Source organism: Anarhichas minor, unplaced genomic scaffold, assembly GCF_050575085.1.
Source record: "Anarhichas minor isolate MPS153535 unplaced genomic scaffold, ASM5057508v1 ptg000041l, whole genome shotgun sequence".
NCBI lineage: Eukaryota > Metazoa > Chordata > Actinopteri > Perciformes > Anarhichadidae > Anarhichas > Anarhichas minor.
This window is the reverse complement of record NW_027466487.1, coordinates 2,880,793-2,984,326: the sequence shown is the minus strand read 5'-3', so window position 1 is coordinate 2,984,326 and position 103,534 is coordinate 2,880,793. Positions and strand designations below refer to the sequence as shown.

Here is a 103,534-nt window from a genome sequence, read left to right as displayed (position 1 = left end):
AATAGAAAGCGCTACTGTGCGGGTGCAACCATCAATCCAGGCGGACCTGCAGTAAATCTGTGATCGGAACACATTGGCAGACTGACGGGACTTAACCTGAACAGTGTGTCTGTGTAAATGTGTGTATTCCTGGAAATGGGATGTCTGTGAGAATTGTATTGAATGTGAGACTGGCGAAAAGGATTACAGATGAAAGTGTGCACACACTGAAACTAAGCTGCATTAAAACATGTTACCTGGCTTCCGGGGAAAAGCCACACTGAAGCCAATTGGGCCAAAAGAACAGGAATATGTCTGCTGCCGCCTCACTCCACCATCATCACCATTTCTTTTATGTATTTTTCCTCCTGTGCTCGTGTTTTTTTTTTTTTCCCTCTCTTCATAGATTTACATAGACACAGTTGAGACAGAACAGACCCTCTCCCTTACTCTCTTCTCTCACACACACACACTTCATTGTTGCACAAAAGGGGATCAGGTAGATGTGACAAGGTGAACCAAGTTTGCACAAATTAAATGAAACAAAGGAAGGAGACGGGGTCACTGGAAGGGATTGACGGAATGATGAATTGCTGGATGGATGGAAGGACATGTGTTGAAGGAGGAGAGCAGGTGGAGGGTATGGAGGTGAGACGCTCCTCCATCTGGCAGGTCAAGGTCTTCTCACTCTTTACCTCACCTTCTCACCTGGTTCCTATCAACTCTGCTGACAGAAAACACACCACTGACTGTGGTGCTGCTCCACTGCAGTCTTAAAGTGAGTCTGGTGGTGAAGATGAATTAATCTCGAATGTGCCTATTAGTTTAAAACAAACTCCCCAATCTGATTTACAGCAGATTGGGAGCAACATTAACCTCTCTTCCCAATACACGCGCAGAGTTTTTGATGAGAAAAATGTTCCGAAGAGTGAATATACAAAATAACTGCCTGCTCTGGCCCGTCACTTCTTTTCATTGCAGGATGTTAATTTCAGCGAGAGCGAAGTAGGCCTATGTCACATCGGAGGTTTAAATCGCCTGGTGTTGAGTGAAACGGTTAGCGGGCCCAAGCTGCCTAAACTTGCACGGCTCAAGAGCTTTCTGCTGTAAACCGACATAATAATTACTGACGTAATTAGAGAGAGATTATTCCCAACGGAAAGAAATGCAGGTATGGTGGAACAAAGTGGCCAAAATAAAGTAGAATGTGGTCTAATTGATTACAAATCTTAGCATTTACGCGCGTACGCGCAAAGTCGCTACGTGCGTATTTTTCCTGGACTAATTTGAGCGTGTGGTTGTAAATCTCACTTTAATATTATTTATTGTTTCAGGTTGAAGCTCTCAATTCGCCACAGAAAATTTGCCTGTGCCATAAAAGGAGTGGTGACGTGCCTGCCCCGTTGCGCGCTCAGATGTGGTCTGTGCCTTGTAATGTGTGTGCGTGTGTGTGTGTGTGTGTGTGTAGGGGGTAAAGTTTTGTGCGGGGGCGGTGCAGTGTAGTCTTGTAGCTGAGACTCTGAACAGACCTGGTGGTGTCAGGAGGCAGTTTTGGGGGAGCGCAGTGATCAGTGACAGCCAGTTGGCGGACTTAACCCGGGACAAACCTACCTCACCTGGACCGAGGAAACCCTCTGTCTCTCCTCCCTCTCTCTCTCTCTCTCCCTCTCTCTCTCTCTCTCTCTCTCTCTCTCTCTCTCTCTCTCTCTCTCTCTCCTCCAGTTCTCTCTCATTTTTGGGGAAATAGTGCGCATCTGACTGTTCTGTGGGGATGGAGCGCGTATGTGACTGTGCTTCCTCCGCTGGGATGTTTTTTCTCGGGGTGCTGTCGGTTCTGTGGCCGGCGCTAAATGGAGTTTTGAGTTTTAACCTTTACGCAGAACATCCTACGGTTTACAGAGGACCCGATGGAAGTTATTTCGGCTATTCTGTGGACTTCTACCAAGCTTCCTCCGACAGCAACACGTGAGTGGCAACATCAGGACTGAAGTTGTCCCACCAGGGTCCTGCAGAGTTATACTGTACCTGTACATCTAGTTTAACCCGCCAAGATATGCTTTACAGTAGACTCAATAGAATAGAATTGAATCCAAATGATGTGGGGAGAAAAAATATAACACTTTAACGGGATTCAGATTTCTGCTGCACAGAGCAAACCAGAGTTATGAACAGGAAATAATATTTGAATGAGAAAGTGCAGTGACTGCACAAGTTTGCATAATGCATTGTACACTTCCCTACTTGTACCTTGTTTTTTCTTCTCAGGATCAGTGTGTTGGTTGGGGCTCCCAAGGCGAACACCTCTCAGCCCGGCATTGTGGAGGCTGGGGCTGTCTACTACTGCTCCTGGCCTGGACTGCCCGACAGCTGCAGACAGATACCTTTTGATAGTTCCAGTGAGTTACCTGAAAGCTTTTTCAAGTTTTTTCATTTCACGGATCAAAATATATTCATGAAAGACCTCCTGAGGCTCCCACCGGGTTTAAACATGCTCCATAGACTCCTGTTTTACATTATTTTTCATTGTTTTGTGTCCTTTTTAAGTCATAGGTGGCCCCAGATGTTACTCCATCCATTTGGAACCAGTTTTGTAGCCCGTGTGTACGTGTGTGGATATGAGTTGGCAGATGTGCTGTTGCATATAAAAAGAGAGATAAGACATGTGGGTCTCATCAGCTTCATCTAACTAAAAAGGTGGCTGGCGGGTTTGGTACAAGCCTGCATCAGGTTGATTATGGTTTTCAATATATTATCATCAAGGTTAACTGTCCAATCAGCCTGTGTTTGTGCGTCCAATGTCTTTGATGAACGCTTTTCCATCTGAGTAGTAAGTGTGTGTGCACGAGGTAGAGCGGGAGAACAAGTGAGAGAACGAGAGACAGAGGGGGGGGGGGGGGGGGGGGGGGGGGTAAACTGTATGCACATGGGAATTTAGTTCCCCTTCAGAGGAAAGGGGGATTGGGTGAGGTCTGCTTTTTATTAGATTTCGAAAATGTATCCCTGTCTCCTCTCTCCACCCCTTATCTCTGTCTCTCGCTCTCCATCAGTCAATCCCTCTCTCTCTTTGTGTTTTTCGAGGGGGGGGGGGGGGGGGGGGGGGGGTTGTGAGGACAACAAAAAGAGAGATGTAGAAGGAGCTGATCGTTTGTCCCTCATTTAACTTTGGTGGAAAGTGGTTCGAGCTGCAACGAGTATTCTGTCGGGAGAAATAATTTATCAGACAGGATTCTGAGAAAGTTTCAAACATACATGAACATTAGATTAGTGTTAACAGTATCAAAAGCTCAAGTTTTAGTTAGGAAGTTTTACGTGAGGATGGAGCTGCGGCAGCAAGTGATACTCACGTAAGGATTTCAACAGATGACTGTCATGTTATACACGCTGCTGTGTGCACATGCATGAATATGATTGGATGTTTTGCTCGTCAGCTGATGTATAAATGAGTTGCTGACGTATGAATGAAACTGCTGATAGCCGATCAGCTGATCGTGCAGGACATCATTGTTCTGCCTGAACTAAAGAAAGGCTCCAGGTTTTTCCCAAAGGGCTGAGTTTTAGTGTGAAGTGTTTTGGGGAAAATTTCAGGTCTGTTGGATATAAGAGTAAACACAGAGGAGCAGATGTGTGCGTAGTCGTGTGTATGTGTGTACCTATATACACTAGAATGGGTGTGTGATTGATGACAGTGGTTACGGTAGATCTTTCTAGAGTTACAGCACACCCTTTATTACAGGTATAAACCAGACTCATGCACACTGTTAAAAAATAGCAGCACGAGTGGTGACCATCTGTGTGCACTGTACTGGGTAATATCCGTACATCAGCCTCACATGTGACTGAGCATGTGTGTGTACCTGTGTGAGCTTGTACGGCTTCAGTGACGTTATGCAGATGTTTCAAGTAGGGCCAGTGCCGGGGGGGGGGGGGGGGTATTTTGATAGTGATTGGATGTCCGTGATTAGAAAGAAAGACACCTGGTCTCTTGGTTCTTCTTGCTGATCAATTGCTTTTTTAATCTTACATGCATCTTTCATAGAATTATTTAGAGAAATATACAGAATTATTTTTTTACATTTCTCTTTTCATTCTTCAGAGAAACTTAATGAAGCAATATCGCTATTTTCTTAGATACGTCCTTCACATTCAAACGAAAAATCTGAGAGCTTCACACTCCAGCCAGTCCTCTGCTGTGGCCTCAGAGCTGTGGCCTTTTTTTTTTTTTACTTGTCCTGGAATTAAAAATAACTTTTATGACCCTGGTTTGTTAACCTTTCGGTCTATAATATGATGAGAATGATGCATTTTCTTACTTATAAAATACTATATATAGTAGTGATTTTTCTCAAGATGTTGGAATCATTTATATAGATGATGATGGGGACAAGATATACATTTACAAATATATTTTAAATCAAATTAACTCAATAACAATCCACTGTACACCTGCTGTTATGCATCTATCGTCTGCCTTTATATGCATGTGCTTATTTAAGTATGTGTGTGTGCATGTGCTAAAGGAAGGTGTTTAACGTGGAGGGGTCCTCACAGATCTAAAGAGACCCAGCTGGTCTTTAACAACGCTGGAAAATATCTACAACAGAGCAAAGACACACATGCACTCACACCAAATCTAACACTTTATTGTGAGTCGGCTGGGAAATGCTCATAATGTGCACATACAACCGTGTGTGTGTGTGTGTGTGTGTGTGTGTGTGTGTGTGGGCTCAGTTAGAGTCTTAAGTGTTGTTATACTTTATAGGAAAAGCTTTAACTGAAAAAAAGCCCCCAGCATCCTGACAAATGTCTTTTCTGGGGGCCAAATGGTGTTTTGATGTTGGTTATAGGCTTGTTTAAGACTGTTGCTGTTTGTTCTCACTTATCAAGGACAAATGCTTTCCACTCTCAAAGGCAGAGCTCAAGTCCGGGATCCACATAACCACAGTCAATATCAGCTTTTACTGGTGTCATTATGAAATGTCTCTTTCATTCTCTTTTTTTTTAATGTCTTATCCACTTCCCCTCTGTCTCCGTCTCTCTCCAGATAACAGGATGATAAAGGTAAACGGCACCAGAGAGCCTCTGGAGTTTAAGTCGCACCAGTGGTTTGGAGCATCTGTCAGGACACACAAAGGAAAAGTGGTGGTGAGTGGTCATGACGTGAACTAACATCCAAAGTCAGTATTTCTTTAAATGGGAATCAGAATTGTATTTGTTGTGCAGGCATGTGCTCCTCTCTACCACTGGCGGACAGTGAAACTGAGTGGGGAGAAGGACCCCGTGGGGACCTGCTATGTGGCCGTCCAGAATTTCAGCGCCTACGCAGAGTACTCACCGTGCAGGACCAGTGAGTCACCGTGCAGCCTCGTCTCCAACTCCCTTTGACTGGCCTCCATCCTCCCTTCCATTGTTTTTCTCTTTCTCTCTCTGCTGTCAGCATGAACACAAATTAACCGTGACATAGCCATGTCACAATATGGCATAACGTTTAAATGCGTTGCACTGATTTTTCCTATAAAACATAATATCTAGGCCTCAAGTTTAAAGGGTTAGTTCCCCCAAATCACACACGGAAAAACATTTCTCAGTTCCCTAGGTAGGTAGTATGTAGCCATGCCGATAGTTTAGGTTTTATTCCTCCAGGTTTTGATATCTGTCTCTGAGATTCCATCCTCCGCCCCACTACACTTGAGGTGAATGTAATTTAGGTTTTGTCATTATATATTTAAATAATTTAACAGCATACATCTTCTGTGTGCCTGTTTCTCAGGATAATCCACAGACTTCACCGGGAACACTTGTCATTGAAATGACTATCTACTGAAGAAATAGTCCCAATGACAACTGTTGATAGCGTGCTTTTAAGACGTTTTAAAATGTTTTTCTACAAACAAACTTCTATTACCTTCTACTGTATTTGCGTGGCAGCAGAAATCTCAGACGTATACTTTGAAACCAGGCCAAATAAAACTGAAAGGTGAGACAATCTGTATGTATGAAATGACTGAAAAACACTCTGGTCCTCTTCTTTCTGTCAACGGTTCTGTAAATGAGATTCATGGGATTTTCCTAGACCGCTCCCTTTCTTCATCTCCAGTTTTTTCTTTCTCTCTTACTTTTTTGCTGTGATCCCTCTCTCTCTGTATCGTGATATGAGGCACCAGCAGAGTATGATAAGGAGAAATGGAGGCTATCAGGTGGCACATCGTAAACAGCAGATCAAACACAGCCCTTATCGTCCTCTCCATCATCTGCTCTGCATAAAAGACCTCACTGTTCACACTTGTGTATACTCCCATACACACCGTTTCATAGTTACACTCCCTCAAGTGCTTGAAGGTCGTTAAAGATCTCTATTTTGTTGTTTATGTCAGTTCTAACTAATCTAGACTAGAATAATCACATTGTAAATTCAACTGTTCTCAAGGGGGGAATAACGCTGCAGAGGTAGTATTTCTTAATTGTGTCTAAGTAGGATTTTTCTGCCTCCGACAGATGTTTTGCTTCATCTTAACATGAATCTACAATCACTCAGACTATAACAATAACTCACTTTTTGTTTATATGTGCACGTGTGTCGCATAATTAGTCTTCCCCTCAGGTTGGCTCTGAAACGGAGAACACTTTATTATCTGCACATAAGTTCTGTTTAATGCAGTAGTTTAATCAAAAAACCCTTTTCAGTGGTTCTTTGTTCCATAAAATGTATATTTTTAACAAGTACGATGTTTTTATAGTGTTTGAAAGGTGTTTGTGTGTTTTTCAGATGATCCTGACCCAGAGGGACAGGGCTTCTGCCAGGCTGGTTTCAGTGTGGATTTCACCAAGGTAAAGATTGTAGTAACCATCGTACATACCTGCACACATCTTGTCTCCTGACAAAGTGCAAGCAGAGGGGTTTTCTTCGCACACAAGACCCCCCTCTGAGATTTATGGACACTGGGAAGATGAGAGCATTTTGTCCCTAGAGGAGCCTCCCCTCCTGATGTGACCCATCGCCTCTGAACACAATAGACCAAACACACGCACACACACATACACATTCTTTCACTGTATAGTCAATGTGAACTGTGACCTCTGTCTCATGGTCCAACTCTACCCTCCTGTACAGGAAGTTGTCATTCTCTACAGGATGACAGCAGGATTCATATGTGCGCACATGCATACACAGCTGCACACGTTATGTACCCCTGTAGCCTCAAACAAACACACACAAATATCTGTCACGTGACTAACCCTAACTAATTGTATTTATTCCAGGAAGGAATGCTGGTGGTAGGAGGACCTGGAAGCTTTTACTGGCAAGGTAACTGCAGCAGCAGTATGTAAGCCTGTATTTGGTCCCTCTTTGCAATGATTTCATAGATGGGAAGGTGTTCAAATGTGGGAAGAGAATGTAGACGAGTTTAACAGTCAGTCAGTCCACATACACACGCATGCACGTGGACACACTTGCCAAATCTGCAATTTCATTACAGGGGTCTTACGTAGGATAAGGTGGAAAGAAATGTGTCTCTCTCTCTCTTTCATTGCAGCTTTTCATTTACTTTTTCCCTCCATTGCTTGCTCCTTTACTTCATGCAGCTCTCTGTATGTAACAGTGTAACAGGAAATGGGTGTTTGGGCTCCGTAATGAGCTGATCGGGGGGTAATGGAGTGTAGAGGAACTGCCCCTCTTCCCCGTGATAAAGCGCAGAGGGGCTTGGAAAAGCTTCAATGAGAGGAAGAGGCTCAAGAGCAAGCTACGGGGTTTGAGAAAGACAGAGGAAAGGTGGGGAGGATTTAAAGACTGATAGAGAAAGAGAGCAGGGAGGACAGTGGGAGCGATAGAGGATTGTTAAGGAGATGATAGAAACATGTTGCAGCGTAGGGGGGGAGAAAGATGAGAGGTGAGGGAGTGAGTCGGACACAGAGAAAGAAGAAGAAAGATGGATCTTCTGCTCGATTAAAGCAGTGCTGAGCTCAGCTAGCTTGCTGGATATGCAGGGCTAGTCAAAGCAGAGGGATGAAGTGTCTTACTAGGTGGAGTAACAGCTAGATTGTGTCAGAGTTCAGCTGTTGAAGTGTAGCGCTACTCCCCCAACTCCAGGTGCATCAGTGTGTGTGTGTGTGTGTGTGTGTGTGTGTGTGTGTGTGTGTTATCCGAGTATAGTTTAGTTTAGTAAAAAGGAGCAAGGAGACAGTTGGTGATAAGTTGCACAAAAAAAAAGCCTTTTTCCTTCATTTGTAACGCCCATGTGTCCCTTCACAGCAATTTATTTTTGTAGAAAAGAAAGATGGAGCAAGAGGTCAGAAAAAAAGGGAAAAGTGCTCCAATTTTTTAAACATAATTTCGGATTGTTGTTTGGCATGGGTGCTGTTGTTACATATGGTTAAATAATAAATGCTCCAACATACAAAACCGCTCTAGACAGACATCACAGACGGCCTAATGGACTGCTCCCTCTCTGTGCCCTCAGCATAGCAAGGCTGGCTGCCTCCAGTTAAAACACTTCCTCCCAATGTTTATAAAAGCACTCAGCCTGGATTTTATAGCTTCTAATATACGACGATTATCTTCAGCCTTCAGCCTGAGTCATCATAAAAAAAAACCTCTTTTATATACAATCTTGATGTCTCTGGGTGTAAAGGACACTTCAAATTGGCTGCAGTGACTTATGTGTTAACAGTTCGTAACACGGCGTCTCATCAATCAGATAGAGGTTTAATCATGAGTTGATATAGTGATATGTTATTCTGGGAGACGAACTCGCAGCGCGGTGTGAGAGAGAAGAAGAGGGAGAGGGGGTGGAAGAGGAGGGGAGGGGAGGGTTAAGAGGGCACATTTTCCTCCTTGTCAGTGCATACACACACACACACATATTAAGAACGATTTATGGAAGGTTCATTGCGGCCGTAGATAAAATCATTTGTTTGTTTGACCTCTTGTTCAACAGCAGAGGAAGGCTGTTGTTTGTGCGTGCTCACCTATAATTCAAACTGCATCGCTACAGAGAGGATAGGCGTTTTCTTTACTATTTTTCCAGCTATTCCTTTGCCAACGATGTGTTTTCACTTTCCTCAGGGAAGACTTCCATGTGTCGTTCGCTCTGTGCATCTTTCATGGAGGGCAGATGGGTCAGCTCCAGCAGGTTTCTTTAGCAGAGGGCAGCGGCGCCCCTTTCATGGGGTCTGAGCTGAAACCACTGGCCATGAACAGATGTGACTCTCTCACCCTGAGTGTTTGTTTTGTATTTATCTCTGTGTGTGTCTGTGTGTGTGTGTGTGTCTGTGTGCAGGTCAGGTAATGACAGCGGGCATAGCTGAGATACTGAACGGCTACTCTTTGAAGGCAGTGCTAAGACGAGTTCCAGGAGAGAAACACACTCGAGCTGCTGAAGACACACACGACGACAGCTACCTTGGTAACATGCATTTACAAAACAAACACAAAGTGACAACCGTTTTAATCTAAATAGTAATTATACTATTACATTATATACACTACATTACACACGTCACGTACAGTGAGTTAATTTAGCCCACATGTCATCATGTGCAACCAATTTCTCTCTAGGTTACTCTGTGGCAGTGGGGGAGTTTACAGGAGACTCCGAACAAGGTGAGAAAGCCAACAATTCATTACAACTAACCACATGCTGCAGTAGAGAAATACCTCACTAACAACATCAGCAGCCACACTGCAACACCGTCTGAAACGCTGCAACGCTCGACACTCTCTTTGTGTTCTCTCTCCGGCTGGATGCCAGGGCCACTGTGAGGGGTGTTAAAGGGTGAGCGATAGGCAGTGGACAGCTGGGTGACGGTGTCTTGGTCTGAACTCAAAGGCAGTAATGAGAACCGTCTCTGTATGTCTGGGTCGCGACCCTGAGGGGACAGGACTTTGGGAACTGCTGATAAAGGGATTTCCTCTCCCCCATTTTGACTGATTAGAATGATTAGAGGCAGACTCCGCAGACCCCTTCAGGTCCAGAGTGAGTCGGCAATCTTTTCTGGACTTGAAATATTAGGTGGAAAGACAGGCAGGCAGGCACGCACATACAGCATCGTTTGATTAAAGACGTGCAGGTGGGGAAAAGTGTGAGTTCATCTTTGTTGAACCTTTCAAGTGAAAGGCCAAAATAAAGTCAGTTATGATTACTAGAAGTGTACAAATCGTTTTATTTTACTTAGATCCACCTATATACACACTCTGATGACTTGCCAGCAGTGTGGCTTTTTGATTCTCATCTCTACGCGAGCTTCAGGTGCTGCTGACGTTCATTCCCATGCCATCGGTTTGTCAGCGCTACAAAGGAAACGCAGAAGTAATTCAAAACAAAGCTCGGCTCTTTTATTAAAGAAAATATGGAGAAATAAAATGTGACCACTGTCATGCTACAACATTTTTTTTAAACAATTTAAATCATTTTTTATTGCTCTCTCTTCAAACACTGTCATCACACACTCACTCTTCTGTAGCTCTGTCACACGCATGAGACCCTCCTCCCCCAACGCCACTTCAGCTTCCCATTCATAGTTTCCTGTCTATCAGAGCCTCTTTGCTAATCACCGTTTAGTGGGATCTTTGCGGGACAGTCTTACGTTTACATACCCCCATGCCAATCCCGCTAAGGCCCCGAATGCCCTCTGGCACAACACATGTCAGTGAGTCTTAAAGTGAGCTTTAAGAGGTTACACATGCCTGTTGATGTGTTATGTTGTGGTACGAAGCTTATTGTCATTAACTGGTCGTTAGTTCTGAGTGAGGATGGAGCTGGGAAGTCCTGGTTTATAGGCCTCGTGGTTGAACCTTTTGGGTAAAGCTGGAAGGCAGGAAGAGGGGACCCTGTCTTCTCTCTCTGTGTGGGTGTCTTCTCTCTCTGTGTGGGTCCCTCAGATCGTCCCCAGAAGTCCACTGCACCACACTCATCAATCAATACACAAGCACAGAGTACCCAATCACTCAGTGTGTTCTCAGCAACACTTGGCCCTTCTGACAGGGTGGGCTGGGGAGGGGATTTAAGGGTTCAGGCCTTTGAGACAAACCTCTGATGAGCCCTTTCTTTCTCTGTAAGTATTTCTCACACACACACACAAGTCAGATTTTTTTCTTTGTTTGTATGTTTCCCAGAGCTGATAGCCGGAGTCCCAAGAGGAGCACAGAACTTTGGATATGTGAGTATGAACTGACAAGTAAATCCAGAAATAAAAAAAAATACATTTGTTTTGTCAGTCAGCAGCATTGTGACAGACTGGTGACAATTTAAGAAATGGAGTGTCTATTTGCACCCGGGTGAGAATCCCACAGCAGCTATTTACATTTATTTATTACATTTACACCCAGCCATGTTCAATATGCTACTGAATTTAGCAATAGGTAGCGGGCCGTAAGGCTTTCTAATTAATGCAGATGTTGCGTTATAGGTATGCACCCAGTGTGCAAAATACGGGCAGTGAGAGGGGGTCCGAGACCCCTTGATTTACCCTTCAGACCCCCTGAAAGCCTCAATAGCAAAATTTCGGAGGGGTCATTAAAGTCATAAGAATAATTTGTCACTTGCAATTATCGCTAAAATGTCTTTTAAAAGCTCACCAATGACCAGCAGTTTTCATTATTCAATTTAAATGCGTTCAACGACAATCTGCTCCAAAACCAAAATATTTTTGACAGATGTTGTTTATCCCTGCAGTGTGTTTTCCAGATACTTGTAGACTCTTTGCCAAGGAAACATTGGCGCCATTTTTGGTGCCTTATGGTGAAACTCGCATGAGGTTTTTCTTACTTCTGTATTCTGTATCTGACTTACTTTTTTTTCTGCCATCCGTATGCTATATAAAAACCGGCCATTTTTGCAGATGTATGTGTGGCAGTCTATGATCTGAGAGAGATAAGAAGTACAGTGTAGGCTTTTTGTGCAGACACACGCACACAATGAAGTCATCTAGAGTTAAGCTTTTACTGTACACATACGTATCTACATAGATCCCAGAAATAATGTATGTGCGTCTATGCGTCTAGTGTTCTCTTATGGGAACATGTCCCTAGGGCTGACAGTGTCAATCCTCCCTAATGACACACAGCTTCCGCTGCATGTGGAGGGCGGTGACCCCACCTAGCCCCACTAACCCTTCTCCACACACGACCCCCTAACCCTAACCTGCAGTGCAACCGCAGGACTAGCTACACTGCACACAAACTGCAACCGTGTGTCTGGACATTGTAGCCGGTGCGAGGATGCTCCTTCTTGTAAAGAGGGCTTGCAGCTCGCAGCAGGGGGAGTGTTATGAGGGATGCAGGTAGGCCATGTTAGAGGCCTGGCACTGGTGTAGCTGTCAACCCAGATCGGGTTTCTTCTGTGACCAATCTGACAACTCGGAGTGCATGAAGGTTAACGTTAAAGCTAGTGATTCAATATTTGTGTTTACACATCCTCCTCTGTCTGTGTTCATATCCCTTTTTAGTATGTCTTTGAGACATCTGTGAATGGGTCAACGTGCATCCTCCTGCGTCTGTGTGTGTGCGTGCGTGCATGTGTGTGTACGTGTAGCCCCCCCGGCTGTCTCCATGTGGTTGTTATTTTAGGTCTTATGAAGGAATTCTCAGCCTCCCCCCTCCGTCTCTCCCCATGACCGGGGTTAGGATGGGGGGAAGGAGAGAAAGTTGAGGGGGGTGAAATGGTTAAGCCACAAAGATGATGATGGTGGGGGAGTGCAGAAAAAAGAAAAGGGGTTTCAGTAGATTGAAAGCTTGTTTATGCATTTTTTTCCCAAAGCATTCTTCATGTGCCTGTTTGTCAGACTGCTTGGCTATGTTTGCTCTTGGAGTGCTTTGAGGACAAATTCAGGTGCTTTATTAATCACACTGGATTGTATCTGACATTCTATCTGCTTGTTTTAGGTGGCAATGATCAACTCCACTAATCTGTCCTTTATCCAGAACTTCACGGGGGAACAGGTAGGAGCATTAACACAGCCCGGCCACAGTCTGTTATAGTGCAGGGCAGCATATAAACCACTGCACCATGGGCAGCAGCTGATATGGATTTTCTTCCATTTTTGAATGAATTCAATTTGAATTAGATGCGATCATGTATTGGGTTCATGGTTGAAAATACTCATGTTCCTTTCTTGTCTGTTCCTCAGATGGCCTCCTATTTTGGCTACTCGGTGGCTGTCGCTGACCTGAATGGAGATGGGTAAGTAGAAAATGTCCTTGTCACTCTGGACACGTACTCTCTTCTGTCTTTCGCGGCATTGAAACTACAGCTTATGTCCCCAGGACCGACGATGTGCTGGTTGGAGCGCCCCTCTATATGGAGAGAGAGATGGAGAGCAAACCCAGAGAGGTGGGGAGAGTGTACCTGTACCTGCAGATGGCCCCGCTCACTTTCTCCAAACCTGTTGCACTCACCGGCACACACACCTTTGGGCGCTTCGGCACAGCTATAGCACCCCTGGGAGACGTCAACCAGGATGGATACAATGGTATGCTGAAAGGATAAAATGCAGAAAGAGACAGAGAAGAAAGGGAAAGATGAGATAAAAAGGAAATTGAGCCAGATGAAATTCATCTGAGAAACAAAAATATGCAAGATGAGAGAGACAGCAAAAAGAGAAGGAGATGAGAAGATTAAACAGAATAATTTCATATGTTTTATGTGGCAGTACGTGAACCTCTTTCTGTTGCACTTGTCTGCCCATGTGCAGCTGGTGTCTCCTGTGCCTCTTGGACTGTTTTGTCTCTTACTGAGGAAATCCTATCAGATGCTGCTGCTTGAGAAACGTTAAGCTCTTCAGCCAATCAGGAAGTGCGGCGATGAAAGGTTGTCTGCGTGAACTTGTTTCCTCCTGTGATGATCAGGGATAAGGCCATGTGTGTGTAAGTGTGTGCGTGTGTGTCGGAGTTATTTTTAACCCACCAGATGTGCCCGGAGATAAAATCATCTGGGAGTGTCTGTCCGGCAGCCCGGAGTTCATTCCTCTTCAATGTGTTTGTTTTATCGTCGCATTGATTGGACAAAGACACAGGCACACACACACACACACACACACACACAGACCCCGCAGCCTGCAGCCCAAATGCTCCATGAAGCTACGGCATGTCTAATGCTGCTGTTAAAATGAATGAAGTGATGCACATCTGGCCCTCATATGACATCAGTCCCACTCATTTAAGTTTTATTTATTCATGGACAGCCTGCGTCAATGTGTGTCCCAACCCTTTCAACGCTTTAACCGTCAGATCATTAACCATTGGATCAATACTGAAGCTCTCTCTGGCCTGAAACATACTGTAAATGACATCAGGCTGTCTGTCAGGATGTGGCTGTCTCTGAGAAGGAGATGGAGCCTCTCTGCCAGCTGCGGTGATATGCAGAGAGAATACTTGTTGAGAGTTAATCTAATGAGTACAAGTCCATGTCTGTGCATGATTTCATTATTCTGCATTACGGCGTCACCATGGAATCATTGTAATCAGGGTTTTCAACAGCATGTCAAACTTCTGTGCTCAAGTATACCTGTGCCCTTGTGTTCCACCCGTGCATAATGACTGACAGATCTCTCGTCTGTCTGTGATGACACCGAGACTCACTGTCCTTCCTCCTCCCATAGCAGAGACCTCATCACTCCATTTCCAAAATTCTTCATATAAGCAGAACCATACCCATGTCCTCTCATCTTTATCACTTCATCCCAGCTGCAGAAAGAAACCTTAAAATGTAGCTAATTCAATTTGCAATGTGGCTTTTTTTTTTTTACGTTTTTTTTTGTTATCAACCAAAACGGGCTGTCTGTCCCCATCGCTCAAAGCGTCAGCCTGTTTCTGTCTGTGAGTAACAATCTCCTACAGTTTTGGTCTCAGTGATCACAGTGGGTGTTCTGCTATTGTGCTGTGGATGTCTGCATTGAGTGGGATGCTGTTGAGCAATGCCCATGAGGGACTTTCACATTATTTGAAGACTTAGTAAGATGTTTTTTTACAACAGCTATTCAGTTATGTTCACATACTAACGCATAGACAGACAGACTTACGCACACACACAGGCTCATATATACACATCCATACACACATGGTTGCATTTATCTTCTCTACCCCACAATCTGCTTCATGTGCAACTAGTTGTTTAGGCTGAGAGAGGGGGGGGGGGGGGTCCGGAGACAAACAGGATGTCTAGAGGTGTTTGGACAGTTACAGCACCGACAGATAGCTTACTTTTATACAGAACAGTGCAATGAGTGGACATTAAGAGGTTAAAGAGTGAACAACAAAATCAGTTTGCATGGTAAAATCTAAGACTTGTCATATCAGAGCAGGTGCTGTATGTTAATTGCTTTATCTCTGTTTGCATGTAGCCTATGTCGGTAATCTTACCATGAGAAAAGGGATCCTACATAAAAAACACATTTTTGGGCAAAGTTGGAAAAGTTTTCAGGAGGTTTAAAGTTATTGTTCAATGTTCATGTGTTTTTCACTTTCCTACCAAGAATTCGATGAGAAGATTGATACCAGCCTCATCCAGGAAGTATCGAGCCAGAGTCGAGAGACAATTAGCTTAGCTTGCTAATTGTTATATATCTAGTTGTAACTCAGAAATTTCCTACTACTTAGTACAATGGTTCGCCTCTCAAAGTCGAAGTTCCTACTTCACATCCATTTACCCCAACTTCACGAAGAAGCAATTGTCTTCAGTTACACAACAATGAACGTGCCAGAAGTATGTGGAGGCTGCACCGCTGAGAGTTCAACTGTGTGTACAAAGAAACATTAGTTTATCAGCCATGTTTTTTTGTTTACGTTTGGCATCGTGCACCTAGAACCCTTGGAGGCAGTGTGCGAAATACCCGATGGAGTGCCCCCCCCCTACCTAGAGCTCCAGCGTTATGCTGAAGTCTTACACAGACAGTATACAAGATTTAATAGATGCAAGCCAAGGCAATTTACTATTCACACCTTGCACACACTTTACCAAGGCTAATATTGTTAACAATAAGGCCATTCACACAATAACCACACAGCAGCTATGCCCGACAACACAATCCACACAGCAAACTCGCCTCTCTCGCTTTAACCCGACTCGCACACTCTTACCCGACACACAGACCGTGGCTCTTTCTCTTCTCATTGCCGTCCTAGTATCCAAACAGAGGAGAAACGATGTCCTGCTTTAATCCAGGTTCTCACGAACGACAAAGGATCAAATTTGTCCAAATGGGGTTTGTTTAGGTCTACAAACAGAAGCGAGAACAGGCTCTCTTGGATCAACCTGTTGCAGCTCTGGTTGGCTGTCTCATTTACGGCTATAAAATCTTTTCTCACAATCACCATTAATGTTTGTGAATAAATGTTTTCAATTTGAATAATGAATACTGTTGGACATAGTAGTCTAAGCTTTTAAAATACAATTGCAAGTGATGCAAGATAGAATGTGGTAACTAATTAGTGAGGTTTAGAGGCCAGACAAGATTAAGCGATGAGTGAAACAAAAGGAAATTAAAGAAAAGAGGTAACTGATCATGCTGACATGGTCCGCCAGTGCAGGTAAAGGCCAAGCTCTTTTCCTTGTCTCTTTTTTTCTACTTGTACGTTTTCCACTGATTCTGTCTCAGGGGAGCCCTTACCCTGCTGATGTCTAAACCATGCGTATATGTGTCATCCCTAAGACGTGGCGGTGGGCTGTCCGTTCGGAGGCGAGGAGCGTGGAGGCAGAGTATTGATCTTTAATGGTAACAGAGACGTATTCACGCGAGGCCTGACGCTGAGCCAAGAGCTGAGAGCAGCCGGGACCCCCAGTGGCAGCTTGCCTGGATATGGATTCACTCTGAGAGGGGGCCAAGACCTGGACAACAATCAGTATCCCGGTAAATACTCAACAGATCAATCCTTCTCCACTCAACTCCCCGTGTTATAATCAAAATTCTTTCTCAGACTTGCATTCCTTGACTTTTCCACTTTCCTTCCAGCTCCTCTCATTACAGCCTCCCTCCTCTTCATTCTTGACCTCCACATTTCATGCCCCCCCCCCCCCCCCCCCCCCCGCCCCCATGCTCTTCTCCACTACCATCCCCTTGTTTTCCTGTATTGCTTTCCTCCTCTACTCTGGTAAAGTCATCAGTCAGAAGAAGGGGGTACAGGGATGAGTGCCAATGTACTGCTGCATCATCCATTCTTTAGGGATTTATAGAACTAAAGAAGGAGAGAAAGAAAGAAGTATAGTAATACATTCGCCGCATGTTCAGTCTGCCAGACCTCGGCCCATATCCCTAAAACTATAAGCCAAAAATGTAGCATTCAATCAAATTACATGAAGGAAACTCATTTTACTTACTTTACTGGACATCTTCAACTTCTGACTTTAGAAAAACAGTAGAAACCTCATACAGTAACAATCATAGGAGACCTGAAAGTCATTTTTTTTGTGCAAAGCTGTTTATGTACAAGAGTTTTTAGAACAAAAAAAATCTATGTGAAACAAAGCAGGTCTGTAAAACCACAGTTTTACTACCTAATTTTCTCCCTAATTTGGAGCCACTCTGCTCAGCATTACTTTGGCTTTGTGCTTACACAGATTAGGCTGAAAAGGAGAATGTGTTTAGTTTTACCTATTATTTTCTTTGCCCCCACTCCCTTTCCTTTTCATTCTGCTATAATAACATATTTCTTCATTCCACAAACAGGATATCAAGGGACACACACAGGAGAACACACACGTTCACATGTGTGGCTTGTGATCAGTTTCACTGGCAGCTAGAGAGTGTGTGTTGAGCATGTGCCAGGCTCCAGGTCAAAGCTGGACCCTGTGCAGACCCACCGCAAATCAGAGATCCCAAATTAAAAACATTGTACTGTAAATACACACACAGAGGTTACAGGTTGAAACTTAGGCTGGTGGAGGAGGAAGTGGAGTAGCAACTCATGGGTGGCATAGCTTTCAGTCAACACACACACACACATCATATAAACACACACACAAAAGAACATGCCGCGCTCGTGTCGTCTGTCATTAGAGAGCTGGCTGACGGAAGTCAAACACACACACACACACACACATAGAGAGTGTCGTTAGCAGGGTAGTAAAGTCACACTGTTCAAAGGAGCCAGAGATGTTTGATCAGTATTATGAGAGGACTGCACAGGCGTCTGGGGGGCCTGCTAAAGCTGCCATGTGCTCCCATAGAAGTTAAATGTCATTAGTCTACTGCAGGAACAGAGAGAAGGAAGACGGTGATGAAGCTTGTTTTCCAAAAAGATTATATCACAGTCAATTATGTTTATATTTGATAGCTTACAGTACGAAAAGAAAGGTGGAACACTTAATTAAGCTTCATTAAACTACGGGCAACTTTGGTCGACACAGAAGCAGCACTGCGTTGATGTTTGATGCAGTGGAGGCCAATAAGCAGTATGGTTCAAGCTAAAGGCCAGAGTTAAGGTTAGGGTCAGCTGTGAATCGGAAAGGGGTCAGATTGCCTCAGGGTGCATTGGAGGTCCAGCCAAGAGGTCAAAGGTCAGAAACTGACAATGTTTTACCTGTCAATCACACTGACTTGCTAAGAGAGCCACAGACACAGAGACGTGGCGGGGTTGGTGATTTGGATGTGGTGGTGACGAGGGGTCATTAGGTCGGTGAGTAGGTGTAAAATGTATGACTGGACTCATGTCTACTCGTATTTCTAGCGGTCATCTTTATTTTCAGCTCATTCTGGATGTGCTTTGTCTTTTTCATCTTAAAGAAAGTAAAAGATTTGTTCTTTTTTCTTTTTTTGGAGTGTTTTTGGGGGGGTTTTGCAAATGTTTTGTTCCCTCGGTATTATAATCACATACACCACATTTACATTTAAACAAAACCTACTGTGTTAGTCAATCCTAAGAAAATCCTGTCTGCAGTGTGAAATATGTGCTTTTCAAGCCAAATATGAAGTGTTGAAAATATGTATTATAGTTGGCAAGTTAGCAAATAGCCTTAAAATCCCACACGTGCACCCAAGAAATCCTCCATTTCTCTCTTAAAACCGCTTACTTTTCCACCGAGTGCCATTGACCTTTGGCATTTCATCATGGAGGCCAGTCCCCTGCAGCTAAACAGGCAGTCATGGCAGGCAGCCAGTGACAGCTTGACAGTCAGTCTAAACGCGGGATGGAGGTTGTGTTTTCACAGCCCAGGACAGACACCAATAGCTAAAGCAGCTCAGTTACAGATGATACCTGCACCTAGACCTGCCATCAATGAGCAGAGTGTATATGAGAGTCTACGTACTGGTGTGTCAGCCCATTTGTGTGTGGGTATGGTTCGGTGTGTCTCTATACACACACACGCCCACACTAAGCTCAAATCAACAGTGGTAGGCAAGTTTTCCTGTGCGTAAGGAAAAGGGATTGACATGAAAAGGAAAGTGGGCCGTTATTTGATTTAGCCCTCGGTGCAGCCATGCACGCACTCGCACTCTCACACACACACTTAACCCCAAAGGTGCCCTGTCCACAAATCAGTCTCATGTCATGCAGCGGTTTTGAAAGCAAACAAAAGAGTGAGGATAAGGAGTGCAGACAACCACTGTATTGAAGCTATGGCAGGAGTGGAGTTGGATTTCCTGGTTACACAACTCCAACAGAGGGATGGACAGAGGAATTTGGACTGGGAGTGAGGTGGTCCCTCTCTGTCGCTCCCTCTGCTGAAAACACACCTTTGCGTCTGATGGCTTTCACAGATTGCGCTGTAAAGGCCAAGCGCGCTCTCGTCTGCCCTCCCTTTTCTATCATTCCCCCCTTCCTCCTACTGCACTCTTTTCCCCCCTTTTCCGTACCTCACCGGCTGCCCCACAAAACCCACATCTTGAGGTCCTTTCTTTTTGCAGGCTTTTCGATACAGCACACACACACACACACACAGACAGAGCCACATACTCACATAGCGACATAGCACACTCCAGGGGAAGAGGGACAGGGCCTAAATGTTTAATGTTGTGGTTTCAGGGGGACTCAGTGACTGGAGCCAAAGGCAGAAACAGATGTGCTTCTCTCAGATTCAATTAGTCCCTTTCTTCTTAAATACGCAGGAGAGGAAAGACACAGCAAATGACAAGCAAATTCTACAAGAGAACACTTCCACCAGCTTAGTTCAATCCTGCATGCAGCAGGTTACCACAGATAGTTACTTCTAGTTAGTAATGCTTAGCAATGCTTCTTAAATGTGAGTATTTAGTGTTGCTCATAGTTTTATGTCATTGTAAACTAAATAAATTAAATTTTAGATAATTTTCATGGCATTTTTTACTTTTTTCTCTCTCATTATATTGGCCAAACAATTAATAAAGTAATCGTAAAAAATAATAACAGATTACTTAATAATGCAAATAATAATTAGCTGCAACCCAACTTGCTTTTCACTGAACGGCATTAGGTTATTCTGTCTTTCTTAGGATCACACAACTTAGTTTTGCTGCATCTGGTTGTGATGGCTTGTATCCATTAAATGCCTCTCCTCAGTTTCACATTGTTTTAATCAGCACTTGTATGTGTGCATATCTGTGCGTGTGTGTGTGTGTGTGTGTGTGTGTGTGTGGCTTTCATTGGTATGTGTCCCCTAACCACAGCCATCAAACACCAGGCTCTATTCTAAACTCATGAGAGCCAATTAACAGTGTGTGTTCATCACAAAACCCATGAAAGCAAATCAAAATCACATATAGATGAGATCTGTTGCTGCTTACAATTAGGAGCTGTTGGGAAATGTTGCTTCGTGAAATGTGATTGGAGCGATGTGAACTTTCTAATGGCACTGGAATGCAGCATGGGTCCCTGTCTTGCAGCAGATACACACACACACATACATATACATGCATGATGAACTCACAAACAGATAAACGCATGTTGTGTATTTAGTATTTATGAATTTAGTCTGAGCTGGTTCATGTGTGAAAGTAAAAGCATAGTGATATCAGACAAAATGTCAAGGCAATATTACTGTGTGTGTGTGTGTGTGTGTGTGTGTGTGTGTATTAAACGTGAGAAGTCTGTGTTTGATGAAGATTACTGGAGACCTTGAAATCAGTCCCATCTGTGGCTTTCTTTGAAGCTCTATTCCATTCTCTCTCTCTCTCTCTCTCTCTCTCTCTCTGCAGATCTGATCGTGGGGGCGTTCGGAGCAGGCGAGGTGTCGCTGTACAGGTAAGAATGAACAAGGCGTTCTGTCTCATTCTAAAATGCTTCTCAGTGTAGATTCACGTTTGTGCTTTTCCTGGAAGTCTGTGAGACTTTTAAATGTCTCTTGTGTCAGATTGTGTTACAGTATGTGTGTGTGTGTTTGTCTGTGTGTGTGTGTGTGTGTTTCGTGTGCAGGTCTCGAGCTGTGGTGTCCGTGGAAGCTGCATTGATCTTGACTCCCAGAATCCTAAACCCCGATGACCGACAGTGTCACCTGCCTCAAACAGATATCATGGTTACCTGGTAAGAAGGGCATGCTTAGAAGAAGTAAATGTACATAAGTGACACGTGATGACTTTGGAGTACCACTGACAATTTAACAAACAAAAGGTTTTCCCAAAGAATTTATAATAGATTGTTTCTTTGTAATGTTCCTCTAGCTCTTCACCACATTCACACTTTTTCGTAATTGCTTCCAGCCGTGTGGACTATCCTCCACTTCCGGTCGGCATTGCAGCGTCGGGCAAAAGCGTCCATCAATGCCACACTCAAAGTAAAGCTCAAATGAAAAGTGAAACCTTTGAGCATACTTATTTAGTAGATTTACTCGTGTTAACACTCCAGATATTCTTAGTTTCATTTGTTTGCAGTTTTTGGAGACAGACCTTGTGTGTGTGTGTGCATGCAGGTGAATTAAAGCTAAAGGGATAAAAGTCGTAAGAACTAGAAGACTAATGAGGCCCACTTCTGCGATGTACCACAAATCATATTGCTTCATAAAATGGTATGCAGTATAAAGTATACGCATTCACAAATCTCACACACACACACCGACAGATGTGACGAATATTTCACCCGCTGTGCTCTAGACGTCTACCATCAGCCAAGGTCCGTTTGTCCGTGTGTCTAATGCAATGATTTAGAAGTACACTGAAAAAGCATACTCATATAACCTGGAAATAGAGATTCATGAGACCCTGCTATTAATTTAAAACAGCATAATTCTATTTTGATTATGTTATTGTTTCTGTGGGTAGCAGGATGGCTTTGAACAGTCTGGGGGGGTGTTTAGTTGAGGGGAACGAGTCTAAAGGTTCCTGCTGCTTCGCCACAGTCTAGTGTTGGTCCAAAGTTATTGGGGCTGAAACCTCTGATTATTAGTGTGTTCGGCTACATAGTGTGTGTGTGTGTGTGTGTGTGTGTGTGTGTGTGTGTGTGTGTGTGTGTGTGTGTGTGTGTGAGTCTTGGCAGCAGGTGAAAAAGGAACAGGGTTTGGATCGGATTGACAGAGAGCACTAAACTGTGGAATTCTGTCAAAACATAACTCAGCTTATTTAAATAAACCGCCATAAAAGTTTGGTCGGAGGTATGGAATCAGATAGGACTCGTAGGACACACACACATGCAGAGGGTCGAACAGCAGCTCGTAGAATTGAGGGATTTCTGGGGCTCTGAGATTTTTCTGACATTTTAGTTGTTTCCCTGTGGTGAGAGCTGGAGAGGCGCATGATTGGAGGTTAGCTCCAGTTTACGGCGCTGATGTATCACCATTACATTGAGTCACAGGCTAAAGCATCAAATTGTTCGAAAAAATAACTACTCAGCAATCTTTGAAAACCCAGAGGGTCGTTTAACAACACTGAACGCTGTTCTGAAGGTATTTCCAAAATTCTCCAAGACTCTTCAAACCATCTAAGATAAAAGTAAAATTGATTTACAGTATTTTTGGGGCATTTTAAGCCTTTATTATAGACTTTTATAGATTTTTAAAAAGTAATATTGGTATCTATTTATTATGTATTGTATACAGTATTCTCATACAAACTAACAATCATTATTCTTCTGAAATATATATTATCCATCCATCCATTAACTTCCACTTATCCGGGGCCGGGTATTATCGAATTGTTATCGATCTATCTATAATGTAATTTGCGCTGTGTCTCGAATGGAATTGTGATACATGAGAGGCTCAAACTGGGGCTAGATGGATGAAGGAGTGGTGGAAAAGGAGGGGCAGCTACTTAATGACCAGTCTTGAATTGAACGCTCCTTCTTACTCATTCAGCGGACCCGGGGAAGTCGGGGAAGGGATTTATGTGTTTCTATTTGCAGGGAGGGCCGTCTAGAAGTGTGCAGGGTGGTGGAGCACAGATGCATTTAGGGGGAAATTACATACAGTAATGACTAACCAAGCAGCAGAGCTGTTGTCAGTAAAATGGGGGTCATTTCCGCACTGCATACACTTAAGTTTGACACACAGTGCTTATTAGAGCCACACACCCAAAATCACAAAACACACACATCCTTACATGCAACACATATTAAACACGCATGAAAGCACCTGCAGAGGTCAACGTGACTTAGGGGAGTCATTCTTTAAATAGAAACCTGTATTTTATCACACATAACATAAACTCACATCTGCATCCCACGCCATCACCATCAGGAAAACTAGCTCATCATCATTGTGTCATCTAATGGGGATCCTAATTATTAACAAACACACAAGCATCCACCATCCAACATCTGCTTTTTGGATGTTAGAGTTTGCGGACTTAAACCAAATAAACAATATTCACATGAAGTCATTTACCTCGTGCCTCATATTGCTTAGTCTTTAGAATCAGGAGCATTGCGTCTGTAAGCTTCCTCCGATTAGTCCATATTAACAGTGCGGAGCTCCCTGTGTGGGAGTCACTTTCCTGTTCTTGATTAGAGAGGTGATAACACACACACACACACACACACACATTCTTACACATACGTTAATACACACTAAAATAGAGGAAATGCAGAAATGTTTCCCAGTCTCCCATGTCTGTGTGTCTAATTGAGGGACTCACAGGGCCCTCAGCGGTATTCCCCACTGCCTCCTGGAGCACAGGAAGGAATCAATGCCTTGCTTAAGGGCAGTGTATTTAGTTATATAGTTAGTTTTTTTTATGATTTTGTCATGCATAGAAGTAAGAGGGAAGAGAGTGGTTGAAAAATGTTTGCAATGAATGAATAATATCATTGGAGCGTAGTGTGCAGTCATGATTTCTCCTAAATAAGTCACTGCTGTGACAGGCACCTAATTGTTGGTGTGCATAAACCGCACAACTCCTGCTGAAATAGTATCGGCTGCAAATGTGACCAGCCTGCAATGGCTTTCGAGAAACCACAAATGAATATAAACTCTGTTCAGAATGCACTGCATACATTTGTGAATAATGCTAACGCCTCAAGTAAATGGTAACAATTCACATCATGTTTCCAGACCTCCATTTCTACAGCTAAATTACTAAAACAGCAGAATGTAATTCTGACCTACATGATAAATCCCAGTAAAGACAAATTAAAGACTCCTTACTGCCTTATTTTCCAAGCTTTTGAGAAAGAATAACTGACTATAAAACATCCAAATTAAGCTATTTTTTGAAAAACGTCTTGCTAGTACTTACTTAGCAACATTTTACATAGAGCGGCCACCCTTAAACTTGCATGTCTTACAGTTCTTACAGGTATAATATCCTGTCTTATGGTATCATGAGCGGGTAAATATTTCAGAATTAGAGGTCTCAATAGGAATTGTACTCTAAATGTTGGCACCCTTGCTTTTTGTTCACTTTGTCAGTGTGGATGTGGGTCAACAGACAGATATGTGTTGATGTTGTTCACACAATCACCACAGTCTTCTCTCTCTCACTTGTGTAACTCTTTATCTTCTGATATTCTGTTCATCCAGTCTAAAGGTGGACGTGTGTGCAGCAGTGAGTGGAGTGGGGATCCCCAGCGCTGTAGGTAAGAGTGGAAAACAAAGGCAAGAGGGGGGGGGGGGTGGAAACAAGAATAGGGTGGAAAGAAACAGGCAATGGAGGTTTAAAGTACATTGTTTCCACTGTCTAATGATGCTCTGTAGAGTAAAATGGCTCCTTACTTTGTGACTAATGGAAAGTCATGTGCACATGTAAAGGGATTGGAACAGTTTAGGAGTGTCTAATTGGCTGGATTGTATTATTCACTGTCACTGTCACTACACTCAGGCTTTCCTCTTAACTCAACTCCATCCATCTCCATCTCTGTATCATTACTTTCTGTCCAGACCTGAGAGCAGAGCTGCAGCTGGATTGGTTGAAAGGCACCAGAGGCGGAGTCAAGAGAGTTTTGTTCCTGGACACCCAGCAGCCTCAGCGCACAGGACTTCTAAAATTGGGACACGACAGCCCACATGCATGTCTGAGCTACACCATTTACCTGAGAGTGAGCAAATCACACACATATACAAACACACATTTATGAGCCTTTGCACGATGTTATGTCTCTTACATCAGCTGTCCAACTGCTCTGATACTATTTAACCCAAAGAAAGTTGACTTACTGCACATCTCTAACCTCTTTCTGTGACCTTCTCAGGAGGAGGAGGATTTCAGGGACAAATTGACCCCAATCTCACTGGCTCTGAACTACAGCTTGGCTCCACCCACTCATGGCCAAAACCTCCCACCTGTCCTCAACCATTACAGCAGCACCTTCCTTCAAGAGCATGTGAGTATATATACACGGTATAAACATTATACGTTTAGAGTAAAATATTTTCATCCTGGTTTTCCATATTGTCATTTTGCCAGTTTAGTTCCATCTAGGTTTCTTCTTTTCCTCCTGTTAAAGGGATTCTTTTGGGGAGTTGTCCTTAACCCAAATCTATGGTCTAACAATAGAAGGTGTGATATGCAGGATAGATTGTAATGAAGCAAAATATGTGATATTGGGCTGAATAAATGAAACGTCCTTGACTTGACTACACTGAGCCCAAGTCTGAGCACATAATGAGACTCAAATCCAGTCACTCGTTCTTTGATGAAAAATGAAAGAAATTATCGGCTTAACCTGTTAATATCAAGCTTATCTTCGCCTTTTCACAGGATAGATCAGATTATCATTGCTGGACTCAGACCTTCTTGCCAAGTGAAACTTAGCTCTGGACCTACTTCAAACTATTTATTTGTCAAACAAGCGAGCCTGATTAAGAATATGTGAAACACATTGCATGCTCTTCCACTTGCAGAAAGTGAAAAAAGTGAGGAGAAACCATAGAGAGGGAAAGAGAAGGAGAATCATTTTTTCATAATTATATTTTTTAAATAACCAAACCCAACCTCAGCCCGATGTTGGATGCGAACCAAACCCAAAAAGATACTCTTTTGTCCAGGGACCTGAAAAGCACATCTGTAGTGTGCATGTTATGAGTCTATACGTCTGTATGTATACAGCACCTGCATCCCACTTACGAGTATTTCTACTTTTGGCTTCATGATGGTGTCCAGTGTACCTCTACAATTTCCTCAATCCCCCTCTCTGTGCCCCTCTTCCTCTCAGGCCTACATTCTCCTGGACTGCGGTGACGACAATATTTGTATCCCCGACCTCCAGCTCTCTGCCAGCATGTAAGACCGACATGGCCCTCTGACCTCAACCTGTAAACACTCGACACTTAACACGGCCAAACACAGACACACAGAAATACATGCGCACAGCGAAACGAAAGAAAGTATGTCTGTTATTCCTCACACGATGAGAAAAGTTTACACCGAAGCTGCTCACATTATAATTCCATTTACCGTGTGTGTGTGTGAAGGTGTTTGTGTACCGATGTGTATGTGAATTAGCCTTTACTCTCTATAGTGTTTCCAGCTGTACGGTATCTCCATGGCAGCGTTATACAAACATCCTGTCACCCTCTACTGACTGATACACACACACGCTCACACACACTATTGTTGGGGTCAGGGGTATTGCATTCCATGCAGTAGAACAGATTGCACATGAAGTTGGAGATTCTTTTACGTAACTGCAGCAAAGTGCTTTATTGTCTGTGTCCTCTACATGACTGAACATGTTTATTTTCTCTTTGCACTGTTCTTCTCTCTCTCTCTCTTTTTTTTTTTTTAATAAAACACACACACACACAGGGACCGCTCAGAGCTGGTTATTGGAGACGACAATCTGGTAACGTTGACCATCACTGCGGTGAACCGAGGAGAGGGAGCCTATGAGACAGAACTCCACACACTGATACCACCAGAGGCTGACTATATTGGAGTAGAGCGCAGGGTGGAGGTAATTAAACACACACTTACACACACACACACACTTGTCTGAAATCAGGGGTTTTTTTTTATGTTGGGGGGGTCAGTAGGGTGGATACTGAAAATGGATATAAGCATCGAGGCAGTGCCAGTGTGACGTATGTGCTAAGTTATCATACAAAATTAGGAAGTGAGCTATTTGAAGCAGCAGTTACAGTATGACATCACATCCTGTTGTGTCTCCATGGTGTGTGTTTGTTTGGAGAGATTAAAGCAAGGCAGGCTATGCTTCACTGGCAACAGCCCAAAAGCCCCTTTTATGATTTACAAGCTGCATTAGTGACCACGGAAATTGATAGGGTCAACGGCTGTGTGTGTGTGTGTGTGTGAGTGTGTTTGCACGCGTGTGTGCGCTAATGAGTGTGTAATGGGGCTGTTTGATTGATGAGGTTGTTACTGTCAGAGCATTCATCACTCTTCCTCTCCTGCTTCCCCCTGCGTCCCATTACTCCTCTTTTTCACTCCCTCGCTCCCTTCCCCCTTTGATGGTGTTACACGTCCCTTCATTGTTCTTTTCTTTCCTCCTCTTGACTCTCAATGCTCCCTATTTGTCGGTTTCATTCAATTTTGCTTCCTCATCTCACTCGCTGTACTCGTCTTGTTCTCTCTCCTCGCTTCTTTTTCCTCTCTAGTCCTTATCTCAGCTGAACTGCGAGTACAAGATGGTCAACGAGTCCAGAGTGGTGGTGTGTGACCTCGGGAACCCGATGGTGGCTGGGACAGAGGTACGTTTTTACACAAAAAAAGCACAAACACACTTTTTCATTAAAACATCCATTTCCATGCTAAGATGCTACGACTGTTACTCCTCAGGTTTAATTCAAACTGATTGATGGTCTCCAATGATTACTGATCATCACCTTGACCCTCATTCCACACACTTTGACTCCCTTGACTATGCTTCACACTCAATGTGTGTGTGTGTGTGTGTGTGTGTGTGTGTGTGTGTAGTGTTTAATAATAATCCATTTAGCTCTTGGATGGATGACACATGCAGGAAGTCAAGGCTTTGTGGTCCTTTCCTACATGAAATTCTACCACACCGGTGTTTGTACGTGCACCACAAAGCATGTCACATGTGGTTCAGTGTGTGTATTACTGTGAATGTTGGGTCCTTCTAAAGGTGTCAAGGCCGTCACAGAGGTGTGTTTGGGCTCTGGAGGTGACACACAGGATACTAATAAATCAATTATGTGGTCATGTTTCACCTTTGGTGGAGGAGAGCACAACAAGGCATGTGCGTGTGTATGTGAGCGCGCGTGAGTAAGTGTTTGTGTGTGCTCCCCAGCCGTCCAGATGTTTCCCATATTTACCTCTCCCCTTGCCCCATTGGACGTTCAAGAATCCCTGAACTTATACAGAACATACTTCCATATACCCCATACAGACTGTGGTTGTATCGTGCAAGTTCTCATCACTGGAGTTCATTCGGTGTGCCACATGAAACAGCTGCGGTGCCTCACTGAGCAGGGTCGGTGTAGGAGGTACATGGCTGAGAGAAAGCTGGTTTTGGCTTCAGTATTTGTGCACGCTTGTCTGTATCTCTTATGCTTTTCCGGGTTTTTTTGCCTTCATTTCAGAAAAAAGTTTGTAGTTTTCACCCTTTTTTTTTAGCAACAGTGGCTCAATTCTTATTTGTTCAAGTAGATGCCAATTGTTACACCTTTGTATGTCTGGCAAAAAGCATCATGAAAACTACTGCTGCAGCATAAACCACTTCTCTCAATATTGTTACAAAAAATCATCGTTTTGCCGAAATGTGGCGAAACACATTGCTTGCGGCAAAGCTTTGTAGTTTTAAGGAGTTCAATAACCCAACACAGAAGCAGTGTATTTAGCCAAGTTATGGAAAAAATCATGATTATTTGGAGTAAAAATACAGCAGACAATCTGACAACATTGCAAGAGTGCTTTGAGAAAGTTTCTTTGGATGTTTAGATATGTTTAGATATTTTTTCTCCACCGTGAAATTGTATAATCCATTGTAACCAACATAAATTCAAGCTGACCACAGCTAGCGGGCTCTCTAAGGACAAAACAACACACTTCTAACAGCCACCTTTCAACCTGGGGTGCATGCTTGAAAGACACATTTTAAGAGACTAAGTTGACCTCTTCAGACTGTTGTTGGGCTGTTTTCCTCCTGGACTATCATCATAGCTAATAGTGACGTCGTCTCTCTGAACGACTCGTACTCATTTGGTGTCTCTTTAGATCTTTCCTGCCTGACTTTGTTGTCCCCCGCACAGGCCTGCCTCCTGAAGTGTTAGTGCGAGTCTGCATGCTGTCATTTCCATCTCTGGACCATGTGTTTGATCTGCTGTTCAGTACAGCTCACACACACGTGTAAATGCGCGCTGTCTCACAGCAAAAAGCATGTACACACACACACACACTGTCGTTTTACAGTTGATGATGAACTTAGTCCTTCACGTGTTTTGAGTTAGCCTGGACGACATGATTCAAACGGTGGAGAGATAAGAAACTTAAATGTAGCTTTTAAGTGTGTGTAGTCTGGATTTTCTCAGATTTTAGAATTATTCTGTTGTCTACACATGTGCACGCACACCGACACACACACACACACACAGGCCCAATGTAACAACAGAGGGGGTTGTAGTAAACAGGGATTTTACCGGCTATTACTGGTCACTTTTTGCTTTGATGTACAGATGCATCTTAATTCTGGCTTTCTTTCCTCTCAGTCATTTCTCTGTCCTCCTCTTTCTCCTGTCACATGTTTTTTTTATACATTCTCTCTTTTTGCCTTTTCTCCACACTCTTGCCCAGCTGTCTGTTGGTTTGAGGTTTTCTGTCCAAAGGCTGGAAGATGCAGGACCAAAGATCAGCTTTGAGCTACAGATACACAGGTGACACGCCCACCAACTCTCACGCATCCCCCCCCCTCCAACATCACACACACACACAAAGAGCTGTTTGTCTCTCTTCTAAGCCATGTAAATAAGTTCTGTGTCTGTCCTAAACTCGTCACTGTGGTTTGATGAAACTAACCGCAGAGACAGAAGTAGACAGATGGCCCAGAGGAAGTCCAGAGAGAAGACAAGCTCTACACAACATGTCCACAGTTTGCTTCATTGTATTGATTTCCAGACATCACATCACTAGACACAGACAGTTAAATCTTAGCCAAGCCCACTACCAGGGAAATTCTTCCTGGAGTCAGCTGAACATAAAAATACAGCTTTAATATGAGCTTTTGTTTATATACATTTTGTATTATGACCTTCTGTGAAATGTGCACAAATTGAAATGGAATGTAGGGCATAGTCAGCGTGATATGTGTTTTGTTTTTGATTTTATTTAAACTCCTCTTTCCACAGCTCCAACAAAGACAACTCCGACAGCAACCCAGTCAGTTTGAATCTGTCCATCATTGCCAAAGCTCAACTTGATTTACGTGGGTGAGTCAAGCATCTTCGCATGTGAGAGAGCGTGGCGTCTTCTCCGAGACATAGTAACAACCTTCTTTGTTGCCGTGTCTGTTTCACAAAGATACACTTGATCTGGTTTGAAGGATATTACTGCCCCTTTTATAATGTTTGGTATTTGCCGAGCATGTTTATATACAGATGGAGAACAGCATGAAAACACATTTCTAGAAATAAATTTGAACTAATCATGATCACATGGGATGCTTGTGAGCCTTTGACATGTTCCTGGATGCCCATATGGCCACTTATACACACACACAAACGCACGCTTCAAAGCGTGGAGTCTTCCGTGGCTTTGTTCGGGTGTGGTCAGCTGCACATACTAACAGCGGAGGACCTGGGATGAGATGCGACACATGAGTTCCTGTGTTTGTATTGTGAAAGTGTCCTGCCTCCGCTGTGTCCATTAAGCATTTTGAATTTTGTATTTTCAGTACTAAATCACAATTGTGAATTTGAAAATTAACCAAATGAAGGTAACATGGTTGGGTTTGTCATGGGATGTGACTCTTTGCTAATCTAGCTCAATTGCTGCCCATTTAGCTTGCAAACATTACGTCACCATTTGGGTCAGACTACTTTTAAACTTCAGAATGATGTCAAATGGGGCAGAATCTGCTTTGCAGCAGTTAGATTTGTGTTTATTAGTTTGTTGACAGTAACATAATTGTGTTAATCTAATGATGTGTTTTAACATTGAGGTCATAGTTAGTGATGGTGTTGTACTGGCCTGCAATATATTCAGAGGTATTTCTAACATCTCGCCCCCTCATGTACAGTAAGAAAATGTCAAGGACAAAAAATTAGAAACACCCCATAATGTAGTTAATACAAAGCCACCTCTAACTATGACCTCAATCATAAACTTACAGTAGCTGGTAAAGGACAAGTTCAGAAGTCTATCTTATATATTTACTATTGTGTTATTGGTCTCTGTAGACATTCCTCTTCCACAAACTAGACATGACCCACCCAAGTGCAAACCCACTGTAAAAAATTGGGGCCAAAATCCAGTCTTTTTATGTCTCATGCAAAACATGTATTCCAAATTTCAACTGGATCTAATATAAGACTTCAGTCCTCAGAGTTACCAAATCAAATAGGTCTGTTCCAAAGTTATTGTGCTTTTGGAACCAAATGTGCACTGTGTGCTTGATTGCTGAGCCATGGTGCAGGGAGACAACCTACATGGGACAACCAGACTGCAACCCACTGCCAGGAAAAGAATACTCTGTTGACAGCGACCAGTAGCACTGTCAACATTCATATGGTTTGCGAGTATTTTATTTAGCCTTTCAGTGTGTATGTGCATCAGTGTCACTGATCTGTTTCTCCTCTCTTCAGGGTGTCTCATCCCTCTCAGGTGGTGCTGCCATTCCCACGCTGGGAACCCAAAGAGAAGCCTGTCAAAGAGGACGACGTGGGACCGCAAGTTACACACATCTATGAGGTAAAAGCACGTCCTCGATCCAAGCACAGCCGTACAGCTAATTTTCACGTGTAGAGGAAGGTAGAGGTGTATTCAGAGATGACAAGAGGAAGAAGTAGAAGGCTGGGTTGTTTTGTTTTTGTTGTTGCTGGTAACAAAGCAGGTCACCGTCGCAGACTGTTTAGATGAAAAGAGCAGAAAAATAGGTGTGGGAAGTTGTAAATGAGGCTACAGCAGGAGGGGGGCTCTGTAGGGTGAAGTAGACAGCAACACACACACACAGTAAAACCAGTAGCTCTATAAAGGATTGGGCTCTGGCTGATCAAAGGTCTCCAGCTCAGGAGTAATTACTGCTGTGAAGGTGGGGGAAACAGAGAAAGGGGGAGCAAGGTGAGTAATAAGAAGATGGAGGAAGGAAGGCAAAGAAGATTTTTCTTTGACTGGACACAGTGTAGTGAGTAATCATCACTGGGGGGAAAAACAAGGTCAAACAGAGGTACAGACAAAGGGATAGGAGGGAGGATGGCAGACAGACTGGCGACAGTTTAGGTGTGTGCATGTGTGCGTCTGTGCACCATACATGTGATTTCTTTTTGTTTTAAAGGGACGGCTGCTTCATTGAATTGGAGTGCAGCCGTGTCTGGCTTGTCCTGCAGCTGATAATGATTTTCATTTGTGGTACTTTTCCCAGTTGGCAGCTGCTTATAGTTAGAGAGGACAGAGGTTTTTTTCCCTCTTGCAGAATTCCTGCCCGGCAGCACCAGGATCATGTCCTGTTTGGTTGACTTGCTTCAGTGTTAATGACTGTGTGTGTCTGTGTGTGTGTGTGTGTGTGTGTGTGTGTGTGTGTGTGTGTGTGTGTGTGTGTGTGTGTGTGTGTGTGTGTGTGTGTGTGTGTGTGTGGAGAGAAAGGGAGACAGACAGAACAAATACAGGTTGGAGTAAAACATGAGGATTTTTATAATTGATGGTTCATTTAAGCTCATAATTCATTCATCCTAATTTTGATGTGGAATGATGAGCCAGGTGATCCCTGTGGACTGAAGGCTGCATTACTATTATCTTCACTAAAACACAGGTGGCCTGTGTCATCATCCCACAGTTATGATAACCTAATTATAGCCTCAGTCACTTGATACCTACTAATAAGACAGAAGAGAGCACAATTCTGACGTTATGTTTTTTTTCTGTTCCCTCTCTCTGCCTCCAGCTACATAACTTTGGTCCCAGCAGTATTCGGGACGCGGAGCTCCAGGTCGGCTGGCCTTCCCGTTTCCGTGACGAGAACCTGCTGTATGCCATGGAGATTCAAACTGACGGACCAATTAGCTGCCGGACGAACACCAGCCTCAACCCACTTGGCCTTCAGGTAATAAAACACCAATATATTATGAGCATATACACGCTTATGCATGCAGACACATTTTCGAAAACTCATTTCAATACACAAATATATAATTATGAACATATTGCCTGCAGTGGAAGTAAATACGTGTCATGGTATTTCTAACCACTCTTGAATTCTATCCAACCACGGACAAAATGCAATTTCAAACTTTTATTTGTCATATTGCTAGCGGCTTATTCATCCATCCATTTCTCCATGATTCATAGCTGCTTATTTAAAACATAATTGTACCCGTAGTTTGGCTGCTCTCCGTGGTCTTTGCCAGTTGGCTCAAAGCGATGGGGGGGTGGAGTATTATGCCTGTTAGCAGAAATTAGAGATGAATATCTATGATATCATCTGGAGAGTAATTCAAAAAGAAAACATGCAGTATGCAAGTATGTAATTATGTCAGAAAGTGAAGCGCTACAAGCTGCAATCATATATGAGAACAAAATGAGCCGTATTCACAGTGTGGTTAAAGGTCAGATTTTTTTTTCTTCTCCTGTTTTCTTCCTGATTTGGTCCTTTTCAATTTGCCATCATCTTCCAATCACCGGCTATCCCTGTGAAGACTAGACTGATTGATTCGCACTGACAGTGGGGAGTGTTATTTCAAAAGTGTACGTGCATGGAGCTTCATGCTCTCTTCTCCAGACTCCTTCCACTGAACAGATGCCTCTTCAAAAGTATTGATCAATCAATTGAACAATCAGTCAGCTATCGGAAAATGTATTGATAACTATTTTGATAATTGCTGAGAAAAAACATATGGTGTATTATGTGATAAAAGTTATAATATACTATGTCATTAAAAAGTCATAGCATAGTATGTTGTGAAAAGTCAAAAAAATGTACATTATGTTGTGTCATTTCAAGTGATAATATGGTATGTTGTATAGTAAATCCTAAAAAGTCATAGTATGTCAAAAAAGTGATGAAAAGTCATAGAATATAGTGAGTCAAACAATACATCGTATAGTAAGTCATAAAAAGAATAAAGTATAGAAAGTTGTAAAAAAAAAAAAGGTCATAGTACACTAAGTCATAATATAGTACATCCTAGAAAAGGCACAGTATAGTATGTAAAATAAACATAATTGTAAGTCATAAAAATATATAGTATGGTAATTTATAAAGTCATTAAAAAAAACGACAGTATTTTATAAGAACAATTCATAGTACACTATGTCAAATAAGTCAGAAAAGTCCTATTATAGTAGGTCAAAAAGTCTTATTATTGTATGTCAAAAAAAGGTCATAGTATACTATAAAGTCATAGTATAGTATATTTCATTTTTTAAATATCACAGATATTGTTCATGCCAGTGTATCGCAAGATCACTACTGCTCTTCCACAATTAGTAGAGGAATAACCAAGTAACAGTCTATTGTTATGTGCTACACATCTTGTTGGACTTTTGAAATATTTTTTCTTTCACAGGCTGCTGACCGAAGCCAGACTCCCTGTGGAGAAACAATTAAAATACCTAGCTATTATCTACATGTTATCTGTGAGCTGTGACTCATGTCTTCTGTTGCTGTCAGCTTCACTGTATGAGCTGCAATCAGGGAAAACATCTCTTCAGTCCTTCTTTTAATAAAACACCTTTTGATCAGATCGCTAAATGTCACACATGTTTCTTCAGCTGGTGATGCTGTGGTTATTATCTCTCTTAAAACATCTTTCAAATCTTATTTTACACGCATTCTTTGTCTTCAGGTCATCGGCTGTCTAGCCTGCATCAGAGCCCATGTGCAACACAGACCGCACTAAACCACCAATATGGGATAATCTGTGTATTCTAACTAATAAATGTCCTTTAAAAGGCCCAAACGTATGCTGTAGAAGGTTTGCTAAAAGTAAATAATAGAGAGGACTTGTGAGCAGGGAAGCAATTAGGCATTTATTTTCCTTTGTTTTTTGCTTCATCATGTCCCATTGGCAAAAACGATCACCAGCTGAGTTGCTGAAATCCAAAAAATAAAATAGTCAATGTTGACAACTCTCATTTTCTTTCTCAGATTTCCTCTCTCCAGGACACACCTGAATTATTGGGCTTCTTGAGGAACACCAGCGCTCCTCCTCATCGCCACAAACGATCCACCTCTGCCGCTGAAAGTTATAGCGGTAAAACCTTGGTGAGCCTCACATACATGTACATTCTCTCAAGAAACGAAAGAAAATGTTCATTCGTAATTCCCAAGTGTTTAATGTGTCTTTGCTTTCTCTGCTCTCCGTTTTTTTTCCACGCAGAATTGCACCAATATCTCTTGTCTGAACATCATATGTATCGTTGGCCGGTTGGATCGTGGTCAGAGCGCGGTGTTGAAGATCCGCTCGAGACTCTGGGCGCACACTTTCCTGCAGGTCAGTGTCTTCAGCTGTCGTCTTGAACATTTGTGTTGACTATTTGTTTGGTGCTTTACCTTTAAAACAGCCGTTGAGGAGGCAATTTCACAATGAGGTCCATTTAGTAGCAGTTCTGGAGCGTTTGATTACATCACATGATCTTCATCAGCAGGCGGAGTCATGAAATTGTAGATTTGTTCAAATGATCATTGTATTGAGTACATTAAAAGCTAAGATTCCAAGTTTAACCTAAACTCCATTAAATGTCTTGCAAAGCAACATACTATTTCAAATATGTGATCACTCAAATTGCACCTTCAAATAATAATGTTATATTTGTCTTACAGCGGCGTAATGACCCCTACATCCTCAACTCTACTGTGTCCGTCATAGTCACAGCTCTGCCTTACCGCATCCGACCCTCCACTCTGCCTCAGCACACCACCTCGGTGAGATGCAGGCACAGAGAAGAAGAAAAAAGGACACGTGTCAGCACTCAGCACTTACAAACACCTAACTATCTCTCTGTGTCCTGTAGATGGGGACCCTGGTGTTATGGGGCACTCCTGATGTTTCGTTTGCTGTTCCACTCTGGGTCATCATCCTGGCCATACTGCTGGGGCTGCTGGTGCTGGCCATGTTAACATTAGCTATGTGGAAGGTACGTGCACATCATCCAGCATTCCTTGAGCTAATTTGTTTATCCAATAATACACTAATGAGCTAATGTTATTCCCTCAGTGTGGTTTCTTTGATCGGGCGCGGCCACCAGCTGACGATGACGTCTCCGACCAGGAGCAGCTGACGACTGATAAAACAGGGGACGCCTAAGAGGATAGCGACAGCTCCAGATTGGAGGACGGTGGTTTGAGAGGGACGTGCCCCTTCTGAGTAGCTTAAATCAGATCTGAGATCTGTATTAGTCGGACCCTACATTCCTTTGCTGGAGGTCTTCTACCGCTATGGTAATGAAACTGGCAGACTGAAGACTTCAGCGCCGCACAGACTGGGACTAAAGAACGAGGTTCAAACCAGCCTAAGTGGGACTAAAACACACTTAACAGGCTCAATCACACACACATGTCTGTTGTTTGTCCATTGTGATGAAGCATCAAAATTGAAGACAGAAAACAAAGTCTTGTTTTGAAGACAATGCTTCAAATGTCTTGGAACATTTCTGTGTAAGGGGGCACAAAGATACTTGAGATCTATGCACAATTGCTTTTGTGAGTAAGTGTGTGTGTGTGTGTGCGTGTGTGTGTGTAGGTACTGTTCATATGTGTGTGTGTGTGTGTGTGTGTGTAGGTACTGTTCATATGTGTGTGTCTATTACGTGCCTCTCGTTTTATCCTTTTATTCAGTTATAAAATTATTTCCCCACCTGATTTAATTTAACCTACAATAGGTTTCTACAAACTAGGCTGTGTACAGATTTATTACACACACACACACACACAGATGCATAAACATAAAGGCACAAAGTTGATGTCTATATTTATGAATGTATGTGCAATATTTCAGCGTTGCGTGATACTGAAGCTTGTTTACACTGGCATTATTTTATTAGAGCTTAATGTTTTCATTGTTTATGAATAAATTGGTATTTTAGATATTAGTATTGCTTAACAACAAAACCGATTATTAAAAGCAATTAGGACTGGTTTACAGAAAAGCCCCACCACACTAGTTTTGAAAAATGATTGGACAAAAAACTAACTTATTTTCATCTCAATAGAATTACTTCAGAATTTTATTTTGGAGACAACAAACCATTTCTTAACAGCCGAAGTCCTGCCCTGCTACTTCAAGGTTTGCTTGTGTCTGTTATTTGGGATTTTTTTCTAACATGACAGTTGATAAGACTTCAAAAACTAGCTGGAAAGATAAAAAATAATGCACTGTAGACAGTCTGAGACTGTGCACATTACTGCACATACCGTATGGCATTTAACAGTGTGTTTAATGTTGCCCATCTATTATTGATGTATCGTGCACAAGCAGGCATTACAAAGCAGTCAGGGCATCAACAGCACCCTGAATTAACTTTTAATGTGTCATTTTTTAGTCATATTTGTTTTTTATATCAAGACGGACGTTTTATCAAAATAAAGTGTTGTTTGATTATTCATTCTGATCCTTTGCTGTATATTAGGAAACTGAACTGTACGATGTCTTCCTGTCCACCACTCTCCAACATCTTGTGTAGTCAGTCATATCTAATAACGACTTAGCTCAAGGCTGATGCCTCCACCTTAGAGGAAGCACTCTTGCTCCCCCAAGTGGTGCAGTGCAGATATAAGGCCTGTCGGTGACTCTTGGCTTGTTAAGAGGCAGACTTGGCCCAGCTACATTTGCATAGCTTGTATACGTGCCGGCTACTGAATATAACAGAAGATCCAAGAAACAGTGAAGCCCAGCAGCAGGTGTTGATGTTTCTGTTCAGGCACAGAGGAGTGTTTTATGTCAATGTTTAACTAATGTGATTAAAGGTTGTCATATAAAAACAATTGAGATAAAACTAATTTCAGCCACCAATTGTGTCTCTATTTTCTCCTGAGAAAATGTGTATCTATGCAAAGACATAAGAAAGCAAAGATTAAAAAGAGACATTGAAATCAACTTCAACATACAATTCAAAGCTTTAATGAGCTCCTTATAAACAGTATAAATCTGAAATGTACAAACTCCTTCAAACAGCTATGCAAACATTTTCTGTCTACGACTTCTCCTTAACCACACCGGACTGAATGTTCACCACTGGAGACTGATATTCTACCACAAGGGGGCGTACTGCATCATCGCTAGTAATGATGGAGTAATTGAGGAACAACTGGACATTTATTTTGTCACACAGTAACGACTATGACTCCTTGTCCACTCGTTCACATGCAGCCTGTGCTCTCAGTCTGCTGGCTGGCCCAACAGCTTCCTACACCGACACAAGTTCAGTTCTGGTTTGAACCTGTTTCAGGTTTCAAGTCTCGCTCGGCTGTCAGGGTACGACGCACATTTCCTTTCGAAGTGCAAGGTAGCCAGTAACAACATCTGTGGGGAGGAGGCGGATGTAGGAGAACTCCTCAGAGGAGGTGAAGCGTAGCTTTGTCTGAGGGTCGGTGTAGTTTGCCTGAGGAAAGACAAGAGAGTGTTCAGTGGAAGCTTTGTCCAAGACTTAAAAGTCATTTTGTTTATTGTACAATAAGGGATTTCAGCAAAGTGGTAACTCACAGGGAGTCCAGAGATGTCGGAGTATTTCTTAGCTGGCTTCAAGGAGGGAGGGGCGTCAATGCTGTAGTCTGTGAACACAGCAAGGTCTTAAAATGAACTCCAGATTAGACATTCCTAAAATAAAGTCACTGAGATAGTGAAATGTACTTTTGCTTTAAAATAGTAAAAAATGTAATTGTGCTTTGGGTTTATAATACAGAAATACAGCCTATTTCTTTGAGGTAAAGTGTACAACATGCATTAGGTAGAAATAGTAAAAATAAAAACTCACAGTTGGGATCATTGAGCGTCCAGGGTAAAGTCCGCTCCAAAGCCAGGATCTGTTTGAGATTCTTCCAGGTCCTGTTCTTCTTACCTGCTGCTGCTCCACCGATCCCAGAATGCTGCCGAGATTCAGAGAGGAAGAAACGGGGGAAGAACTTGAGGGAGAAGCCACAGAAGCAGATAAAACTAAAACCCAACTGGAAGCAGACATTCACCATAAACGTGGGGTCTTTGAAGGGTGGAGGCTTTGCTGTGGACTCTGTGATGGCAGCAGGACCGCAGTCAACTGTTCCCACTGGCTTCACCTCAGGCACCAACTCCACTGCTGTAATCTGATGAAACACAAAGACAACACGAGACAAACAGGAACCACATTAGACTGTAAGCTGCTTGTTTTACAGACGGTGTGAATGTTAAAGTCTACAGGTGGCTGAACACAGTGTAACATGAACCATAGAGATACAACTGAATGGAAGTGTCCACATATGCAGCTGTTATGAGACCGATACTTGTACTACACAGTACGTTTGTAAATAACAGATAGTTTGACATACTGCAGCCTTGTACACGGTGTACTTGTGATATAGTCTATTAGTGCTGTTTGGCTGCCTTTAGATCTGAATCACTGTGTACATGTTGACATTAATAACGTTATTCAGAGTAATATTCAGTAATTGGGCTCCATTACAGTGTGATGAGCTCCACCGTGCTAACAGAAACAGAGTAACCGACACCATCACTGTCCAGTACCTGAGCCTGTGCGGCTGGTGCAGCTGTCAGCTGGACCTTCTTCTTCTTGCTGCTGCAGCTCCCGGTGACCTGCTGAGCGGCACAAACCGCCGGACTAGCGGGACGTTTCTTCCCCCGGACAGCGGCAGAGCTGGCGGCTGCCGGCGGAGCCCTGACGGTTATGGGGATCTGAGATGCCATTTGTGGTGAGCAACGTGGTTGTAATACACCAAGTGAATGCAGATCTCTCTCTCGACACTTAGCATTAGCCGCTCGACGTCGGCACTGTAAACATCGCCTCAACCGGATATGGAAAGATGTCACTTCCGGTAAATTTGGAACTAACCAAATAAAATAACCATATTAGTGATTATCTATAAATATGACTATTTATTAATATAAAATGTGTCTCTCAAACAAGTACAAATACTTGTGTAGTTATTAATTTATTTAAATGTGAATGCAGAAAAACTAAAAAGTTAATTTAAATTTAAATATTTATATTTTTTGTTGTTCAGATAATACATTTGTTTATCATATTATGAGACCATATATTCTGAAAATATAATACAAGCAAAATAAAGGCTATTAAAAGGGAAGCCTCAGCAAAAACAAGGCCAAAAAAAAAATTCAATCAGGACTACATTAAGAGCCAAGTTAAATATAGACAGAATTTTCTTAAAGATAGGAAAACAAGAATGTGAACCAATATTAATATTGCTATTACAGTAGCGTGTTGGCCCAGCTGACTCACTTCTGTCTGTGGAGTGCTGCTGCCACCATGTGTTTTATGGGAGGCTCTGCATGCAGACAGCTGGAGGCAACGTGTGCAAACAGACTCTTATTGATCACATAATGGATGAACACTTTCTTTTTACATCCGCAAGGGACCCAAATGATAAAGCTGCTAACCTTCCTGTAAAGGGTCACAGTGTTTTCTGATACTCAGTGACCTGACGATACCCAGTCGTCAGGAAAAATCTTTATTTAGCTGATAATCCCTAAATACTAGCACACACTGTTACCCTTCTTCACGTGCACATAAGCAGTTTTAACCAAAGAGTGATTTTCTACTCTTAACTTCTTAGATTGTTTCATCTGAATCTGAAAGTAACAGAGGCCTGAAGCAGTCAAAGTACTATCCAGTACTTCATAAAAAAGAAGACAAAAAGGGATCTGAAATTGAGAAACAAAACAGTATTTTTCTTCTTTCTTACGGTCCCTAAATTGGGAAGCACCGTTTTAGAACACTGTTTGGTTTATATGTGTACGGCCAAGTAGTTGCTAAAAAGTCCTAATTGTATATAGCGATAAAAGCAACCAAAAACCCTTCCTTTGACCTGACCTGTGAAAGAGTGGAAGTTCTATAAAGTAAAGTTCAGGTCAAACTTAACAAGCTTGCCTGTCAGCATTACTCTGCAGGCTGAGGTGGCCTCTGGTAATCTTCTGGTTGATTAGAGCAGGATGCTATGCCTTGGGTTGTGGGCAACCAAGGCATGGTCAGTTATGGTTAAAGATCTGTTTTCCTCACACAAGTACGACCATGAATAAACTCAAATTGTTGTGGCTACGTCCATATTGGTGCAATATATTTAATGTTTGATTTTAAAGTAATCCAAAAGATAATATTTTTTTTGTAATCAAAAACATGTATATAATTTACTAACATTATAATAACCTAGCGCTGATCGGGCATGACGGTTTATCACAAGCACACAGCTGATAAACCACATCTTCACATACAAAGTGCTTCCAAAACACACCTTCTCTGTCTTAACCATTTTCACAAAAAAAGAGTCATAATGCAGTTATTCTTTAGACTTTTATTTCTTTGAATATATTTGATCAAATGTAAAATCAAACATTTGAAGTAAAGATTAAACAGTTTCTGACTAGCAAACCTCAACACCATCAAAATGAGGGAACATTATTGATACTTACGACATACTGTACGTAGGACATACTGCATCTTGGCTGAGATTTATCCAACAAACGGACCGATTTACAAAATCCTTTTTTTTAAAGTCTTTTACTCCCATAATTTCCTGTTTTTTGAGCTGGTGTGAAAAAAAATATCTTAGGTGACGCTATATCCTGTATTTCTTTCAAATAAATGATGTATTTTTTAAATTAAACTTCACTTCAAAGGTCTGTACATCAGGATCAGTGTTTTTCCTCTCCACTGTCAGCAAGGTCATACCAACATTATAATGGAAGACTTTGACTATTTACAAATCACTGAGATGCTGTACTGACAGAGTACAGTTTCTCTCAGACATGCTGTACATTACTTCTGTGTATTAGTTAGACTAAACCCCACCCCCACCCCATATAACAAAGTGCAATTCCATAGATCACCACAAGGCGGTGCTTATACACCATATTCAACATCATTTAGAAAGGCTCTTACAAATTTTAAGTGGCCCAGTTTAAGCATATTTATGAGCAAACCATTTTGAGGGTGTGCAGGGCCTTTTAGGAACATATCAGTAATGAACTTATTTGCTTTCTTGCCGAATCACCCCACACTCAGCAAGAATACAAAGTTTATTTCGCAAAATGTGAAATTATTCCTTTAAGCATCAATTCTAAATTTCAAAGATTTGTCTGTGTCATGGTGTCATTTCAGGTCTGTAATTGAAAAAAAAAAAAATGTCTTTTGAAAAAACATGACAAACACAGGCCAGGCTCACGAGAGAGGAAATGACTACAAAGACAAACTGATGAAACAGTACCTCTACTTTGTAACAGTGAAGAATATAAGACCACATCATTTTGGTGAAGAACAGTCACTGGGCAGTGTTAAGCCTGAGCAGTCAAACACAAACAGAAGAGAACAGTCTGGTTACTGGGTTTACAATTAACACCTTTCAGGAGTCATAAAAGGTCAATGGCTATTATTATGAATTGCAGTTCACATACATGTTACAGTGTGCAAGTCAAATTCTATTCTGAGGAGGCCAAATGTATGTAGATGTTTCCAAAGAACTGTAGCACATTCATGGACATTAGATCAATACCTGAACTGACCGAAACGATAGCAGGACCACTTGATAATGGTGAGTTAATGGAATGATTGAAGAAGGAGGCGCTGTGGCACATACAGTACATAGGCTACATAAGGGTTAGAATATCTATACACGCACACACACACACACACACACACACACACACACACACACACTGTACACTCTCCAGGATACAATGTACTGTACATGATCAACTCTCACTGGCTCTTCCACTCTCTTTCTTTCTCTGTATAGCTCTACAGTCATCAAAAATAAAGTTGAGATAGTTTGCGCGATGTGTGTTTACATTCCCTGCCCTGGTATATAATGTTTTCTCTTAGTGATAAACCTGTGGGACGGATGAAAAACAGTCAGTCGATTATTTTCTTTATATCTAACAGCGGACAGGGACACCACCACACTCCTGCTGGATGCTTAATCAAAGTGCTGCTGCTCAGGACACACACACACACATACACACTGACTGTGGACAAACATATACTGTCTCAGACCAACACACACAAGCTCGCAACTCACGCTTACAGGTACACTGTTCCTGAGTATGAACTGTAGGATATTAAGAAAGGCATGCCATCATTGAGGAAAATAGGTTTCAATGGTAAAATCCTAAACATGTGGTGCTGCAAACTCGGTATATATATATATATATATGGATGGAGAATTTAGCAACTCAAGGGCCAGAGATTTCCCTCAGGAGCTGGTTGAGACCAAAACAGAGCAACAAGTAGGGTGAACTGGACTAATATTCATCAGACCGCCTGACAGATGACTCCAAATGAATGATGATCTGTGTGGCTGGATGTATAATTGGTCAATCGTTTTCTAAGTTTGCCGTATCAAATCTAGAAGGTAATAATATGTCAGTGTTGTGTTTAGTTTGCTGCCCTCAAGTGGCCAAAAAAATAAATGAATGCAGTCAGGCAAGTTGGCCAACGAGAGTTTATATTGCAGTACAAGTCCACACTTAAATTGGCTACAATCTCATTTGTAGTATTACATAGAAATACTATGTTTATTTGTATTTGTACAGATTTGAAATTGCTGCACATAGCAGGGTTAAAAATGGACATTAACAAGGAACACATGCTGTCTTTGAAAGTATGAGACTTCTAAACTATGAAGATAGATTTGACTGAGGAACTTCATCAGAGAAATGCACCCATGTGCAACTGCTGTCACCCACACATTGTAAAGCAACGGTATCAAATGATATATTGATTGAGGACTAATTCAGTGACTTACATTCAGGCCTTTTCAGTCTTGATATTTGCAGGTCGTGTTGACGACTGAGCTCACAGCTACGGCCACTGAAACACGCCTTAAATCTGTGCTCCATCTGACGGCCACACAGAAAAACACAAACAGACCAACATACACACGCGCGCGCACACACACACACACACACACACACACACACACACAGGCACATACACTTGGAGAAAAGTGTCTCAAAGCCACCTGCGGCAGCGCACACATCTGCAGTGGTATGAAAATGAAAAAAACTGTAATTAAATAAAACCTCATCAGAAACACAAGGCAGCAAAGACCACAGCCATGATGATCGAGCATTGTCACTGACACACGGTCTCTCTTTGACTTCAACCACTTACAAACATCACTACAAACCAAATAAACAGAGAAACAAACAGGTTGATAATAAAAATATGGTCACCCGCTTTGTACACGCTGACATCGGGGTCTGTGCTTGTTCATGTGATAAGAGGAATGGTCGACTGGTCTGCCACGTGACAAAGGAGAATCAGCTTATGATGTGTGACACGCAAGTCAAAAGTCTCTCAGGTGTCGGACTTCCATTCATGCTCAACATTCACGCTGCATTCATTTTTGCTTTAAGCAATGATTGCACTGATCTCGGGTTTGATACCACTCATGAAGGTGCTCTACTGTCCTTCATTGTAGATATCAGACTTGTGTGAAGGAAAAGAAAACATGTAAATACTGTGTAAACTCAGCCTATATTACAGTAGTAGAGAGGGAATAAACACAAAGCAAACCATGGGTCATCAAAATTCCTTGAAGTTCTCTCAACAGTCTATTCTCTTATTCAAGCATCTTTCACGCCCAATACTGGAGTGGCCCTCTATGCTGATTTTAACCTCCTGAGGGATGAAGGACGGTTTGGGCAGAGTCAGAGGAGGCTCCTCCTCAGCTCGTTCAGTCTGGTCACGCTCTGGAGCTGACCAGCGTCTCTTGCGGACCGTGGGTCTCTCTGGATCACTGCATTGTATTTTGGTAAGAGCGGGCATGTCAGTTTTCACTGATTCCCGTCTCACTTCTACAGTCCCAGAGACTGCCAGCATTGGTCCAGCTCCATAGATCTCCTCCCCTGGTCCTGGAACTAGTCCCAATCCTGGCGGTAGCTCGAGTCCTTGTACTGGTCCAGTAAGCTGCTCCCTCTCCAGCCGGTCTGCGCTGGAAGCCTTCATGAGGAGGCCACTATTTCTGCCTGCAGCATTTGGAGTGGCACTATTTTTTACGGGGGCATCCGCATTGTGACAAGAATCAGAGAAGTGAGCCGTCTTCAGCTTGGTGCCCAAAGCCTGGCTGTCTGTTACTGAAGTGGTCCTCAAGCCGCGGAGGGTCAGCGACACGCATACATCACCCACACACAGCTTAGCACAGGACAGCTCAAACAGCTGGGTGGTCCTGTCTGGGCAGCAGGATGACCAGCCCTGGCCAAATACAAAGAAGGGATACTCCACCAGCACCTCCACACACACCTGGAGATGAGCACATGCACAACAGACACCGTTAGCTTTTAGCTGGATACAGACTGAAATATTTGTGGAGGATTTATAAAAGAAACACATCTGTTGAATGCCCCCATGTGCACATTTGTATGGGACTATGCATCTTGGAAATCATTCTGTTGCATGGCTCCAGAGTGTGACCATTTCAGTGGCACATGAGACCAAAAATCTGTCAAGTGCGACTAAACATTTTCATATTTAGCCGGTTTTAGGCTTTTTTGCTGTACAGAAATGCCAACCACATGTTGTCTACAAGACTGGAATTGTCTTTAATAAAAGTCTTTAATAACCAAATGAAACAGATCCTTATCAAAAATGTTTGTTTGGATTATGTATTCATGTTAAAACATGTTTTTTTCCATTTAACTCTAAAATATCAATATTGATATCAGCCTTAAGAATCCAGTATCAGTCGAGCTCTGCAGTCTTTACTCTTTACAGATTTGCACCGGATATTAGGCCGATACTGGCTCAAACAGCTAGATTATATGCTGGAATTGTATTTGAATACGGTCTTGTTTTTGACCAATTTGTTGCTGCAGTTAGAGACGTTTACATTTGTGCTGGAATTCCTGTTGTATAGGGCACGCTGGTGCTGTGGTAAGCAATGTTTCCTCGCTGTGAATAGGGGCTCAAAACCAATGCCAAATCAAATATGCGGGTCATGAAATCTGACCCTGAAAGAAGAAGAAGAATTCATAAAATGTAGATCGATGATTCTATTTTTTATATTTTGTTTCACAAAGTTATGAAACAATGTTTAAGTCAGGCCTGATGGTGCCTTGCACATACAATAGCGATCCCAGTCACCCAGTGAGGCATACAGCACATTAATTAAACTGGTATGGGATCAGTACTCGGTATCAGCCGATACCCAAAGCCCAGGTATCACATCTGTATCGGGATGGAAAAAGTCAGACTGTTGCAACCATTTACAGACATTAACATTTCTGTCTGTTAAAGTAATGGCTTTTTGCCTTTCAAAAGCCGAGGTCTGCACAATGAAATATATATATATATTTTGGCATCTGGTACACAAGAGGGAGCAGTGTTGGTACTGCTGGGGAACAACCGGTAGCTTGCAACATAATGATGTGAAAATAATTATGAGGAAGAGGATTGTTCTCAGTTCTCTCAGTTCTGCAGAGATGAATTACATGGATTTTTATTTTGCAGCTGAGGGCTTAATTGATGACCATAGTGAGCACAAGGGGAGCTCAATTGTGCTCATCACAGTGGATCCCTTTTTACATTTTCTCATCACAACCATTACATTTAGATAAAATACAGAACTCTGGTGACTATTTATTTATGTGTGTGTTGCTATCTGCCACAGTGGCTTTTTTATAGACTTTTTTTACAAGACTGCTCCAAAGCTGTAGCACACAAGCATGATGAATGTGGAGTAACTTACCTGGGCTTTGAGCTCTCCCACAGAAAACTGTATGACCACAGCATTAGGACTCTGTCCATTGTCAATACGCTCAACCGTGCTGGAATCAATCTTCAGCTCACTGCTAATCTCAGCACTCTGAATGAAGTCCTCCGTCTTCAGGTCCTCCACGCGCTTCAGCTCCCCATCGGCCAGCTGGATGATGGATCCTCGCATGAAGAACGGCGGAAGCTCCACAGGGGAAGAGGGAGAGGAGATGGAGTGGGAGGCTTGGATGGAAACAGGGGCGGGACTGGGAGCAGGAGTTGGGGAGGGAGCTGCCGCCACTGCAGGCGCTGGGTTCGGGGGCAGGACTGGCATCGCCGGTGCCTGAGCGACAGCACGGGGTGGTTGATGTCCATCTGGCCCAAGCGCCTCACACTTGGACAGGGCTGTCGCCAGATAGGCGTGCGGCATGGCGGTGGATATTTGAGTAGTCGTAGCAGTCAGGGCGTTACAGACAGTACGACTAACCTCGATTTCTGTGCCGTTATTGGTGCCACTGACTGGAATGAGGAGGGACTGGCCACTGGGGATGACCAGGTGCTGAGGCAGTGCCGCATGGTAGCTGACAGCATGCTGATTTGCACTGGTGATATAGCCAATTATGGGTGACTGTGTGGAGGAATAGAGACTGGCTGGCAGCTCCTCGTGGGGTAGAGTGGTATGGATGACTGTATGAGGAGCAACAGACTTAACCATATCTGAGGAAGAGAGGGAGGTGAAGGAGGATGATCTCGACACTGGTTTCCCCAAACAGATGCCTCCTTTCTCAGTCTGGACGAAGGAGATCTTATTTGAGCCAGTTTCACGTTCGGCTCCATGGTTGGGCTGGGCCAACAGCACCAAGGAGGTCTGAAGTCCTGAAGGGTTTTGGCCGTAGTCGGCAGGCAGGAGGATATGTCTGGCCTCATAGCTCTGGACCTGCTGATGGTTCATTTGATGACTGGGATTTTTAATCTGTTTGACCAACTCTAATTCCCCATTCAGCAGACCCTTAGCATGCCCCTCTGGTCTCTTCCCAAATGAACCATCTGCATACTGTACCAACAGCTGGGAGGGAGCCAGGGTTAGCGTTTGAGGGAGGACAGCTGTGTGAGGGTGGAGCTGGAGGTGGGCCGTGGGTGAAGTGAGGGCGTTTCTGCTGTCCAGGTGAATGTACTGGCTGGTGACTTGGGGGGAGCTAGGAAGCGACACAGGAGTCAGTTCTGTGGGAGAGAGGCCTATGTGAAACTGCTGCTCCCCTTTGGTGTTGGGGGAGATGAGGGCAGTGGTGTAACCGTCCAGCTGGGGACGCTGTGCTATGGTCGAGCTGTTATGTGCAGAGCCGGCATTGGCGGAGATGATGTGAGAGGAGATGTAGCCAGCATAGGGCCCAGAGCTGATGAACTGAACGTTGGGTCCCAGCTGAGCAAATTGGATAGTGCCGGCCTGCTGGGGAAGGGCCGTGGGGTAAACTGCAGGCAGAGAGGCCAGGGGCACCGCCGACAGAGGAGTGGCAGAGGAGTGGATAGAGGTGGAGAGAGAAGAGGAGGAAGTGGAGGAGATGGGACATCTCGGGCTCTCTGCGTCTCTGGATTTGCAGCGTTCACTGGCTACACTTGCCAGCCATGCTAGGTTCTCTGTGTGTGGATCGGGAACCACTGCAGCTGGAGGTGTCGCTGTGGCTACTACCACTGGCCTGTGCTCCAGAGACAGCATCTCACGCTTCTTAGGAGGCAGACATCCATTACTTCGCTCCTGGTTGGATTTCATTGTGCCAGTGTGGTTTTAAAACTCCCAGTTGTTAATTTGAAGTTGTTCTGGGTGTTTCTTCGTCTCCCTCCTCCACTCAGTGGTTGTGTGAAGTCGTCTGCCTCTCTGTGTGCTGTGTGGCTCTGGCTCTCTTTGTGTTCACTGGTAGACGGCTCCAGGTCTCAGGCCAGAGAAGATGGAGTCACTCCAGCTCACAAAATGAGCTCCATAGACTTCATGAGGAATCATCTCTGACCGATCCACCTCTTCCACAATGTCGGCAGGAATCTGATGGCAGAGAAAAGCTCAAATCAGATAAGCAGGCAACAGAAAATTAAACTGAGTCCAAATCTTAAGCTGTTTAGATTGTTAAGTCCTTCAGGCCAGCTTCTGATTTTTTGGCTGTATAGATAAAACTGAACCATATTCACAAACTGTTCCGAAGAAATGCTTCACTCTTAGAAATGTCACCACTTTCATGTTTGTGGAGGTGTTGTTCTTTGTTTTGCCACAAGGTGGTACCTTGTAAAATGACTGCATCTGATTTGTGTTAGTCTGATGCTCCTGAACACAACATGTTGGCCATTCTGTGTACATACGAAGAACCTCTGAAGATGCCCCTCGAGGATCTACAATGGACTAATCTGTGAAAACTCAACCAGCATTTCCATGAGTAACGATAAATGGTTTACATGGAAAGTACAGGACGATGTTGTGTGTCATCATTTACATAACATGGAAAAAGGCTCTTTCATGTTTCCATAACCTAGCAGGAGTTTCCTAACTGCGCTGTTAGTGTGTCTGGGGTGTGTGTGTACACGCTCATGTGTATAAACGTTGCTGTTGGCTGTTACTTTGCTCCAGGCTCTAGGGTAAGAAAGCAGAGCAGAGTGGATAACGGAACAGAGTAACAGCCTCAAAGGAGCTTATGTTTTTGTCTTTGTTTTTAACACTCCCTTGTCTTGTGTCGAGTCAGTGGGGCTACTGTAAATATAACATCCACCTCCAGACAGGAACTCTGGGTCACTGGGCTCATCAGAAAAATAAAGTGAAAACAATATGGCTTGAAATTTGGTTATGGAACATTCTGCAAGAAGCGTAAATGGGTACTTCAAAAATGTTCTAACAATGGCTTTCCGCTTTAGCCCGTTTGAGTGGTGTTTCAAAGTTCAAGGGAATACAAAGTGGACGACAAACAATGAATGAGAAGGTCCTTGAGTTTAGTTTAGTGAGAGACAGACGGGAGGGTAAGTAATAAGTACTGACAAAGGCTCTTTATTCTGAGCAAGAGATGTGAAGGTTAGTGGAACTCATGACGAACAGACGGTGGGTTAGTGAAAGGTAACTAACTAACTGTGTCAACAAGCCACAACAGCAGCTAGCCATTACCAAAATACAGTCTAGTAGACTCAACTGTAGATTCATATGTAGGCATGCTCACGTAGCTTGAACATGCACACACAAGAAAACACAATGTGCAGTGCATACAGCAATTCAACAACAATTACATGCAGCATTTCGCTTGCCATGAGCTCATGCTTTCAAGGTTGTTGTTTTTAGCTGGACTGTTCTTTCCTGCAGGTTTATCTGTGGGTCAATGCACACGACTCTGAGTTGTTCATTAGCCAGAGGCCCCACAGAGATACGGTGTTTGACACAAACTCACACGTCCATCCATTCATTCATTGTTCTACTCCTACATTCAGAGGTGCTAGGCTATTTGACAGTGCTAAATTGTATTTTCATATTACAGAGGAGGTTCACTACAGCAGGCAGCCACAGACATGTTACATAAAGACAGAGTGGGGGAAAAAAAAAAAAAAACATACACAAGGCGACCTTGGTCAGTTAGATGCAGCTACCTCTAATGCTGGCTTTGACAAGGTCACTGCATCCAAAAGCAGCAAAAAGCTCTGTGTAATTCATCTAACCACACACAGCCTGGTGGATCCACCAGATGTAACAAAGGGGGAGAGCGGCAGAGCTGGAGAGAAACAGAAACGGAAAGAGGAGAGTGAGGGGGAGGAGAGGGAGGAAGGCAACGTGAGATGACAGAACTGTGTAGAAGGAAGGAAAGGGAGTAAGAGGGGTGGGGGGTGAGAGAAGAAAGAAGATTAGGAACGATAAAGAGGGAGTGAGGATGGGGAATGGGGAGAAGACAGAGTGCTGCTTCTCCTGACCCACATTGAGCAGCGCCTGCAGCATCAGAGCGCCATAGCCCCCGCCACGCGCAGAGATTCCCGATCAGCAACACAGCCGCTGCTACAGCCTGAGCTACACTGTGCAGCATCGCTCAGTGGCAACAACCCCATCTCAGCAACACCGTGTCAACACTGTAATGACATCACATCTGAAGCACAAGTACCTCCTGTGATCACAGCAGCATTTGGAAGACAAAGCCAGCATTATCTGATTTCCAAACGCCACAAAAAATACACACCGTTGCTGTCAACAAACCCAGATACAACGGGATGCTCTGAAAGACGGTGTCTTTCCTTTCCTCATATGACCTGCACACAGCACGCTCTGCACATAGTGACACACACACACACACACACACACACACACACACACACACACACACACACACACACACACACACACACACACACACACACACACACACACACACACACACACACACACACAGCGCAGCAGCCAAAAGCATCACTACATTTTCCAGCATCAGCCTATTATTAGAATATTGACACCAACTAACATACGGCCTATGTGACACTATGGAGAACAAAGGTGAGCTCGGTGAGTCGGTCCCCTGGCCCAGGACTGTCCCCTCTATGGAGGGATGGCATCCGAGAGTGAGAGGGGACAGGACGCTCGCTGTTACGCTCATCACACTGACTCCCAGCTCAGACAGAGTGATTGAGCCAGCCTCGCATGTGATCCTCTTTCATACTCCCACATAAAAAAAGCTGAGAAACATTGTCTGTGTAGCGGCGTTTGTCTGCCGTCACCATGCAGGCAGGAGAGCAGATGAGACAGCCTCATCTGCTCCTCTCTGTTGTCTCCAGGTGAGAGCCCCCCCCCCCCCCCCCCTCCCCTCCCAGCAGCAGAGTAAAATCTCCTCTCTTACGCAGCAGTCGTCAGCTCCTCCGGTCCCCCCACCTTGACTCCTTCCGTCTGTGCACCGAGTCTTCTTCTCTCACGCTCTCAGACCCATTATTTACTCATCGCATTGATCCACACGGTTTCATAGCAATAGCACCTCTCTGCAGCAGGATGATGCAGGGAGGCAATAGACAGGCAAGAAAATAATTCAGTGGCAAAAGATGCTAAAGATTCATGCAAAAAGCTAATGCAATGACCCTGGCGTGATGAACCTGTTGTCAATACTGCTATAAATCCCGTTTCACCTGCTAGACCACTCATACAGACACAGTGAATAACCCCGTACAGCAAACGTCTATATATAGAAAACAAAAACATCATTATCAATCTGAGCTCTGGCTTGAAACAGAGGGGGAGCTACTGAGGAAGACAATATGTGCGTGCATGTATGTGTGATTTGCTGCATATAAGTAGGACCTCCCCTCAACCCCCTTACAAACATAGCTGCTCTAACCACATAGCCGATCAATACAGTGTACGGCTTTTTGTAAAACCCAAAAGAGCCATTTTACTGCCCTTCTTTGGACAACAGTGGCGCATGTGCCTTTAAGAGGCGGACCAACCGTGTGGCAGACTAAAGCAGACAGTAAGAACAGGCAGTGGGTTCAGGCTGTTTGTCTTCACAATGACTCCAGAGTTCTGCATCACTGCCCGACACACACCAATCTCACACAGTATACGAGCAGAGCGGGCACAACTACAACCAAACGGGGTCAATGCTGATGAATCCCACAACTGTGACAAATGCTGTGACTGTAGCCTCTGGGGGCTTTACAATGACAGTTAGAGCGCATGAGTGTAGTAGTAGGGCAGAAAATACTACTATGCAACAAATCAAGAGGAAAAGACAACCCCCCCCCCCCCCCCCCCCATCCCTCCTCCCCTCCTCTGGTTAGAGTACTAAGAATAGCTCACCAGTTTCTCCACAGCCACTGCTTGCAGAGCATGTCCAATGATTCTTCCTGCCTCTCTGTGTGTGCGTATGTGTGTGCGTCTGTCTGTCTGTGTGTGTGTGTCTGTCTGTCTGTGTGTGAGACGTGTTTCCTAGGAGTCCTCTTCCTGAATCTCTCCTTTGTGCCGCTCTCCCCTCCTGGAGCCTGTGCTGTAGCTGCTCCAGCTATGCCTTCCTCTCTCGACTCTCCGGTTTGGAGGCTGCGCTGCGCCTGCAACGAGCTGACGGGAAAGGAAGTTCCCCACTGCTGAAGCTAACACCAAGTCCTGCGTTCAAGGCTGCTCCAACGTGTGTTATGCAAGGCCACCAGACCGCCAGCTCCCTCTCTGCTTGGCTGCTTCTCTCTCTCTCTCTCTGCCTCTCTCCCTTTCCCTCTCTACCTCCTCTTTCTTTCTTTCTCTCTCTCTCTCTCTTCTCTCAGTACTCCACTGACACAGCTCCTCCCCCAGCCAGCCTCATCAGCCGCATCAGGTATTCATTCAAAAAACACACTCTACTTGGCTTAGCGCCCAGTCTACGCTCACACAGAGAGGGAAGGAGGGGGAGGGAACAACAGACGGAGGGTGAGGGAGGGAGGGAGAGAGAGAGAGAGAGAGAGAGAGAGCTGGAGATTCAGAAAGCGTTTGCTCAGACGGACATACTGCATGGATGTGAATAACTGTGGGATATTCACACTGGCATATAAATGCAGAGACATAACACATATGCAGGCACACAAGCCGTCAAGAGGATTACATTGTTCAGTGTGTTAGCACACCAAAGCTGTTATAATGCACTGCTTCCTTCTTGTTCATTTTCATATGCATTTTACCCGCAGAGACAAATCTCTTCATAATCTGCCCTGTGAGCTGCTCTACAATTAAGAGTCTCAACCTCTGTTCAGCTGCAAAGGGAGTGAGAGTAACCCGCCATCCCCTTCCCAGGTCTCCTCAGGTCTCCCCAGCTCCCTACCTTACCATCTCTTACCCAGAGATATTTCCCTCAGTGCAGGCAGGCAGCGCTGACAAACACCCACCCCACAGCCTCTTGGCACTGGGGCCCTCGCCTCACGAAGGCCTCCTCCTTATCCTGTACAGCACACAGCAGAAAGAGCCAAGCTGCAGTGGCCTCACCCCACTGGACAAGCAGGGTGTCCCCTCCACCTAGACTGCAGACTGGAGGAAACACCGACAAAAAATGCAAAAGCCACACAATGCTGCTACTACAACAACAAGCCGAGTGAATAGTATTGCACCCACATAGGCTCTTGACTTTCTCACGGGCGCATCCAATAAGAGGTGTACTGTGCATAGCTGAAGGGAATTATGTGCAGCAGTGACTAAATTGCATGTAGAAATTACCCCTTGAATTATAAACAATCAAACCAACTCATCAAAGTATAATTTGGAGAATCTCTTTATCCCGCAACCCACCTGGCCCAGTGCTGCGATGTCTCTCTCTCTCACACACACACTGAACCACTCGAGTTTCCTCAGCTGCTAAATCTGAGAAAAAATAACATGCTGCATGTCTTCCTCACCAAGGGGCTATACCCTCGTCTTACAGCTGTGACTAAAAGAAGCTGCCAGGTCAATGTCAACACAATCCCAGAGGGCGTCAGCAAGAGATTGCGGTTTCCTTGCCTTAAATTCTCTTACTATACAATGAAGGTCAGAATTAATGTCAGCCAAGTGAGCTGAAATAAGCTTTGAGAGAATTCACAAATTCAGCTGGAGTTGCATGAAGCAAAGCTGTTCACTGCGTGACTGAATTTGAAAGTTACGAAATGACCCACGGCTCATTGTGACTGTCGTGTTTGTGTCCTTTCACTGTCACACTGTGATCCTCTGATCATAACAGTAACACGGGGCATAAAATCGATCATCTTCTACACCTGCCTTGGCTGTTAGATGGACACTCCCAATTTTCTGGTTGAGCTGTATTTACTGAGAAACCTCATCATTACTGTACTCCCAGCAATGAACAGCAGAGTCAATCCACATGAACCCGAACCACCTCAAGCCGCTTCAGTCCCCTGTAAGTACAATGTTGTACCTCATGAGTAGGCCTACAATATAACAAAAGTAACAGTTTACCACAGCATGTTCCTGACAATACACTTAGTGGGAATGTCCCCCTTATTCCCTTACTTCACAATTTGTTCGCTTGTACCTACATGCACGCATCAGTACGTACTGTACCGGTACACCGTCAGCCCAAAAACATTCAACTGTAAATTGGGGAGAATTATCGTGAGCACTGTGGGCCGCAATCTTAAGCGTTACTGGAAAGTCTCCAACACAGATCAGGCATATTTAATCTTTGTTGAGTTTTTCAGATACCACTGAACATTATTGGATGCTGATTATTGTGGTCCAACATGATAAGACTCTTACTCTGAGCCCACACAACTCAGTGTTACATTCTTCAGTATGGTGCACACATAATGAGAGGGGGTGCTCCAAACCACAATAAGATCTATGTCATCTTACAAACATAAACTACTGAAAGCTGATGATCCTGAAGAGTATAAATGGGGGTTAGTATTTGCAGCAGCAGCACTACTCACAATCTCAGCAAATCAACATTCATTGCTATGCTTAAGCCTCCATTGCTTCATTCTTCAAACACATAGATGTCTCTAAGCTCTCTCGTGCTCATAAACAGTAGCCTTCAGCGGAACGCACTATGAAAACACTGCATGACCTTTACTGCGAAGCAACACACAAAGTTCCGGGGTGAACTTTTTCAACCGCAAGCTCCTCACAAATCTGAATAAGATCACATTACCTTGAAACTGTTCAGTGTCCGGCAAACAATTATCCAAGCATCATTACCCACATTCTGCTCTGCATATTCACCATAAACTCACGGGAGCCGAGTGAGCCCTCCGCTAAAGCAGCAGACATGTCCAGACATGCAACACTAATCCTCGTGCGCACAGCACAGGGAAGCATGTATGATGCACTCAGTCACATATGGGAAATGGAAGGCTGATTGTGTGCCACTGTTTGCATTAATGAACTTAATCAGCATGTTTCAAGAACATATGTTCAAAGCAATTGGCAAAAATACTGCACATATATGGTTCGGAGGAGGAGAGGTGCACAAACTTGCGCCGAAACTCTGAAAGCCACAAAAACACGCTCGCAAGCGCATGCACACGCGCTTACATGAACACACACAGACACGCTTGCATGCAAACAATTAAAAAACGGGTGCATGTACTTGCTCTTGTATTCGGTGATGGCTTTATAATTTAAAACGGTGGTGGATGACGTACTCACTTCTTTAAACTGACGGCCACGCTGCTTAATTCATCGGCGATCTAACGTTACCTGTTGAAATTCTAACTCTAATTTCTGATTGTTTTCTTTCTCACTCTGGCTTTCTTCTCTATCTGAAAAAAGTTAATCCCACTAAACCAGTCACCCCAGGTATAGGTTTACCTTAGAAATAATTGACATTGATACCCACAGTAATAACAACAAAGCCTGAAGACATATTATACAGTTTTCCAGCAAAGTTCAGTATGTGACAGCAGCCAGTGGGAAAATACCAGCCATTAGTAATAAAGAGAATGGAAAGTGGAGTGTAGGTGGTTGGATTAGGAGGGCATCTGGTATCAGAGCGGGAGGTAAATAAACCTGGCTCGGTTCTGTCTGAGAGCAGACCTGCCTCTGCTGTGGCGCGCTCCAGTTTGGAGGGAACGGCGTGCACACTTCCACGCGATGTGGGGAGAATGTGAAAGCACTTGCTGCCATGGCAACAAGGCAGCTCCACAGTCTCTCCAGTCCCCATTAAGAAAGATGGGTGGCGACGTGGCTGTAGCTCAATGGTGGTGTAGCATGACACGTTGAAAGGGCCTATTGAAAGCCAGTGAATTCAGCAGTTAATGAAAAGAGCAAAGGGGGACAGCAAATCCAACAGGCAGGTGATACTGAGCTCACCTCTCTGTTTGGGTGCATGCTAGATGTGAGACATCTACTCAGCTTCATTGTACACTTTAGGTGCGAAATAATAACAAAGAGATAGTGTCCTGTGTATTTTCAGGTTATTATAAGGTCATGCAGGAAATGGTTATCTACACAAATATGAAAAATGGGCTGTGATGTAATCTATTTGTAACTACTAAATAACCATCAGAAGTGCCAAGCTTGAAGATTAGTTTTTTTAATGTTTTCCTTTTTCAAAACAAGTGCAATGTGATTCATAGTTGAGGCAGCGCATAGTTTAGGAAGTGTTCAACCTGTAACATCAAAAATGATTACTATCAGGCTAATAATACCACAGACATCTCACAAACATAAACCAAAAACAGACATTTTTCTCATAGTGGTACATGTGGTATTGATGTTACTGAGGATAACATATTGATCCAGCGACACGAGACAGCAAATAGAACATCATTCTTCTCAGTAGATTGTGGTTTTACTGTAGGAGATTATTAAACTGAGCTATTTAACTCTGTTGCACCATACTGTGCATGTGGTGAAAGCCAAATTCAGCAGATCAAAACAGATTTCTTCCTGAGTCCAAGACTCTTTTCATTCAGCTGAAAATAGCAAGTCGCTTACGCACATCCCCAGAACATAGTTTAGGCAACTAAAGAATTGGGTGGGAATGATTTGTGGAGGAGGAACTCAGTAGAGTTTGTTCAAACTATGAACCATATCAATCAGAAAAACACCAAATGGTGTGACAACACTGTGAAAAGTTTTAGCTGATTTTAAGTTTTTCCAAATATCTCCATCGTGTATTTGTTGGGTAGTTTAACGGAAAAAGAAATGAACCAATTAAATTCTGTTAATGATAATATCCATTGCATGTTATAACATGTATGTCAATATAAAGTACAAGTTAAAAATAATCAACATGAGTCCATGCTGTTTCTTTCATTATTTCCTGATTTGGATATTCATTTTAGGAACCCAAAAGCCACTGAAATGACCTCAGTGACCTCAGAGAAAGCCTCGTGCAGTGTGCAGGTTCAATACCAGGTTCACACAGCAGCCTTCAGCCTTACCTTCAGTTGAGACAATAAAATAAACGATATAGCCTACTCATTTATAACAATTAAGTAGAGAACATCGACACTAGTTCTCCCAGCTTGGATTATGTGTCTTATTTCAATATTCAAACAAACATCGCCTTCGTATATAACACCATATACCTGTAAACGTCAGTATTTTATTTTGAAGATAGATAATATATCTCAAAATATCACATTTAAAGGAAAGTAAATGTCTTGTTGCCTCAATTGTATTTCATTTATATTCATATGTATGAAAAACAAACACTGCCAGAGAGCCACATAATCATATCAGAGTGGCCAACAGTACCTGCCAACAGTAGGCTTTGCATTACAAAGGCGGAGAGCAACAAGAAACTGTGAAGTTGAGAAAAACAGAGTGTGGAGTTTAAAGCCAACTGTGTGACAAATGGGCTATATATGTTGTAAAACCTTAATCTTATGCCATTTAGGTTGATTATTAATCATTGTCACAGACTTTACATTAAATCAACAACAAAAAAAAAGATTTAGATACTGCACTCTCGATTGGACAATCTAAAAAGCACCATGAAAACACTATGTACAAAAAGAAATACTACTCTGCTAAGCTAAGCTAGTCAAGTTAGCGTTTACCAGGACTAGTTTATCTGCTGATACTTTTTCACATTTAATTACTGCCTTATCTGTATCACAAACTTAGATACTATGATGTCATAGCCTCAAAAAACTTAGAGGAAAAAGCAGGTAAATTGGCTTTGGTTTGGATTATTTCACCAGCTAGCCTCATATAACTGGAGAACGGTCACTGCATTTTGGTTTTTATCTCTGTTTTCTAGCTCTTGCTAATTCGATTTATTTCCCCCCAAGAATTTCTATTCTATACCATAATACATATAACTAAAAGTCCAAAATACATTGGCTGCTGTATTTTGACTTTGTGGGAAAGTACAGTCTGAATGACTAAAGCATTGATGATAAAGAAACATATATATATATATTGCTACATCAGGCAAAATGTTGGGATCGCTTTTATTCCTTTGCTGCCTGTTTCCCAGTCTTATTTAAAGGTCTTGAGAGTGTTGTGTTGATTGTATTGTAAATAATGCAGCTGGCAATTGCATGCAGCACCTCCTTAGTCCAAATCATTTGTGAAGTGGAACTACGGCACAGTCTCTCTTGACATGACGAAGACTGTCAAGAATTTGCCAAACAGCTTTCAAGATGATACCAGAGGGAAAACATCTTTTAGGCCAATTTCTACCCTTCGGTCTCTCTTCAAACATATCAATGCGGCAAATGCACATCAGATACTGTACTACCTTAAAAGCAACATTTGTTGAGGAGGAGAGAAAAAGCTGAACGTCTCTGCAGTAACCAATGCAGCCTCCATGGTTGTCTTGACAACTCAAGCTCTTCTTCTCCTCTTCTGCAGAAATCTACTGATTCAAAAACACAAACACCCAGAAACCTAATGTTATGTCATAGAAAGTGGTATGCATGCTATACCCTCATCATGCATACACACTCACAGTCTCTCTTTTTACTTCTGCATCACTCATCTTGAATTTGTACTCACTTCATATTCACATCTATTTTGGCAGGCAAAATGAACTCCAGCACAGGCAGCGTATACTACTCTGGAAAAAAAGTGTATTTGTATCGCACTCAATCTTATTTATTCACTTTCCTAGAAATGAGTTCATTCATAATTTATCGGCAATGTAAATGGGAGTACATCCCGAATAGTACAGTGCAGATGTGATGTCTACAAATTGGCTTAGGGACTGCATGAATGTAATTAGGGTGAGGACTTTTTTCAAAAAGCGAGGCCCTCCCCAGCTTTGTGAAACTTTTCAGTGGACCCTCCCCTTGATTTAGAACTACAACACACTCCTCCCTAATATCTAAAAATAACATAACATTGTGACCCATCTATTAACCAGTGTCCTATTTCTAACTCTAATATGTGAATGGGACAACACTTTTCACAACATTCATCACATTTCACATTAGAATATATGGCGAACATAGAACAGTGCATCCCAACAGTTATTACCACCGTCTACTCTAAAGTGACTTATACTGAACCTGGTACAGGCCGCCGCTCAAGTGAAGACTAAAAGAAAATCTAAATCTGGATTCCAAAAGAAATCTGAATCCTTTCCTCAGCAAAAATAAAAAAAACACACAACCCTTTTACACAATACTTCTAGTACAGTCCCTTATAAATAAAAACTATCAAATAACATTATCAATGCATGTAAATGGCATTTAGTCCCAAAAGTCTGCATAAGCATAACACAAATTTAAAATGTGTACAAATGTGCCCATTTCTACATGTGTTTGTCCCCCGTGGCATCTCTAGCATTGGAGCAGGCGTTCGCATCCCTCCCCAGTCAACAGGTCTCCTCTTCATCAACATCCCTCTCCACTCAGGCAGAACCCAGACAGCCTGTAATTACTGACTCCACTTGAGAGGAATACCATCAGGCACCGACACACTGGAAGAAACAACGACGCTGTGCAGCTCACAGTTCACAGCACCTTTCCACGACTGCAATAAAAACCTGGAGCCTGCTGTGTGTACGTGTGTCTGTGTGTCAGCTGCCATTTTAGTACTTATAATGATGAATAATGACTTTAAGGACAGCACCCTGTATCATTCACAGAGAATATTTTGGTCCACTGGAGCCCAGACTGTTTTCCTTACCCCTCTGCCCTACGTGGCCCTGTTCACACACAGACACATGGCTGTCAGAGAAAGCTGTGAGCCCTTCACGCTGCCTGTAGATGACTCCCTTGTTAAAAGAGCCAGAAAGGGTGGCAGCCAGGAACTCAGGCTGGACACCTCACCAACTCAATGCCATATGGCACGCCATGTGGCAGCAAGGGACTAGAGCTGTCAAGTGTGAGGAATTAAAGTTTAGCAGCATTCTCAGTGTGATTAATGGCACCCCTAGTGGTGGATATTAAATGTCACAATATATTTACTGATGGAGTGTATTATATGTTTACAATATATTTACTTATAGAAGTGTTGAACTATAAAAGCATAATCATTGAATGTATTAAACTAAAAAGAATAGTCACTGAATGTTTTGAGCCATAAGGGACAGAGAGGGGTTTGAGTGAGGCTTTTCAGAAGATGATCATATGAGGTGATAAGCTGAGCATGCAGAGACACCGTCAACAGGAAGTGGTCAGTGAGGGGGACGGACTATCGTGTCTGAAGCCAGGAGGAGACTATTGGATTTCAGCCAATCACTGAGCTGATAATGGACATTTGAAACTTTCGGACAAACAAGGGACATTGTTTCACAGAAGAAGAATTAGATCACTTGGGACCTCTCGACAGCTAACTAGCTTGGCTGGACTGTGTGGAGGAATTTATTTGATCTCTGGTTCATGAAACATATTTCTATCGATAGTGTAATTCAGACTTTTTTTGATTATAAACCGGATCCAGCTGATTTTTGGTACGACTCTGCTGACGAAAGATAGCAGCAGCGGGAGACGTGCGGCCTTGCATTCCTCTGAGAAGTTTTCCACCTCAACACAAGCATGGCTTCAAACAACAGACAACGAAAATATGAGGATATGACAGAATATGGGGAATTAAAGAGAGTGTTTTAGAGTTGAATACACTCACCTCTTCGCACTCATTTATGTCTGAGTTCACCTCCTTAGTCTAGGGTGTAAGCCATTTGATTAATGGACCTCACATTCATTCTTACAGTCGATGGCAATAGAGGGAATCAATTGTCAGCACTGCCATCATTAGAGCCACACAAGGATGATCTTACTGTGATTTAAATAAAGGATTATAGTGTTTTAATAATAACTGAATGCTGTTTGTTAACTCACTACAAGGATTGTGAGGTCTATTGCAACATTAGGTAGTTTCACACAAAGGTCTGTCATAAATTGTAGTGATAATTGTTCCCTTGAGCTTTTCTAAAATCTTCTTCCTGCACATTCCCTTTGGACACGAGCCAGATCACGTCGACACAAAAATAGATTATAAACATGCTTCAACTCCTCACTCATCAGTGCAGTAATGGTGCTGGGTAGTGTCTGCTCACACTCTTCTGTTCCTCGGTAAAGCCCTTTACAATACAAGTTATATTATTCCGTCGCCTGCAGTAATGGCATGGTGCACGACAGCAGCGTGTGTGTGTGTGTGTGTGTGGGGTGGGGGGGTCGCTCTGTAATCTGGGAGTACCATCTGTGGCTGTCAGCTGAAGCTGCCACTTAGTGGGCCTAACACAATCGCCACGTCAACACTTTGCCAATAGTTGGAGCTTCAACAGTCCTCTCCAAGTATAGGTGACGTGCCAGAAAAGAGAAATGTCTTGAGTTGATTCAGGCCGTCCCTCAATGAATTATAGAATCACTCGTTTTCTGGGCAGCCGGTTGACTGTAATCTACTTTGTGTGATGATAACTTAGGATCACACAAAGAGATTTTTTTTTGTTTTAAATATTGTATGCAGTTCACAGTGCTGTGGGCTTATTCAGCATGATGCATCAAACAGAGTGGTCTGTATGACCATCAAACGTACACTGGGTGGAGCCAAACTCCTGTGACTAAAACGAAAGTGATGATTCAATTTCTATGTTACAAGGTTATTTTTGATTATATATTTAACAAAAAAAAATAAATACATATCAGACATTCTTAAAGAAATTGGAGTGGAATATATTCACAAGATTTTACTGAGGAAGTAGAGTTTTGGACAAACTTACTGTGGAAAACATAACGGGTGGTGAAGTAAATGAAGATCCATCATATAGTCTCTTAAGCGGTTGGCGCCACACGCTTCCAGAGCAGCTTCAATGCACCTTTAAATGAATTATACAATAACTCTGGTGGAGACCTTTCAAAAAATGTATTTGCTTCTTTGGTGTTTTGAGCATTGTTCTCAAAAAGTCAGTCCAAAATCTCCCAAAGGTTTAAGATTGAGATTTAGTGACATTCATCGAACTATTCAGCGACCCTTCACACCCCGTATGGAAGATTCTGCACATATCAAGTGTCTTCATTTATCCACCCCTCTGTGTCTCTCTGACTAGCATACTTTTTATGGCATAAGAACTTTTTTCCTAATAAAGTGTTGGCATACAAAGTAAAACCGTAGTCCTAACATAAACTGATATATGCACCAATCACATGAGTCAATGCAGCCGAAGTTAAACATGAAGCCACTTAATTCGTATCAAAAACATTGGAAGAATTATCAAATAGCAGACAAACCGCTAAAAGACGGACACCTCAAACATGCAGCGCAATAGTGGTGGTTTCATTTAATCTTCTTAAATGCAAAAAAAAAAAAGTTAATCACATAAAATGTGTCATATATTAACTTTTAAGTCACACACATGCTGTCCGAGTAAAAGGAAGATCAGGTGCGATCGGGTTAACATTTCCTTTTGATACATTTGCATTCCAGCATCTGAAACAGCTGTTCACGAGGCATCACTCCTGCAGTGATGACGGTCAACAACTCAAAATTAAAAAGGTCTGAGTGTACAATTCTTAAGACAACATTTTAATACAAAGAGATACTGAAGGTATACTATTATGAATACATGATCAGCAACTTCAATACGGAGTGATACGGGACATTATCCTTAATCTGGAAGTTTAGTGTTTAAAAAGAGGCAAATGTTGTGTTAATGAAATGGTGGCGTACACCATCGTCATTCCTGTCTTCAAAGGAGGCATCAGTTTGGCACAGAAACAGTTTGTGAGAGTAGCATGTAGGAATACATGCAGAAATACAGTATGTGTTGGAAACAAACCCAACCCAGGTTGTAGGGAACTGAAATTGTTCATACTGATGTGTATCAAACTGTCTGCAACCGTCTCAACGCTCCTCCGTGTTCGGACGATACCTCGAAAGGTTGATGTCTGAGTTCTGCAGGCATTTAAAAAGGAAAAGAAAAAACACACACGGACACACACAGTGCTTCCTCAGTATTGTTGTAGTAGTACTCTCATCTGGGTTCTTCTGCGTCATCTGATCCTGGAGCGCTTGACAACAATTGTACCAGCTACCATATCATACACAGTCCTGTTGTGCTGGAAGAACAGAAGGGTGATGAAGGCCGGGAAAAAGAAGGCGATTGAAAAGTTCTTGTTCAAGGCCCGGACAGTTGATCTATAGAGGGAGAACAGAGACTGTGGTTACAATACACACAGGAGAGAGATACTGGGTCACGTTCGTTAAGACACTTCCGAAAATGATCTACTCACGCAGACAGAGAGACGTTAGTTGCTGGCACAACAAGCACCCTGTTAGGTTGAACCAGAACCGATGAGTCACACGTAACGACTCTGAGTCCAACGAGAAACTTCCCTGGAGTGGCTCCTCCTGCTCCCCAAATGCACACAATCTGAAGGGAGAATGGTGTAGGAGCTGTCACTTAACTGCAATGGGGGCCTTTCCAAAATTTACAAAGAAACAGTTGACAGTTAAGGTTGAGACCACTGTTTGTTGCCTCACCTTACCTGTATTAATATGTGGGGAAACCTTTATATGGATGCTCACCTCATAAATACACACTAATACCCGGTACACAAGTGCAACAAGCATCATTTTCTGTAGCTCCTCCATTGACGTGTCCTCATCTATTTCCTCCACTATGAAATGCATGGCGAACTTGGAAACATCCCTGAAAAGCACCGTGAAGTATCAATCAAGAGAGTTTTTTTTTTTTATTCAATTACAGTTACAGACCAGCACTAAGGAAATGAAGGAAGCTCACTTGATTCCACTCAGATGCATAATACTGATGATTATGGTTGCTTTGATGAAAAACAGTATGAAGAAATCCACCATCTCAGCCAGGAGTCTTTGGAGAGGGGAAGGAATGCTATACTCTCGGCCTGGAGAGAAGGAGAAAAGCAGCCAAGCAGGTAAAACTATATTGCCAAACACCCCAAAATTACACCTGTGTGTAATTGTTAAACATGCCATTGCAAAACCTTCCTATTCTCATATGTGCTGCCAGGTCAATAATGCGATCAAATCCAAAGCATCATTTTGTATGCTTATGCTCACGTTGATTGGTATGGTTTATGGTACAAATATATGTACCTGTAACTCATATGTTTACACACCAGGGTGCATATTGTAACCTGTAGCCTACATAATAAATGCAGGCCGGAAGTTGGAGTCCACCTGTACACGTGACGGCACAGACCTCCATCTACATTATACAACTATGTGTTAAGAATAAGATGACTCTGGAGTCTTTGTAGCATTGTATCTTTGGTTGTCTGCAACATCACATTTTTGACAACCTGGAGAGCTGTCGGTCAACGCACAGCCAGCAGCTTTTACCTGGTCTCTGTGCATTTCCATTCTCCTGCGGCTGCTGAGCGACCACTGCAGCCCCGCCTGCGGCTTCACCCGACCGGGAGGTGACCGCAGCTTGATAAGGCGACAACGGAAGCCCAAAGGGGCCGTTATACCAGTTCTGGGAGTGAATGTCAAGCGTTGTCGTCCCACTGTCTGACTGTAAATAATACGGGTAGGACATGGCTGACGCCGCCATCCAGCTCTGCCAGTTGACATGTCCAGTGTAGTACTGCCACATCCACCCCTGCAGCTTCTCGCAGTATTCCGTAGTGGAGCGGCTCTCACCGGCGTCTTTTTTGCCTTCGACATTGTTCTGGTGGCCTATTCTTTGGGTAACCCCGTCAACCAGTGGCTTTACAGAGTTTGCAAAAGGTTTATTCTTTTCCTTATTCTTTTCCATGTTTGTGTTTTCTTCGTCAGCCATGTTTGATGTTGGCGTAGCGTCATGCACGACGTCATTTCGGTCATTGCATCTGGACGAAGACAACTGGAAAGTCAGCGTTATGATCAAGAAAATGTCATTGTTAGGAAGTATATTCATTTAAAATAAATGTAATATTCCTACATATTTAATTATTGTCCTGTATTGTCCATTTCACGTCAAAAGGCGACCCCCTCCCCCCCCCAGTTAGAATATAATGGTACTGTCCAATCAGTAACTGCTATTCCAAGACACAACCGCAAGGAGTCAGCCTTTCTGTGGGATGGATGCAGCCGTGAGATGACGTTTGCTGTCTTCAAACTCACATTATGTAATAATTCAAATTAAGTAATGCAGGAAAACGTTTCAGCCTTGTACTTAAAACAATTTTAGTACCTTATTGATGTAGACATTTGCTGGTTGCAGCTTCACATGCGAGTATGTTAGACTGAAGCAGTTTGAGACCACTTTAAGCAATTTCTTATTTTCATGTGTAAAATTAAATGATTAATTCTAACAAACGGATCCAGTGTCATTGCCTTAAATCTATTCAATGCATAGCCACTGGGCCATTTAACAAAGCAGCCAAGTCAAACAACTCATGCTGAGATTGTTTAAAGGGGTAAACTAATTTAAAAGGTCTGCTTCTTAAAGCCTTCACCCACACACTACAGAGTAAGCTTAATCCTAACAATAGGGTATTCAGAAATCTAAAGAGTAAGCCAGTTTGGGAGGAATGAACGTCTTTCGCAAATTCTCTCAAGCATGTGAATTTCTACAAAACCATTTAAGTTGAGTAAAAAAAATGAAATTGTATATATCCAAACATTCATAGATTGTGTTCCCAAGACTTGTGCAAACTGCACTTTAACAATGTTTGTGAGGGCTTTTCATTAGTTGGCGCTCATTGTTGCCCGAGCACAACCCGGGGTCACAATCGTTTGCTAAAGCCTGGAAATCTTTTAGAGAATTTGGGCCTCAACCTACTGCCCCAAAAGAACCCTAATTAACACAAATGATGTGCACTTGCTTGAACTCCACGTCTGTGCATCCCAGACAAGAGGGGCCTGGCTCAAACTAGAGGTCACTATACTCCAACCCCAAGCAGGGATTTGGCCTTCCCACCTCCCCAGTCATCAACATCCTTGTCATGAGGACTGCTCTGATGTGGCAGGTCGCTTTTCATTGTTTGAACAAAAAGCCTCTGTTAAGCCCCCACCCCATGTCTAAAAGCTTTAAAGATTATAAGACTAACTTAAGGGTTTTTTCCTCTCTTTTGTTAGCTGGCCATTGTATCTGAATGTGAAATACCAACCCCAACATGCCTATGACATAACATGCATTGGGGCTCAATTTACATTAAGAAAAATGAGCACACGAGTATCATTTGAAAACTAAAGTCAGTCTTATTTGAGACGAAATGTTCTTGTAAATTCAGGACCTCAGTTAATTAGCTATGAGGCAATTAGAGTAGTTTCAAAAAGTGTGACATCAGGCCCCCCCCAGTAAATATGTACTAGCAATTAATCTCTCATAAAGACCATATGGTCCATTAAAGAGGACAAACTAAAAACACAACATTTTGCTGATCTAATAATGCACAACTCTTCCACAGATTGAAGTGTCACAGTTCAGACTTTATTGGCAATAGCTTGGTGCATTCAGGGTCTGGTAATTAAGCTTCTTTCTCATAGGTCCTCACTGCAACCACGTCATCCATGACACATTTCTGTTGAGACAATGTTTCAATATTAGAAATCTTACATTATAAACCAAGGACAAGCTTCTTCTTTTTTTTAAATATGCAAGCATCTTAACATTAGGAAAACACCATCCAAACTACATAAAAGCATTGTTGCTCAATCAATTAATTACTCACAGCTGTCATTTTTCCATCTTGAAGCTCTCGTTCTAGTGTCGTTTTCTTTCCATCCCATGTCTGTTGTTGCACAAGTTTGCCATTCTCAAGAGTGATGATGGTCTGAAAAATCACGCGTGGCTGTCAGAAGCGATAATTTAAGAGTGCATAAAATCAAATGAGGCCGACACAAAAACGATGAACCCACCTTGGTCGTTCGGCCGTCGGCCGTCGTCTCGTCGAATTCTTCGCTCAGCTTGAATTTGATCGTTGTGGTCTTGAACGTGGTTTCAGCCTTCATTGAAATGAGCCCAGCATCGTCCACGCTGATCACCAGGTTGGGCTTCGCCATGTTGCCCATTTGCCGGGTGGCGAAGCCCACGCCTTCAGCACAACGGAGGGTTAAGCAAGATGCTGTTAGATGTCTCGTGCATGTGCTAATGATGCTATGAATTAAAGTGATCTGCTTGGAAGATATCTTAACATGTTGCAGAGTCTCCCACCTTTGCCTTTAGACTTTGAACGCTTCACATCATCCTCAATTCACAAAGTGCATAGGATACCTACCGATCGCTTTCATGTATTCATCAAAGTTCTCGCTGGCAGTTAGAGTCCAGGTCCCAACAAACTGATCAACCATGATGTCGAAGAAGCGTAATATCAGTCTGCTACAGAAACACGAGATAATGCAGGGCCTCTGGTTTCACCGGTAAAGCGCAGAGAGAGACTGACATTCAGGCCAAATTGCATATTTAATGCCTGGTTAAACACGTGCTTGATTCAGGGCAGACCAATCAAGATCGGGCGCTGGGGAACGAGCGGATTAGGGGGCGTGTCTTTTAAATCTGATTTTCATGATGCGTTTGATAGGAGTGAAAAATGTGAGTTTAGCCGGAGTCTGCTGACTTCAGCATTAACTGAAGGGGTGAGAAAGTGGATTTGTTGTTGCGTGTCGCCCCTGCAGAAGGAAAGATGCAGACGAATTTATATGAACAGTGACAGCAAAAATGAGAATTAAATAAACAATGGAAAATTTAAATTGTATTAATTACTCAAATCGAAAAAAAGAATAATATAAATGCATTAGAAAAATCCATTTATAATACGAAAACAATAGCTAACTTTAGGTATGTGAAATATACCTATTAAGAGTAAGATATTTAAATTACAACACAGATTTAATGTGACATACATAGTATGTTGTTGTAGCGTCTTCCCTCACAATTGCAACAGAATACACATTTTTATTCTAAACAAATCGGTCTAAAATTTCACCTTGTGAGTCCATTGAGTGTATTTTTGTACTGTATTTTGAGAGCAACAAAATACTTAATTGTGTTCACATTTGACCATTAAAGCTGATCCTGATTCTTATTGTGCCACCAAACAGTGAACAGCACCACTCCCTCTCCGTCTGAATGGTAATACTGGTTCCGACCAGTAGATGGCGCCTGTGAAAAGCAAATAAAAATAGTTCTAACACACTTTGTAAAATATGTTAGTGTTGGAATGGATCTCCAAAAAAGTTCATCTTTTGTCATTGTATCTATGTTCATTCCTCATGTGTATTTTCAGACTTTATTAGAGGACGTACAATGCATTTACAACTCAACTGCGTGACATTCAACAAGAATTGCAAAACGTAAGGTTACAACACTGTAGCAGAAAACGATCAGATATCTGTGGATTTGTTTCTGAATGTCAAACCTTCATGTACTGCCTCCCAATGGTTTCAGTAATACCATTAGACCTTATACGTGGCCTTTTAAAAAAAATGCAACCCAATATTCTTAACATACCAAAAGGGCAAGTGAGCTAAATTTGCATGAAACCAAAAACACAAAATCAAAAATGTATCAAGTTTATCTTCTCCTTCTGCTGTTTGAGTAGCTATTTAGTTTAAATAGCTACTCAGTTAGTGCAGTGAAATGTCCCCTGAGAGCCCATTTTTGTCCTGTTCACTCTAAAAAGAAGAAGTTTTCTTGCACTCCTAAATGAGTTACTATGGCTCCAGGTTCAGCATGCCATCATCATTTAGTGCTATTGTTTCTAGCCGTTGATGAGATATGCTAATTCTTATTAATATTAATTGAACTGTCCAAGAGCATGGGTATAACATACATGACATCCCCTTTGAGGTGGATGCATCCTTTTATCACGGCAGATGCTTGATGTATAATGCAAAATGAGCCGTCAATATGAAACCAGAGAAACTGAAATCAATGCATGCCATATAGAAAGGCCTTAAAGGGACTGTCACATGGCTGCAATATTTGATTTCATGGTCCAAATGCATCTATTATTCATTAACCTAATGACAGGCAGTGATGATGTGACAGTCAAAGAGGCCGGGCTGTGATATATCATGGAATGTTGTTGATGCCGATTAGTTGTTGTTCTGTCACCAGGGGTACGTACAGGTGCCCTCCAGCAGGCGCAGGGCCCATCTAATGAACATGAACTCTTATTGGCAGCCACAGACAAGTCCTTCCCTCCATGGTTTTCATCAACACTTCAGCCCCTATTGATGGGAGAACAGTGGCCATGGACAAAAGCTGTATATACTGTACAAACACAGCTCTGAGCGGCAGCACACTGACTCATTCTTCAGTGTGTGTGAGAACGGAGGGGGACCCCTTTCAGCTCCTTTGTGTTGGTGTCTGTCAACAGTGTAGTTGGAGGCAGAGCCCATTGTGGCGGCCAGTGTTTCGTATTGACACAGGGCCTCGCTCAGCTTGTTCCCAGGGTCCAACCTGAGGACTCATGAATAATGGAGAGAGGATCCTCAGGGCCAAGGGGGAGTTCACAAGTCTGACCGGGCTCGTTATAAACCTAGTACAGCTTTATATGCCGGCAGGTAAAACTGCGGTCACAACTGATCATGTTGATGGTGAACTTTCAGCTCCTGCATGCTCTCTGCAGCCAATAATCGGACACAGTGAGAATCTGGCAGAGGAGTGATGCGTCGGAAAGTACAATAAATAAAAAGGGCACAAAATATCTAAATACTTATTTTCAGATTGTATAAGTCTTCCTTTCCAAGATAACCTCTCTATTCTGGGTAAGCCTTTGCCGAAGGTAGGGGATACATTTCTTCAATGTAGAGATCTATGAGAGCCTTTCAGCAGTGTCTTTTATGTCGGTCTGTAGTTGAGAAATCATCTATTTACTTTTTGAATCAAACCCCACCGATGATTTCATAATTTTTAGGAGATCTCCTGATGGCTTGTCCGGGAAGCCCCAAAAAGTGTTGCATCAGATTTGAATAACAAAAATGTGCATTCAAAATGCCAATAAAAAATAATGCAGTAGACTAAATAACATTCAATCTAACATTCAAGTAAAAATGAATGATAGGAAGACAAAGTTTGATGAGTAAGAGGGATCAGCCACAATCGTGTGTGTGCGTCGGTTCAGGTCTGGTTCCCAGCAGGTCCCAACCATCTGCTGAGAGGCTCACACGACCTGAGCGACGTGCCCTCTCTTCTTTTCCTTTTTGCACGGCTGCTGGATGAGGGGGAACCAGAGGCCGATGTTCTGCATTGCCAGGATGAAGAGAAGAGTGTGTGTGTGTGTGTGTGGCGGAGGTCAGAGAGGTGCCTCTTGCTTGTGTGCTTTGAGCTGTTTCATGCTTCCTGCTTTGATCTTCTCTCTCATCCCTTCATCCCACACGCTCCCTGTGCCTCAGGCTTCTGGTTTGCAACACAACGACGGTGGGGCTGCAAGGGCATGGGGGATGGGGAGGGGGGTCGGGACTGCCTCTCACAGAGACACTGCTTGTTCTGTTGATACGGGGAGACGGGCAGGGAGAGCAGCCCATTGGGAACAGCCACCGGGTGCGGAGGGCAGTGGGCGGAGGGTTCACCAGGAGCTATAGTGATGCATACTGTACAGTCCTCTGCTCCTCTTTTATGCTCTCTTAGATCCTCCATCAGTGGGCTGGAATTCTTGTGTGAAAAACAACTGCCACAGTGCTCAGAGGGCGGCCTCCTGACCTTTTACTACATGGGAAAGTGCAGCCCTCAGCTGGTAGTTATATAAAGCCTTCCAGAGTCATGAGAATCCCTGATAAACCACTTGGCTTGAGGCCTCTCATGTCTCTCTGCATCTCACATGGAACGATTCACTTCTATGGGTCAATAAAATATGCTTTCTGCTCAAGCTTTAAATAGGCTGTGATCAAAGTGTTGTTGTAATCGTGGCAAGAAGTGATTGTCTTGGGACAGCATGACAGTCGGCATGGCAATATGTGTCGGAAAACATAATTTTTATCCCTGTCCTGTGTCCATCCCGAGGCCGATAATCCTCATATAACCCCGTACACACAATCACACACACACAGACCCCCCCCCCCCCCCGATACCCCACCTGCTGAGCTGAGACTGGGAAACACAAAAGCAGAGGCACAGAGCAGCACCCCTAATTGAAGATTAATTGGAAGGGGGGAGCACTTACTTTTATTTAGACATGTGGTAAGTGTTAGGCTGTGACAATTAAGTCACCTATGTCAGCAGATGACTGCACTTAATATTTCATGACACACTTTGAGGGGGGGGGGGGGGGGGGGGGGGGGGGGGCTGCCGTGTAGCTCTGCAGCCAAAAAAACAAGACTTTCATCCCTTTCAAGAAGATAACAGATATCATAAATATCTGTGACATCTCCCTGGTAAACTGGCAAGTGCCCTCTAACCTTTCCTGTCAATTAAAATCATCTTTGAATCAAATGGACGTATGACTTTGGACTAGAAAGCAGTAGATGCATGTAACAAGTGCAATGTGCCATTTGCAGGTTGCTAGGACTTAAAAATTAAGCTCAGTGATGCAGTTACATAGTTTATAAGCAATTTAACGCATTTCAAAAGAAATATTGGCAGATGAATATAGAACATACTTTTATTGTTGTCAGCATTTCAAAGGTTTTAATGTGAGTCTGAAGACAACATTAAAAGTGACATAATCACCATGACATTATCAATTGATATGAAGACATGATGAATTGAGAAAAAAAAGGGTGAAAATGGCTAAAAGATTGCACAAAGAATGTGGATTATATAAAAAAAAATAATGACAGATAGAAGCAGCGATGGAATTAACAGGACTTGGTGGGTTACTGATGCATGTTTGTGTGAGTAGGAGAGAGAGAGAGAAAGAGTAAAGGGGCTGTGCTAACAGGCTTTCTGCAGATCACTGGCAGTTTGACTGCAGTGTAGAGTAATGGGGCTGGCAGGGCGGAATCAATTACTGGCCACAACAGATTTTCCCACAGGTCGGAGCTTGGGAAAGCAGTACTTTACTGCAGCGCAGACAGCTGGCACAGAGCATCCACTGGGAAAGGAGCCGATTCAAAAAAAAAAAAGACGGCTTTTTATTATTATTATTATAAACTTGTGACACACCATAAATTGACTCTTTTCTGTTTCTCGGTTCTGTCTAAAAATATCAGTTATTACAGTCACTGCTGCAGATTTTGATTCCAAATTGCATCAGGCAAATATAAAAACTGCACAAAAGCCCCCCAAAGAACCTGTACGAGGCGATGTAAAGTACTAACTCGAAACATGATAGTTGACCTTTTAGAGCCAGGCCTCTTCAGTTGTGCCCTGGCAGTGACCAATCATGTCCTGCGCACTCACACACAAAACGGAGGGAATTGTCTGCAGCTTGACTCGACGAATAATTCATATGGCCAGTGCCTATGAGGTTCCCTTTGCGTGATGTAAAGCTGGAGATACATTTCAATTAGAGGCCCAAACACCCCCCACCTTGCCTCACACACACACGAACACACACACACACACACACACACACACACACTCCATTGATATGCAAACAATGTTTTTCCTGTGGCAACACAATGTGTGGCCTTAAAAGTAGCTCGCTCCGTGGCCCTCTTTTCTCTGTGAGGACATCATGTGCTGTCTCCTGTTGCGCATATTTGGAAAGGCGGTCTTCTGATCTGCCTTCCTTCTATTGTGGACTTGCATAAGTTAACTGGTAATGGGCAGCATACTGGTAAACCATATGAACAATATCATTGTCAGGGGCCATTGTGAAGGAGTGTGCGCCATTGTGGAAAAAAAACGAATGAAATAGATTTTTATTTATGCCAGAGTGACTCAGGTCATTCACATTTATTTCAAGCCAACACATAACGCGGTCCATATCAGAGTTCAAAGTTTTTGCCAAATACCGTTCATGCCCTGTAATTGACGCTAAGCCCTGTAATTGGCAGCCGTACTGAGATCCTGGTGTCAGTGTTATGACCTGAGGAGCTGTCCTCCTCAGAAAAAAAAAAGCTCCTGCTAAACAAAGAAACAAGGAAGCCGACATATCCTCCCTGGCTTTACCTATCCAAAAGCACAGGGAGACTGGATGCCAACAAAGGCAGGAAAGTAAAGAATGAGAAGGCGGGTGTATTACAATCAAACAGTGGGAATGGGTCTCAGGCCTGGTCTGGTCCCTGCCCAATATAGCCGCCTGGGTGCTGACTGGAACCAGAGGGGACAGACAGGAAGCTGTGGCCCATAGGATAACATTGTTGTATGGAAGTTGTCTGGGAGACATTTCTCTCAGTCAGACAAGCTATTTAGGACCAGCATGGGTGGCATTTTCGCTGTCTTACATAAAATGTATGAATATGATATAATATAACATGTATATTATGCAGCACAGTTAATACCTTTTTACATGTAGGCCTATTTGAAAAAAGCAAGGAGAAGGCATTATCTCACACACACTGAAATATCCCCCAGATGTCCCCCTTAACACACACACACACACACACACAAATGCAAACTTCACTGCAGCAGTTGTTGAGTGACAGGTATAAGATGGCAGGATGGTGTGCACACAGGATGCAGGCACGGCTGCGAGCGTCGCTGCTGCCGGCAGCCCCAACGGTTGACATAGTAAATCAATCCTGATGGGAGGGTTGGTAGGACGGAGGCGGAGGGGGGGGGGGGGTCCAAAGGGACTGAGCCGGCCTCTGTCAGACACACTCAGCCACTCAGCCAGCCAGAGAGAGACTGTCGACGGGTGGGAGAACACTCGCCGGGAATCGCTCACACGGAGATTGAGTTACCACGGAATTAGATCAGGGCTGTGGGAAACAGCACCTCCTAAAAACACTCGCACACTCTCGGTCACACACACATAAACACATGCAGACACACCAGCACACACTCTTGTGGCCGCACTCTTGCACACAAAGAGTCACCAAGGGAAACCTGGGGGAAGATTGAGGAAGGCAGCTGGGCACACGCCAGTTTCAAACAAATACTTGCTTATACCTCTTAGCTTCTTGGCACTGGTTTGACAGTGGTTTCTTCAAATCGGTGCCGAGTTAGGCCCACGGTCAACAAGCAGACTGGCATGTTCAAATTATTAAATGTGGAAGATTTATAGAAACATGGCATTCACAGACAAATGAGCACAAACCAAACACACTCTTTCACATCATCGAAAGTCAACCGGAGTGGAGGCTGAGAAAATGTTGTGATTCCACTGTCGAAAAGTCAAGGAAAACTCATAATTATGTTTAATGGATCACAGGAATGTCAGGGCTAATGTGAAGGACCTTGACAGTCAGGTGTGAGGAGAGTGGTTAGTGTCTGCTTAATGGAGACCACATGAACCGGGCTGTCCTGTAGAACTGGCCGCACTGTAGAGCCCTATTACCATAATAGCATCATAAACAACACTGAAGCGATCCAAAGGCTGCCTATCAGCAGAGAGACATGGGAAGGCCATGGTTTAGTCTGGGGTAAAGGGCAAGGAGAGGGCTTGAACTTAAACTGCCTGAGGACTTGTATACAAATCTCTCCCACAAGCGCCACACTTTGTGAAGTGAAGAGCTAGATACAAGTCGATGAGAAACGTTGTCCAGTTAGGGACTGCGCAGGCCTCAGGAGTTTTTCACCACAGGATTATGCACATTTTAAGGTCTATAAATCAACCAAATGGGAGTATGGGAGTGCAGAAATGCATGAAATGGGTGACGGTATAGGCATGATTTCCAGTGAAAATGTCTGCTGACAGGGAGGGGAGGGCAGTGCTCGGGATAGTGTGAAGGCTCGTCCACTCTCAGAATGACTGAAGCTTGCACATTGTATCTGTCACCATCGAAACCCCTCTGACATTCTGGGAACAGCGTGTTGGCCTGCAGTTGCTCCCTGAAATCAAGCTCTCAGCTGCACTTGTCTAGCTCCCAACGCATCAAGTTAACAACTGACCTGATGGACAGAGCAGAGAAACAGCTGCTGCTCTACAAGGTACTGGAATGGAAGACAGCAGGGGGGGTCACGCTCCCACTGATGGCCTTACCAGACACGTCAGGCTCAGGATGCAGGAATTATACCAGCTTCTAGTGCATTCTTTTACCAGACCTGACATTTGGCTGATGTTTTTATATGGTATTTCATGTGTTTTATATGTCTACTCATATGATGGCAGTGTTATAATAAAGTAGCAATACCATTCTATAAACATGCCAAGTAAATGTCCTGCATTCAAATGTTAACTTGAGGAAAAGTACAGTCTTCACAACAAAGTGTCAAAAATAAAAATGGTATCGGGGATATCATTATGATATGGATCATTATCATGCATCAAAATGTAAGCAGTGTAAGCAGTGTAAAATTGTACAAAAGTACAATACTTAAATAAATGTACAATTGCTACTTTCCACCACTGTATGATGGTTTTATTAGTATATACAACATAACATGAACTTAACAGTAGTTCATTAAAGCATGAGAAAAATGTGACTAAGTGTTTTTTATTTTATCTTTCACTTTAAACGTTTGCCTTGTATTTATATATAAATATATTTTTATTGAGGCATATATATGTGTGTCTCTTTCGTCCTGATAAATACTAGACAAAAAGCCAGAGGGTATCATTTACACAGTGGAACATAAACATTAAAAGCTCCCGTGTTGTATATAGTTTGCCCTCTGACCCGAGCATATTAGAGGGGTCAACATTTTCACACCTTCTGCCGACAAACCCTGCTCCCCATCCAGAGTGAAGTACTTATGCTTTGCTGCTTATACCTTTGTATGTTGTTGTTTTTTTTTAAATGTAGCTCACAAGCAAAACATTCATCTAAAGTTGCAGCTTGAGCTTATAAAAACATGTCTGTTTCTCTTTCCCACTATACACAGCGGAGCGAGGTTCACTGTTTTCACCCACAGCGGATGAATGATTCCCTGGGAAGGTCTGTCTGCGCCAGTCAGTTGACCTGTTTGCAGTGACTGGGGAGGAGGTGGAGGCGGAGGGGGTTTCCTAGGAGAGCCTGGCAACGCTGACCGACTAATGTTGGGCCTCCCGGCTGATCAATGCTGTTGTGGAACCTCACAGCTGACAGCAGACAATGAACAACACACTCGGCTAATAGGCCGTGTGTCCTCCACAACACTAAAGAAGAAGAGAGCTCCCACTATAATGGGGCCTGTTGCTCATGAACTGGTCTCAGCAGGGAGACTGTGGACCTGAGGCCAGGAGTCTACTGGTCAGCCTGAGCTGTCAGGCCTCAGACTCAATACTCTCTGTTAAAAGACATGCATTCAAAATCATGCTTTTAATTCACTTTAAATATTGATTTGAATTATTCCAGAAATGAGTTTCAGTACTGAGTTTTACTCTGAGACTTTAGGCTTGTTCATTGGATATTTTTTTTATTTATTCCTTTTTTATAAAGCCTATGTCATTTGCCAGCTCGATTTATGTCTATGCCAGCTCGATTTTAACAGGCTCAAATATGTCCAAGTCCCGCCCACATCTCTCTGTGGACCCCGCCCCCCTCTGCGCGGTGTGAAAATGATCAGAGAGGAGGCAGGTCTGACGTTTAAACTGTTGCACAGACCCTCTGCTGTCAGAACACCAGCGGAGCTTTCTCTTGAAGGACTACTTTTGATCCTTGTATTCTTGGAAGCAAAATGAAGCGAAGCCACAATTACAGCTCATCGGAAAGCGACCTGGACGACAATGTTGAGGTGGAGAAGGATAGTGGTGACGAAAATGGGTATGTTCAATACTTTAACAATCATTATTATATCATGGACTATGACACATTTGGACGTTTCATCACACTGACTGCAATATTTCAGCTAATATTATGGCTAATTTGCTATCTTGCAAATGTTGAAGAACTATATGTTGTTGTTTTTTCAATTAAAACAAATTGCTGTCTTACTTTGCAGTCAACTTGATTCTCACGGCTCGATGTCACCCTCCACAACCACGCAAGTTCAAGCCAGAAAGAGGCGCAGAGGGGTAAGTGAACTCATTATATCCAGTGCCAAGTTGCGCACTGCTGTTTGATAGATAACACTGTTCTCCTCCCACCTATGATCTAAATTTGGCTAAATTGTTTCTTTTACCCTGTTGCCAGATTATTGAGAAACGGAGACGTGACCGAATCAATAATAGTCTGTCAGAGTTGAGAAGATTGGTGCCAAGTGCTTTTGAGAAACAGGTAAAGGGCTTATGCTTCCATCCTTTCTACATGGGCATGCTCATACATGCCTTTTCTAGATGGACACCAGATAGGAAAAAATCATTAAAAGTGAAAATGTTCTTTTTCAATTTCTTTGCAGGGATCTGCTAAATTGGAAAAAGCTGAAATTTTGCAAATGACCGTGGACCATTTGAAAATGCTTCATGCATCTGGTGGCAAAGGTAACATATCATTTATTTGGCTATTAATGATGAATAAATAAATGGATGTTGTAATTTCCCAAATCCAAAATGGTATAAATATGCTGTGAGTCACGTGTCTACTCTGCTTTCGTTCCTGACAGGTTTCTTTGAGGCTCATGCTCTTGCTAAGGATTACCGCAGCCTGGGCTTCAGGGAGTGTCTGGCAGAGACAGCTCGCTACCTGAGCATCATTGAGGGTCGGGACGGTGCAGACCCCCTCCGTATACGTTTGGTGTCCCACCTCAGCAACTACGCCTCTCAGAGGGAGGTGCAAACTGGACTGGAACACTTAGCCTGGGGCTCTGCCTACGGGACTGGCCCTGCTCATCTCCCCCACCCCCTCCTCCTACAACACCCCCAGGGCAGGACACCTGCATCCAGAAGCAAAAGTAGCCCACCCTCCTCTTCTTCCTCCACATCTTCCTCCCCCTCCATTGAGGCGTCTGGGACATCCAGACTCACTGTCATGCCCCCCACAGAGACCCTCAGGGTGCCTCCCAACGGTTCGCTGGCCCTCAGTCTGTCTGTGCCAACATCCAAGCTTTCACCACCACTCCTGTCATCCCTCTCCTCGCTGTCGGCCTACCCCCTCTCCTTCGGTGCTTTCCCTCTGGTGTCCCCGATGGCCCTCAGCACAGTGAGCCCCTCCTCCACCCTGTCAAAGCCTTACAGGCCGTGGGGCACAGAGATTGGGGCCTTCTGAATCTAACAACTAGACTGATGGCAACAGCTGAGCTGTGCCCAGCACCACAGACTAGGAAGCACAACCTGCCTCTGTTTTTATAGCAATAAAACACGGAGGAGCAAAGCAAACTGATTTAATTTTATACAAGAATAAGTGGGAGAGGTTTTTTCTCAGTATGTCATTACTCTAAAGAAAATAAATTCTGAATGATTTAATGTTATCCATTGACTAACTTAGTTAACATGCACTGTCTCCAGGCTGCAGACTGATATGGGTTATGAATAGATTTACTGTAAGCATAAGTATAGAGGTTTTATTTTGTAGACCACATACTGAAACTTCTACATTTGTCGAGCATGGATGTCTGTATTTAACATAATATAGAGTTCTTTAATTCGGTCTACTTCTTTAGTGGTATCACTAAAGGAACACGTAAAGTGAATAAGCATATTACATTTGCCATTGTTGGAAAAACTAACCACTTGAGAATAGAAAACGTGCATTCTTGTATCTATTTGTAATATTTTTGTACCAATAAATTGAGTTAAAAGTATAAAACGTGGATTCAAACCAAAGTTTTTGTTTCTGTTGCATATACTCAACTCTCCGGATTTTTTTTGTTTTCATAATGAAATACTTTTTTTGTTTTTGTTTACCATGTTGCTACTTAGTCCTTTGTATAATAAGCAGACTAACCTCCCTCCAAGCGATTAGGAACTTATCTTCCCAAATGACATATTCTGCAGGTGCATTCTTGTTTCAGTACTGTGGAAGTTAATCACGAGATAATAAGGTCCCGGTTATTGACTGAAAGGCAATTCCTTTGCTGTGTGCCAGGTAAGTAACCAAATCTGAGAGCATTGTTGCCCTTATGAATACCCAGGAAATCATTAAGAGCCAGAGGAAATCCTTTACAATGTTGCCCTGACCTCACCAGCTTGGGTTGGTCTGAAACGGAGACAATAGTGTGAACAGGATGGGGACTTTGGAGGAAGGCGGTTAAAAAGTAACAACAATACACAAGACAGCTGGACCAATAAATCACTGTTCAGCTCCTCTGTGTGGTTTCTGGTACAATCTGAGTGACACAGAGGTTTAGGGGTTCACTGTCATATAATGACTGAGTTATATCCATCCATGCAGCACCTCAGGCTTAATAATATATTAAAACAAACCTTGCTCCCTCTAAATGAGGACGCTATTTAAATTCCAAATCATGCTTTTTATGTAAAAAAAAAATTAAACACAAATTATCTTAATTATTGTAGATTGTTTTTTCAATATTTGCAATCAGCCGATTGAAGAAACGTAAAAACCAAATCACTGAATCTACAATAATAAAATTAATTCATGTTTCTTCACTATTTGCATTCGGCATATTGTGAACTTTTCCCCTGCTTTTGAATCGGTATCATAGATTGGATTATTGACATTTGCTCCTGCTTGGTTTCTTTGCCTTTAAGTAATCTGCCACTGCCACCTAGTGGAGGAACTTTATCTAGCAGGTGCCAGATGGAGGATCATGGATTCATTCTATTTGTTTATCATATGCTAGTCAAACTGTCAAGGAATAAGCCTGGCCATATTTTGAATGATACCAAAAATTGTGTACAATATCGCAAAATAAATAACATTATACTGCAACATGAATGAAAAATCAACTAGGGGAAGATGGTGTATCATAGGATGTGTAGATAACTGGTTCTTTTATTTGTCAGTTAACATGTTCCCTCCTCCTTTAGCACAGAAAAGTATTAGATGGTGCATGCCATGTTCACAGAACCTCAAACCTTTATTCAGCAAAGCTTTCACAGAGAAACACAAGCAGCAGAGAGGATGCAGGCAGATATCAGTGGTACTGTATATTAAAAAGAGACTAGTTCAGTGGGCTGAATGTAAAGCGTCCTGCATCCATTCTCCATCTAATCCCCTAAAGAGAGCAGAGGCTAATGATGCCTTGTGGTAAATTTGCGTTCACACACACACCCACATAGACATACGTTATGTTCACACTGTCAATATCAAGGTGGGACCAATAGCACATCCCACTGTCCAAAACAATATGCATGGTACCAGTACGGTGTCGTAACATTCAAGAGCTTAATGCCCAAATACCGTGTATGAAACAGAGCTTTTGATTTCGCTGAAGATGAATGCATTGAGAAATGACGTTGTAAGGGTAAGTGGGAATCTGCAAGGGTATAAACAGTTGCTCCCATTGGGCAAAGACATTCTTAATAACAACAAAGCACCTATATCAAGTTCATTATCAAGCTCATTTCAGAGGAGGTGGACACTTTATGGATCTGTGGAGTTTGGCGTATTGTTAAGTTCCAAGCGTGCGTGTCAAGAATGAGTGGGTGTGCGTGAGACAAATACAGAGGGGATACGTTGATATCTCGGGGAGTCTGTGGTGTAGGTACACCGACTGTCATTCTTCACAAAGACACAGAAACATCATCGTCATGACATCATCAGGAAACACCGCAAATGTCAGTCTACAGCCAACTCACAACACCGACGGCTTTCACAAGAAAATGGTTGTCGAGTCAAATTTCAAGAACTGAAACGTTAATCAATTACAAACAAAAAGTTTGAAATTGTACAGCGCAGTACAATACAATCTTTGTATGTACTTCACCTATGATAGATAGATAGATAGATAGATAGATAGATAGATAGATAGATAGACAGATAGATAGATAGAAAAAAATATTTACAAAATAATAGCCATATTCTCACATTTGCTCTAAAAACAAGAAATGAATTCAACTCTCAAGATGAGTGGTAATGATGTTTGTATCCACTGATAATATTGATAGTGGTGAGTACTAGGGGTGTGGTGTGTTGTGATGTGGTGGTGAGGTCCTTGAACCTCTCTGCCTTCAGGGTTGGGTGTCTGTTGGGTGTCTGAGGAGGGTCAGGGTGGGGCGAGGAAGGGGGGACGTTGATGGACCATGGAAGTCAGGATTTGTGCGAGGCTCATGCTGTCAGCTCTTCCCTCATCTCTTTGTTCTTGCGCACCACAGCTGCATGTCTCTCCTGAAAACAAAAGAACAACACACACACACACAGAAACAGAGACAGAGAGAGAGAGACAGAGAGAGAGAGAGAGAGAGAGAATAGTTAGGTGCCGCCCAAACATGGTTATACCCGGTCTAAAGGTGGATTCAAATAGAAAACACAAACTGAGAACTCTGCATTTCTTACCCTCTCCTGTAGACGCTCCATTATGGCTGCCAGATGGGCGTCACGGTTCTCCTTGATCTGCTCCATCTTCATCTGGAGCTTCTCCTCGGCCATCTTGCTGAAGTTGCTGTTCTCTTCCATGGCCTTTAGCAACACGTCCCTCTCATGGTCTCGTTTTTCTGCCAAAGTCCTCAGCACCTGGGCCTCCTGATACTAAAACCACACAGCACAACAACAAAAAATATTAGAGCATCTGATTCATTTTGAATAGTTTAAAATACAATCCAACTTTCGATTTTTAACACACAAAGCCACAGGTAAAATACACACCTTCCTCCGGTCTTCAGCAGCCTCAAGTTTCTTCTCAATGTCCTCCAAGGAGATATCCCTCTTTGGGGGTGAGGGGAGGTTGTGAGCCACATCTGACACTGGAGACAGAGGCTTGAGGATCACCTCAAAGGCCTGGCCAGAAGCTCGCTTGTTTATAGCTTTCACCTCCATGTCTGTAAATCAGACGATTATGATGATGATACCAGCAAAATCAATGTCCAATAACACAATATATAGCAGTCCAACAACATGTCACTATTACTACCGTCTGTATTTACAAGGCAAACTAAAACATCCATGGGGGGCAATTTGTTGGTTTCAAATGAAAATCAATGTTTGAGCTGATCCATACCTTCAAACTCACGCACAAGCTTGTTGCGTCCCTCTGGGTAGAAGCAGGAGCAGATGAGGGAGAAGACGGACAGCTCCTTCATCTTCTCTTTATATGCTGTGGGAACATAAGCATAGCTAGTGAGTCTCTCCATGTTACTCATGAAAGCAAAACCACAGAACACTGTACAAACAATGTCACAAATTCATAAATATACTTGAGATATTTCCAAATTAAGATATGACACATTAGAAAGGCGAAATCAATTAGCATCTCATGACCGATGCATCTGAAATGTATATACGTGCCCTGTTGTTTAACAATCAATTGGATGAATCACTACGATTCTTTTCTTGGATCTTAAGACATTAGTGACTCATTTGAATCAATGCCTTTTCTAACATCCCCTTGTAATCTGTCTAAGGTCAGAGAATAGACAGGCCAGTGCAAGATTTTCAATTTCCTGTTGTCTCAGCAAATCCTGCCGTCATGCGCACCAAGAAGCACGTCTATCTGTCTTATAGATAAACCTACCTTATTGATGAGTGTTGTCGTCATAGCCGTCAAATGCAGCTGATAAATGATCTTGGCTTTTACACTAGATCTGGGGTAAGATGTGCTTTCACCGATTCCTCACTGACTATTGCCCTCTCCTGTATTTGTCAAAGTGCCCACGTGGCTGTTGAGAGAGGACTACAGATTGTCAGTGCTGCTAAGCCTTCTGCTGCAAAGGCCAGTGTGTGAAGCGGCCCCTTGCTGCAGGGCTGGCCTGCCTCCCACCCTGCCATACACCTGTCTCCTCCGCTACATCTCTGCCACCATACATACCATATTGAAGGCAGCCTGCACACCCTGCTGTATTTTACAGGGACCAAATGGGTTACTTATATTAAGGCACCGCTATGTGTACAGAGGCTAAACAAACCCATGAAAACAAATGTGCTAAAATGCATGGCCTACAACAATAACTGTCCATGAGGGGAGATGACTAATGCAGGCTATGGTCTTATCTGTTAATATAAGATTCAGTGTGCTAGCTCCTACGCCTAATTTGCATTTGTGCAAAGGCCGATAGCGTATTTTTTTTTTTTGCAAAATAATTAGCAGCATATCGAGTACAGCGGGTGGTGCCTCATTAGCAAGGAAGAAATAAGGAAAGTTATAGACACGAATTAAAGGAGCAATCCCAAATAAATGATCGGATAAAACAATCGCGTTCAGGAGACGTTTTAGGTACATAAACACGTTTAAAAAACATAACCACGGCATTAGAGCAAAGTAATATGAACGTCAGACGAATGAAGCCCTCTCAGATCTGCTGTCGGCTAAATGGTCGGCAGCACAGCATCTTGGGTGGGGTCCGTCTGCATTATGCTGCATGTTGGGGCCGCTGTAAGCATGAACCGCAGGTGCGGCGTAGTAAATAAAGCTGTCATGGGCCAATCCGTGTAATCGAATTAAGAACCGTTACACAACACGCCATCAAAGCAAACGAGGAGCAATACATTGACGTAGATGAGGACAATGAAGGAGACATTTCAGTAACCTGACGGAGGATGCTGGGCTTTTAAGCCCACATTGTCGCTGTCATGAACAGCTGAGACAATGGGCTCACAGTCGATAGAGAAATATCATGGGGATTCAATTTATAGCTGTAATCATTCAAAAGAGAATGAAATTCATAAGATTTCTGAGTGAAGCTTTTACAGAAACACGACTTTTACAGAAACACGACCAGCTAGACAATACCGGGCCGACATGGGCTCTATACAGAAAGCATCTGTCTCAAATCCATCCATCCATCCATGCAATGGTTTTATCATGACCATTCTGAACACGCTTACCGGTTGCTGTTTTGGCCATGGCTGATGTATTTCTCCGCAGAGGATGCTGTAGCTCTGTTCAGGTGAACGGCGATGCTGTTTAAGGCACTGAGTCAGCGAATAGACCGGGGTAGGATCGGATGGCGAACAGGAGGTGGGCACGCACGGGAGCGCGCAGGCAGACCCTCCTCTATAGTCCTCTGACGCGCAGAGCGGTTTTCAGCATGCAATATGTGACCATATAGTCTACTTAAAGCTGGCGATTAAAGCGCAGACACAGGAAGTCATAAATGTGTTCTTCCGACCGGATACTTGCGACTTGTGTTTCGTTGGATCCACATTTATGAGAAAATAAGTCCGCAGCATCAATGTGCTATGTCATTCTAAGAATACACATGACGGACTACTTTACTGTCTGCTGTGAATTGTGACTATTTGTCACAAATAATAGAAATGCTATTAGTCAGACCGTCCAATTCAAACATTTACGTTATCTCACGTCAGTGTTGGCCTGAGTCAGTTATTTAACAAATATCATCCCAAAATAACGTGTGCATCTCAGATAGATATTTGCAGGAATTCAGGTTGAACCCAGTGACACCAGTTAAATACCATGACAGCAATCCTGGTCATTGTCATTAAAACTACACATAAGCAGTGTGATCTGAAGACAGGAGGCAAATGTTCTTGAGTGTGTGTAAGTTTAGGAGAAGGAATGATATCTGTGTCAGCTAAATTTATAGAAATCAATAGAGATCGTCTTCAGGAACTTCATTAGTCAAAAAGTCAGTGGTCAGGATGTTGGTCATACTGCAGCAAACCTCCTGCTTTACACATGGTGCTTCTTCCACCGAGAAAAAGCTGTAGGATGTTGCAAACCTGTGCTACTCATAATGAGTCAGAGTATAAAACTGCATGAGCATTTATTAGTGTTAAGACACTCAGTGGACATTCTTCTCAAAAATGGATTGACATTTGTTGCAGTTTTTAGGTTCTGAAGGAAAGGTCTAGAAACATTACACTAGCCTAATCGTACATTGCAACATACATTCTGCATAAAAACACTTTGGATGATACCACAACCAATACCATCATAAGGGCACAAATTTATCAGTGTCAGTTTTTTTTTTCGTGAAACACTTCTTTAATGACAGTTTGAGGTCATTTTGTTACAATACCATTGTAAGCAGACTTGTCAAAAGTCCTGAAGTGATTCAGGTGTTATGGATAAAAAGCTTTACATGTTGTATAAAAAAGGCAGCATTAAAAAAGACATATTTGATGATTAAAAACAGAGAAATGGTGCCTTATAACTCTAAATTATGAGCATAGGTGTAGCTGTCAAAGAGATGCTGTTATTGGGTTTATCCCTGCGGGGCGAGGTGGGTGGGAGGTGGTTGATAATTCTTTAAGGTCAGCAATGCACATTTTAAAATAGGACCGTTACTTGTAAGTGACTAGGCTGTGCCTGCTGCTGCATGTGCAGTGTCAAGCCTCTGTTTTGTGAAGGGAATGTGTATTGTGAAGCTGAAAACTGCCCAGTGGGAGCATAAGCAGACTAAGAGGAAACTGCTCTTGAGTAGAAAAGTGGGTGGCCCTAAAAAGGGCGGTTGGCTTTCTGTTGCTCAGCTGGAATGAGACACATGTTCCCCGTATCCTGCCATTGCCACTGATGCTATTGTTTGTGGGGTGGCTGGACACCACGATGGTGTGGAGCTACATCGGGGCTCCTGGCCACGATGGGGACGGAGAAAAACCTGCATCATCATCAGCCTCCAGCGCTCCCAACTGGTAGGAGGGAGAGCATGGAAGAGAGGGAGCTGAGCCAGCAGACTCCTGTGCATGCATGCAGGGATAAACCCAATAGTGACAGCTCTTAGAGGGCAAAGCCTATACGATATAGAAATGAATTAAGAGAGTGCCAAAGCAGAAATACAAGTCAGTACAAAATTAAAAAATTCAGTGACTATTAAAATGTATGGCTATTGATCAGTAGGAAAAATTTGATGTATGCTTGCACAACAATGTAATAGCTGTTGCAGTTAGCTATGAACTGCTGTTTTTCTTCAACTGCTTCTTAATATAGTGGCCAACCAGTATCTGGGGACGTTCTTGGTAACTTTGAAGAACTTCGTGAGAGACGTCCAGCTGATCCCCGTTCAGCCGATCCAGTAGTGTCACGCACACCACAGCAGCTTTACACAACAAGACAGAAACGTTAAGACACTCAAAGAGGTGTGAAGACAACTCTGTGTTTTTAGACACTGACAAAGTCCTCATATCATGCTGATATTGGATTTTCTTACCTCGCAGACCACTCGGCTTGCACATAGCAGCAAAAACGGTTGACTCCATTTCAATATTGCAGACTCCTGCTTCACAGGCTTTTTTGAGGTAATCCTGTTTATCCTTTTCGGTGTAGGAGCAGAAGGCACCATCCAAACGGGCTTGGCCTGGGTAGTTGACCAGACAGACAGAAAGCATAGCAAAAGCTGAACATTTACTGAAATACTGTATAAAATGTGATTCACACACCAATGCATCAGAAGTCATACCTTCATAGAAATCCAGTGTACACATGGTGTTGCCTATCACTGTCTTAAACTGGTTCAGCTCCTTGCTGCACTGCAACAGCTCCGCAGCCAGGCTTTGGTCGAGATCAGTGTTGCGCACCACCGTCTTCCCCAGGATCACCTGCTCAAACTTGGGCAGGAAGTTGGCATCCATAGCCTGCTTGGTGACAACAACTGTGCCAGGCTCGAGCCCTGAACACCAAAAATGACAAGTGAGATAAACAAATTGTAGTCGAGAAAGTTTAAATTAAGAAGTATTTTTCATATATGTTCAAACAACATACTGGACTCATACAGCCTATATTAAGTAAAATAAGTACCATGTTCATTTTCAAATGAAAACCATCCAAAGACATTCTTAAACCTCCTATTTTAAAGGATTTCAGTTAACATATGTCTTAAGTTCAACTTGTAATTCAATGGCACAGTCTATTACAAAGTCATAACTGCTAGAACGGCCCCTTCCTCACATTCTACCACCTTACTTCCTTCCGGTGACTTTGCTCCGACCACACCCATCATCAAACTCTGCCTTCGTTTTGATCTCAACTACACACCTGTACTCAAAACCCCTCCTGTGGTAGTTCCCGCTAGGTGTCTCCAGGACCACATTTTGCATGACGATGCATTTACATAGATTAACAAAGTGAAAACAATACCAGCCACTCGCTCTCACACAATCTTATTCTTAAAACTGGAAAAATACCATCACGGGCAAATAGCAACAATACACAAAGTCATATTGGATGACACTGCTAATGGACTTTGGGCTCTCTCTTGTGGTAAAACTAAGAACAGGGGACAATAGCAAGTACTCAAATATCATTTACTGTGTGACCACACCAACCAATCTCATGGCAAGGACATCTGACTACACAGGAAGTAAAGTTAAGTCATTTCCTCTTACAGAAGTTTGTTTGTTAGGAACACAAGGAAACTAGCACCCTTGCTAACCCAACACATGAATAATCAGATGTATTATCAGTCATTCAGGGGAAAAAATATAATATTTTGAAACAATAAGCTTACCTAATCCACCTGACGTTCCAAGGCGAACAATTGTAACATCTGTGCAATGAGCGTGATGGAGGAGCTTTATTAGCTCATGCAACATTATGGCAATAGATGGGATTCCCATCCCATGCTGCAAAATAAAGCACAGACGAGTCACACACTATTAACACCCATGTTGTTTTTAAATGGAAGTACACTAGGCACAGAGATTATTACAATTAATACTACTTGTATGTCATAATCTTACATACACTGACAGACAGTACAGGGCCAACTTTGTACATAGCAAAGCGGTCCGTTCCAGCACAGATGTTTGGGTACTCTGATTTGGGGTCTTCCATACTGAGCTCAGCAGCAATGTACTCAGTGAAGGATTTCATTCTCCAAGGACTGCCCCCGATACACACAAACTGAAAGAAAACACACACAAGCAATATATATATATATGTTTAACATTGTTTTTATAGTATTATATAATATGTATATTATTTAAATATAGATTTGTATATGTCATAAAAATGATTACTTTGACATCACCAAACATAGCTGGTAGGTTGTGAGTTCCAGTTCCAATACCAAAGTGGTAGAGGACGTCATCTTTCATTTCTTCCAGGTGTGGGTTGTGCACAAAAACAGGGCTAAGGGGGCATAACATATTTTAAAGGTTTAGTTGTAGCCTGATAATCAGACGGAATTTCAATTCACGTCATTCAGTCGTTAAAATATTTTTGTTATTTACTTCACCCTCATAGAAATGATTCTAACCTAATTAATTAATTAATTAGTTCATACTAATTTATAAATTAATTATACATTTCTAGTTTTAGCTGTAGGTGAACCCAAGCAACCGACTGTAGATATCCTCTACATAAATCAGAGTGAGAAAATGTAAAAAGGTTAAGTGAGAAAATTCAGGTGAAATGACCCTTTAAGGAGAAGTGTCTGCCTTTTCGATTTTAAGTTCAACTATTTGTAATCAACGTATCTTGTAAATGGATTACTGCCATTTAAAATGCCTATGTAATTGATTAACTTTTACAGGACCAACAGTTGCTATATGCTTCGTCGCTAAACCGCATAAGTACGATAATTAAAATATATAACTGTCAGAAACATACCTGTCCTGAAATCCAGTCTCACACATTTACAGCATAATCTGAGCCTCCATCAGCTCGGTCAACATGCAGGCCTATACATTTCTGAACAATCGCTTGAACTAGGGGTTAACAGAGTGTAACTTTTCACCTGCACGACGCGGTCTTCTTGTCGTCCTTTGGATTCATCTTCCTGAAAGAAAAAGCGGGCAAAACGACTCAGTGATCGAGAGCAAAACGTTACAATTACAACCTGGCAGTGTATGCGTAACCTTACATGAAGTGAGGAATTAGCCTAACCTTAAACACAATTAAGATATATTTTACAGAATATGAACACCCCGACGTAGATTATTAATCAGACATATCGCAGCACACAGCACTCACAGCCGGGGCAACAGAGACGATAAGCTCCACCTCCCTGAAAACGAAACCAACTAATCCAAAAAGTTACAATAAAAAACAACGGATAGACAATTACCTTTGGTGTGTTGCTGATCGACTGTCGGTTCCTTGGTTTCTGACAAATTAATTTCGCCCTTGACAAGTGGTCGACAGTGTCCAACGCGAGCTTTATTTAAGCCTTCAATGTTGTAACGCCGATGACGTCACACGCGTCCTAACCAGCCCATAATATTGATTGGATGTGGAGCACTATGGCTCAGCACAAAAGTGACTAACAACAAGCCCATCCCAGTGAGCATTTTTCCGTTGAATAGACGTTTAAAAGACGTCTACACCCAACGTTGAAAAGACGTTCAGAATTGGTTCAAAAGTGAAAGTTTTTTCTCCGACTGTTTGTAGATGTTGATTAAACGTTCACGCTTAGACCAGATTTAAACATGATTTGCAATACTATAATTTTTCGTCCTCTACATTGTGCTAATAATAATATATCATGATATAGAGGCTTACTAAGAAACCACATCCACATTTATCAGTTGAAAGCCAGTATTGGACATCACGTTGATATCTGGTCTAAACGTGAACGTTGAATCAACGTCTTCAAATAGTCGCCTAAAAAATGCTGTCAGATCAATATGTAGCAACTAAATACTTAATGTTAGTAACACATCAACAGTTTCCACTTACAGGACAAAAGACCAAGTGACACAGGCAGCAGTTCATTTGTATTTATACATAGCTGTAAGAGAAGAGGGAACTGAGACAAATGAGGACATGAGAGCAGAGGAAGTGGGGACAGGAAGTCGAGCAGCAGCTTTTGCAGCATCGTCTGTTCCCAGTCGGTAAGCGCCTCGCATTGTGCAACGAATGGACCCAAATCCCGCCACTGATCCTCGCGTCCTTTTGACAGCGAGATGTGTGGAGCTGAATCTGGAACATCAAACAGTTCTTTCTGTGATTGTCAGGATCCCTGTCAGACCAGACACCTCCCATTGCCACACAGCTGCAGCCACTCCAGCCAATTCCCTCCTGCAGCCTGACACACCAGACTCAGGTCCCACTAACGATTCCCCTGGCAATTTATAAACTCTGGTCCTGCAGTCTGGGGTTGTCAGGTCGTACCGTCTTTAACCGTCTTTCACCCGCTTCAACCCTGTTGCAGCTACTCCCTCGAGCGCCTGCCTCCGGTGTCCGTCGGTCCGGGAATCCCCCGTGCCCTCTGTGTTAACGGACTACTCACCGCCGCTCTGCCCTCCGTTGTGTTAGCGGACTACACACGCCGTCAAGCTGCCAGCTCTCCAGTGTCGAGCCACGGGACTCACACCGTCGATCTGCCTACTCTCTGGTATCGAGCCACGGGACATCACGCCGTCAAGCTACCAGCCCTCCGGTGTCGAGCCACGGGACATCACACCGTCGAGCTACCAGCCCTCCGGTGTCGAGCCACGGGACTCACATCGTCGATCTGCCTACTCTCTGGTGTCGGACCTCGGGCTCCACACCTTCACACACCTTTCTGTCCTCTCTACTCTGGCTAAATAAAGTCTGTTTCACCATACTCTGTCTCCTGTGGTCTTGCGTTTGGGTCCTATCCGTGAACTCCCGTGACAGAACGACCTGACCATAATGGACCCAGCAACCACAGGAGCAGCTACGCCGTACAGGCCTAACAGTCTGCTGGAGGAGATGAGAACTGTCGCTGCTGAAGTTTCTTGGATTCGCTGTTTCATGCAGGAACTAGCCCGGACAGTCAAGTCTCCACCAGTTCCAGCACCCGCACTATTCCCTCCTGTCCTCCCTCCGCCGGTCTGGGAATCCCCCGTGCCGGCTCCGGATCCCTACGACGGAACACTGGGGAAGTGCCAGGGCTTCCTGTTGCGATGCCAACGGGTATTTGACCGTCAGCCTCAGACTTTTGACTCGGACGGGTCCAAGGTCTCCTACGTGGTTGGATTACTGCGGGGATTGGATTACTGCTTTGGACTGGGCCGTGAGAACATTGGGTTTTGATCGGCCAAATGCTGTGCTTTTCGTGGACTTTGTGGAGGATCTGAGGAGGGTTTTCGACCCTCCGGTGGACTCGGATCATCTGGCTAAGCACCTTCTCAGCCGGAGACGGGGCCAAGCAAGTGTAGGGGAACACTCTGTGGTCCGGCCAAATCCGGCTCCCCGTATTTGGACAGCATTCCGGCCGTCACCGTATCCAGCTGCTGCCTCGGAGCCGCAGCGAACTCTAGTCCCTGTTCCTGCCGCCTCTGCGCCGCAGCCAGCTCCTGTTCCTGCCGCCTCTGCGCCGCAGCCAGCTCCTGTTCCTGCCGCCTCTGCGCCGCAGCCAGCTCCTGTTCCTGCCGCCTCAGCCCCGCAGCCAGCTCCAGTCCCGGCCGCCTCAGCCCCGCAGCCAGCTCCAGTCCCGGCCGTCTCAGCCCCGCAGCCAGCTCCAGTCCCGGCCGCCTCAGCCCTGCAGCCAGCTCCAGTCCCGGCCGCCTCAGCCCCGCAGCGACCTCCAGTCCCGGCCGCCGCCGTCTCCGTACCGCAGCGACCTCCAGTCCCGGCCGCCGCCGTCTCCGAACCGCAGCGACCTCCAGTCCCGGCCGCCGCCGTCTCCGAACCGCAGCGACCTCCAGTCCCGGCCGCCGGCGTCTCCGAACCGCAGCGACCTCCAGTCCCTTTAATGTCAGGATCGTGGTCAGTCTGGTCGGAGTGTACACTCGTCATAGGTACAGTAAATTTTTCAGTTACAGTTACCCCAGAGGCCCCCTGTGAATATACAAAACGCCCACTCATCTTTTGATGAGGAAAATGTTTCTGTTGAATTACAGAGTGAGTAGCCCCAGAATCTACTAAAAATGTTAATTCTTTCCCTTCCACAATAACCTTTGTAGTTGGCATATTTTTGTATGACTCTGATAAAAACATTGAATAAGTGTGTGGTTGTGGTGTAGATTCATTCACTTGTTGTTGCTCTAAGTGTGAAAATGACACTGAGGAGTATGGATTGTTGTTCTGCAGTGTGCGTGCGAGGAAGCGTGTGTGTGTTGCAGCAAATGTGTGCGTACTGAGTCAGTGTGTGTGTGTGTACTTCTGTGTTCCGGAGTTGAGAGGGAGTCAGCCGTCACTGGGGTCAAGTCAGCAGACACTCAGATCTCCGCCCAGTGAGCATTTTTCCTTGAATAGACGTTTAAAAGACGTCTACGCCCAACGTTGAAAAGACGTTCAGAATTGGTTCAAAAGTGAAAGTTTTTTCGCCGACTATTTGTAGATGTTGATTAAACGTTCACGCTTAGACCAGATTTAAACGTGATTTGCAATACTATAATTTTCGTCCTCTACATTGTGCTAATAATAATATATCATGATATAGAGGCTTACTAAGAAACCACATCCACATTTATCAGTTGAAAGCCAGTATTGGACATCACGTTGATATCTGGTCTAAACTTGAACGTTGAATCAACGTCTTCAAATAGTCGCCTAAAAAATGCTGTCAGATCAATATGTAGCAACTAAATACTTAATGTTAGTAACACATCAACAGTTTCCACTTACAGGACAAAAGACCAAGTGACACAGGCAGCAGTTCATTTGTATTTATTAAAGCACAATATCAATATAAACAATGTTCATTATATAAAACCATAATCTCCTTCTCCTTCTTTAAATGTCGTTTTCAAAGCCACACAGGAGCCGGTTCAGGAGGTCTGCCATATTTTCAAGCTGGACATCTGTAGATAAAACAACCCAGTGAGCATTTTTCCGTTGAATAGACGTTTAAAAGACGTCTACGCCCAACGTTGAAAAGACGTTCAGAATTGGTTCAAAAGTGAAAGTTTTTTTGCCGACTATTTGTAGACGTTGATTAAACGTTCACGCTTAGACCAGATTTAAACATGATTTGCAATACTATAATTTTTCGTCCTCTACATTGTGCTAATAATAATATATCATGATATAGAGGCTTACTAAGAAACCACATCCACATTTATCAGTTGAAAGCCAGTATTGGACATCATGTTGATATCTGGTCTAAACGTGAACGTTGAATCAACGTCTTCAAATAGTCACCTAAAAAATGCTGTCAGATCAATATGTAGCAACTAAATACTTAATATCAATATAAACAATGTTCATTATATAAAACCATAATCTCCTTCTCCTTCTTTAAATGTCATTTTCAAAGCCACACAGGAGCCGGTTCAGGAGGTCTGCCATATTTTCAAGCTGGACATCTGTAAATAAAACAAGTATTTAAAATGTGTACAGCCCCACTCGCTGTCCGTAGTACTACGGACAGTAAGAAAAATACGGAAAATACACGTGTAGTTTACATGTGAAATGTCCTCTATTTTATGACGTTGGGCTACAGGGACAGTCCACAAAGAAAGTGTCTCCAATATTAACTAACACACGTCTATGGTTGAGGACATCGTTGACTCCACCCACACTGAAAATTTGACATTTTTACTGTCCTAATTAGGAGATATTTCAAATTAAAACTCATACATTTGAATCGAGAAAATATCTAATAAATGGATATTTGAAGTGTAATAAAAAGTATTTTCTCAATAAGTCCAGACAATGACTGATATGTATGTGTTGAGGACATCGTTGACTCCACCCACCCTGACACATCATATATGCATGCAAAGGTTATGCATTTACAACTTCAGATAATGCGTCATCAAGGAAGTAAAAAGTATTTCAAACAGAGGATCTCTGTTAGTCAAGGCCTCTCTGTGTCTCTGTCTTACGAAGAAAGAAACAGTGCACAAGATAACAGATAACAAGACACCTGGATACTAAACTAATTAAAATCATCTACTGAAACTACAGTTTGGTGTCTGCACTTTCAGGACTTACATTCTTTAAACCTTCACATGAGACTATGACATATTTTCCCATTACATTCCACTCTTTTGATTATACAGTAATCACACAATATAGTAAAAATATGTTATAAGGACATTTCAATAACAACAGAAGTATTACCCCAAAATATAATTTTAAAATACATCATCATGTGAGATGTCTGAAGAAAAACAGTTTTTGTGAGATAAAGGATCTCTGGTTGTTTTAAGCCAGCAATACAATACAATAAACACAAAAGAATAAAAAGATAAAAACCAAAAAAAACTGTCTTTAGACCTGAGCATCAAAATCATCATAGGAGTCAGTGTCGCTGTCGAAGTTGTCCGCACAGTCAGTAATAGGGAACAGGTCAAGTAGTTGGTCGTTAGTTGCCACACGAGTATACATAGTCATCCGTTTGTCGAAGAGCTGAGAGATCATGTGTCTGAGCAGTGGGATTACGCAAAGTACAAATACAAAGAAAGCACATAGGATAATGGCGGCAGATAACACAGATCACGCAAGCGTCTGTCAGTCAACTGCCCGTTGTGATTCCGTCCGTGATCACTGCATCTCCTCTGTTGGTGGCTCCGTCTGTCCTTCCTCCCTCGGTGGTGCCTGTTGGCTGACACTTGTTGTAGGTGCGAGCTCACCTGTAGCTTCAGTTGGTGCGTCTCCTGGTTCTGGAACCTTCTTGCAGTGGGACGCGTGGACCCAAGTTGCCCTCTCAGCTACTTTCACAGCCGTCCGAGTGACGAGGAGGACCTGAAATGGACCCAGCCAGCGTCGTGAGTTCCAGTGCTTCCTTCTGAAGTCTTTCACCACCACGAAATCACCAGGTTTCAGCTTGTGGAGAGGTCCTTCAGCTGGCCTCGGGAGAGCGGCAATCACCTGTTGTCTTATGTTAGATAAAGCAGAGGACAATTGTGCACAATATGTTAACATTTCATGTTCGCATAAGGCGGTTGAGGGAAGTGGCGCCCCTGGTGCTTCAGTTCCTACATGAGGAGGAAAACCAAACAGTATCTCAAAAGGACTCAGATTGCTTCGTGTTCGTTTTCTCATTCTCATGTACATCAGAACTAGAGGCAGAGCTTTTGTCCAAGGCAGACCTGTGTCAGCACAACATTTTACTAACTTGGTCTTAAGTGTACCATTTTCTCGTTCCACAGCGCCACCACTGGCTGGATGGTAAGCACAGTGTGTTCTTAAGTCGATACCCAAGTATGCGCTTAGTTCTGTAATGGCCTGATTGACAAAATGAGACCCGAGGGTTCCGTGCTTTTACTCTGCTTACCACCCATCTTTCAGGCGTGGACACGTTAACGTTATCTTAAAAAACAATATAGTCGTCACTACAAAGCGTAAGTTTCTTTACCGAAGGAAAAAGCTATTGCAAAAACCTTATTTGAAGTTCACGATTCTTATCCTATCAGTTTCGTTAGTAGAATTCACGTATTGGATAATTTAACAACGATCTTACATCAAACCTATAACAATTGTAGTCAAGCGATCTGTGTTACGATCTCAAAATGTTTTTATTCTGAGTTAAATCATCACCGTATAACACAATCCTGTCTCCTACGTAAAAGCGTGTAATAGTGATACGTCAGAAAACGAAAAAGGAGTTTACATGAACCATTCGTAAAACAAAACCACAAACGTCAAAAACAATTGTGTTACCCAAATAATAATGACTACTTGATCATTCATCTGTGTCTGTTAAATTATACGATCTTAGTATAATTTTACAATTACTTTTACAATTGGAATTTTAACTTCCTTACCCGATATTGTAGAAATTAATTCTTTGTCGTTGAATTTGCGTGCCGTCAATCAGAAACTCCTCGGTTTCCGCCGGCTCTCTCTTCTCTTGTCTAAGGAGGTATTGAGACAGGAAACGTCAGTTATTGAACCTGGAAAGGCCTTTTCTCCAGACGGTCCCCCTGGAGCATGATGGACGGTCAGCGAACCCTGCCGACAACACCAAGTTTGTTGTGGAATATTTCTTATGACTAGTCGGGAGAAGAAAGTGAAGGTTTTCAATCAATATAAAGTAAACAGAGTCTTGATGAACGATCAAAGTTTGTAAAGTCAATTTATTTGCATGCAAGCAAAGAGAACAGTCTCACAGACACATTGCAGTGATCTGTGAGAGTGCTCTGCCTAAACAGTCACAATGCATGGACATTTATGCTCAGACAGCTTCCTGTTATCTGCTTAGCTAACAAGAATACACAAAGGAGAACACAAATAAAAACAGGTCATCCTTCGAGCCTTAGTATACTTCATTTAAGACAACATGAAGGCGCTTCATCTCCTGTTTGCAGATCCCTTTGTTCACAGTTTGCCTTACAATAAACCATTTAAACACACAGCCGATGCTTCCTTTGAGGCCACTGTGACATTTTTAAAATGACTATTGTAGAGACAGAATAGATATTTATTACCCTCACACATCATATATGCATGCAAAGGTTATGCCTTTACAACTTCAGATAATGCGTCATCAAGGAAGTAAAAAGTATTTCAGAGGATCTCTGTTAGTCAAGGCCTCTCTGTTCTTTCTGTACGAAGAAAGAAACAGTGCACAAGATAACAGATAACAAGACACCTGGATACTAAACTAATTAAAATCATCTACTGAAACTACAGTTTGGTGTCTGCACTTTCAGGACTTACATTCTTTAAACCTTCACATGAGACTATGACATATTTTCCCATTACATTCCACTCTTTTGATTATACAGTAATCACACAATATAGTAAAAATATGTTATAAGGACATTTCAATAACAACAGAAGTATTACCCCAAAATATGATTTTAAAATACATCATCATGTGAGATGTCTGAAGAAAAACTGTTTTTGTGAGATAAAGGATCTCTGGTTGTTTTAAGCCAGCAATACAATACAATAAACACAAAAGAATAAAAAGATAAAAACCAAAAAGAACTGTCTTTAGACCTGAGCATCAAAATCATCATCGACAGTGTCGCTGTCGAAGTTGTCCGCACAGTCAGTAATAGGGAACAGGTCAAGTAGTTGGTCGTTAGTTGCCACACGAGTATACATAGTCATCCGTTTGTCGAAGAGCTGAGAGATCATGTGTCTGAGCAGTGGGATTACGCAAAGTACAAATACAAAGAAAGCACATAGGATAATGGCAGCTTGTATCAAAATCCCCTTCCATGAGTACCATAAATCTGTAAGCCAGTCTGGAGGCGGAGTACCATCTTTAACCATAGCTTCCTGTATTTCAGTGATGTTGCGAATCGCTTGTGCAATGATATGACCATCAGCGTCGTTTTCTAGAATAAAAGTACAACAGTATTCCCCAACAATAGCACAAACGCCACCCTGTGATGCAGTCAGTTGATCTAAAACCATTCTATTTTGCATAATAGACGTGGATTAATGCATCTGGGTTGTTGTCAAGCCAATCATGTTTCAAGGTTTTTACTGCGGTGCGTCTGGTACGGTTATGCGTTGTTGAGTTGTCATTGTCTGGGTCAAAAGTCGTGTTATTGTGCTGGTCGTGGTCGCTCTTCATCTGTTTGTGGTGCCATAAAAGAAAAGGTAATAAAAAACATAACCCAATGACCACAAATAAACAATAAGTGAAACGAGTCCCCCCCACTCTCCTCAGTGGGCTCCAGGGGCGTTGTCGTTCCATGGTGAAAGAGTGCAAACAGCCAACCAAGTTAGTATGGAGTTCACCCGAGCAACTGGTTTGTGTGAGCAGTTCTGCTTGTGTTGACACCGTTGAGGTTTCCACAAAACTGTCAGAGTCACTGTTATCCTGCCACTCTTTTTGGTCCGCTCAGACAGATTGAATAATACAGAAATAAAATGAAAACGAAACAAGCAATAATATGAATATAGCTATAATGAAAAAAAATGCGTTTTTCGTCCTTTTGTAGAGGACCTGACCGTGCTCCTTTTCTTGTGTTTGTTGGCATAAACACGTGTCGAGAGGGGCTCTTCCAGCCGTCTTTCTTGCGTGGCATCAGCGTTGGGACAGTTAACACAGATCACGCAAGCGTCTGTCGGTCAACTGCCCGTTGTGATTCCGTCCGTGATCACTGCATCTCCTCTGTTGGTGGCTCCGTCTGTCCTTCCTCCCTCGGTGGTGCCTGTTGGCTGACACTTGTTGTAGGTGCGAGCTCACCTGTAGCTTCAGTTGGTGCGTCTCCTGGTTCTGGAACCTTCTTGCAGTGGGACGCGTGGACCCAAGTTGCCCTCTCAGCTACTTTGACAGCCGTCTGAGTGACGATGAGGACCTGAAATGGACCCAGCCAGCGTCGTGAGTTCCAGTGCTTCCTTCTGAAGTCTTTCACCACCACGAAATCACCAGGTTTCAGCTTGTGGAGAGGTCCTTCAGCTGGCCTCGGGAGAGCGGCAATCACCTGTTGTCTTATGTTAGATAAAGCAGAGGACAATTGTGCACAATATGTTAACATTTCATGTTCGCATAAGGCGGTTGAGGGAAGTGGCGCCCCTGGTGCTTCAGTTCCTACATGAGGAGGAAAACCAAACAGTATCTCAAAAGGACTCAGATTGCTTCGTGTTCGTTTTCTCATTCCCATGTACATCAGAACTAGAGGCAGAGCTTTTGTCCAAGGCAGACCTGTGTCAGCACAACATTTCACTAACTTGGTCTTAAGTGTACCATTTTCTCGTTCCACAGCGCCACCACTGGCTGGATGGTAAGCACAGTGTGTTCTTAAGTCGATACCCAAGTATGCGCTTAGTTCTGTAATGGCCTGATTGACAAAATGAGACCCGAGGGTTCCGTGCTTTTACTCTGCTTACCACCCATCTTTCAGGCGTGGACACGTTAACGTTATCTTAAAAAACAATATAGTCGTCACTACAAAGCGTAAGTTTCTTTACCGAAGGAAAAAACTATTGCAAAAACCTTATTTGAAGTTCACGTTAAGTTAGTTTATCACGATTCTTATCCTATCAGTTTCGTTAGTAGAATTCACGTATTGGATAATTTAACAACGATCTTACATCAAACATATTACAATTGTAGTCAAGCGATCTGTGTTACGATCTCAAAATGGTTTTATTCTGAGTTAAATCATCACCATATAACACAATCCTGTCTCCTACGTAAAAGCGTGTAATAGTGATACGTCAGAAAACGAAAAGGGAGTTTACATGAACCATTCGTAAAACAAAACCACAAACGTCAAAAACAATTGTGTTACCCAAATAATAATGACTACTTGATCATTCATCTGTGTCTGTTAAATTATACGATCTTAGTATAATTTTACAATTACTTTTACAATTGGAATTTTAACTTCCTTACCCGATATTGTAGAAATTAATTCTTTGTCGTTGAATTTGCGTGCCGTCAATCAGAAACTCCTCGGTTTCCGCCGGCTCTCTCTTCTCTTGTCTAAGGAGGTATTGAGACAGGAAACGTCAGTTATTGAACCTGGAAAGGCCTTTTCTCCGGACGGTCCCCCTGGAGCATGATGGACGGTCAGCGAACCCTGCCGACAACACCAAGTTTGTTGTGGAATATTTCTTATGACTAGTCGGGAGAAGAAAGTGAAGGTTTTCAATCAATATAAAGTAAACAGAGTCTTGATGAACGATCAAAGTTTGTAAAGTCAATTTATTTGCTTGCAAGCAAAGAGAACAGTCTCACAGACACATTGCAGTGATCTGTGAGAGTGCTCTGCCTAAACAGTCACAATGCATGGACATTTATGCTCAGACAGCTTCCTGTTATCTGCTTAGCTAACAAGAATACACAAAGGAGAACACAAATAAAAACAGGTCATCCTTCGAGCCTTAGTATACTTCATTTAAGACAACATGAAGGCGCTTCATCTCCTGTTTGCAGATCCCTTTGTTCACAGTTTGCCTTACAATAAACCATTTAAACACACAGCCGATGCTTCCTTTGAGGCCACTGTGACATTTTTAAAATGACTATTGTAGAGACAGAATAGATATTTATTACCCTCACACATCATATATGCATGCAAAGGTTATGCCTTTACAACTTCAGATAATGCGTCATCAAGGAAGTAAAAAGTATTTCAGAGGATCTCTGTTAGTCAAGGCCTCTCTGTTCTTTCTGTACGAAGAAAGAAACAGTGCACAAGATAACAGATAACAAGACACCTGGATACTAAACTAATTAAAATCATCTACTGAAACTACAGTTTGGTGTCTGCACTTTCAGGACTTACATTCTTTAAACCTTCACATGAGACTATGACATATTTTCCCATTACATTCCACTCTTTTGATTATACAGTAATCACACAATATAGTAAAAATATGTTATAAGGACATTTCAATAACAACAGAAGTATTACCCCAAAATATAATTTTAAAATACATCATCATGTGAGATGTCTGAAGAAAAACAGTTTTTGTGAGATAAAGGATCTCTGGTTGTTTTAAGCCAGCAATACAATACAATAAACACAAAAGAATAAAAAGATAAAAACCAAAAAAAACTGTCTTTAGACCTGAGCATCAAAATCATCATAGGAGTCAGTGTCGCTGTCGAAGTTGTCCGCACAGTCAGTAATAGGGAACAGGTCAAGTAGTTGGTCGTTAGTTGCCACACGAGTATACATAGTCATCCGTTTGTCGAAGAGCTGAGAGATCATGTGTCTGAGCAGTGGGATTACGCAAAGTACAAATACAAAGAAAGCACATAGGATAATGGCGGCAGATAACACAGATCACGCAAGCGTCTGTCAGTCAACTGCCCGTTGTGATTCCGTCCGTGATCACTGCATCTCCTCTGTTGGTGGCTCCGTCTGTCCTTCCTCCCTCGGTGGTGCCTGTTGGCTGACACTTGTTGTAGGTGCGAGCTCACCTGTAGCTTCAGTTGGTGCGTCTCCTGGTTCTGGAACCTTCTTGCAGTGGGACGCGTGGACCCAAGTTGCCCTCTCAGCTACTTTCACAGCCGTCCGAGTGACGAGGAGGACCTGAAATGGACCCAGCCAGCGTCGTGAGTTCCAGTGCTTCCTTCTGAAGTCTTTCACCACCACGAAATCACCAGGTTTCAGCTTGTGGAGAGGTCCTTCAGCTGGCCTCGGGAGAGCGGCAATCACCTGTTGTCTTATGTTAGATAAAGCAGAGGACAATTGTGCACAATATGTTAACATTTCATGTTCGCATAAGGCGGTTGAGGGAAGTGGCGCCCCTGGTGCTTCAGTTCCTACATGAGGAGGAAAACCAAACAGTATCTCAAAAGGACTCAGATTGCTTCGTGTTCGTTTTCTCATTCTCATGTACATCAGAACTAGAGGCAGAGCTTTTGTCCAAGGCAGACCTGTGTCAGCACAACATTTTACTAACTTGGTCTTAAGTGTACCATTTTCTCGTTCCACAGCGCCACCACTGGCTGGATGGTAAGCACAGTGTGTTCTTAAGTCGATACCCAAGTATGCGCTTAGTTCTGTAATGGCCTGATTGACAAAATGAGACCCGAGGGTTCCGTGCTTTTACTCTGCTTACCACCCATCTTTCAGGCGTGGACACGTTAACGTTATCTTAAAAAACAATATAGTCGTCACTACAAAGCGTAAGTTTCTTTACCGAAGGAAAAAGCTATTGCAAAAACCTTATTTGAAGTTCACGATTCTTATCCTATCAGTTTCGTTAGTAGAATTCACGTATTGGATAATTTAACAACGATCTTACATCAAACCTATAACAATTGTAGTCAAGCGATCTGTGTTACGATCTCAAAATGTTTTTATTCTGAGTTAAATCATCACCGTATAACACAATCCTGTCTCCTACGTAAAAGCGTGTAATAGTGATACGTCAGAAAACGAAAAAGGAGTTTACATGAACCATTCGTAAAACAAAACCACAAACGTCAAAAACAATTGTGTTACCCAAATAATAATGACTACTTGATCATTCATCTGTGTCTGTTAAATTATACGATCTTAGTATAATTTTACAATTACTTTTACAATTGGAATTTTAACTTCCTTACCCGATATTGTAGAAATTAATTCTTTGTCGTTGAATTTGCGTGCCGTCAATCAGAAACTCCTCGGTTTCCGCCGGCTCTCTCTTCTCTTGTCTAAGGAGGTATTGAGACAGGAAACGTCAGTTATTGAACCTGGAAAGGCCTTTTCTCCAGACGGTCCCCCTGGAGCATGATGGACGGTCAGCGAACCCTGCCGACAACACCAAGTTTGTTGTGGAATATTTCTTATGACTAGTCGGGAGAAGAAAGTGAAGGTTTTCAATCAATATAAAGTAAACAGAGTCTTGATGAACGATCAAAGTTTGTAAAGTCAATTTATTTGCATGCAAGCAAAGAGAACAGTCTCACAGACACATTGCAGTGATCTGTGAGAGTGCTCTGCCTAAACAGTCACAATGCATGGACATTTATGCTCAGACAGCTTCCTGTTATCTGCTTAGCTAACAAGAATACACAAAGGAGAACACAAATAAAAACAGGTCATCCTTCGAGCCTTAGTATACTTCATTTAAGACAACATGAAGGCGCTTCATCTCCTGTTTGCAGATCCCTTTGTTCACAGTTTGCCTTACAATAAACCATTTAAACACACAGCCGATGCTTCCTTTGAGGCCACTGTGACATTTTTAAAATGACTATTGTAGAGACAGAATAGATATTTATTACCCTCACACATCATATATGCATGCAAAGGTTATGCCTTTACAACTTCAGATAATGCGTCATCAAGGAAGTAAAAAGTATTTCAGAGGATCTCTGTTAGTCAAGGCCTCTCTGTTCTTTCTGTACGAAGAAAGAAACAGTG

General features: G+C 43.0%; 9 protein-coding genes and 1 long non-coding RNA gene across 16 annotated transcripts; 3 read left to right on the top strand and 7 right to left on the bottom strand.

Moving 5' to 3' along the window:
* The first annotated feature begins 1,637 nt into the window (after positions 1-1,637).
* Positions 1,638-36,745, top strand: itga8 (integrin, alpha 8). Its single transcript, XM_076109097.1, has 30 exons — positions 1,638-1,944; positions 2,245-2,375; positions 5,021-5,121; positions 5,200-5,323; positions 6,743-6,804; positions 7,237-7,282; positions 9,255-9,380; positions 9,533-9,577; positions 11,090-11,133; positions 12,857-12,913; positions 13,102-13,154; positions 13,238-13,443; positions 16,621-16,818; positions 21,079-21,124; positions 21,296-21,403; positions 24,831-24,886; positions 25,188-25,345; positions 25,499-25,630; positions 26,462-26,529; positions 27,055-27,202; positions 27,864-27,956; positions 30,022-30,101; positions 30,573-30,653; positions 32,028-32,133; positions 33,323-33,481; positions 35,525-35,641; positions 35,757-35,870; positions 36,200-36,301; positions 36,391-36,513; positions 36,594-36,745. Exons 1-30 carry the CDS (start codon positions 1,751-1,753, stop codon positions 36,681-36,683), a joined length of 3,168 nt encoding a protein of 1,055 aa, XP_075965212.1. The 5' UTR covers positions 1,638-1,750; the 3' UTR covers positions 36,684-36,745.
* Positions 36,746-38,472: 1,727 nt separating this feature from the next.
* Positions 38,473-40,372, bottom strand: LOC142969532 (INO80 complex subunit C-like). 2 transcript variants are annotated; one of them, XM_076109484.1, is made up of 5 exons: positions 40,092-40,372; positions 39,557-39,673; positions 39,349-39,460; positions 39,078-39,145; positions 38,473-38,976 (listed from the first exon to the last, which is right to left on the bottom strand). In XM_076109484.1, exons 1-5 carry the CDS (start codon positions 40,269-40,271, stop codon positions 38,845-38,847), a joined length of 609 nt encoding a protein of 202 aa, XP_075965599.1. In that variant the 5' UTR covers positions 40,272-40,372; the 3' UTR covers positions 38,473-38,844. The 2 variants fall into 2 exon arrangements, with proteins under 2 accessions (XP_075965599.1, XP_075965598.1); XM_076109483.1 differs by having other exon boundaries at positions 39,349-39,673.
* Positions 40,373-41,878: 1,506 nt separating this feature from the next.
* Positions 41,879-56,010, bottom strand: LOC142969360 (ataxin-1-like). 2 transcript variants are annotated; one of them, XM_076109222.1, is made up of 3 exons: positions 55,884-56,010; positions 47,285-49,324; positions 41,879-45,840 (listed from the first exon to the last, which is right to left on the bottom strand). In XM_076109222.1, exons 2-3 carry the CDS (start codon positions 49,055-49,057, stop codon positions 45,145-45,147), a joined length of 2,469 nt encoding a protein of 822 aa, XP_075965337.1. In that variant the 5' UTR covers positions 49,058-49,324; positions 55,884-56,010; the 3' UTR covers positions 41,879-45,144. The 2 variants fall into 2 exon arrangements, with proteins under 2 accessions (XP_075965337.1, XP_075965336.1); XM_076109221.1 differs by lacking the exon at positions 55,884-56,010 and adding an exon at positions 53,078-53,978.
* Positions 56,011-63,387: 7,377 nt separating this feature from the next.
* fam8a1b (family with sequence similarity 8 member A1b) lies at positions 63,388-65,924 on the bottom strand. Its single transcript, XM_076109445.1, has 5 exons — positions 65,453-65,924; positions 64,875-64,995; positions 64,658-64,781; positions 64,363-64,502; positions 63,388-64,267 (listed from the first exon to the last, which is right to left on the bottom strand). The coding sequence occupies exons 1-5, from the start codon at positions 65,892-65,894 to the stop codon at positions 64,123-64,125; spliced, it is 972 nt and encodes a 323-aa protein (XP_075965560.1). The 5' UTR covers positions 65,895-65,924; the 3' UTR covers positions 63,388-64,122.
* A 1,642-nt stretch (positions 65,925-67,566) lies between these two features.
* On the bottom strand, positions 67,567-68,389 carry fabp4b (fatty acid binding protein 4b). The gene is made up of 4 exons (XM_076109108.1): positions 68,317-68,389; positions 67,958-68,133; positions 67,771-67,872; positions 67,567-67,620 (listed from the first exon to the last, which is right to left on the bottom strand). The coding sequence occupies exons 1-4, from the start codon at positions 68,387-68,389 to the stop codon at positions 67,567-67,569; spliced, it is 405 nt and encodes a 134-aa protein (XP_075965223.1).
* A 9,186-nt stretch (positions 68,390-77,575) lies between these two features.
* On the top strand, positions 77,576-79,693 carry LOC142969227 (hairy/enhancer-of-split related with YRPW motif protein 1-like). Its single transcript, XM_076108999.1, has 5 exons — positions 77,576-77,773; positions 77,952-78,024; positions 78,143-78,226; positions 78,348-78,429; positions 78,552-79,693. Exons 1-5 carry the CDS (start codon positions 77,688-77,690, stop codon positions 79,151-79,153), a joined length of 927 nt encoding a protein of 308 aa, XP_075965114.1. The 5' UTR covers positions 77,576-77,687; the 3' UTR covers positions 79,154-79,693.
* Positions 79,694-80,824: 1,131 nt separating this feature from the next.
* On the bottom strand, positions 80,825-85,787 carry stmn2a (stathmin 2a). 2 transcript variants are annotated; one of them, XM_076108812.1, is made up of 5 exons: positions 84,830-85,787; positions 83,007-83,102; positions 82,655-82,827; positions 82,346-82,537; positions 80,825-82,177 (listed from the first exon to the last, which is right to left on the bottom strand). In XM_076108812.1, the coding sequence occupies exons 1-5, from the start codon at positions 84,846-84,848 to the stop codon at positions 82,118-82,120; spliced, it is 540 nt and encodes a 179-aa protein (XP_075964927.1). In that variant the 5' UTR covers positions 84,849-85,787; the 3' UTR covers positions 80,825-82,117. The 2 variants fall into 2 exon arrangements, with proteins under 2 accessions (XP_075964927.1, XP_075964926.1); XM_076108811.1 differs by lacking the exon at positions 84,830-85,787 and having other exon boundaries at positions 83,007-84,792.
* Positions 85,788-85,928: 141 nt separating this feature from the next.
* upp1 (uridine phosphorylase 1) lies at positions 85,929-90,115 on the bottom strand. Of its 4 annotated transcripts, none has more exons than XM_076108807.1 (8): positions 89,971-90,115; positions 89,641-89,682; positions 88,922-89,033; positions 88,647-88,805; positions 88,411-88,525; positions 87,364-87,573; positions 87,115-87,261; positions 85,929-87,003 (listed from the first exon to the last, which is right to left on the bottom strand). In XM_076108807.1, exons 2-8 carry the CDS (start codon positions 89,676-89,678, stop codon positions 86,855-86,857), a joined length of 930 nt encoding a protein of 309 aa, XP_075964922.1. In that variant the 5' UTR covers positions 89,679-89,682; positions 89,971-90,115; the 3' UTR covers positions 85,929-86,854. The 4 variants fall into 4 exon arrangements, with proteins under 4 accessions (XP_075964922.1, XP_075964923.1, XP_075964921.1 ...); XM_076108808.1 differs by lacking the exon at positions 89,971-90,115 and adding an exon at positions 89,790-89,809; XM_076108806.1 differs by lacking the exon at positions 89,971-90,115 and adding an exon at positions 89,767-89,788.
* Positions 90,116-91,520: 1,405 nt separating this feature from the next.
* LOC142969672 (uncharacterized) lies at positions 91,521-92,818 on the top strand. Its single transcript, XM_076109676.1, has 2 exons — positions 91,521-91,589; positions 91,636-92,818. The coding sequence occupies exons 1-2, from the start codon at positions 91,521-91,523 to the stop codon at positions 92,683-92,685; spliced, it is 1,119 nt and encodes a 372-aa protein (XP_075965791.1). The 3' UTR covers positions 92,686-92,818.
* Positions 92,819-93,466: 648 nt separating this feature from the next.
* On the bottom strand, positions 93,467-94,289 carry LOC142969145 (uncharacterized). The gene is made up of 2 exons (XR_012959086.1): positions 94,220-94,289; positions 93,467-94,120 (listed from the first exon to the last, which is right to left on the bottom strand). It is a non-coding gene; the product is annotated as an uncharacterized LOC142969145 (long non-coding RNA).
* Positions 94,290-103,534: the final 9,245 nt, after the last annotated feature.

Excerpts from the sequence above, each read along its gene's own strand:
- itga8 (XM_076109097.1), top strand. The coding sequence starts at position 1,751 with ATGGAGCGCGTATGTGACTGTGCTTCCTCCGCTGGGATGTTTTTTCTC. Across the intron at positions 26,530-27,054 it reads CTCCAGCTCTCTGCCAGCAT|GGACCGCTCAGAGCTGGTTA; the intron begins GTAAGACCGACA and ends ACACACACACAG. Across the intron at positions 30,654-32,027 it reads GCTCAACTTGATTTACGTGG|GGTGTCTCATCCCTCTCAGG; the intron begins GTGAGTCAAGCA and ends TCCTCTCTTCAG.
- LOC142969532 (XM_076109483.1), bottom strand. The coding sequence starts at position 40,271 with ATGGCATCTCAGATCCCCATAACCGTCAGGGCTCCGCCGGCAGCCGCC. Across the intron at positions 39,674-40,091 it reads CACCAGCCGCACAGGCTCAG|ATTACAGCAGTGGAGTTGGT; the intron begins GTACTGGACAGT and ends GTGTTTCATCAG. Across the intron at positions 38,977-39,077 it reads CCGACATCTCTGGACTCCCT|GCAAACTACACCGACCCTCA; the intron begins GTGAGTTACCAC and ends GTCTTTCCTCAG.
- LOC142969360 (XM_076109222.1), bottom strand. The coding sequence starts at position 49,057 with ATGAAATCCAACCAGGAGCGAAGTAATGGATGTCTGCCTCCTAAGAAG. Across the intron at positions 45,841-47,284 it reads TGGGAGAGCTCAAAGCCCAG|GTGTGTGTGGAGGTGCTGGT; the intron begins GTAAGTTACTCC and ends GCTCATCTCCAG.
- fam8a1b (XM_076109445.1), bottom strand. The coding sequence starts at position 65,894 with ATGGCTGACGAAGAAAACACAAACATGGAAAAGAATAAGGAAAAGAAT. Across the intron at positions 64,503-64,657 it reads TATTAGTGTGTATTTATGAG|ATTGTGTGCATTTGGGGAGC; the intron begins GTGAGCATCCAT and ends TTCTCCCTTCAG. Across the intron at positions 64,268-64,362 it reads ACTAACGTCTCTCTGTCTGC|ATCAACTGTCCGGGCCTTGA; the intron begins GTGAGTAGATCA and ends CTCCCTCTATAG.
- fabp4b (XM_076109108.1), bottom strand. The coding sequence starts at position 68,389 with ATGGTTGATCAGTTTGTTGGGACCTGGACTCTAACTGCCAGCGAGAAC. Across the intron at positions 67,873-67,957 it reads CCGACGGCCGAACGACCAAG|ACCATCATCACTCTTGAGAA; the intron begins GTGGGTTCATCG and ends GTGATTTTTCAG. Across the intron at positions 67,621-67,770 it reads AAGATGGAAAAATGACAGCT|AAATGTGTCATGGATGACGT; the intron begins GTGAGTAATTAA and ends TTGTCTCAACAG.
- LOC142969227 (XM_076108999.1), top strand. The coding sequence starts at position 77,688 with ATGAAGCGAAGCCACAATTACAGCTCATCGGAAAGCGACCTGGACGAC. Across the intron at positions 77,774-77,951 it reads GATAGTGGTGACGAAAATGG|TCAACTTGATTCTCACGGCT; the intron begins GTATGTTCAATA and ends CTTACTTTGCAG. Across the intron at positions 78,430-78,551 it reads TCATGCATCTGGTGGCAAAG|GTTTCTTTGAGGCTCATGCT; the intron begins GTAACATATCAT and ends CGTTCCTGACAG.
- stmn2a (XM_076108811.1), bottom strand. The coding sequence starts at position 83,148 with ATGAGTAACATGGAGAGACTCACTAGCTATGCTTATGTTCCCACAGCA. Across the intron at positions 82,538-82,654 it reads CTGCTGAAGACCGGAGGAAG|TATCAGGAGGCCCAGGTGCT; the intron begins GTGTGTATTTTA and ends GTGTGGTTTTAG. Across the intron at positions 82,178-82,345 it reads TGGAGCGTCTACAGGAGAGG|GAGAGACATGCAGCTGTGGT; the intron begins GTAAGAAATGCA and ends TTTTGTTTTCAG.
- upp1 (XM_076108806.1), bottom strand. Across the intron at positions 89,034-89,640 it reads AAGAAGACCGCGTCGTGCAG|CCCTGTTTTTGTGCACAACC; the intron begins GTGAAAAGTTAC and ends ATGCCCCCTTAG. Across the intron at positions 88,806-88,921 it reads CTATGTTTGGTGATGTCAAA|TTTGTGTGTATCGGGGGCAG; the intron begins GTAATCATTTTT and ends GTTTTCTTTCAG.
- LOC142969672 (XM_076109676.1), top strand. The coding sequence starts at position 91,521 with ATGGACCCAGCAACCACAGGAGCAGCTACGCCGTACAGGCCTAACAGT. Across the intron at positions 91,590-91,635 it reads TGCTGGAGGAGATGAGAACT|CCCGGACAGTCAAGTCTCCA; the intron begins GTCGCTGCTGAA and ends TGCAGGAACTAG.